Source organism: Nicotiana tabacum, unplaced genomic scaffold (genome assembly GCF_000715075.1).
Source record: "Nicotiana tabacum cultivar K326 unplaced genomic scaffold, ASM71507v2 Un00002, whole genome shotgun sequence".
Lineage (NCBI taxonomy): Eukaryota > Viridiplantae > Streptophyta > Magnoliopsida > Solanales > Solanaceae > Nicotiana > Nicotiana tabacum.
The window spans coordinates 318,485-462,663 of NW_027438240.1; positions in this window are offsets into that span (position 1 = coordinate 318,485).

Below are 144,179 nucleotides of genomic sequence, written 5' to 3' on the forward strand. Positions count from 1 at the left end.
AGAATTCCGCCCGATTATAATATTTTTGTGTGCTATAGCCCACGCCTTCCGAGTGGTCCCGGGTCTCCGGACCCCTATCGCCTAAAATTTTTCCGGACTATCAAATAAGACCTAAGGAACCATAGTCACCGCCCAGCCATGATTGTTTCTCATTTTTTGCATTTTTCGGCAAAAATACTAGAATTACGCCCGATTCCCATATTTTCGTGTGCTATACCCACGCCTTCCAAGTGGTCCGGGGAGCCGCGGACCCTGATCGCCTAAAATTTTTCCGGACTATCAAATACGACCTAAGGTACCATAGTCACCGCCCAACCATGATCGTTCCAAATGCTTTGCATTTTTTGGCCAAAACACTAGAACTCCGCGCGATTTGCATATTTTCGTGTGCTATAGCTTACGCCTTCCGAGTGGTCCCGGGAGCCGTGGACCCCGATCGCCTAAAATTTTCCGGGCCATCAAATACGACCTAAGGAACCATAATCACCGCCCCGCCATGATCGGTCCTCATTTATTCCGTTTTTCGGCCAAAAAACTAGAATTCCGATCGATTACCATATTTTTGTTTGCGCCCACGCCTTCCGAGTGGGCCGGGCCGCCGGACTCGGATCGCCTAAAAAGTTTTCGGGCCATCAATTAGGACCTAAGGAACCATAGTCACCGCATTGCCATGATAGTTCCTCTTTTTTTGCATTTTTTGGCCAAAAAACTAGAATTCCGCCCGATTCCCATATTTTTGTGTGCTATCGCCCCCGTCTTCCGAGTGGGTCGGGCCCCCCGGAGCCGGATCGCATAAATATTTTACGGACTATCAAATACGACCTAGGGAACCATAGTCACTGCCCCGCCATGATCGTTCCTAGTCTTTTGTGTTTTTCAGCCAAAAAATTAGAATTTCGCGCGATTTCCATATTTTCGTGTGCTTTAGCTCACGCCTTCCAAGGGGTCCCGGGAACCCCGAACCCCGATCGCCTAAAAATTTTTCGGGCCGTCAAATATGATCTAAGGAACCATAGTAACCACCCCGCCATGATCGTTCCTAATGTTTTGCGTTTTTCGGCCAAACAACTAGAATTCCGCGCGATTCCCATATTTTTGTGTGTTATAGCCCACGCCTTCCGAGTGGTCCCGGGACCTCCTGACCCCTATCGCCTAAAATTTTTCCGGACTATCAAATACGACCTAAGGAACCATAGTATCCGCCCCGCCATGATCATTCCTCATTTTTTGTGTTATTCGCCCAAACAACTAGAATTCCGCGCGATTCCCATATTTTTGTGTGTTATAGCCCACGCCTTCCGGGTGGTCCCGGGACCTACGGACCCCTATCGCCTAATATATTTCCGGACTATCAAATAAGACCAAAGGAACCATAGTCACCGCCCTGCCAAGATCTTTCCACATTATTTGCATGTTACTGAAAAAGACCTAGAATTTCGCTCGATTACCATATTTTCGTGTGCTATAGCTTACGCCTTCCGAATGGTCCCGGGAGCCGTGGACACCGATCACCTAAAATTTTCCGGGCCATTAAATACGACCTAAGGAACCATAGTCACCGCCCCGCCATGATCGTTCCTCATTTTTCGGCCAAAAAACTTGAATTAAGCCCGATTCCCATATTTTCGTGTGCTATACCCACGCCTTCGAAGTGAACCCGGGAACTCCGGACCCCTATCGCCTAAAATTTTTTCGAACTATCAAATAAGACCTAAGGAACCATAATCACCGCCCAGCCATGATCGTTTCTCATTTTTTGCATTTTTCGGCCAAAAAACTAGAATTATGCCCGATTCCCATATTTTCGTGTGCTATACCCACGCTATCCAAGTGGTCCGGGGAGCCGTGGACCCCGATCGCCTAAAATTTTCCGGGCCATCAAATACGACCTAAGGAACCATAGTCACTGCCCCGCCATGATCGTTCCTCATTTATTGCATTTTTCAGCAAAAAAATAGAATTCCGCTCGATTACCATATTTTTGTGTGCTATTGCCCACGCCTTCCGAGTGGGCCAGGCCGCCGGACTCGGATCGCCTAAAAAGTTTTCGGGCAATCAATTAGGACCTAAGGAACAATAGTCACCGCCTCACCATGATCGTTCCTCATTTTTTGCATTTTTTGGCCAAAAAACTAGAATTCCGCCCGATTCCCATATTTTTGTGTGATATTGCCCACGCCTTACGAGTGGGTCGGGCCCCCCGGAGTCGGATCGCCTAAAAATTTTTCGGAACGACCTAAGGAACGATAGTATCCGCCCCGCCATGATTGTTCCTCATTTTTTGCGTTTTTCGGCCAAACAACTAGAATTCCGCGCGATCCCATATTTTTGTGTGTTATAGCCCACGCCTTCAGAGTGGTCCCGGGTCTCCGGGCCCCTATCGCCTAAAACTTTTCCGGACTATCAAATAAGACCTAAGGAACCATAGTCACCGCCCAGCCATGATCGTTCCTAGTTTTTTCCGTTTTTCGGCCAAAAAACTAGAATTCCGCGCGATTCCCATATTTTCGTGTCCTATAGCCCACGCCTTCCAAGTGAACCCCGGAACTCCGGACCCCTATCGCCTAAAATTTTTCCGGACTATCAAATACGACCTAAGGAACCATAGTCACCGCCCAGCCATGATCATTCCTCATTTGTTTTTCGGCCAAAAAACTAGAATTCCGCCCGATTACAATATTTTTGTGTGCTATTGCCCTCCCTTCCAAGTGGTTCTGGGCCGTCAAATACAACCTAAGGAACCATAGTAACCGCCCCACCATCATCGTTTCTCATTTTTTGCATTTTTCGGCCAAAAAACTAGAATTACGCCCGATTCCCATATTTTCGTGTGCTATACCCACACCTTCCAAGTAGTCCGGGGAGCCGCGGACCCCGATCACCTAAAATTTTTCCGGACTATCAAATACGACCTAAGGTACCATAGTCACCGCCCCACCGTGATTGTTCCAAATCCTTTGCAATTTTCGGCCAAAAAACTAGAACTCCGCGCGATTTGCATATTTTAGTATGCAATAGCTTACGCCTTCTGAGTGGTCCCGGGAGCCATGGACCCCGATCGCCTAAAATTTTCCGGGCCATCAAATACGACCTAAGGAACCATAGTCACCGCCCAGCCATGATCGTTACTCATTTATTGCGTTTTTTGGCCAAAAAACTAGAATTCCGCTTGATTACCATATTTTTGTGTGCCCCACGCATTCCGAGTGGGCCGGGCCGCCGGACTCGGATCGCCTAAAAAATTTTAGGAACATCAATTAGGACCTAAGGAACCATATTCACCGCCTCGCCATGATCGTTCCTTATTGTTTGCATTTTTTGGCCAAAAAACTAGAATTCCGCCCGATTCCCATATTTTTGTGTGCTATCGCCCACGCCTTACGAGTGGGTCGGGCCCCCCGGAGCCGGATCGCCTAAAAATTTTCCGGACTATCAAATACGACCTAAGGAACCATAGTCACTGCCCCGCCATGAACGTTCCTAGTCTTTTGCGTTTTTCAGCAAAAAACCTAGAATTTCGCGCGATTTCCATATTTTCGTGTGCTAAATCCCACGCTTTCCAAGGGGTCTCGGGAACCCCGAACCCCGATCGCCTAAATATTTTCCGGGACATCAAATACGACCTAAGGAACCATAGTAACCACCCCGCCATGATCGTTCCTCATTGTTTGCGTTTTTCGGCCAAACAACTAGAATTCCGCGCGATTCACATATTTTTGTGTGTTATAGCCCACGCCTTCCGAGTGGTCCCGGGACCTCCTGACCCCTATCGGCTAAATTTTTCCGGACAATCAAATACGACCTAAGGAACCATAGTATCCGCCCCGCCATGATCGTTCCTCATTTTTTGCGTTTTTCGGCCACACAACTAAAATTCCGCGCGATTCCCATATTTTTGTGTGTTATAGCCCACGCCTTCCGAGTGGTCCCGGGACATCCGGACCCCTATCGTCTAATATTTTTCCGGACTATCAAATAAGAACAAAGGAACCATACTCACCGCCCTGCCAAGATCTTTCCACATTTTTTGCATGTTACTGAAAAAGACCTAGAATTTCGACCGATTTCCATATTTTCGTGTGCTATACCCACGCATTCCGAGTGGTCCCAAGAGCCGCGGACCCCGATTGCCTAAAAGATTTCCGGGCAATCAAATATGACCTAAGGAACCATCGTATCCGCCCCGCCATGACCGTTCCTTATTTTTTGCATTTTTCGGCCAAACAACTAGAATTTCGCGCGATTCCCATATTTTTGTGTGTTATAGCCCACACCTTCCGAGTTGTCTCGGGACCTCCGGACCCCTATCGCCTAAAATTTTTCCGGACTATCAAATACGACCTAAGGAACCATAGTATCCGCCCCGCCATCATCGTTCCTCATTTTTTGCATATTTCGGCCAAACAACTAGAATTCCGCACGATCCCATATTTTTATGTTTTATAGCCCACGCCTTCCGAGTGGTCCCGGGTCTCCGGACCCTATCGCCTAAAATTTTTCCGGACTATCAAATAAGACCTAAGGAACCATAGTCACCGCCCAGCCATGATCGTTCTTAGTGTTTTCCATTTTAAGGCCAAAAAACTAGAATTCCGCGCGATTCCCATATTTTCGTGTCCTATAGCCCACTCCTTCCAAGTGAACCCGGGAACTCAAGACTCCTATCGCCTAAAATTTTTCCGGACAATCAAATACGACCTAAGGAACCATAGTCACCGCCCAGCCATGATCATTCCTCATTTGTTGCGTTTTTCGGCCAAAATACTTGAATTCCGCCCGATTACAATATTTTTGTGTGCTATTGCCCACCCTTCCAAGTGGTTCCGGGACCCCAGGAGCCCGATCGCCTAAAATTTTCCGGGCCGTCAAATACAACCTAAGGAACCATAATAACTGCCCCGCCATCATCGTTTCTCATTTTTTGCATTTTTCAGCCAAAAAACTAGAATTACGCCCGATTCTCATATTTTCGTGTGCTATACCCATGCCTTCCAAGTGGTCCGGGGACGGCGGACCCCGATCGCCTAAAATTTTTCCGGACTATCAAATACGACCTAAGGTACCATAGTCACCGCTCCACCATGATCGTTCCAAATGCTTTGCATTTTTCGGCCAAAAAACTAGAACTCCGCGCGATTTGCATATTTTAGTGTCCTATAGCTTACGCCTTCCGAGTGGTCGCGGGAGCCGTGGACCCCGATCGCCTAAAAATTTTTTGGGCCATCAAATACGACCTAAGGAACCATAGTCACCGCCCAGCCATGATCGTTCCTCATTTATTGCGTTTTTCGGCCAAAAAACTAGAATTCCGCTCGATTAGCATATTTTTGTGTGCTATTGTCCACGCCATACGAGTGGGCCGGGCCACCGTACTCGGATCGCCGAAAAACTTTTCGGGCCATCAATTAGGACCTAAGGAACCATAGTCACCGCCTCGCCATGATTGTTCCTCATTTTTGCATTTTTTGGCCAAAAAACTAGAATTCCGCCCGATTCCCATATTTTTGTGTGCTATCGCCCACGCCTTCCGAGTGGGTCGGGCCCCCCGAAGCCGGATCGCCTAAAAATTTTAAAGGACTATCAAATATGACCTAAGGAACCATAATCACTGTCCCGCCATAATCGTTCCTAGTCTTTAGCGTTTTTCAACCAAAAAACTAGAATTCCGCGCGATTTCCATATTTTTTGTGTGCTTTAGCCCACGCCTTCTAAGGGGTCCCGGGAACCCCGAACCCCGATCGCCTAAAAATTTTCCGGGCCATCAAATACGACCTAAGGAACCATAGTAACCACCCCGCCATGATCGTTCCTCATTTTTTTGCGTTTTTCGGCCAAACAACTAGAATTTCGCGCGATTCCCATATTTTTGTGTGTTATAGCCCACGCCTTACGAGTGGTCCCGGGACCTCCTGACCCCTATGGCCTAAAATTTTTCCGGACTATCAAATACGACCTAAGGAACCATGGTATCCACCCCGCCATGATCGTTCCTCATTTTTTGCGTTTTTCGGCCAAACAACTAGAATTCCGCGCGATTCCCATATTTTTGTGTGTTATAGCCCACGCTTTCCGAGTGGTCCCGGGACCTCCGCACCCTTATCGCCTAATATTTTTCCGGACTATCAAATAAGACCAAAGGAACCATAGTCACTGCCCTGCCAAGATCTTTCCACATTGTTTGCATGTAACTGAAAAAGACCTAGAATTTTGCCCGATTCCCATATTTTCGTGTGCTATACCCACGCATTCCGAGTGGTCCCAAGAGCCGCGGACCCCGATCGCCTAAAAATTTTCCGGGCAATCAAATATGACCTAAGGAACCACCATATCCGCCCCGCCATGATCGTTCCTTATGTTTTGCATTTTTCGGCCAAACAACTAGAATTCCGCGCGATTCCCATATTTTTGTGTGTTATAGCCCACACCTTCCGAGTGGTCCCGGGACCTCCGGACCCCTATCGCCTAAAATTTTTCTGGACTATCAAATACGACCTAAGGAACCATAGTATCCGCCCCGCCATGATCGTTCCTCATTTTTTGCATTTTTCGGCCAAACAACTAGAATTCCACGCGATCCCATATTTTTGTGTGTTATAGCCCACGCCTTCCGAGTGGTCCCGGGTCTCCGGACCCCTATCGCCTAAAATTTTTCCGGACTATCAAATAAGACCAAAGGAACCATAGTCACCGCCCAGCCATGATCGTTCCTAGTTTTTTCCATTTTTCGGCCAAAAAACTAAAATTCCGCGCGATTCCCATATTTTCGTGTCCTATAGCCCACGCCTTCCAAGTAAACCCGGGAACTCCGGGCCCCTATCGCCTAAAATTTTTCCGGACTATCAAATACGACCTAAGGAACCATAGTCACCGCCCAGCCATGATCATTCCTCATTTGTTGCGTTTTTCGGGCAAAAAACTAGAATTTCGCCCGATTACAATATTTTTGTGTGCTATTGCCCACCCTTCCAAGTGGTTCCGGGACCCCCGGACCCCGATCGCCTAAAACTTTTTCGGGCCGTCAAATACGACCTAAGGAACCATAGTAACCGCCCCGCCATCACCGTTTCTCATTTTTTGCATTTTTCGGCCAAAAAACTAGAATTACGCCCGATTCCCATATTTTCGTGAGCTATACCCACGCCTTCCAAGTGGTCCGTGGAGCCGCGGACCCCGATCGCCTAAAATTTTTCCGGACTATCAAATACGACCTAAGGTACCATAGTCACCGCCCCACCATGATCATTCCAAATGCTTTGAGTATTTTGGCCAAAAAACTAGAACTCCGCGGGATTTGCATATTTTAGTGTGCTATAGCTTGCGCCTTACGAGTGGTCCCAGGAGCCGTGGACCCCAATCTCCTAAAATTTTCCGGTCCATCAAATACGACCTAAGGAACCATAGTCACCTCCTCGCCATGATCGTTCCTCATTTATTGCGTTTTTCGGCCAAAAAACTAGAATTCCGCTCGATTAGCATATTTTTGTGTGCTATTGCCCACGCCTTCCGAGTGGGCCGGGCCGCCGGACTCGGATCGCCTAAAATATTTTCGGGCCATCAATTAGGACCTAAGGAACCATAGTCACCGCCTCGCCATGATCGTTCCTCATTTTTTGCATTTTTTGGCCAAAAAACTAGAATTCCGCCTGATTCCTATATTTTTGTGTGCTATCGCCCACGCCTTCCGAGTGGGTTGGGCCCCCCGGAGCCGGATCGCCTAAAAATTTTCCAGACTATCAAATACGACCTAAGGAACCATAGTCACCGCCCGCCATGATCTTTCCTAGTCTTTTGCGTTTTTCAGCCAAAAAACTAGAATTCCGCGCGATTTCCATATTTTCGTGTGCTTTAGCCCACGCCTTCCAAGGGGTCCCGGAAACCCCGAACCCCGATCGCCTAAAAATTTTCCGGGCCATCAAATACAACCTAAGGAACCATAGTCACCGCCCCGCTATGATCATTCCTCATTTATTGGGTTTTTCGGCCAAAATACTAGAATTCCGCTCGATTACCATATTTTTGTGTGCTATTGCCCACGCCTTCCGAGTGGGCCGGGCCGCCGGACTCGGATCGCCTAAAAAATTTTCGGGCCATCCATTAGGACCTAAGGAACCATAGTCACCGCCTCGCCATGATCGTTCCTCATTTTTTGCATTTTTTGGCCAAAAAACTAGAATTCCGCCAGATTCCCATATTTTTGTGTGCTATCGCCCACGCCTTCCGAGTGGGTCGGGCCCCCGGAGCCGGATCGCCTAAAAGTTTTACAGACTATCAAATACGACCTAAGGAACCATAGTCACCACCCCACCATGATCGTTCCTAGTCTTTTGCGTTTTTCAGTTAAAACACTAGAATTCCGCGCGATTTCCATATTTTCGTTTGCTTTAGCCCACGCCTTCCAAGGGGTCCTGGGAACCCCGAACCCCGATCGCCTAAAAATATACTGGGCCATCAAATACGACCTAAGGAACCATAGTAACCACCCCGCCATGATCGTTCCTCAGTTTTTGCGTTTTTCGGCCAAACAACTAGAATTCCGCGCGATTCCCATATTTTTGTGTGTTATAGCCCATGCCTTCCAAGGGGTCCCGGGACCTCCTGACCCCTATCGCCTAAAATTTTTCCGGACTATCAAATACGACCTAAGGAACCATAGTATCCGCCCCACCATGATTGTTCCTCATTTTTGCATTTTTCGGCCAAACAACTAGAATTCCGCGCGATTCCCATATTTTTGTGTGTTATAGCCCACGCCTTCCGAGTGGTCGCGGGACCTCCGGACCCCTATCGCCTAATATTTTTCCGGACTATCAAATAAGACCAAAGCAACCATAGTCACCGCCCTGCCAAGATCTTTCCACATTTTTTGCAAGTTACTGAAAAAGACTTCCGCGCGATTCCCGTATTTTTGTGTGTTATAGCCCACACCTTCCGAGTGGTCCCGGGACTTCCGGACCCCTATCGCCTAAAATTTTTCCGTACTATCAAATACTACCTAAGGAACCATAGTATGTGCCCCGCCACGATCGTTCCTCATTTTTTGCGTTTTTTGGCGAAACAACTAGAATTCCGCGCGATCCCATATTTTTGTGTGTTATAGCCCACGCCTTCCGAGTGGTCCCGGGACCTCCTGACCCCTATCGCCTAATATTTTTCCGGACTATCAAATACGACCTAAGGAACCATAGTATCCTCCCCGCCATGATCGTTCCTCATTTTTTGCGTTTTTCGGCCAAAAAACTAGAATTCCGCGCGATTCCCATATTTTCGTGTCTTATAGCCCACGCCTTCGAAGTGAACCCGGGAACTCCGGACCCCTTTCGCCTAAAATTTTTCCGGACAATCAAATACGACCTAAGGAACCATAGTCACCGCCCAGCTATGATCATTCCTCATTTGTTGTATTTTTCATCCAAAAAACTAGAATTCCGCCCGATTACAATATTTTTATGTGCTATTGCCCACCCTTCCAAGTGGTTCCGGGACCCCCGGACCCCGATGGCCTAAAATTTGTCCGGGCCGTCAAATACGACCTAAGGAACCATAGTAACCGCCCCGCCATCATCGTTTCTCATTTTTTGCATTTTTCGGCCAAAAAACTAGAATTACGCCCGATTCCCATATTTTCGTGTGTTATACCCACGCCTTCCAAGTGGTCCGGGGAGCCGCGGACCCCGATCGCCTAAAATTTTTCCGGACTATCAAATACGACCTAAGTTACCATAGTCACCGCCCCACCATGATCGTTCCAAATGCTTTGCATTTTTCGGCCAAAAAACTAGAACTCCGCGCGATTTGCATATTTTAGTGCGCTATAGCTTACGCCTTCCGAGTGGTCCCGGGAGCCGTGGACCCCAATAGCCTAAAATTTTTCGGGCTATTAAATACGACCAAAGAAACCATAGTCACCGCCCTGCCACGATCGTTCCTCATTTATTGTATTTATCGGCCAAAAAACTAAAATTCCGCTCGATTACCATATTTTTGTGTGCTATTGTCCACGCCTTCCGAGTGGGCCGGGCCGCCGGACTCGGATCGCCTAAAAAGTTTTCTGGCCATCAATTAGGACCTAAGGAACCATAGTCACCGTCTCGCTATGATCGTTCCTTATTTTTTGCATTTTTTGGCCAAAAAACTAGAATTCCGCCCGATTCCCATATTTTTGTGTGCTATCGCCCACGCCTTCCGAGTGGGTCGGGCCCCCCGGAGCCGGATCGCCTAAAAGTTTTACAGACTATCAAATACGACCTAAGGAACCATAGTCACCACCCCACCATGATCGTTCCTAGTCTTTTGCGTTTTTCAGTTAAAACACTAGAATTCCGCGCGATTTCCATATTTTCGTTTGCTTTAGCCCACGCCTTCCAAGGGGTCCTGGGAACCCCGAACCCCGATCGCCTAAAAATATACTGGGCCATCAAATACGACCTAAGGAACCATAGTAACCACCCCGCCATGATCGTTCCTCAGTTTTTGCGTTTTTCGGCCAAACAACTAGAATTCCGCGCGATTCCCATATTTTTGTGTGTTATAGCCCATGCCTTCCAAGGGGTCCCGGGACCTCCTGACCCCTATCGCCTAAAATTTTTCCGGACTATCAAATACGACCTAAGGAACCATAGTATCCGCCCCGCCATGATCGTTCCTCATTGTTTGCATTTTTCAACCAAACAACTAGAATTCCGCGCGATTACCATATTTTTGTGTGTTATAGCCCACGCCTTCCGAGTGGTCGCGGGACCTTCGGACCCCTATCGCCTAATATTTTTCCGTACTATCAAATAATACCAAAGGAACCATAGTCACCGCCCTGCCAAGATCTTTCCACATTTTTCGCAAGTTACTGAAAAAGACTTCCGCGCGATTCCCATATTTTTGTGTGTTATAGCCCACACCTTCCGAGTGGTCCCGGGACCTCCGGACCCCTATTGCCTAAAATTTTTCCGGACTATCAAATACGAACTAAGGAACCATAGTATCCGCCCCGCCATGATCGTTCCTCATTTTTTGCGTTTTTTGGACAAACAACTAGAATTCCGCGCGATCCCATATTTTTGTGTGTTATAGCCCACTCCTTCCGAGTGGTCCCGGGACCTCCTGACCCCAACGCCTAATATATTTCCGGACTACCAAATACGACCTAAGGAACCATAGTATCCGCCCCTCCATGATCGTTCCTCATTTTTTGCGTTTTTCGGCCAAAAAACTAGAATTCCGCGCGATTCCCATATTTTCGTGTCTTATAGCCCACGCCTTCGAAGTGAACCCGGGAACTCCGGACACCTATCGCCTAAAATTTTTCCGGACAATCAAATACGACCTAAGGAACCATAGTCACCGCCCAGCCATGATCATTCCTCATTTGTTGCGTTTTTCGGCCAAAAAAACTAGAATTCCGCCCGATTACAATATTTTTGTGTGCTATTGCCCACCCTTCCAAGTGGTTCCGGGACCCCCGGACCCCGATCGCCTAAAACTTTTTCTGGCCTTCAAATACGACCTAAGGAACCATAGTAACCGCCCTGCCATCACTGTTTCTCATTTTTTGCATTTTCGGCCAAAAAACTAGAATTACGCCCGATTCCCATATTTTCGTGTGCTATACCCACGCCTTCCAAGTGATCCGGGGAGCCGCGGACCCCGATCGCCTAAAAGTTTTCCGGACTATCAAATACGACCTAAGGTACAATAGTCACCGCCGCACCATGATCGTTCCAAATGCTTTGCATTTTTCGGCCAAATAACTAGAACTCCGCGCGATTTGCATATTTTAGTGTGCTATAGCTTACGCCTTCCGAGTGGTACCGGAAGCCGTGGACCCAGATAGCCTAAAATTTTCCGGGCCATCAAATACGACCTAAGGAACCATAGTCACCGCCCAGCCACGATCGTTCCTCATTTATTGCGTTTTTCGGCCAAAAAAGTAGAATTCCGCTCGATTACCATATTTTTGTGTGCTATTGTCCACGCCTTCCGAGTGGGCCGGGCCGCCGGACTCGGATCGCCTAAAAAGTTTTCGGGCCATCAATTAGGACCTAAGGAACCATAGTCACCGTCTCGCCATGATCGTTCCTTATTTTTTGCATTTTTTGGCCAAAAAACTAGAATTCCGCCCGATTCCCATATTTTTGTGTGCTATCGCCCACGCCTTCCGAGTGGGTCGGGCCCCCCGGAGCCGGATCACCTAAAAATTTTCCGGACTATCAAATACGACCTAAGGAACCATAGTCACCACCCCGCCATGATCGTTCCTAGTCTTTTGCGTTTTTCAGCCAAAAAACTAGAATTCCTCGCGATTTCATTATTTTCGTGTGCTTTAGCCCACGCCTTCCAAAGGGTCCCGGGAACCCCGAACCCCGATCGCCTAAAAATTTACCGGGCCATAAAATACGACCTATGGAACCATAGTAACCACCCCGCCATGATCGTTCCTCATTTTTTGCGTTTTTCGGCCAAACATCTAGAATTTCGCGCAATTCCCATATTTTTGTGTGTTATAGTCCATGCCTTCCGAGTGGTCCCGGGACCTCCTGACCCCTATCGCCTAAAATTTTTCCGGACTATCAAATACGACCTAAGGAACCATAGTATCCGCCCCGCCATGATCGTTCCTCATTTTTTGCATTTTTCGGCCAAACAACTAGAATTCCGCGTGATTCCCATATTTTTGTGTGTTATAGCCCACGCTTTCCGAGTGGTCGCGGGACCTCCGGACCCCTATCGCCTAATATTTTTCCGTACTATCAAATAATACCAAAGGAACCATAGTCACCGCCCTGCCAAGATCTTTCCACATTTTTCGCAAGTTACTGAAAAAGACTTCCGCGCGATTCCCATATTTTTGTGTGTTATAGCCCACACCTTCCGAGTGGTCCCGGGACCTCCGGACCCCAATTGCCTAAAATTTATCTGGACTATCAAATACGAACTAAGGAACCAAAGTATCCGCCCCGCCATGATCGTTCCTCATTTTTTTACGTTTTTTGGCCAAACAACTAGAATTCCGCGCGATCCCATATTTTTGTGTATTATAGCCCACTCCTTCCGAGTGGTCCCGGGACCTCCTGACCCCAACGCCTAATATTTTTCCGGACTATCAAATACGACCTAAGGAACCATAGTATCCGCCCCGCCATGATCGTTCCTCATTTTTTGCGTTTTTCGGCCAAAAAACTAGAATTCCGCGCGATTCCCATATTTTCGTGTCTTATAGCCCACGCCTTCGAAGAGAACCCGGGAACTCCAGACACCTATCGCCTAAAATTTTTCCGGACAATCAAATACGACATAAGGAACCATAGTCACCGCCCAGCCATGATCATTCCTCATTTGTTGCGTTTTTCGGCCAAAAAAATTAGAATTCCGCCCGATTACAATATTTTTGTGTGCTATTGCCCACCCTTCCAAGTGGTTCCGGGACCCTCGGACCCCAATCGCCTAAAACTTTTTCGGGCCTTCAAATACGACCTAAGGAACCATAGTAACCGCCCTGCCATCACCGTTTCTCATTTTTTGCATTTTCGGCCAAAAAACTAGAATTACGCCCGATTCCCATATTTTCGTGTGCTATACCAACGCCTTCCAAGTGGTCCGGGGAGCCGCGGACCCCGATCGCCTAAAATTTTTCCGGACTATCAAATATGACCTAAGGTACAATAGTCACCTCCCTACCATGATCGTTCCAAATGCTTTGCATATTCGGCCAAAAAACTAGAACTCCGCGCGATTTGCATATTTTAGTATGCTATAGCTTACGCCTTCCGAGTGGTACCGGGAGCCGTGGACCCCGATAGCCTAAAATTTTCCGGGCCATCAAATACGACCTAAGGAACCATAGTCGCCGCCCAGCCATGATCGTTCCTCATTTATTGCGTTTTTCGGCCAAAAAACTAGAATTCCGCTCGATTTCCATATTTTTGTGTGCTATTGTCCACGCCTTCCGAGTGGGCCGGGCCGCCGGACTCGGATCGCCTAAAAAGTTTTCGGGCCATCAATTAGGACCTAAGGAACCATAGTCACCGTCTCGCCATGATCGTTCCTTATTTTTTTGCATATTTTGGCCAAAACACTAGAATTCCGCCCGATTCCCATATTTTTGTGTGCTATCGCCCACACCTTCCGAGTGGGTCGGGCCCCCCGGAGCCGGATCACCTAAAAATTTTCCGGACTCTCAAATACGACCTAAGGAACCATAGTCACCACCCCGCCATGATCGTTCCAAGTCTTTTGCGTTTTTCAGCCAAAAAACTAGAATTCCTAGCGATTTCTATATTTTCGTGTGCTTTAGCCCACGCCTTCCAAAGGGTCCCGGGAACCCCGAACCCCGATCGCCTAAAAATTTACCGGGCCATAAAATACGACCTAAGGAACCATAGTAACCACCCCGCCATGATCGTTCCTCATTTTTTGCATTTTTCGGCCAAACAACTAGAATTTCGCGCGATTCCCATATTTTTGTGTGTTATAGCCCATGCCTTCCGAGTGGTCCCGGGACCTCCTGACCCCTATCACCTAAAATTTTTCTGGACTATCAAATACGACCTAAGGAACCATAGTATCCGCCCCGCCATGATCGTTCCTCATTTTTTGCGTTTTTCGGCCAAACAACTAGAATTCCGCGAGATTCCCATATTTTTGTGTGTTATAGCCCACGCCTTCCGAGTGGTCGTGGGACCTCCGGACCCCTATCGCCTAATATTTTTCCGGACTATCAAATAAGACCAAAGGAACCATAGTCACCGCCCTGCCAAGATCTTTCCATATTGCGTTTTTCGGCGAAACTAGAATTCCGCTCGATTATCATATTTTTGTGTGCTATTGTCCACGCCTTCCGAGTGGGCCGGGCCGCCGGACTCGGATCGCCTAAAAATTTTTTGGGCCATCAATTAGGACCTAAGTAACCATAGTAACCGTCTCGAAATGATCGTTCCTTATTTTTTGCATTTTTTGGCCAAAAAACTAGAATTCCGCCAGATTCCCATATTTTCGTGTGCTTTATCCCACGCCTTCCAAGGGGTCCCGGGAACCCCGAACCCCGATCACCTAAAACATTTCCGGGCCATCAAATACACCCTAAGGAACCATAGTAACCACCCCGCCATGATCGTTCCTCATTTTTTGCGTTTTTCAGCCAAACAACTAGAATTCCGCGCGATTCCCATATTTTTGTGGGTTATAGCCCACGCCTTCCGAGTGGTCCCGAGACCTCGTGACCCCTATCGCCTAAAATTTTTCCGGACTATCAAATATGACCTAAGGAACCATAGTATCCGCCCCGCCATGATCGTTCCTCATTTTTTTCGTTTTTCGGCCTAACAACTAGAATTCCGCGCGATTCCCATATTTTTGTGTGTTATAGCCCACGCCTTCCGAGTGGTCCCGGGACCTCCGGACCCCTATCGCCTAATATTTTTCCGGACTATCAAATCAGACCAAAGGAACCATAGTCACCGCCCTGCCAAGATCTTTCCACATTTTTTGCATGTTACTGAAAAAGACCTAGAATTTCGCCCGATTCCCATATTTTTGTGTGTTATAGCCCACACCTTCCGAGTGGTCCCGGGACCTCCGGACCCCTATCGCCTAAACTTTTTCTGAACTATCAAATACGACCCAAGGAACCATAGTATAAGCCCCGCCATGATCGTTCCTTATTTTTTGCGTTTTTCGGCCAAACAACTAGAATTTCGCGCGATTCCCATATTTTTGTGTGTTATAGCCCACGCCTTCCGAGTGGTCACGGGACCTCTGGACCCCTATCACCTAATATTTTTCCGGACTATCAAATAAGACCAAAGGAACCATAGTCACCGCCCTGCCAAGATGTTTCCACATTTTTTGCATGTTACTGAAAAAGACCTAGAATTTCGCCCGATTCCCATATTTTCGTGTTCTATACCCACGCATTCCGAGTGGTCCCAAGAGCCGCCAACCCCGATAGCCTAAAATTTTTCCGGGCAATCAAATACGACCTAATGAACCATAGTATCCTCCCCGTCATGATCGTTCCTTATGTTTTGCATTTTTCGGCCAAACAACTAGAATTACGCGCGATTCCCATATTTTTGTGTGTTATAGCCCACACCTTCGAAGTGAACCCGGGAACTCCGGACCCCTATCGCCTAAAATTTTTCCGGACAATCAAATACGACCTAAGGAACCATAGTCACCGCCCAGCCATGATCATTCCTCATTTGTTGCATTTTTCGGCCAAAAAACTAGAATTCCGCCCGATTACAATATTTTTGTGTACTATTGCCCACCCTTCCAAGTGGTTCCGGGACCCCCAGACCCTGATCGCCTAAAATTTTTCCGGGCCGTCAAAAACGAACTAAGGAACCATAGTAACCACCCCGCCATCACCGCTTCTCATTTTTTGCATTTTTCGGCCAAAAGAATAGAATTACGCCCGATTCCCATATTTTTGTGTGCTATACCCACGCCTTCCAAGTGGTCCGGGGAGCTGTGGACCCCGATCGCCTAAATTTTTCCGGGCCATCAAATACGACCTAAGGAACCATAGTCCCCGCCCAGCCACGATCGTTCCTCATTTATTGCGTTTTACGGCCAAAAAACTAGAATTCCGCTCGATTATCATATTTTTGTGTGCTATTGTCCACGCCTTCCGAGTGGGCCGGGCCGCCGGACTCGGATCGCCTAAAAATTTTTTGGGCCATCAATTAGGACCTAAGTAACCATAGTCACCGTCTCGAAATGATCGTTCATTATTTTTTGCATTTTTTGGCCAAAAAACTAGAATTCCGCCAGATTCCCATATTTTCGTGTGCTTTATCCCACGCCTTCCAAGGGGTCCCGGGAACCCCGAACCCCAATCGCCTAAAACATTTCCGGGCCATCAAATACAACCTAAGGAACCATAGTAACTACCCCGCCATGATCGTTCCTCATTTTTTGCGTTTTTCAGCCAAACAACTAGAATTCCGCGTGATTCCCATATTTTTGTGTGTTATAGCCCACGCCTTCCGAGTGGTCCCGAGACCTCGTGACCCCTATCGCCTAAAATTTTTCCGGACTATCAAATATGACCTAAGGAACCATAGTATCCGCCCCGCCATGATCGTTCCTCATTTTTTTCGTTTTTCGGCCAAACAACCTGAATTCCGCGCAATTCCCATATTTTTGTGTGTTATAGCCCACGCCTTCCGAGTGGTCCCGGGACCTCCGGACCCCAATCGCCTAATATTTTTCCGGACTATCAAATCAGACCAAAGGAACCATAGTCACCGCCCTGCCAAGATCTTTCCACATTTTTTGCATGTTACTGAAAAAGACCTAGAATTTCACCCGATTCCCATATTTTTGTGTGTTATAGCCCACACCTTCCGAGTGGTCCCGGGACCTCCGGACCCCTATCGCCTAAAATTTTTCTGAACTATCAAATACGACCCAAGGAACCATAGTATCCGCCCCGCCATGATCGTTCCTTATTTTTTGCGTTTTTCGGCCAAACAACTAGAATTCCGCGCGATTCCCATATTTTTGTATGTTATAGCCCACGCCTTCCGAGTGGTCACGGGACCTCTGGACCCCTATCGCCTAATATTTTTTTGGACTATCAAATAAGACCAAAGGAACCATAGTCACCGCCCTGCCAAGATGTTTCCACATTTTTTGCATGTTACTGAAAAAGACCTAGAATTTCGCCCGATTCCCATATTTTCGTGTTCTATACCCACGCATTCCGAGTGGTCCCAAGAGCCGCCAACCCCGATCGCCTAAAATTTTTCCGGGCAATCAAATACGACCTAATGAACCATAGTATCCTCCCCGTCATGATCGTTCCTTATGTTTTGCATTTTTCGGCCAAACAACTAGAATTACGCGCGATTCCCATATTTTTGTGTGTTATAGCCCACACCTTCGAAGTGAACCCGGGAACTCCGGACCCCTATCGCCTAAAATTTTTCCGGACAATCAAATACGAACTAAGGAACCATAGTCACCGCCCAGCCATGATCATTCCTCATTTGTTGCATTTTTCGGCCAAAAAACTAGAATTCCGCCCGATTACAATATTTTTGTGTACTATTGCCCACCCTTCCAAGTGGTTCCGGGACCCCCAGACCCTGATCGCCTAAAATTTTTCCGGGCCGTCAAAAACGAACTAAGGAACCATAGTAACCACCCCGCCATCACCGCTTCTCATTTTTTGCATTTTTCGGCCAAAAGAATAGAATTACGCCCGATTCCCATATTTTCGTGTGCTATACCCACGCCTTCCAAGTGGTCCGGGGAGCCGTGGACCCCGATCGCCTAAAATTTTCCGGGCCATCAAATACGACCTAAGGAACCATAGTCCCCGCCCAGCCACGATCGTTCCTCATTTATTGCGTTTTTCGGCCAAAAAACTAGACTTCCGCTCGATTACCATATTTTTGTGTGCTATTGTCCACGCCTTCCGAGTGGGTCGGGCCGCCGGACTCGGATCGCCTAAAAAATTTTCGGGTTATCACTTAGGACCTAAGGAACCATAGTCACCGTCTCGCCATGATCGTTCCTTATTTGTTGCATTTTTTGGCCAAAAAACTAGAATTCCGCCCGATTCCCATATTTTCTTGTGCCCACGCCTTCCAAGGGGTCCCGGGAACCCCGAACCCCAATCGCCTAAAAATTTTCCGGGCCATCAAATACGACCTAAGGAACCATAGTAACCACCTCGCCATGATCGTTCCTCATTTTTTGCGTTTTTCAGCCAAACAACTAGAATTCCGTGCGATTCCCATATTTTTGTGTGTTATAGCCAACGCCTTCCGAGTGGTCCCGGGACCTCCTGACCCTTATCGCCTAAAAATTTTCCGGACTATCAAATACGACCTAAGGAACCATAGTATCCGCCCCGCCATGATCGTTCCTCATTTTTTGCATTTTTTGGCCAAACAACTAGAATTCCGCGCGATTCCCATATTTTTGTGTGTTATAGCCCACGCCTTCCGAGTGGTCCCGGGACCTCCGGACCCCTATCGCCTAATATTTTTCTGGACTATCAAGTAAGACCAAAGGAACCATAGTCACCGCCCTGCCAAGATCTTTCCACATTTTTTGGATGTTACTGAAAAAGACCTAGAATTTCGCCTAATTCCCATATTTTCGTGTGCTATACTCACGCATTCCGAGTGGTCCCAAGAGCCGCGGACCCCGATCGCCTAAAATTTTTCAGGGCAATCAAATACGACCTAAGGAACCATAGTATCCGCCCCGCCATGATCGTTCCTTATTTTTTGCATTTTTCAGCAAAACAACTAGAATTCCGCGCGATTCCCATATTTTTGTGTGTTATAGCCCACGCCTTCCGAGTGGTCACGGGACCTCTGGACCACGATCGCCTAATATTTTTCTGGACTATCAAATAAGACCAAAGGAACCATAGTCACCGCCCTGCCAAGATGTTTCCACATTTTTTGCATGTTACTGAAAAAGACCTAGAATTTCGCCCGATTCCCATATTTTCGTGTTCTATACCCACGCATTCCGAGTGGTCCCAAGAGCCGCCAACCCCGATTGCCTAAAAATTTTCCGGGCAATCAAATACGACCTAAGGAACCATAGTATCCTCCCCGTCATGATCGTTCCTTATGTTTTGCATTTTTCGGCCAAACAACTAGAATTACGCGCGATTCCCATATTTTTGTGTGTTATAGCCCACACCTTCGAAGTGAACCCGGGAACTCCGGACCCCTATCGCCTAAAATTTTTCCGGACAATCAAATACGACCTAAGGAACCATAGTCACCGCCCAGCCATGATCATTCCTCATTTGTTGCATTTTTCGGCCAAAAAATTAGAATTCCGCCCGATTACAATATTTTTGTGTACTATTGCCCACCCTTCCAAGTGGTTCCGGGACCCCCGGACCCCGATCGCCTAAAATTTTTCCGGGCCGTCAAAAAAGAACTAAGGAACCATAGTAACCACCCCGCCATCACCGCTTCTCATTTTTTGCATTTTTCGGCCAAAAGAATAGAATTACGCCCGATTCCCATATTTTCGTGTGCTATACCCACGCCTTCCAAGTGGTCCGGGGAGCCGTGGACCCCGATCGCCTAAAATTTTTCGGGCCATCAAATACGACCTAAGGAACCATAGTCCCCGCCCAGCCACGATCGTTCCTCATTTATTGCATTTTTTGGCCAAAAAACTAGAATTCCGCTCGATTACCATATTTTTGTGTGCTATTGTCCACGCCTTCCGAGTGGGCCGGGCCGCCGGACTCGGATCGCCTAAAAAATTTTCGGGTCATCAATTAGGACCTAAGGAACCATAGTCACTGTCTCGCCATGATCGTTCCTTATTTTTTGTATTTTTTGGCCAAAAAACTAAAATTCCGCCCGATTCCCATATTTTCGTGTGCCCACGCCTTCCAAGGGGTCCCGGGAACCCGAACCCCGATCGCCTAAAAATTTACCGGGCCATCAAATACGACCTAAGGAACCATAGTAACCACCCCGCCATGATCGTTCCTCATTTTTTGCATTTTTCAGCCAAACAACTAGAATTCCGTGCGATTCCCATATTTTTGTGTGTTATAGCCCACGCCTTCCGAGTGGTCCCGGGACCTCCTGACCCTTATCGCCTAAAAATTTTCCGGACTATCAAATACGACCTAAGGAACCATAGTATCCGCCCCGCCATGATCGTTCCTCATTTTTTGCGTATTTCGGCCAAACAACTAGAATTCCGCGCGATTCCCATATTTTTGTGTGTTATAGCCCACGCCTTCCGAGTGGTCTCGGGACCTCCGGACCCCTATCGCCTAATATTTTTCTGTACTATCAAGTAAGACCAAAGGAACCATAGTCACCGCCCTGCCAAGATCTTTCCACATTTTTTGGATGTTACTGAAAAAGACCTAGAATTTCGTCCAATTCCCATATTTTCGTGTGCTATACCCACGCATTCCGAGTGGTCCCAAGAGCCGCGGACCCCGATCGCCTAAAATTTTTCTGGGCAATCAAATACGACCTAAGGAACCATAGTATCCGCCCCGCCATGATCGTTCCTTATTTTTTGCGTTTTTCGGCCAAACAACTAGAATTTCGCGCGATTCCCATATTTTTGTGTGTTATAGCCCACGCCTTCCGAGTGGTCCCGGGACCTCCGGACCCCTATCGCCTAAAATTTTTCCGGACTATCAAATACGACCTAAGGAACCATAGTATCCGCCCCGCCATGATCGTTCCTCATTTTTTGCGTTTTTCGGCCAAACAACTAGAATTCCGCGCGATTCCCATATTTTTGTGTGTTATAGCCCACGCCTTCCGAGTGGTCCCGGGACCTCCGGACCCCTATCGCCTAATATTTTTCTGGACTATCAAGTAAGACCAAAGGAACCATAGTCACCGCCCTGCCAAGATCTTTCCACATTTTTTGGATGTTACTGAAAAAGACCTAGAATTTCGCCTAATTCCCATATTTTCGTGTGCTATACTCACGCATTCCGAGTGGTCCCAAGAGCCGCGAACCCCGATCGCCTAAAATTTTTCTGGGCAATCAAATACGACCTAAGGAACCATAGTATCCGCCCCGCCATGATCGTTCCTTATTTTTTGCATTTTTCAGCAAAACAACTAGAATTCCGCGCGATTCCCATATTTTTGTGTGTTATAGCCCACGCCTTCCGAGTGGTCACGGGACCTCTGGACCCCGATCGCCTAATATTTTTCTGGACTATCAAATAAGACCAAAGGAACCATAGTCACCGCCCTGCCAAGATGTTTCCACATTTTTTGCATGTTACTGAAAAAGACCTAGAATTTCGCCCGATTCCCATATTTTCGTGTTCTATACCCACGCATTCCGAGTGGTCCCAAGAGCCGCCAACCCCGATTGCCTAAAATTTTTCCGGGCAATCAAATACGACCTAAGGAACCATAGTATCCTCCCCGTCATGATCGTTCCTTATGTTTTGCATTTTTCGGCCAAACAACTAGAATTACGCGCGATTCCCATATTTTTGTGTGTTATAGCCCACACCTTCGAAGTGAACCCGGGAACTCCGGACCCCTATCGCCTAAAATTTTTCCGGACAATCAAATACGACCTAAGGAACCATAGTCACCGCCCAGCCATGATCATTCCTCATTTGTTGCATTTTTCGGCCAAAAAATTAGAATTCCGCCCGATTACAATATTTTTGTGTACTATTGCCCACCCTTCCAAGTGGTTCCGGGACCCCCGGACCCCGATCGCCTAAAATTTTTCCGGGCCGTCAAAAAAGAACTAAGGAACCATAGTAACCACCCCGCCATCACCGCTTCTCATTTTTTGCATTTTTCGGCCAAAAGAATAGAATTACGCCCGATTCCCATATTTTCGTGTGCTATACCCACGCCTTCCAAGTGGTCCGGGGAGCCGTGGACCCCGATCGCCTAAAATTTTTCGGGCCATCAAATACGACATAAGGAACCATAGTCCCCGCCCAGCCACGATCGTTCCTCATTTATTGCATTTTTTGGCCAAAAAACTAGAATTCCGCTCGATTACCATATTTTTGTGTGCTATTGTCCACGCCTTCCGAGTGGGCCGGGCCGCCGGACTCGGATCGCCTAAAAAATTTTCGGGTCATCAATTAGGACCTAAGGAACCATAGTCACTGTTTCGCCATGATCGTTCCTTATTTTTTGTATTTTTTGGCCAAAAAACTAGAATTCCGCCCGATTCCCATATTTTCGTGTGCCCACGCCTTCCAAGGGGTCCCGGGAACCCGAACCCCGATCGCCTAAAAATTTACCGGGCCATCAAATACGACCTAAGGAACCATAGTAACCACCCCGCCATGATCGTTCCTCATTTTTTGCATTTTTCAGCCAAACAACTAGAATTCCGTGCGATTCCCATATTTTTGTGTGTTATAGCCCACGCCTTCCGAGTGGTCCCGGGACCTCCTGACCCTTATCGCCTAAAAATTTTCCGGACTATCAAATACGACCTAAGGAACCATAGTATCCGCCCCGCCATGATCGTTCCTCATTTTTTCCGTTTTTCGGCCAAACAACTAGAATTCCGCGCGATTCCCATATTTTTGTGTGTTATAGCCCACGCCTTCCGAGTGGTCTCGGGACCTCCGGACCCCTATCGCCTAATATTTTTCTGTACTATCAAGTAAGACCAAAGGAACCATAGTCACCGCCCTGCCAAGATCTTTCCACATTTTTTGGATGTTACTGAAAAAGACCTAGAATTTCGTCCAATTCCCATATTTTCGTGTGCTATACCCACGCATTCCGAGTGGTCCCAAGAGCCGCGGACCCCGATCGCCTAAAATTTTTCTGGGCAATCAAATACGACCTAAGGAACCATAGTATCCGCCACGCCATGATCGTTCCTTATTTTTTGCGTTTTTCGGCCAAACAACTAGAATTCCGCGCGATTCCCATATTTTTGTGTGTTATAGCCCACACCTTCCGAGTGGTCCCGGGACCTCCGGACCCCTATCGCCTAAAATTTTTCCGGACTATCAAATACGACCTAAGGAACCATAGTATCCGCCCCGCCATGATCGTTCCTCATTTTTTGCGTTTTTCGGCCAAACAACTAGAATTCCGCGCGATTCCCATATTTTTGTGTATTATAGCCCACACCTTCCGAGTGGTCCCGGGACCTCCGGACCCCTATCGCCTAAAGTTTTTCCGGACTATCAAATACGACCTAAGGAACCATAGTATCCGCCCCGCCATGATCGGTCCTCATTTTTGCGTTTTTCGGCCAAACAACTAGAATTCCGCGCGATCCCATATTTTTGTGTGTTATAGCGCACGCCTTCCGAGTGGTCCCGGGTCTCCGGACCCCTATCGCCTAAAATTTTTCCGGACTATCAAATAAGACCTAAGGAACCATAGTCACCGCCCAGCCATGATCGTTCCTAGTTTTTTCCGTTTTTGGCCAAAAAACTAGAATTCCGCGCGATTCCCATATTTTCGTGTCCTATAGCCCACGCCTTCCGAGTGGTCCCGGGACCTCCGGACCCCAATCGTCTAAAATTTTTCTGGACTATCAAATACGACCTAAGGAACCATAGTATCCGCCCAGCCATGATCATTCCTCATTTGTTGCGTTTTTCGGCCAAAAAACTAGAATTTCGCCCGATTATAATATTTTTGTGTGCTATAGCCCACGCCTTCCGAGTGGTCCCGGGTCTCCGGACCCCTATCGCCTAAAATTTTTCCGGACTATCAAATAAGACCTAAGGAACCATAGTCACCGCCCAGCCATGATCGTTCCTAGTTTTTTCCGTTTTTTGGCCAAAAAACTAGAATTCCGCACGATTCCCATATTTTCGTGTCCTATAGCCCACGCCTTCCGAGTGGTCCCGGGACCTCCGGACCCCAATCGCCTAAAATTTTTCTGGACTATCAAATACGACCTAAGGAACCATAGTATCCGCCCAGCCATGATCATTCCTCATTTGTTGCGTTTTTCGGCCAAAAAACTAGAATTCCGCCCGATTATAATATTTTTGTGTGCTATAGCCCACGCCTTCCGAGTGGTCCCGGGTCTCCGGACCCCTATCGCCTAAAATTTTTCCGGACTATCAAATAAGACCTAAGGAACCATAGTCACCGCCGAGCCATGATTGTTTCTCATCTTTTGCATTTTTCGGCCAAAAAACTAGAATTACGCCCGATTCCCATATTTTTGTGTGCTATACCCACGCCTTCCAAGTGGTCCGGGGAGCCGCGGACCCCGATAGCCTAAAATTGTTCCGAACTATCATATACGACCTAAGGTACCATAGTCACCGCCCAACCATGATCGTTCCAAATGCTTTGCATTTTTCGGCCAAAAAACTAGAACTCCGCGCGATTTGCATATTTTCGTGTGCTATAGCTTACGCCTTCCGAGTGGTCCCGGGAGCCGTGGACCCCGATCGCCTAAAATTTTTCGGGCCATCAAATACGACCTAAGGAACCATAGTCACCGCCCCGCCATGATCGTTCCTCATTTATTGCATTTTTCGGCCAAAAAACTAGAATTCCGCTCGATTACCATATTTTTGTGTGCGCCCACGCCTTCCGAGTGGGCCGGGCCGCCGGACTCGGATCGCCTAAAAAAATTTCGGGCCATCAATTAGGACCTAAGGAACCATAGTCACCGCCTTGCCATGATAGTTCCTCATTTTTTGCATTTTTTGGCCAAAACACTAGAATTCCGCCCGATTCCCATATTTTTGTGTGCTATCGCCCACGCCTTCTGAGTGGGTCGGGCCCCCCGGAGCCGGATCCCCTAAAAATTTTCCGGACTATTAAATACAACTTATGGAACCATAGTCTCCGCCCCGCCATGATCGTTCCTAGTCTTTTGTGTTATTCAGCCAAAAAACTAGAATTCCGCGCGATTTCCATATTTTCGTGTGCTTTAGCCCACGCCTTCCAAGGGGTCCCGGGAACCCCAAACCCCGATCGCCTAAAAATTTTCCGGGCCGTCAAATACGATCTAAGGAACCATCGTAACCACCCCCGCCATGATCGTTCCTCATGTTTTGCATTTTTCGGCCAAACAACTAGAATTCTGCGCGATTCCCATATTTTTGTGTGTTATAGCCCACGCCTTCCGAGTGTTCCCGGGACCTCCTGACCCCTATCGCCTAAAATTTTTCCAGACTATCAAATACGACATAAGGAACCATAGTATCTGCCCCGCCATGATCATTCCTCAGTTTTTGCGTTATTCGACCAAACAACTAGAATTCCGCGCGATTCCCATATTTTTGTGTGTTATAGCCCACGCCTTCCGAGTGGTCCCGGGACCTACGGACCCCTATCGCCTAATATATTTCCGGACTATCAAACAAGACCAAAGGAACCATAGTCACCGCCCTGCCAAGATCTTTCCACATTTTTTGCATGTTACTGAAAAAGACCTAGAATTTCTCTCGATTACCATATTTTCGTGTGATATAGCTTACGCCTTCCGAGTGGTCCCGGGAGCCGTGGACCCCGATCGCCTAAAATTTTCCGGGCCATCAAATACGACCTAAGGAACCATTGTCACCGCCCCGCCATGATTGTTCCTCATTTATTGCATTTTTCAGCAAAAAAATAGAATTCCGCTCGATTACCATATTTTTGTGTGCTATTGCCCACGCCTTCCGAGTGGGCCAGGCCGCCGGACTCGGATCGCCTAAAAAGTTTTCGGGCAATCAATTAGGACCTAAGGAACCATAGTCACCGCCTCACCATGATCGTTCCTCATTTTTTGCATTTTTTGGCCAAAAAACTAGAATTCCGCCCGATTCCCATATTTTTGTGTGATATCGCCCACGCCTTACGAGTGGGTTGGGCCCCCCGGAGTCGGATCGCCTAAAAATTTTCCGGACTATCAAATACGACCTAAGGAACAATAGTCAACGCCCTGCCATGATCGTTCCTAGTCTTTTGCATTTTTCAGCCAAAAAACTAGAATTCCGCGCGATTTCCATATTTTCGTGTGCTTTAGCCCACGCCTTACAAGGGGTCCCGGGAACCCCGAATCCCGATCGCCTAAAAATTTTCCGGGCCATCAAATACGACCTAAGGAACCATAGTAACCACCCCACCATGATCGTTCCTCATTTTTTGCGTTTTTCGGCCAAACAACTTGAATTCCGCGCGATTACAATATTATTTTGTGCTATTGCCCACCCTTCCAAGTGGTGCCGGGAACCCCGAACCCTGATCGCCAAAAATTTTTCCGGGCCATCAAATACGATCTAAGGAACCATAGTAACCACCCCGCCATGATCGTTCCTCATTTTTTGCGTTTTTCGGCCAAACGACTAGAATTCCGCGCGATTCCCATATTTTTGTGTGTTATAGCCCACCCCTTCCGAGTGGTCCCGGGACCTCCTGACTGCCAAGATCTTTCCACATTTTTTGCATGTTACTGAAAAAGACCTAGAATTTCGACCGATTCCCATATTTTCGTGTACTATACCCACGCATTCCGAGTGGTCCCAAGAGCCGCGGACCCTGATCGCCTAAAATATTTTCGATCAATCAAATACGACCTAAGGAACCATAGTATCTGCCCCGCCATGATCGTTCCTTATTTTTTGCGTTTTTCGGCCAAACAACTAGAATTCTACGCGATTCCCATATTTTTGTGTGTTATAGCCCACACCTTCTGAGTGGTCCCGGGACTTCCGGACCCCTATCGCCTAAAATTTTTCCGGACTATCAAATACGACACAAGGAACCATAGTATCCGCCCCGCCATGATCGGTCCTCATTTTTGCGTTTTTCGGCCAAACAACTAGAATTCCGCGCGATCCCATATTTTTGTGTGTTATAGCGCACGCCTTCCGAGTGGTCCCGGGTCTCCGGACCCCTATCGCCTAAAATTTTTCCGGACTATCAAATAAGACCTAAGGAACCATAGTCACCGCCCAGCCATGATCGTTCCTAGTTTTTTCCGTTTTTTGGCCAAAAAACTAGAATTCCGCGCGATTCCCATATTTTCGTGTCCTATAGCCCACGCCTTCCGAGTGGTCCCGGGACCTCCGGACCCCAATCGTCTAAAATTTTTCTGGACTATCAAATACGACCTAAGGAACCATAGTATCCGCCCAGCCATGATCATTCCTCATTTGTTGCGTTTTTCGGCCAAAAAACTAGAATTTCGCCCGATTATAATATTTTTGTGTGCTATAGCCCACGCCTTCCGAGTGGTCCCGGGTCTCCGGACCCCTATCGCCTAAAATTTTTCCGGACTATCAAATAAGACCTAAGGAACCATAGTCACCGCCCAGCCATGATCGTTCCTAGTTTTTTCCGTTTTTTGGCCAAAAAACTAGAATTCCGCACGATTCCCATATTTTCGTGTCCTATAGCCCACGCCTTCCGAGTGGTCCCGGGACCTCCGGACCCCAATCGCCTAAAATTTTTCTGGACTATCAAATACGACCTAAGGAACCATAGTATCCGCCCAGCCATGATCATTCCTCATTTGTTGCGTTTTTCGGCCAAAAAACTAGAATTCCGCCCGATTATAATATTTTTGTGTGCTATAGCCCACGCCTTCCGAGTGGTCCCGGGTCTCCGGACCCCTATCGCCTAAAATTTTTCCGGACTATCAAATAAGACCTAAGGAACCATAGTCACCGCCGAGCCATGATTGTTTCTCATCTTTTGCATTTTTCGGCCAAAAAACTAGAATTACGCCCGATTCCCATATTTTTGTGTGCTATACCCACGCCTTCCAAGTGGTCCGGGGAGCCGCGGACCCCGATAGCCTAAAATTGTTCCGAACTATCATATACGACCTAAGGTACCATAGTCACCGCCCAACCATGATCGTTCCAAATGCTTTGCATTTTTCGGCCAAAAAACTAGAACTCCGCGCGATTTGCATATTTTCGTGTGCTATAGCTTACGCCTTCCGAGTGGTCCCGGGAGCCGTGGACCCCGATCGCCTAAAATTTTTCGGGCCATCAAATACGACCTAAGGAACCATAGTCACCGCCCCGCCATGATCGTTCCTCATTTATTGCATTTTTCGGCCAAAAAACTAGAATTCCGCTCGATTACCATATTTTTGTGTGCGCCCACGCCTTCCGAGTGGGCCGGGCCGCCGGACTCGGATCGCCTAAAAAAATTTCGGGCCATCAATTAGGACCTAAGGAACCATAGTCACCGCCTTGCCATGATAGTTCCTCATTTTTTGCATTTTTTGGCCAAAACACTAGAATTCCGCCCGATTCCCATATTTTTGTGTGCTATCGCCCACGCCTTCTGAGTGGGTCGGGCCCCCCGGAGCCGGATCCCCTAAAAATTTTCCGGACTATTAAATACAACTTATGGAACCATAGTCTCCGCCCCGCCATGATCGTTCCTAGTCTTTTGTGTTATTCAGCCAAAAAACTAGAATTCCGCGCGATTTCCATATTTTCGTGTGCTTTAGCCCACGCCTTCCAAGGGGTCCCGGGAACCCCAAACCCCGATCGCCTAAAAATTTTCCGGGCCGTCAAATACGATCTAAGGAACCATCGTAACCACCCCCGCCATGATCGTTCCTCATGTTTTGCATTTTTCGGCCAAACAACTAGAATTCTGCGCGATTCCCATATTTTTGTGTGTTATAGCCCACGCCTTCCGAGTGTTCCCGGGACCTCCTGACCCCTATCGCCTAAAATTTTTCCAGACTATCAAATACGACATAAGGAACCATAGTATCTGCCCCGCCATGATCATTCCTCAGTTTTTGCGTTATTCGACCAAACAACTAGAATTCCGCGCGATTCCCATATTTTTGTGTGTTATAGCCCACGCCTTCCGAGTGGTCCCGGGACCTACGGACCCCTATCGCCTAATATATTTCCGGACTATCAAACAAGACCAAAGGAACCATAGTCACCGCCCTGCCAAGATCTTTCCACATTTTTTGCATGTTACTGAAAAAGACCTAGAATTTCTCTCGATTACCATATTTTCGTGTGATATAGCTTACGCCTTCCGAGTGGTCCCGGGAGCCGTGGACCCCGATCGCCTAAAATTTTCCGGGCCATCAAATACGACCTAAGGAACCATTGTCACCGCCCCGCCATGATTGTTCCTCATTTATTGCATTTTTCAGCAAAAAAATAGAATTCCGCTCGATTACCATATTTTTGTGTGCTATTGCCCACGCCTTCCGAGTGGGCCAGGCCGCCGGACTCGGATCGCCTAAAAAGTTTTCGGGCAATCAATTAGGACCTAAGGAACCATAGTCACCGCCTCACCATGATCGTTCCTCATTTTTTGCATTTTTTGGCCAAAAAACTAGAATTCCGCCCGATTCCCATATTTTTGTGTGATATCGCCCACGCCTTACGAGTGGGTTGGGCCCCCCGGAGTCGGATCGCCTAAAAATTTTCCGGACTATCAAATACGACCTAAGGAACAATAGTCAACGCCCTGCCATGATCGTTCCTAGTCTTTTGCATTTTTCAGCCAAAAAACTAGAATTCCGCGCGATTTCCATATTTTCGTGTGCTTTAGCCCACGCCTTACAAGGGGTCCCGGGAACCCCGAATCCCGATCGCCTAAAAATTTTCCGGGCCATCAAATACGACCTAAGGAACCATAGTAACCACCCCACCATGATCGTTCCTCATTTTTTGCGTTTTTCGGCCAAACAACTTGAATTCCGCGCGATTACAATATTATTTTGTGCTATTGCCCACCCTTCCAAGTGGTGCCGGGAACCCCGAACCCTGATCGCCAAAAATTTTTCCGGGCCATCAAATACGATCTAAGGAACCATAGTAACCACCCCGCCATGATCGTTCCTCATTTTTTGCGTTTTTCGGCCAAACGACTAGAATTCCGCGCGATTCCCATATTTTTGTGTGTTATAGCCCACCCCTTCCGAGTGGTCCCGGGACCTCCTGACTGCCAAGATCTTTCCACATTTTTTGCATGTTACTGAAAAAGACCTAGAATTTCGACCGATTCCCATATTTTCGTGTACTATACCCACGCATTCCGAGTGGTCCCAAGAGCCGCGGACCCTGATCGCCTAAAATATTTTCGATCAATCAAATACGACCTAAGGAACCATAGTATCTGCCCCGCCATGATCGTTCCTTATTTTTTGCGTTTTTCGGCCAAACAACTAGAATTCTACGCGATTCCCATATTTTTGTGTGTTATAGCCCACACCTTCTGAGTGGTCCCGGGACTTCCGGACCCCTATCGCCTAAAATTTTTCCGGACTATCAAATACGACATAAGGAACCATAGTATCCGCCCCGCCATGATCGTTCCTCATTTTTTTGCGTTTTTCGGCCAAACAACTAGAATTCCGCGCGATCCCATATTTTTGTGTGTTATAGCCCACGCCTTCCGAGTGGTCCCGGATCTCCGGGCCCCTATCGCCTAAAATTTTTCCGGACTATCAAATAAGACCTAAGGAACCATAGTCACCGCCCAGCCATGATCGGTCCTAGTTTTTTCCGTTTTTCGGCCAAAAAACTAGAATTCCGCGCGATTCCCATATTTTCGTGTCCTATAGCCCACGCCTTCCAAGTGAACCCGGGAACTCCGGACCCCTATCGCCTAAAATTTTTCCGGACTATCAAATACGACCTAAGGAAACATAGTCACCGCCCAGCCATGATCATTCCTCATTTGTTTTTCGGCCAAAAAACTAGAATTCCGCCCGATTACAATATTTTTGTGTGCTATTGCCCACTCTTCCAAGTGTTTCCGGGACCCCCGGACCCCGATCGCCTAAAATTTTTCCGGGCCGTCAAATACAACCTAAGGAACCATAGTAACTGCCCCACCATCATCGTTTCTCATTTTTTGCATTTTTCGGCCAAAAAACTAGAATTACGCCCGATTCCCATATTTTCGTGTGCTATACCTTCCAAGTGGTCCGGGGAGCCGCAGACCCCGATCGCCTAAAATTTTTCCGGACTATCAAATACGACCTAAGGTACCATAGTCATTGCCCCACCGTGATCGTTCCAAATGCTTTGCATTTTTCGGCCAAAAAACTAGAACTCCGCGCGATTTGCATATTTTAGTGTGCAATAGCTTACGCCTTCCGAGTGGTCCCGGGAGACGTGGACCCCGATCGCCTAAAATTTTCTGGGCCATCAAATACGACCTAAGGAACCATAGTCACCGCCCAGCCATGATCGTTCCTCATTTATTGCGTTTTTCGGCCAAAAAACTAGAATTCCGCTCGATTACCATATTTTTGTGTGCTATTGCCCACGCATTCCGAGTGGGCCGGGCCGCCGGACTCGGATCGCCTAAAAAATTTTCGGGCCATCAATTAGGACCTAAGGAACCATAGTCACCGCCTCGCCATGATCGTTCCTTATTTTTTGCATTTTTTGGCCAAAAAACTAGAATTCCGCCCGATTCCCATATTTTTGTGTGCTATCGCCCACGCCCTCCGAGTGGGTCGGGCCCCCCGGAGCCGGATCGCCTAAAAATTTTCCGGACTATCAAATTCGACCTAAGGAACCATAGTCACTGCCCCGCCATGATCGTTCCTAGTCTTTTGCGTTTTTCAGCAAAAAACCTAGAATTCCGCGCTATTTCCATATTTTCGTGTGCTTTAGCCCACGCCTTCCAAGGGGTCCCGGGAACCCCGAACCCCGATCGCCTAAATATTTTTCGGGACATCAAATACGACCTAAGGAACCATAGTAACCACCCCGCCATGATCGTTCCTCATTTTTTGCATTTTTCGGCCAAACAACTAGAATTCCGCGCGATTCACATATTTTTGTGTGTTATAGCCCACGCCTTCCGAGTGGTCCCGGGACCTCCTGACCCCTATCGCCTAAATTTTTCCGGACTATCAAATACGACCTAAGGAACCATAGTATCCGCCCCGCCATGATCGTTCCTATTTTTTTGCGTTTTTCGGCCACACAACTAGAATTCCGCGCGATTCCCATATTTTTGTGTGTTATAGCCCACGCCTTCCGAGTGGTCCCGGGACCTCCGGACCCCTATCGCCTAATATTTTTCCGGACTATCAAATAAGACCAAAGGAACCATACTTACCGCCCTGCCAAGATCTTTCCACATTTTTTGCATGTTACTGAAAAAGAGCTAGAATTTCGACCGATTCCCATATTTTCGTGTGCTATACCCACGCATTCCGAGTGGTCCCAAGAGCCGCGGACCCCGATCGCCTAAAAAATTTCCGGGCAATCAAATATGACCTAAGGAACCATCGTATCCGCCCCTCCATGACCGTTCCTTATTTTTTGCATTTTTCGGCCAAACAACAAGAATTCCGCGCGATTCCCATATTTTTGTGTGTTATAGCCCACACCTTCCGAGTGGTCCCGGGACCTCCGGACCCCTATCGCCTAAAATTTTTCCGGACTATCAAATACGACCTAAGGAACCATAGTATCCGCCCCGCCATCATCGTTCCTCATTTTTTGCATATTTCGGCCAAACAACTAGAATTCCGCACGATCCCATATTTTTATGTTTTATAGCCCACGCCTTCCGAGTGGTCCCGGGTCTCCGGACCCTATCGCCTAAAATTTTTCCGGACTATCAAATAAGACCTAAGGAACCATAGTCACCGCCCAGCCATGATCGTTCTTAGTGTTTTCCATTTTTAGGCCAAAAAACTAAAATTCCGCGCGATTCCCATATTTCCGTGTCCTATAGCCCACTCCTTCCAAGTGAACCCGGGAACTCCAGACTCCTATCGCCTAAAATTTTTCCGGACTATCAAATACGACCTAAGGAACCATAGTCACCGCCCAGCCATGATCATTCCTCATTTGTTGCGTTTTTCGGCTTAAATACTAAAATTCCGCCCGATTACAATATTTTTGTGTGCTATTGCCCACCCTTCCAAGTGGTTCCGGGACCCCCGGACCCCGATCGCCTAAAATTTTCCGGGCCGTCAAATACAACCTAAGGAACCATAATAACCACCCCGCCATCATCGTTTCTCATTTTTTGTATTTTTCAGCCAAAAAACTAGAATTACGCCCGATTCCCATATTTTCGTGTGCTATACCCACACCTTCCAAGTGGTCCGGGGACCGCGGACCCCGATCGCCTAAAATTTTTCTGGACTATCAAATACAACCTAAGGTACCATAGTCACTGCCCCACCGTGATCGTTCCAAATGCTTTGCATTTTTCGGCCAAAAAACTAAAACTCCGCGCGATTTGCATATTTTAGTGTGCAATAGCTTACGCCTTCCGAGTGGTCCCGGGATCCGTGGACCCCGATCGCCTAAAATTTTCCGGGCCATCAAATACGACCTAAGGAACCATAGTCACCGCCCAGCCATGATCGTTCCTCATTTATTGCGTTTTTCGGCCAAAAAACTAGAATTCCGCTCGATTACCATATTTTTGTGTGCTATTGCCCACGCATTCCGAGTGGGCCGGGCCGCCGGACTCGGATCGCCTAAAAAATTTTCGGGCCATCAATTAGGACCTAAGGAACCATAGTCACCGCCTCGCCATGATCGTTCCTTATTTTTTGCATTTTTTGGCCAAAAAACTAGAATTCCGCCCGATTCCCATATTTTTGTGTGCTATCGCCCACGCCCTCCGAGTGGGTCGGGCCCCCCGGAGCCGGATCGCCTAAAAATTTTCCGGACTATCAAATTCGACCTAAGGAACCATAGTCACTGCCCCGCCATGATCGTTCCTAGTCTTTTGCGTTTTTCAGCAAAAAACAAAGAATTCCGCGCTATTTCCATATTTTCGTGTGCTTTAGCCCACGCCTTCCAAGGGGTCCCGGGAACCCCGAACCCCGATCGCCTAAATATTTTCCGGGACGTCAAATACGACCTAAGGAACCATAGTAACCACCCCGCCATGATCGTTCCTCATTTTTTGCGTTTTTCGGCCAAACAACTAGAATTCCGCGCGATTCACATATTTTTGTGTGTTATAGCCCACGCCTTCCGAGTGGTCCCGGGACCTCCTGACCCCTATCGCCTAAATTTTTCCGGACTATCAAATACGACCTAAGGAACCATAGTATCCGCCCCGCCATGATCGTTCCTATTTTTTTGCGTTTTTCGGCCACACAACTAGAATTTCGCGCGATTTCCATATTTTTGTGTGTTATAGCCCACGCCTTCCGAGTGGTCCCGGGACCTCCGGACCCCTATCGCCTAATATTTTTCCGGACTATCAAATAAGACCAAAGGAACCATACTTACCGCCCTGCCAAGATCTTTCCACATTTTTTGCATGTTACTGAAAAAGAGCTAGAATTTCGACCGATTCCCATATTTTCGTGTGCTATACCCACGCATTCCGAGTGGTCCCAAGAGCCGCGGACCCCGATCGCCTAAAAAATTTCCGGGCAATCAAATATGACCTAAGGAACCATCGTATCCGCCCCTCCATGACCGTTCCTTATTTTTTGCATTTTTCGGCCAAACAACTAGAATTCCGCGCGATTCCCATATTTTTGTGTGTTATAGCCCACACCTTCCGAGTGGTCCCGGGACCTCCGGACCCCTATCGCCTAAAATTTTTCCGGACTATCAAATACGACCTAAGGAACCATAGTATCCGCCCCGCCATCATCGTTCCTCATTTTTTGCATATTTCGGCCAAACAACTAGAATTCCGCACGATCCCATATTTTTATGTTTTATAGCCCACGCCTTCCGAGTGGTCCCGGGTCTCCGGACCCTATCGCCTAAAATTTTTCCGGACTATCAAATAAGACCTAAGGAACCATAGTCACCGCCCAGCCATGATCGTTCTTAGTGTTTTCCATTTTAAGGCCAAAAAACTAGAATTCCGCGCGATTCCCATATTTTCGTGTCCTATAGCCCACTCCTTCCAAGTGAACCAGGGAACTCAAGACTCCTATCGCCTAAAATTTTTCCGGACTATCAAATACGACCTAAGGAACCATAGTCACCGCCCAACCATGATCATTCCTCATTTGTTGCGTTTTTCGGCCAAAATACTAGAATTCCGCCCGATTACAATATTTTTGTGTGCTATTGCCCACCCTTCCAAGTGGTTCCGGGACCCCCGGACCCCGATCGCCTAAAATTTTCCGGGCCGTCAAATACAACCTAAGGAACCATAATAACCACCCCGCCATCATCGTTTCTCATTTTTTGTATTTTTCAGCCAAAAAACTAGAATTACGCCCGATTCCCATATTTTCGTGTGCTATACCCACGCCTTCCAAGTGGTCCGGGGACCGCGGACCCCGATCGCCTAAAATTTTTCCGGACTATCAAATACAACCTAAGGTACCATAGTCACCGCCCCACCATGATCGTTCCAAATGCTTTGCATTTTTCGGCCAAAAAACTAGAACTCCGCGCGATTTGCATATTTTAGTGTGCTATAGCTTACGCCTTTCGAGTGGTCCCGGGAGCCGTGGACCCCGATCGCCTAAAATTTTTCGGGCCATCAAATACGACCTAAGGAACCATAGTCACCGCCCAGCCATGATCGTTCCTCATTTATTGCGTTTTTCGGCCAAAAAACTAGAATTCCGCTCGATTAGCATATTTTTGTGTGCTATTGCCCATGCCTTACGAGTGGGCCGGGCCGCCGTACTCGGATCGCCTAAAAAATTTTCGGGCCATCAATTAGGACCTAAGGAACCATAGTCACCGCCTCGCCATGGTCGTTCCTTATTTTTGCATTTTTTGGCCAAAAAACTAAAATTCCGCCCGATTCCCATATTTTTGTGTGCTATCGCCCACGCCTTCCGAGTGGGTCGGGCCGCCCGGAGCCAGATCGCCTAAAAATTTTCCGGACTATCAAATATGACATAAGGAACCATAGTCACCGCCCCGCCATAATCGTTCCTAGTCTTTAGCGTTTTTCAACCAAAAAACTAGAATTCCGCGCGATTTCCATATTTTCGTGTGCTTTAGCCCACGCCTTCTAAGGGGTCCCGGGAACCCCGAACCCCGCTCGCCTAAAAATTTTCCGGGCCATCAAATATGACCTAAGGAACCATAGTAACCACCCCGCCATGATCGTTCCTCATGTTTTTGTGTTTTTCGGCCAAACAACTAGAATTTTACGCGATTCCCATATTTTTGTGTGTTATAGCCCACGCCTTACGAGTGGTCCCGGGACCTCCTGACCCCTATGGCCTAAAATTTTTCCGGACTATCAAATACGACCTAAGGAACCATAGTATCCGCCCCGCCATGATCGTTCCTCATTTTTTGTGTTTTTCGGCCAAACAACTAGAATTCCGCGCGATTCCCATATTTTTGTGTGTTATAGCCCACGCCTTCCGAGTGGTCCCGGGACCTCCGCACCCCTATCGCCTAATATTTTTCCGGACTATCAAATAAGACCAAAGGAACCATAGTCACCGCCTTGCCAAGATCTTTCCACATTTTTTGCATGTAACTGAAAAAGACCTAGAATTTCGCCCGATTCCCATATTTTCGTGTGCTATACCCACGCATTCCGAGTGGTCCCAAGAGCCGCGGACCCCGATCGCCTAAAAATTTTCCAGGCAATCAAATATGACCTAAGGAAACATCCTATCCGCCCCGCCATGATCGTTCCTTATGTTTTGCATTTTTCGGCCAAAGAACTAGAATTCCGCGCGATTCCCATATTTTTGTGTGTTATAGCCCACACCTTCCGAGTGGTCCCGGGACCTCCGGACCCCTATCGCCTAAAATTTTTCCGGACTATCAAATACAACCTAAGGAACCATAGTATCCGCCCCGCCATGATAGTTCCTCATTTTTTGCGTTTTTCGGCCAAACAACTAGAATTTCGCGCGATCCCATATTTTTGTGTGTTATAGCCCACGCCTTCCGAGTTGTCCCGGGTCTCCGGACCCCTATCGCCTAAATTTTTTCTGGACTATCAAATAAGACCTAAGGAACCATAGTCACCGCCCAGCCATGATCGTTCCTAGTTTTTTCCATTTTTCGGCTAAAAAACTAGAATTCCGCGCGATTCCCATATTTTCGTGTCCTATAGCCCACGCCTTCCAAGTAAATCCGGGAACTCCGGGCCCCTATCGCCTAAATTTTTTCCGGACTATCAAATACGACCTAAGGAACCATAGTCACCGCCCAGCCATGATCATTCCTCATTTGTTATGTTTTTCGGTCAAAAAACTAGAATTCCGCCCGATTACAATATTTTTGTGTGCTATTGCCCACCCTTCCAAGTAGTTCCGGGACCCCCGGACCCCGATCGCCTAAAATTTTTCTGGGTCGTCAAAAACGACCTAAGGAACCATAGTAACCGCCCCGCCATCATCGTTTCTCATTGTTTGCATTTTTCGGCCAAAAAACTAGAATTACGCCCGATTCCCATATTTTCGTGTGCTATACCCACGCCTTCCAATTGGTCCGGGGAGCCGCGGACCCCGATCGCCTAAAAATTTTCCGGACTATCAAATATGACCTAAGGTACCATAGTCACCGCCCCACCATGATCGTTCCAAATGCTTTGCATTTTTTGGCCAAAAAACTAGAACTCCGCGGGATTAGCATATTTTAGTGTGCTATAGCTTACGCCTTCCGAGTGGTCCCGGGAGCCGTGGACCCCGATCGCCTAAAATTTTCCGGTCCATCAAATACGACCTAAGGAACCATAGTCACCACCCCGCCATGATCGTTCCTACTTTATTGCGTTTTACGGCAAAAAAACTAGAATTCCGCTCGATTACCATATTTTTGTGTGCTATTGCCCACGCCTTCCGAGTGGGCCAGACCGCCGGACTCAGATCGCCTAAAAAATTTTCGGGCCATCAATTAGGACCTAAGGAACCATAGTCACCGCCTCGCCATGATCGTTCCTCATTTTTTGCATTTTTTGTCCAAAAAACTAGAATTCCGCCCGATTCCCATATTTTTGTGTGCTATCGCCCACGCCTTCCGAGTGGGTCGGCCCCCCGGAGCCGGATCGCCTAAAAATTTTCCGGACTATCAAATACGACCTAAGGAACCATAGTCACCTCCCCACCATGATCGTTCCAAGTCTTTTGCGTTTTTCAGCCAAAAAACTAGAATTCCGCGCTATTTCCATATTTTCGTGTGCTTTAGCCCACCACGCCTTCCAAGGGGTCCCGGGAACCCCGAACCCTGATCGCCTAAAAATTTTCCAGGCCATCAAATATAACCTAATGAACCATAGTAACCACCCCGCCATGATCGTTCCTCATTTTTTGCGTTTTTCGGCCAAACAATTAGAATTCCGCGTGATTCCCATATTTTTGTGTGTTATAGCCCATGCCTTCCGAGTGGTCCCGGGACCTCCTGACCCCTATCGCCAAAATTTTTTTCAGACTATCAAATACGACCTAAGGAACCATAGTATCCGCCCCGCCATGATCGTTCCTCATTTTTTGCGTTTTTCGGCCAAACAACTAGAATTCCGCGCGACTCCCATATTTTTGTGTGTTATAGCCCATACCTTCCGAGTGGTCGCGGGACCTCCGGACCCCTATCGCCTAATATTTTTCCAGACTATGAAATAAGACCAAAGGAACCATAGTCACCGCCCTGCCAAGATCTTTCCACAATTTTTGCAAGTTACTGAAAAAGACTTACGCGCGATTCCCATATTTTTGTGTGTTTTAGCCCACACCTTCCGACTGGTCCCGGGACATCCGGACCCCTATCGCCTAAAATTTTTCCGGACTATCAAATACTACCTAAGGAACCATAGTATCCGCCCCGCCATGTTCGTTCCTCATTTTTTGCATTTTTTGGCGAAACAACTAGAATTCCGCGCGATCCCATATTTTTGTGTGTTATAGCGCACGCCTTCCGAGTGGTCCCGGGACCTCCTGACCCCTATCGCCTAATATTATTCCGGACTATCAAATACGACCTAAGGAACCATAGTATCCTCCCCACCATGATCGTTCCTCATTTTTTACATTTTTCGGCCAAAAAACTAGAATTCCGCGCGATTCCCAAATTTTCGTGTCTTATAGCCCACGCCTTCCAAGTGAACCCGGGAACTCAAGACTCCTATCGCCTAAAATTTTTCCGGACTATCAAATACGACCTAAGGAACCATAGTCACCGCCCAACCATGATCATTCCTCATTTGTTGCGTTTTTCGGCCAAAATACTAGAATTCCGCCCGATTACAATATTTTTGTGTGCTATTGCCCACCCTTCCAAGTTGTTCCGGGACCCCCGGACCCCGATCGCCTAAAACTTTTTTGGGCCGTAAAATACGACCTAAGGAACCATAGTAACTGCCCCGTCATTACCGTTTCTCATTTTTTGCATTTTTCAGCCAAAAAACTAGAATTACGCCCGATTTCCATATTTTCGTGTGCTATACCCACGCCTTCCAAGTGGTCCGGGGAGCCGCGGATCCCGATCGCCTAAAATTTTTCCGGACTATCAAATACGACCTAAGGTACAATAGTCACCGCCCCACCATGATCGTTCCAAATGCTTTGCATTTTTCGGCCAAAAAACTTGAACTCCGCGCGATTTGCATATTTTAGTGTGCTATAGCTTACGCCTTCCGAGTGGTCCCGGGAGCCGTGGACCCCGATAGCCTAAAATTTTCCGGGCTATCAAATACGACCTAAGGAACCATAGTCACCGCCCAGCCACGATCGTTCCTCATTTATTGCGTTTTTCGGCCAAAAAACTAGAATTTCGCTCGATTACCATATTTTTGTGTGCTATTGTCCACGCCTTCCGAGTGGGCCGGGCCGCCGGACTTGGATCGCCTAAAAAGTTTTCGGGCCATCAATTAGGACCTAAGGAACCATAGTCACCGTCTCGCCATGATCGTTCCTTATTTTTTGTATTTTTTGGCCAAAAAACTAGAATTCCGCCCGATTCCCATATTTTTGTGTGCTATCGCCCACGCCTTCCGAGATGGTCGGGCCCCCCGGAGCCGGATCACCTAAAAATTTTACGGACTATCAAATACGACCTAAGGAACCATAGTCACCACCCCTCCATGATCATTCCTAGTCTTTTGCATTTTTCAGCCAAAAAACTAGAATTCCGCGCGATTTCCATATTTTCGTGTGCTTTAGCCCACGCCTTCCAAGGGGTCCCGGGAACCCCGAACCCTGATCGCCTAAAAATTTACCGGGCCATCAAATACGACCTAAGGAACCATAGTAACCACCCCGCATGATCGTTCCTCATTTTTAGCGTTTTTCGGCCAAACAACTAGAATTCCGCACGATTCCCATATTTTTGTGTGTTATAGCCCATGCCTTCCGAGTGGTCCCGGGACCTCCTGACCCCTATCGCCTAAAATTTTTCCGGACTATCAAATACGAACTAAGGAACCATAGTATCCGCCCCGCCATGATCGTTCCTCATTCTTTGCGTTTTTCGGCCAAACAACTAGAATTCCGCGCGATTCCCATATTTTTGTGTGTTATAGCCCACGCCTTCCGAGTGGTCGCGGGACCTCCGGACCCCTATCGCCTAATATTTTTCCGTACTATCAAATAAGACCAAAGGAACCATAGTCACCTCCCTGCCATGATCTTTCCACATTTTTCGCAAGTTACTGAAAAAGACTTCCGCGCGATTCCCATATTTTTGTGTGTTATAGCTCACACCTTCCGAGTGGTCCCGGAACCTCCAGACCCCTATTGCCTAAAATTTTTCCGGACTATCAAATACGAACTAAGGAACCATAGTATCCACCCCGCCATGATCGTTCCTCATTTTTTTTGCGTTTTTTGGCCAAACAACTAGAATTCCGCGCGATCCCATATTTTTGTGTGTTATAGCCCACTCCTTCCGAGTGGTCCCGGGACCTCCTGACCCCAACGCCTAATATTTTTCCGGACTATCAAATACGACCTATGGAACTATAGTATCCGCCCCGCCATGATCGTTCCTCATTTTTGGCATTTTTCGGCCAAAAAACTAGAATTCCGCGAGATTCCCATATTTTCGTGTCTTATAGCCCACGCCTTCGAAGTGAAACCGGGAACTCCGGACCCCTATCGCCTAAAATTTTTCCGGACAATCAAATACGACCTAAAGAACCATAGTCACCGCCCAGCCATGATCATTCCTCATTTGTTGCGTTTTTCGGCCAAAATAACTAGAATTTCGCCCGATTACAATATTTTTGTGTGCTATTGCCCACCCTTCCAAGTGGTTCCGGGACCCCCGGACCCCGATCGCCTAAAACATTTTCGGGCCGTCAAATACGACCTAAGGAACCATAGTAACCGCCCTGCCATCACCGTTTCTCTTTTTTTGCATTTTCGGCCAAAAAACTAGAATTACGCCCGATTCCCATATTTTTGTGTGCTATACCCACGCCTTCCAAGTGGTCCGGGGAGCCGCGGACCCCGATCGCCTAAAATTTTTCCGGACTATCAAATACGACCTAAGGTACAATAGTCACCGCCCCACCAAGATCGTTCCAAATGCTTTGCATTTTTCGGCCAAAAAACTAGAACTCCGCTCGATTTGCATATTTTAGTGTGCTATAGCTTACGCCTTCCGAGTGGTCCCGGGAGCCGTGGACCCCGATATCCTAAAATTTTCCGGGCCATCAAATACGACCTAAGGAACCATAGTCACCGCCCAGCCATGATCGTTCCTCATTTATTGCGTTTTTCGGCCAAAAAACTAGAATTCCGCTCGATTACCATATTTTTGTGTGCTATTGTCCACGCCTTCCGAGTGGGCCGGGCCGCCGGACTCGGATCGCCTAAAAAGTTTTCGGGCCATCAATTAGGACCTAAGGAACCATAGTCACCGTTTCGCAAAGATCGTTCCTTATTTTTTGCATTTTTTGGCCAAAAAACTAGAATTCCGCCCGATTCCCATATTTTTGTGTGCTATCGCCCACGCCTTCCGAGTGGGTCGGGCCCCCCGGAGCCGGATCACCTAAAAATTTTCTGGACTATCAAATACGACCTAAGGAACCATAGTCACCACCCCGCCATGATCGTTCCTAGTCTTTTGCGTTTTTCAGCCAAAAAACTAGAATTCCGCGCGATTTCTATATTTTCGTGTGCTTTAGCCCACGCCTTCCAAAGGGTCCCGGGAACCCCGAACCCCGATTGCCTAAAAATTTACCGGGCCATCAAATACGACCTAAGGAACCATAGTAACCACCCCGCCATGATCGTTCCTCATATTTTGTGTTTTTCGGCCAAACAACTAGAATTTCGCGCGATTCCCATATTTTTGTGTGTTATAGCCCATGCCTTCCGAGTGGTCCCGGGACCTCTTGACCCCTATCGCCTAAAATTTTTCCGGACTATCAAATACGACCTAAGGAACCATAGTATCCGCCCCGCCATGAGCGTTCCTCATTTTTTGCGTTTTTCGGCCAAACAACTAGAATTCCGCGAGATTCCCATATTTTTGTGTGTTATAGCCCACGCCTTCCGAGTGGTCGCGGGACCTCCGGACCCCTATCGCCTAATATTTTTCTGGACTATCAAATAAGACCAAAGGAACCATAGTCACCGCCCTGCCAAGATCTTTCCACATTTTTTGCAAGTTACTGAAAAAGACTTCCGCGCGATTCCCATATTTTTGTGTGTTATAGCCCACACCTTCCGAGTGGTCCCGGGACCTCCGGACCCCTATTGCCTAAAATTTTTCCGGACTATCAAATACGACCTAAGGAACCATAGTATCCTCCCCGCCATGATCGTTCCTCATTTTTTGCGTTTTTCAGCCAAAAAACTAGAATTCCGCGCGATTCCCATATTTTCGTGTCTTATAGCCCACGCCTTCGAAGTGAACCCGGGACCTCCGGACCCCTATCGCCTAATATTTTTCCGTACTATCAAATAAGACCAAAGGATCCATAGTCACCGCCCTGCCAAGATCTTTCCACATTTTTCGCAAGTTACAGAAAAAGACTTCCGCGCGATTCCCATATTTTTGTGTGTTATAGCCCATACCTTCCGAGTGGTCCCGGGACCTCCGGACCCCTATTGCCTAAAATTTTTCCGGACTATCAAATACGAACTAAGGAACCATAGTATCCACCCGCCATGATCGTTCCTCATTTTTTGCGTTTTTTGGCCAAACAACTAGAATTCCGCGCGATCCCATATTATTGTGTGTTGTAGCCCACTCCTTCCGAGTGGTCCCAGGACCTCCTGACCCCAACGCCTAATATTTTTCCGGACTATCAAATACGACCTAAAGAACCGTAGTATCCGCCCCGCCATGATCGTTCCTCATGTTTTGCGTTTTTCGGCCAAAAAACTAGAATTCCGCGCGATTCCCATATTTTCGTGTCTTATAGCCCAGGCCTTCGAAGTGACCCCGGGAACTCCGGACCCCTATCGCCTAAAATTTGTCCGGACAATCAAATACGACCTAAGGAACCATAGTCACCGCCCAGCCATGATCTTTCCTCATTTGTTGCGTTTTTCGGCCAAAAAACTAGAATTCCGCCCGATTACAATATTTTTGTGTGCTATTGCCCACCCTTCCAAGTGGTTCCGGGACCCCCGGACCCCGATCGCCTAAAACTTTTTCGGGCCGTCAAATACGACCTAAGGAACCATAGTAACCGCCCTACCATCACCGTTTCTCATTTTTTGCATTTTCGGCCAAAAAACTAGAATTACGCCCGATTCCCATATTTTTGTGTGCTATACCCACGCCTTCCAAGTGGTCCGGGGAGCCGCGGACCCCGATCGCCTAAAATTTTTCCGGACTATCAAATACGACCTAAGGTACAATAGTCACCGCCCCACCATGATCGTTCCAAATGCTTTGCATTTTTCGGCCAAAAAACTAGAACTCCGCGCGATTTGCATATTTTAGTGTGCTATAGCTTACGCCTTCCGAGTGGTCCCGGGAGCCGTGGACCCCGATAGCCTAAAATTTTCCGGCCCATCAAATACGACCTAAGGAACCATAGTCACCGCCCAGCCATGATCGTTCCTCATTTATTGCGTTTTTTGGCCAAAAAACTAGAATTCCGCTCGATTACCATATTTTTGTGTGCTATTGTCCACGCCTTCCGAGTGGGCCAGGCCGCCGGACTCGGATCGCCTAAAAAGTTTTCGGGCCATCAATTAGGACCTAAGGAACCATAGTCACCGTTTTGCCATGATCGTTCCTTATGTTTTGCATTTTTTGGCCAAAAAACTAGAATTTCGCCCGATTCCCATATTTTTGTGTGCTATCGCCCACGCCTTCCGAGTGGGTTGGGCCCCCCGGAGCCGGATCACCTAAAAATTTTCCGGACTATCAAATACGACCTAAGGAACCATAGTCACCACCCCGCCATGATCGTTCCTAGTCTTTTGCGTTTTTCAGCCAAAAAACTAGAATTCCGCGCGATTTCTATATTTTCGTGTGCTTTAGCCCACGCCTTCCAAAGGGTCCCGGGAACCCCGAACCCCGAACCCCGATTGCCTAAAAATTTACCGGGCCATCAAATACGACCTAAGGAACCATAGTAACCACCCCGCCATGATCGTTCCTCATTTTTTGCGTGTTTCGGCCAAACAACTAGAATTTCGCGCGATTCCCATATTTTTGTGTGTTATAGCTCATGCCTTCCGAGTGATCCCGGGACCTCTTGACCCCTATCGCCTAAAATTTTTCCGGACTATCAAATACGACCTAAGGAACCATAGTATCCGCCCCGCCATGATCGGTCCTCATTTTTTGCGTTTTTCGGCCAAACAACTAGAATTCCGCGAGATTCCCATATTTTTGAGTGTTATAGCCCACCCCTTCCGAGTGGTCGCGGGACCTCCGGACCCTTATCGCCTAATATTTTTCCGGACTATCAAATAAGACCAAAGGAACCATAGTCACCGCCCTGCCAAGATTTTTCCACATTTTTTGCAAGGTACTGAAAAAGACTTCCGCGCGATTCCCATATTTTTGTGTGTTATAGCCCACACCTTCCGAGTGGTCCCGGGACCTCCGGACCCCTATTGCCTAAAATTTTTCCGGACTATCAAATACGACCTAAGGAACCATAGTATCCTCCCCGCCATGATCGTTCCTCATTTTTTGCGTTTTTCAGCCAAAAAACTAGAATTCCGCGCGATTCCCATATTTTCGTGTCTTATAGCCCACGCCTTCGAAGTGAACCCGGGACCTCCGGACCCCTATCGCCTAATATTTTTCCGTACTATCAAATAAGACCAAAGGATCCATAGTCACCGCCCTGCCAAGATATTTCCACATTTTTCGCAAGTTACAGAAAAAGACTTCCGTGCGATTCCCATATTTTTGTGTGTTATAGCCCATACCTTCCGAGTGGTCCCGGGACCTCCGGACCCCTATTGCCTAAAATTTTTCCGGACTATCAAATACGGACTAAGGAACCATAGTATCCGCCCGCCATGATCGTTCCTCATTTTTTGCATTTTTTGGCCAAACAACTAGAATTCCGCGCGATCCCATATTATTGTGTGTTATAGCCCACTCCTTCCGAGTGGTCCCGGGACCTCCGGACCCCTATTGCCTAAAATTTTTCCGGACTATAAAATACGACCTAAGGAACCATAGTATCCGCCCCGCCATGATCGTTCCTCATGTTTTGCGTTTTTCGGCCAAAAAACTAGAATTCTGCGCGATTCCCATATTTTCGTGTCTTATAGCCCAGGCCTTCGAAGTGACACCGGGAACTCCGGACCCCTATCGCCTAAAATTTTTCCGGACAATCAAATACGACCTAAGGAACCATAGTCACCGCCCAGCCATGATCATTCCTCATTTGTTGCGTTTTTCGGCCAAAAAACTAGAATTCCGCCCGATTACAATATTTTTGTGTGCTATTGCCCACCCTTCCAAGTGGTTCCGGGACCCCCGGACCCCGATCGCCTAAAACTTTTTCGGGCCGTCAAATACGACCTAAGGAACCATAGTAACCGCCCTGCCATCACCGTTTCTCATTTTTTGCATTTTCGGCCAAAAAACTAGAATTACGCCCGATTCCCATATTTTCGTGTGCTATACCCACGCCTTCCAAGTGGTTTGGGGAGCCGCGGACCCCGATCGCCTAAAATTTTTCCGGACTATCAAATACGACCTAAGGTACAATAGTCACCGCCCCACCATGATCGTTCCAAATGCTTTGCATTTTTCGGCCAAAAAACTAGAACTCCGCGCGATTTGCATATTTTAGGGTGCTATAGCCTACGCCTTCCGAGTGGTCCCGGGAGCCGTGGACCCCGATAGCCTAAAATTTTCTGGGCCATCAAATACGACCTAAGGAACCATAGTCACCGCCCAGCCACGATCCTTCCTCATTTATTGCGTTTTTCAGCCAAAAAACTAGAATTCCGCTCGATTACCAAATTTTTGTGTGCTATTGTCCACGCCTTCCGAGTGGGCCGGGCCGCCGGACTCGGATCGCCTAAAAAGTTTTCGGGCCATCAATTAGGACCTAAGGAACCATAGTCACTGTCTCGCCATGATCGTTCCTTATTTTTTGCATTTTTTGGCCAAAAAACTTGAATTTCGCCCGATTCCCATATTTTTTTGTGCTATCGCCCACGCCTTCCGAGTTGGTCGGGCCCCCCGGAGCCGGATCACCTAAAAATTTTCCGGACTATCAAATACAACCTAAGGAACCATAGTCACCACCCCGCCATGATCGTTCCTAGTCTTTTGCATTTTTCAGCCAAAAAACTAGAATTCCGCGCGATTTCTATATTTTCGTGTGCTTTAGCCCACGCCTTCCAAGGGGTCCCGGGAACCCCGAACCCCGATCGCCTAAAAATTTACCGGGCCATCAAATACGACCTAAGGAACCATAGTAACCACCCCGCCATGATCGTTCCTCATTTTTTGCGTTTTTTGGCCAAACAACTAGAATTTCGCGCGATTCCCATATTTTTGTGTGTTATAGCCCATGCCTTCCGAGTGGTGCCGGGACCTCCTGACCCCTATCGCCTAAAATTTTTCCGGACTATCAAATACGACATAAGGAACCATAGTATCCACCCCGCCATGATCGTTCCTCATTTTTTGCGTTTTTTGGCCAAACAACTAGAATTCCGCGAGATTCTAATATTTTTGTGTGTTATAGCCCACGCCTTCCGAGTGGTCGCGGGACCTCCGGACCCCTATAGCCTAATATTTTTCCGGACTATCAAATAAGACCAAAGGAACCATAGTCACCGCCCTGCCAAGATCTTTCCACATTTTTTGCAAGTTACTGAAAAAGACTTCCGCGCGATTCCCATATTTTTGTGTGTTATAGCCCACACCTTCCGAGTGGTCCCGGGTCCTCCGGACCCCTATTGCCTAAAATTTTTCCGGCCAATCAAATACGACCTAAGGAACCATAGTATCCGCCCCGCCATGATCGTTCCTCAGTTTTTGCGTTTTTTGGCCAAACAACTAGAATTCCGCGCGATTCCATATTTTTGTGTGTTATAGCCCACTCCTTCCGAGTGGTCCCGGGACCTCCTGACCCCAACGCCTAATATTTTTCCGGACTATCAAATATGACCTAAGGAACCATAGTCACCGCCCTGCCAAGATCTTTCCACATTTTTTGCAAGTTACTGAAAAAGACTTCCGCGCGATTCCTATATTTTTGTGTGTTATAGCCCACACCTTCCGAGTGGTCCCGGGACCTCCGGACCCCTATTGCCTAAAATTTTTCCGGACTATCAAATATGACGTAAGGAACCATAGTATCCTCCCCGCCATGATCGTTCCTCATTTTTTGCATTTTTCAGCCAAAAAACTAGAATTCCGCGCGATACCCATATTTTCGTGTCTTATAGTCCACGCCTTCGAAGTGAACCCGGGACCTCTGGACCCCTATCGCCTAATATTTTTCCGTACTATCAAATAAGACCAAAGGAACCATAGTCACCACCCTGCCAAGATCTTTCCACATTTTTCGCAAGTTATAGAAAAAGACTTCCGCGCGATTCCCATATTTTTGTGTGTTATAGCCCACACCTTCCGAGTGGTCCCGGGACCTCCGGACCCCTATTGCCTAAAATTTTTCCGGACTATCAAATACGAACTAAGGAACCATAGTATCCGCCCGCCATGATCGTTCCTCATTTTTTGCGTTTTTTGGCCAAACAACTAGAATTCCGCGCGATCCCATATTTTTGTGTGTTATAGCCCACTCCTTCCGAGTGGTCCCGGGACCTCCTGACCCCAACACCTAATATTTTTCCGGAATATCAAATACGACCTAAGGAACCATAGTATCCGCCCCGCCATGATCGTTCCTTATTTTTTGCGTTTTTCGGCCAAAAAACTAGAATTTCGCGCGATTCCCATATTTTCGTGTCTTATAGCCCACGCCTTCGAAGTGAACCCGGGAACTCCGGACCCCTATCGCCTAAAATTTTTCCGGACAATCAAATACGACCTAAGGAACCATAGTCACCGCCCAGCCATGATCATTCCTCATTTGTTGCGTTTTTCGGCCAAAAAACTAGAATTCCGCCCGATTACAATATTTTTGTGTGCTATTGCCCACCCTTCCAAGTGGTTCCGGGACCCCCGGACCCCAATCGCCTAAAACTTTTTCGGGCTATCAAATACGAACTAAGGAACCATAGTAACCGCCCTGCCATCACCGTTTCTCATTTTTTGCATTTTCGGCCAAAAAACTAGAATTACGCCCGATTCCCATATTTTCGTGTGCTATACCCACGCCTTCCAAGTGGTCCGGGGAGCCGCGGACCCCGATCGCCTAAAATTTTTCCGGACTATCAAATACGACCTAAGGTACAATAGTCATTGCCCCACCATGATCGTTCCAAATGCTTTGCATTTTTCGGCCAAAAAACTAGAACTCCGCGCGATTTGCATATTTTAGTGTGCTATAGCCTACGCCTTCCGAGTGGTCCCGGGAGCCGTGGACCCCGATAGCCTAAAATTTTCCGGGCCATCAAATACGACCTAAGGAACCATAGTCACCGCCCAGCCACGATCCTTCCTCATTTATTGCGTTTTTCGGCCAAAAAACTAGAATTCCGCTCGATTACCAAATTTTTGTGTGCTATTGTCCACGCCTTCCGAGTGGGCCGGGCCGCCGGACTCGGATCGCCTAAAAAGTTTTCGGGCCATCAATTAGGACCTAAGGAACCATAGTCACCGTCTCGCCATGATCGTTCCTTATTTTTTGCATTTTTTGGCCAAAAAACTAGAATTTCGCCCGATTCCCATATTTTTGTGTGCTATCGCCCACGCCTTCCGAGTGGGTCGGGCCCCCCGGAGCCGGATCACCTAAAAATTTTCCGGACTATCAAATACGACCTAAGGAACCATATTCACCACCCCGCCATGATAGTTCCTAGTCTTTTGCGTTTTTCAGCCAAAAAACTAGAATTCCGCGCGATTTCTATATTTTCGTGTGCTTTAGCCCACGCCTTCCAAGGGGTCCCGGGAACCCCGAACCCCGATCGCCTAAAGATTTACCGGGCCATCAAATATGACCTAAGGAACCATAGTAACCACCCCGCCATGATCGTTCCTCATTTTTTGTGTTTTTCGGCCAAACAACTAGAATTTCGCGCGATTCCCATATTTTTGTGTGTTATAGCCCATGCCTTCCGAGTGGTCCCGGGACCTCCTGACCCCTATCGCCTAAAATTTTTCCGGACTATCAAATACGACCAAAGGAACCATAGTATCCGCCCCACCATGATCGTTCCTCATTTTTTGCATTTTTCGGCCAAACAACTAGAATTCCGCGAAATTCCCATATTTTTGTGTGTTATAGCCCACGCCTTCCAAGTGGTCGCGGGACCTCCGGACCCCTATCGCCTAATATTTTTCCGGACTATCAAATAAGACCAAAGGAACTATAGTCACCACCCTGCCAAGATCTTTCCACATTTTTTGCAAGTTACTGAAAAAGATTTCCGCGCGATTCCCATATTTTTGTGTGTTATAGCCCACACCTTCCGAGTGGTCCCGGGTCCTCCGGACCCCTATTGCCTAAAATTTTTCCGGACTATCAAATACGACCTAAGGAACCATAGTATCCTCCCCGCCATGATCGTTCCTCATTTTTTGCGTTTTTCAGCCAAAAAACTAGAATTCCGCGCGATTCCCATATTTTCGTGTCTTATAGCCCACGCCTTCGAAGTGAACCCGGGACCTCCGGACCCCAATGCCTAATATTTTTCCGGACTATCAAATACGACCTAAGGAACCATAGTATCCGCCCTGCCATGATCGTTCCTCATTTTTTGCGTTTTTCGGCCAAAAAACTAGAATTCCGCGCGATTCCCATATTTTCGTGTCTTATAGCCCACGCCTTCGAAGTGAACCTGGGAACTCCGGACCCCTATCGCCTAAAATTTTTCCGGACAATTAAATATAACCTAAGGAACCATAGTCACCGCCCAGCCATGATCATTCCTCATTTGTTGCATTTTTAGGCCAAAAAACTAGAATTCCGAACGATTACAATATTTTTGTGTGCTATTGCCCACCCTTCCAAGTGGTTCCCGGACCCCGATCGCCTAAAATTTTTCCGGGACGTCAAATACGATCTAAGGAACCATAGTCACCGCCCTGCCATCACCGTTTCTCATTTTTTGCATTTTCGGCCAAAAAACTAGAATTACGCTCGATTCCCATATTTTCGTGTGCTATACCCACGCCTTCCAAGTGGTCCGGGGAGCCGCGGACCCCGATCGCCTAAAATTTTTCCGGACTATCAAATACGACCTAAGGTACAATAGTCACCGCCCCACCATGATCGTTCCAAATGCTTTGCATTTTTCGGCCAAAAAACTAGAACTCCGCGCGATTTGCATATTTTAGTGTGCTATAGCTTACGCCTTCCGAGTGGTCGTGGGAGCCGTGGACCCCGATAGCCTAAAATTTTCCGGGCCATCAAATACGACCTAAGGAACCATAGTCACCGCCCAGCCATGATCGTTCCTCATTTATTGCGTTTTTCGGTAAAAAAAACTAGAATTCCGCTCGATTACCATATTTTTGTGTGCTATTGTCCACGCCTTCCGAGTGGGCCGGGACGCCGGACTCAGATCACCAAAAAAGTTTTCGGGCCATCAATTAGGACCTAAGGAACCATAGTCACCGCCTCGCCATGATCGTTCCTTATTTTTTGCATTTTTTGGCCAAAAAACTAGAATTCCGCCCGATTCCCATATTTTTGTGTGCTATCGCCCACGCCTTCCGAGTGGGTCGGGCCCCCCGGAGCCGGATCACCTAAAAATTTTCCGGACTATCAAATATGACCTAAGGAACCATAGTCACCACCCCGCCATGATCGTTCCTAGTCTTTTGCGTTTTTCGGCCAAACAACTAGAATTCCGCGAGATTCCCATATTTTTGTGTGTTATAGCCCACGCCTTCCGAGTGGTCGCGGGACCTCCGGACCCCTATCGCCTAATATTTTTCCGGACTATCAAATAAGACCAAAGGAACCATAGTCACCGCCCTGCCAAGATCTTTCCACATTTTTTGCAAGTTACTGAAAAAGACTTCCGCGCGATTCCCATATTTTTGTGTGTTATAGCCCACACCTTCCGAGTGGTCCCGGGACCTCCGGACCCCTATCGCCTAAAATTTTTCCGGACTATCAAATACGACCTAAGGAACCATAGTATCCGCCCCGCCATGATCGTTCCTCATTTTTTGCGTTTTTCGGCCAAACAACTAGAATTCCGCGAGATTCCCATATTTTTGTGTGTTATAGCCCACGCCTTCCGAGTGGTCGCGGGACCTCCGGACCCCTATCGCCTAATATTTTTCCGGACTATCAAATAAGACCAAAGGAACCATAGTCACCGCCCTGCCAAGATCTTTCCACATTTTTTGCAAGTTACTGAAAAAGACTTCCGCGCGATTCCCATATTTTTGTGTGTTATAGCCCACACCTTCCGAGTGGTCCCGGGACCTCCGGACCCCTATTGCCTAAAATTTTTCCGGACTATCAAATACGACCTAAGGAACCATAGTATCCGCCCCGCCATGATCGTTCCTCATTTTTTGCATTTTTTGGCCAAACAACTAGAATTCCGCGCGATCCCATATTTTTGTGTGTTATAGCCCACTCCTTCCGAGTGGTCCCGGGACCTCCAGACCCCAACGCCTAATATTTTTCCGGACTATCAAATACGACCTAAGGAACCATAGTCACCTCCCTGCCAAGATCTTTCCACATTTTTTGCAAGTTACTGAAAAAGACTTCCGCGCGATTCCCATATTTTTGTGTGTTATAGCCCACGTCGTCCTAGTGGTCCCGGGACCTCCGGGACCTCCGGACCCCTATCGCCTAATATTTTTCCGGACTATCAAATAAGGCCAAAGGAACCATAGTCACCGCCCAGCCATGATCATTCCTCATTTGTTGCGTTTTTCGGCCAAAAACTAGAATTCCGCCCGATTACAATATTTTTGTGTGCTATTGCCCACCCTTCCAAGTGGTTCCGGGACCCCCGGACCCCGATCGCCTAAATCCTTTTCGGGTCGTCAAATACGACCTAAGGAACCATAGTAACCGCCCTGCCATCACCGTTTCTCATTTTTTGCATTTTCGGCCAAAAAATTAGAATTACGCCCGATTCCCATATTTTCGTGTGCTATACCCACGCCTTCCAAGTGGTCCGAGGAGCCGCGGACCCCGATCGCCTAAAATTTTTCCGGACTATCAAATATGACCTAAGGTACAATAGTCACCGCCCCACCATGATCGTTCCAAATGCTTTGTATTTTTCGGCCAAAAAACTAGAACTCCGCGCGATTTGCATATTTTAGTGTGCTATAGCTTACGCCTTCCGAGTGGTCCCGGGAGCCGTGGACCCCGATAGCCTAAAATTTTCCGGGCCATCAAATACGACCTAAGGAACCATAGTCACCGCCCAGCCATGATCGTTCCTCATTTATTGCGTTTTTCGGCCAAAAAACTAGAATTTCGCTCGATTACCATATTTTTGTGTGCTATTGTCCACGCCTTCCGAGTGGGCCGGGCCGCCGGACTCGGATCGCCTAAAAAGTTTTCGGGCCATCAATTAGGACCTAAGGAACCATAGTCACCGTCTCGCCATGATCGTTCCTTATTTTTTGCATTTTTTGGCCAAAAAACTAGAATTTCGGCCAAAAAACTAGAATTCCGCGCGATTTCCATATTTTCGTGTGCTTTAGCCCACGCCTTCCAAGGGGTCCCGGGAACCCCGAACCCCGATCGCCTAAAAATTTTCCGGGCCATTAAATACGACCTAAGGAACCATAGTAACCACCCCGCCAAGATCGTTCCTCATGTTTTGCGTTTTTCGGCCAAACAACTAGAATTCCGCGTGATTCCCATATTTTTGTGTGTTATAGCCCACGCCTTTCGAGTGGTCCCGGGACCTCCTGACCCCTATTGCCTAAAATTTTTCCGGACTATCAAATACGACCTAAGGAACCCTAGTATCCGCCCCGCCATGATCGTTCCTCAGTTTTTGCGTTTTTCGGCCAAACAAATAGAATTCCGCGCGATTCCCATATTTTTGTGTGTTATAGCCCACGCCTTCCGAGTGGTCCCGGGACCTCCGAACCCCTATCGCCTAAAATTTTTCCGGACTATCAAATACGACCTAAGGAAACATAGTATCCGCCCCGCCATGATCGTTCCACATTTTTTGCGTTTTTCGGCCAAACAACTAGAATTCCACGCTATCCCAATATTTTTGTGTTATAGCCCACGCCTTCCGAGTGGTCCCGGGTCTCCGGACCCCTATCGCCTAAAATTTTTCCGGACTATCAAATAAGACCTAAGGAACCATAGTCACCGCCCAGCCATGATCGTTCCTAGTTTTTTCCGTTTTTCGGCCAAAAAACTAGAATTCCGCGCGATTCCCATATTTTCGTGTCCTATAGCCCACGCCTTCGAAGTGAACCCGGGAACTCCGGACCCCTATCGCCTAAAATTTTTCCCGACTATCAAATACGACCTAAGGAACCATAGTCACCACCCAGCCATGATCATTCCTCATTTGTTGCGTTTTTCGGCCAAAAAACTAGAATTCCGCCCGATTATAATATTTTTGTGTGCTATTGCCCACCCTTCCAAGTGGTTCCGGGACCCCCGGACCCCGATGGCCTAAAATTTTTCAGGGCCGTAAAATACGACCTAAGGAACCATAGTAACCGCCCCGCCATCACCGTTTCTCATTTTTTGCATTTTTCGGCCAAAAAACTAGAATTACGCCCGATTCCCATATTTTCGTGTGCTATACCCACGCCTTCCAAGTGGTTCGGGGAGCCGCGGACCCCCGGAGCGCCTAAAATTTTTCCGGACTATCAAATACGACCTAAGGTACCATAGTAACCGCCCCACCATGATCGTTCCAAATGCTTTGCATTTTTCGGCCAAAAAGCTAGAACTCCGTGCGATTTGCATATTTTAGTGTGCTATAGCTTACGCCTTCCGAGTGGTCCCGGGAGCCGTGGACCCCGATCGCCTAAAATTTTTTCGGTCCATCAAATACGACCTAAGGAACCATAGTCACCGCCCCGCCATGATCGTTCCTCATTTATTGCATTTTTCGGCCAAAAAACTAGAATTCCGCTCGATTACCATATTTGTTTTTGCTATTGCCCACACCTTCCGAGTGGGCTGGGCCGCCGGACTCGGATCGCCTAAAATTTTTTCGGGCCATCAAATACGACCTAAGGAACCATAGTCACCGCCTCGCCATGATCGTTCCTCATTTATTGCATTTTTCGGGCAAAAAACTAGAATTTCGCTCGATTACCATATTTTTTTGTACTATTGCCCACGCCTTCCGAGTGGGCCGGGCCGCTGGACTCGGATCGCCTAAATTTTTTTGGGGCCATCAATTAGGACCTAAGGAACCATAGTCAATAGGGGTCTGGAGTTCCCGGGTTCACTTGGAAGGCGTGGGTTATAGGACACGAAAATATGGGAATCGCGCGGAATTCTAGTTGTTTGGCCGAAAAATGCAAAATATAAGGAACGATCATGGCTGGGCGGTGACTATGGTTCCTTAGGTCTTATTTGATAGTCCGGAAAAATTTTAGGCGATAGGGGTCCGGAGACGCGGGACCACTTGTAAGGGGTGGGTATAGCACACGAAAATATGGGAATCGGGCAGAATTCTAGTTGTTTTGCCGAAAAATGCAAAAAATGAGAAACGATCATGGTGGGAAGGTGAATATGGTTCCTTAGGTCTTATTTGATGGCCCAATAACTTTTTAGGTGATCCGAGTGCGGGGGGCACAGCCCACTCGGAAGGCGTGGGCTATAGCACACGAAAATATGGGAATCGCGCGGAATTCTAGTTGTTTGGCCGAAAAACGCAAAAAATAAGGAACGATCATGGCGGGGCAGATACTATGGTTCCTTAGGTCGTATTTGATTGCCCGGAAAAATTTTAGGCGATCGGGGTCCGCGGCTCTTGGGACCACTCGGAATGCGTGGGTATAGCACACAAAAATATGGGAATCGGGCGAAATTCTAGGTCTTTTTCTGTAACATGCAAAAAATGTGGAAAGATATTGGCAGGGCGGTGACTATGGTTCCTTTGGTCTTATTTGATAGTCCGGAAAAATATTAGGCGATCCGAGTCCGGCGGCACGGCCCACTCGGAAGGCGTGGGAAATTGCACACAAAAATATGGTAATCGAGCGGAATTCTAGTTTTTTGGCCGAAAAACGCAATAAATGAGGAACGATCATGGAGGGGCGGTGACTATGGTTCCTTAGGTCGTATTTGATGGCCTGGAAAATTTTAGGCGATCGGGGTCCACGGCTCCTGAGACCACTCGGAAGGCGTAAGCTATAGCACACTAAAATATGCAAATCGCGCGGAGTTCTAGTTTTTTGGCCGAAAAATGCAAAGCATTTGGAACGATCATGGTGGGGCGGTGACTATGGTACCTTAGGTCGTATTTGATAGTCCGGAAAATTTTTAGGCGATCGGGGTCCGCGTTTCCCGGGACCCCTTGGAAGGCGTGGGCTAAAGCACACGAAAATATGGGAATCGGGCGTAATTCTAGTTTTTTGGCCGAAAAATGCAAAAAATGAGAAACGATGATGGTGGGGCGGTTACTATAGTTCCTTAGGTAGTATTTGATGGCTCGGAAACATTTTAGGCGATCAGGGTCCGGGGGTCCCGGAACCACTTGGAAGCGTGGGCAATAGCAAACAAAAATATTGTAATCGGGCAGAAAACTAGTTTTTTGGCCGAAAAACGCAACAAATGAGGAATGATCATGGCTGGGCGGTGACTATGGTTCCTTAGGTCATATTTGATAGTCCGGAAAACTTTTAGGCAATAGGGGTCCGGAGTTCCAGGGTTCACTTGGAAGGCGTGGGCTATAGGACCCAAAAATATGGGAACCGTGCGGAATTCTAGTTTTTTGGCCGAAAAACGGAAAAACTAGGAACGATCATGGCTGGGCGGTGACTATGGTTCCTTAGGTCTTATTTGATAGTCCGGAAAAATTTTAGGCGATAGGGGTCCGGAGACCCGGGACCACTCGGAAAGCGTGGGCTATATCACACAAAAATATGGGAATCGCGCGTTATTCTAGTTGTTTGTCCGAAAAACGCAAAAAATGAGGAACGATCATGGCGGGGTGGTTACTATGGTTCCTTAGGTCGTATTTGATGGCCCAAAAAAGTTTTAGGCGATCGGGGTTCGGGGTTCCCGGGACCCCTTGGAAGGCGTGGGCTAAAGCACACGAAAATATGTAAATCGCGCGGAATTCTAATTTTTTGGCTGAAAAACACAATAAATGAGGAACGATCATGGAGGGGCGGTGACTATGGTTCCTTAGGTCGTATTTGGCAGTCCGGAAAATTTTTAGGCGATCCGGCTCCGAGTGGCCCGACCCACTCGGAAGGCGTGGGCGATAGCACACAAAAATATAGGAATCAGGCGGAATTCTAGTTTTTTGGCCAAAAAATTCAAAAAATGAGGAAAGGTCATGGCGAGGTGGTGACTATGGTTCCTTAGGTCCTAATTGATGGCCCGAAAAGTTTTTAGGCGATCCGAGTGCGGCGGCCCGGCCCACTCGGAAGGCGTGGGCAACAGCACACAAAAATATGGTAATCGAGCGGAATTCTAGTTTTTTGGCCGAAAAACGCAATAAATGAGGGAAGATCATGGCGGGGCGGTGACTATGGTTCCTTAGGTCGTATTTGATGGCTCGGAAAATTTTAGGCGATCGGGGTCCACAGCTCCCGAGACCACTCGGAAGGCGTAAGCTATAGCATAGTAAAATATGCAAATCGCTCGGAGTTCTAGTTTTTTGGCCGAAAAATGCAAAGCATTTGGAACGATCATGGTGGGGCGGTGAGTATGGTACCTTAGGTCGTATTTGATAGTCCAAAAAATTTTTAGGCGATCGGGGTCCGTGGCTCCTCGGATCATTTGGAAGGCGTGGGTATAGCACACGAAAATATGGGAATCGGGCGTAATTCTAGTTTTTTGGCTGAAAAATGCAAAAAATGAGAAACGATGATGGCAGGGCGGTTACTATAGTTCCTTAGGCCGTATTTGATGGCCCGGAAAAAATTTTAGGCGATCGGAGTCCGGGGGTCCCGGAACCACTTGGAAGGGTGGGCAATAGCAAACAAAAATATTGTAATCGGGCGGAAAACTAGTTTTTTGGCCGAAAAACACAACAAATGAGGAATGATCATGGCTGGGCGGTGACTATGGTTCCTTAGGTCGTATTTGATAGTCTGGAAAAATTTTAGGCGATAGGGGTCCGGAGTTCCCGGGTTCACTTGGAAGGCGTCGGCTATAGGACACGAAAATATGGGAATCGCGCGGAATTCTAGGTTTTTGGCCGAAAAACGGACAAAACTAGGAACGATCTTGGCTGGGCGGTGACTATGGTTCCTTAGGTCTTATTTGATAGTCCGGAAAAATTTTAGGCAATAGGGGTCCGGAGACCCGGGACCACTCGGAAGGCGTGGGCTATAACACACAAAAATATGAGATTGCGCGGAATTCTAGTTGTTTGGCCGAAAAATGCAAAAAATGAGGAACGATCATGGCGGGGCGGATACTATGGTTCCTTAGGTCGTATTTGATAGTCCAGAAAAATTTTAGGCGATAGGGGTCCGGAGGTCCCGGGACCACTCGGAAGGTGTGGGCTATAACACACAAAAATATGGGAATCGCGCGGAATTCTAGTTGTTTGGCCGAAAAACGCAAAAAATAAGGAACGATCATGGCGGGGCGGATACTATGGTTCCTTAGGTCGTATTTGATTGCCCGAAAAAATTTTAGGCGATCGGGGTCCGCGGCTCTTGGGACCACTCGGAATGCGTGGGTATAGCACACGAAAATATGGGAATCGGGCGAAATTCTAGGTCTTTTTCTGTAACATGCAAAAAATGTTGAAAGATCTTGGCAGGGCGGTGACTATGGTTCCTTTGGTCTTATTTGATAGTCCGAAAAAATATTAGGCAATAGGGGTCCGGAGGTCCCGGGAACACTCGGAACGCGTGGGCTATAACACACAAAAATATGGGAATCGCGCGGAATTCTAGTTGGTTGCCGAAAAATGCAAAAATTGAGTAACGATCATGTCGGGGCGGATACTATGGTTCCTTAGGTCGTATTTGATAGTCCAGAAAAGATTTAGGCGATAGGGGTCTGGAGACCCGAGACCACTCGGAAGGCGTGGGCTATAACACACAAAAATATGGGATCGCGCGGAATTCTAGTTGTTTGGCCGAAATACAGAAAAAATGAGGAACGATCATGGCGGGCCGGATACTATGGTTCCTTAGGTCGTATTTGATAGTCCGGAAAACTTTTTTAGGCGATAAGGGTCCGGAGGTCCCAGGACCACTCGGAACGCGTGGGCTATAACACACAAAAATATGGGAATCTCGCGGAATTCTAGCTGTTTGGCCAAAAAATGCAAAAAATAAGGAACGATCATGGCGGGGCGGATACTATGGTTCCTTAGGTCGTATTTGATTGCCCGGAACAATTTTAGGCGATCGGGGTCTGCGGCTCTTGGGACCACTCGGAATGCGTGGGTATAGCACACGAAAATATGGGAATCAGGCGTAATTCTAGTTTTTTGGCCGAAATATGCAAAAAATGAGAAACGATGATGGCGGGGCGGTTACTATGGTTCCTTAGGTCGTATTTGACGGCCCGGAAAAATTTTAGGCGATCGGGGTCCGGGGGTCCCGGAACCACTTGGAAGGGTGGGCAATAGCACACAAAAATATTGTAATCGGGCGGAATTCTAGAGTTTTGGCAGAAAAAGGCAACAAATGAGGAATGATCATGGCTGGGCGGTGACTATGGTTCCTTAAGTCGTATTTGATAGTCCGGAAAAATTTTAGGCGATATGGGTCCGGAGTTCCCGGGTTCACTTGGAAGGCGTGGGCTATAGGACACGGAAATATGGGAATCGCGCGGAATTCTAGTTTTTTGGCCGAAAAATGGAAAAAACTAGGAAAGATCATGGATGGGCGGTGACTATGGTTCCTTAGGTCATATTTGATAGTCCGGAATAATTTTAAGCGATAGGGGTCCGGAGGTCCCGGGACCACTCGGAAGGTGTGGGCTATTATAACACACAAAAATATGGGAATCGCGCGGAATTCTATTTGTTTGGCCGAAAAATGCAAAAAATAAGGAACGATCATGGCGGGGCGGATACTATGGTTCCTTAGGTCGTATTTGATTTCCCGGAAAAATTTTAGGTGATCGGGGTCCGCGTCTCTTGGGACCACTCGCAATGCGTGGGTATAGCACAGGAAAATATGGGAATTGGGCGAAATTCTAGGTGTTTTTCAGTAACATGCAAAAAATGTGGAAAGATCTTGGCAGGGCGGTGACTATGGTTCCTTTGGTCTTATTTGATAGTCCAGAAAAATATTAGGTGATAGGGGTCCGGAGGTCCCGGGACCACTCGGAAGGCGTGGGCTATAACACACAAAAATATGGGAATCGCGTGGAATTCTACTTGTTTGGCCAAAAAAATGCAAAAAATGAGTAACGATCATGGCGGGGCGGATACTATGGTTCCTAAGGTCGTATTTGATAGTCCGGAAAAATTTTAGGCGATAGGGGTCAGGAGGTCCCGAGACCACTCGGAAGGTGTGGGCTATAACACACAAAAATATGGGAATCGAGCGGAATTCTAGTTGTTTGGCCGAAAAATGCAAAAAATGAGGAACGCTCATGGCGGGGCGGTGACTATGGTTCCTTAGGTCGTATTTGATGGCCCAGAAAATTTTAGGCGATCAGGGTCCACGTCTCCCGGGACCACTCGGAAGGCGTAAGCTATATAGCACACTAAAATATGCAAATTGCGCGGAGTTCTTGTTTTTTGGACGAAAAATGCAAAGCATTTGGAACGATCATGGTGGGGCGGTGACTATGGTACCTTAGGTCGTATTTGATAGTCCAGAAAAATTTTAGGCGATCGGGGTCCGCGGCTCCCCGGACCACTTGGAAGGCGTGGGTATAGCACACGAAAATATGGGAATCGGGCGTAATTCTAGTTTTTTGGCCGAAATATGCAAAAAATGAGAAACGATGATGGCGGGGCGGTTACTATGGTTCCTTAGGTCTTATTTGACGGCCCGGAAAAATTTTAGGCGATCGGGGTCCGGGGGTCCCGGAACCCCTTGGAAGGGTGGGCAATAGCAAACAAAAATATTGTAATAGGGCGGAATTCTAGTTTTTTGGCCGAAAAACGCAACAAAAGAGGAATGATCATGGATGGGCGGTGACTATGGTTCCTTAGGTCATATTTGATAGTCCGGAAAAATTTTAGGCGATAGGGGTCCGGAGACCCGGGACCACTCGGAAGGCGTGGGCTATAACACACAAAAATATGGGAATAGCGCGGAATTCTAGTTGTTTGGCCGAAAAACGCAAAAAATAAGGAACGATCATGGCAGGGCGGATACTATGGTTCCTTAGGTCGTATTTGATTGCCCGAAAAAATTTTAGGCGATCGGGGTCCGCGGCTCTTGTGACCACTCGGAATGCGTGGGTATAGCACACGAAAATATGGGAATCGGGCGAAATTCTAGGTCTTTTTCAGTAACATGCAAAAAATGTTGAAAGATCTTGGCAGGGCGGTGACTATGGTTCCTTTGGTCTTATTTGATAGTCCGGAAAAATATTAGGCAATAGGGGTCCGGAGGTCCCGGGAACACTCGGAACGCGTGGGCTATAACACACAAAAATATGGGAATCTCGCGGAATTCTAGTTGTTTGGCCGAAAAATGCAAAAATTGAGTAACGATCATGGTGGGGCGGATACTATGGTTCCTTAGGTCGTATTTGATAGTCCGGTAAAGATTTAGACGATAGGGGTCCGGAGACCTGGGACCACTCGGAAGGCGTGGGCTATAACACACAAAAATATGGGATCGCGCGGAATTCTAGTTGTTTGGCCGAAAAACGGAAAAAATGAGGAACGATCATGGCGGGCCGGATACTATGGTTCCTTAGGTCGTATTTGATAGTCCGGAAAAATTTTAGGCGATAAGGGTCCGGAGGTCCCAGGACCACTCGGAACGCGTGGGCTATAACACACAAAAATATGGGAAAAATGCAAAATTCTAGTTGTTTGGCCAAAAAACGCAAAAAATAAGGAACGATCATGGCGGGGCGGATACTATGGTTCCTTAGGTCGTATTTGATTGCCCGGAAAAATTTTAGGCGATCGGGGTCTGCGGCTCTTGGGACCACTCGGAATGCGTGGGTATAGCACACGAAAATATGGGAATCGGGCGTAATTCTAGTTTTTTGGCCGAAATATGCAAAAAATGAGAAACGATGATGGCGGGCCGGTTACTATGGTTCCTTAGGTCGTATTTGACGGCCCGGAAAAATTTTAGGCGATCGGGGTCCGGGGGTCCCGGAACCACTTGGAAGGGTGGGCAATAGCACACAAAAATATTGTAATCGGGCGGAATTCTAATTTTTTGGCCGAACAACTCAACAAATGAGGAATGATCATGGCTGGGCGGTGACTATGGTTCCTTAAGTCGTATTTGATAGTCCGGAAAAATTTTAGGCGATATGGGTCCGGAGTTCCCGGGTTCACTTGGAAGGCGTGGGCTATAGGACACGAAAATATGGGAATCGCGCGGAATTCTAGTTTTTTGGCCGAAAAATGGAAAAAACTAGGAAAGATCATGGCTGGGCGGTGACTATGGTTCCTTAGGTCGAATTTGATAGTCCGGAATAATTATAGGCGATAGTGGTCCGGAGGTCCCGGGACCACTCGGAAGGTGTGGGCTATAACACACAAAAATATGGGAATCGCGCGGAATTCTATTTGTTTGGCGGAAAAATGAAAAAAATAAGGAACGATCATGGCGGGGTGGATACTATGGTTCCTTAGGTCGTATTTGATTTCCCGAAAAAATTTTAGGTGATCAGGGTCCGCGTCTCTTGGGACCACTCGCAATGCATGGGTATAGCACAGAAAAATATGGGAATTGGGCGAAATTCTAGGTCTTTTTCAGTAACATACAAAAAATGTGGAAATATCTTGGCAGGGCGGTGACTATGGTTCCTTTGGTCTTATTTGATAGTCCGGAAAAATATTAGGCGATAGGGGTCCGGAGGTCCCGGAACCACTCGAACGCGTGGGCTATAACACACAAAAATATGGGATTCGCGCGGAGTTCTAGTTGTTTGGCCGAAAAACGCAAAAATTGAGTAACGATCATGGCAGGGCGGATACTATGGTTCCTTAGGTCGTATTTGATAGTCCGGAAAAATTTTAGGCGATAGGGGTCCGGAGACCCGGGACCACTCGGAAGGCGTGGGCTATAACACACAAAAATATGGGATCGCGCGGAATTCTAGTTGTTTGGCCGAAAAACGCAAAAAATTTGGAAAGATCTTGGCAGGGCGGTGACTATGGTTCCTTTGGTCTTATTTGATAGTCCGGAAAAATATTAGGCGATAGGGGTCCGGTGGTCCCGGGATCACTCGGAAGGCGTGGGCTAGAACACACAAAAATATGGGAATCGCGGGGAATTCTAGTTTGGCCGAAAAACGCAAAAAATGAGTAACGATCATGGCGGGGCGGATACTATGGTTCCTTAGGTCGTATTTGATAGTCCGGAAAAATTTTAGGTGATAGGGGTCAGGAGGTCCCGGGACCACACGGAAGGCGTGGACTATAACACACAAAAATATGGGAATCGAGCGGAATTCTAGTTGTTTGGCCGAAAAACGCAAAAAATGAGGAACGATCATGGCGGGGTGGTTACTATGGTTCCTTAGGTCATATTTGATGGCCCGAAAATTTTTTACGCGATCGGGGTTCGGGGTTCCCGGGACCCTTTGGAAGGTGTGGGCTAAAGCACACGAAAATATGGAAATCGCGCGGAATTCTAGTTTTTTGGCTAAAAAATGCAAAAGACTAGGAACGATCATGGCGGGGCGGTGAATATGGTTCCTTAGGTCGTATTTGATAGTCTGGAAAATTTTTAGGCGATCCGGCTTCGGTGGGCCCGACCCACTCGGAAGGCGTGGGATATCGCACACAAAAATATGGGAATCAGGCGAAATTCTAGTTTTTTGGATGAAAAACGCAATAAATGAGGAACGATCATGGCGGGGCGGTGACTATGGTTCCTTAGGTCGTATTTGATGGCCCGGAAAATTTTAGGCGATCGGGGTCCACGGCTCCCGGGACCACTCGGAAGGCGTAAGCTATATAGCACACTAAAATATGCAAATCGCGTGGAGTTCTAGTTTTTTGGCCGAAAAATGCAAAGCATTTGGAACGATCATGGTGGGGAAGTGACTATGGTACCTTAGGTCGTATTTGATAGTCCGGAAAAATTTTAGGCGATCGGGGTCCGCGGCTCCCCGGACCACTTGGAAGGCGTGGGTATAGCACACGAAAATATGGGAATCGGGCGTAATTCTAGTTTTTTGGCCGAAATATGCAAAAAATAAGAAACGATGATGGCGGGGCGGTTACTATGGTTCCTTGGGTCGTATTTGACGGCCCGGAAAAATTTTAGGCGATCGGGGTCCGGGGGTCCCGGAACCACTTGGAAGGGTGGGCAATAGCACACAAAAATATTGTAATCGGGCGGAATTCTAGTTTTTTGGCCGAACAACTCAACAAATGAGGAATGATCATGGCTGGGCGGTGACTATGGTTCCTTAAGTCGTATTTGATAGTCCGGAAAAATTTTAGGCGATATGGGTCCGGAGTTCCCGGGTTCACTTGGAAGGCGTGGGCTATAGGACACAAAAATATGGGAATCGCGCGGAATTCTAGTTTTTTGGCCGAAAAATGGAAAACACTAGGAAAGATCATGGCTGGGCGGTGACTATGGTTCCTTAGGTCATATTTGATAGTCCGGAATAATTTTAGGCGATAGGGGTCTGGAGGTCCCGGGACCACTCGGAAGGTGTGGGCTATAACACACAATAATATGGGAATCGCGCGGAATTCTATTTGTTTGGCCGAAAAACGCAAAAAATAAGGAACGATCATGGCAGGGCGGATACTATAGTTCCTTAGGTCGTATTTGATTGCCCGGAAAAATTTTAGGCGAACGGGGTCCGCGGCTCTTGGTACCACTCGCAATGCGTGGGTATAGTACAGGAAAATATGGGAATCAGGCGAAATTCTAGGTCTTTTTCAGTAACATGCAAAAATGTGGAAAGATCTTGGCAGGGCGGTGACTATGGTTCCTTAGGTCGTATTTGATAGTCCAGAAAAATATTAGGCGATAGGGTTCCGGAGGTCCCGGGACCACTCGGAAGGTGTGGGCTAACACACAAAAATATGGGAATAGCGCGGAATTCTAGTTGTTTGGCCGAAAAATGCAAAAGATAAGGAACGATCATGGAGGGGCGGATACTATTGTTACTTAGGTCGTATTTGATTTCCCGAAAAAATTTTAGGCGATCAGGGTCCGCGGCTCTTGGGACCACTCGGAATGCGTGGGTATAGCACACGAAAATAAGGGAATCGGGCGAAATTCTAGGTCTTTTTCAGTAACATGCAAAAAATGTGGAAAGATCTTGGTAGGGCGGTGACTATGGTTCCTTTGGTCTTATTTGATAGTCCGAAAAAATATTAGGCGATAGGGGTCCGGAGGTCCCGGGAACACTCGGAACGTGTGGGCTATAATACACAAAAATATGGGAATCGCGCGGAATTCTAGTTGTTTGGCCGAAAAACGCAAAAATTGAGTAACGATCATGGCGGGGCGGATACTATGGTTCCTTAGGTCGTATTTGATAGTCCGGAAAAATTTTAAGCGATAGGGGTCCGGAGACCCGGGACCACTCGGAAGGCGTGGGCTATAACACACAAAAATATGGGATAGCGCGGAATTCTAGTTGTTTGGCCGAAAAACGCAAAAAATGAGGAACGATCATGGCGGGGCGGATACTATGGTTCCTTGGTTCGTATTTGATAGTCCGGAAAATTTTTAGGCAATAGGGGTCCGGAGGTCCCGCGACCACTCGGAAGGTGTGGGCTAACACACAAAAATATGGGAATAGTGCGGAATTCTAGTTGTTTGGCCGAAAAATGCAAAAAATAAGGAACGATCATGGCGGGGCGGATACTATTGTTCCTTAGGTCGTATTTGATTGCCCGGAAAAATTTTAGGCGATCAGGGTCCGCGGCTCTTGGGACCACTCGGAATGCGTGGGTATAGCACACGAAAATAAGGGAATCGGGCGAAATTCTAGGTCTTTTTCAGTAACATGCAAAAAATGTGGAAAGATCTTGGCAGGGCGCTGACTATGGTTCCTTTGGTCTTATTTGATAGTCCGAAAAAATATTAGGCGATAGGGGTCCGGAGGTCCCGGGAACACTCGGAACGCGTGGGCTATAACACACAAAAATATGGGAATCGCGCGGAATTCTAGTTGTTTGGCCGAAAAACGCAAAAATTGAGTAACGATCATGGCGGGGCGGATACTATGGTTCCTTAGGTCGTATTTGATAGTCCGGAATAATTTTAAGCGATAGGGGTCCGGAGACCCGGGACCACTCGGAAGGCGTGGGCTATAACACACAAAAATATGGGATCGCGCGGAATTCTAGTTGTTTGGCCGAAAAACGCAAAAAATGAGGAATGATCATGGCGGGGCGGATACTATGGTTCCTTGGTTCGTATTTGATATTCCGGAAAAATTTTAGGCGATAGGGGTCCGGAGGTCCCGCGACCACTCGAAAGGTGTGGGCTAACACACAAAAATATGGGAATAGCGCGGAATTCTAGTTGTTTGGCCGAAAAACGCAAAAAATAAGGAACGATCATGGCGGGGCAGATACTATGATTCCTTAGGTCGTATTTGATTGACTGGAAAACTTTTAGGCGATCGGGGTCCGCGGCGCTTTGGACCACTCGGAATGCGTGGGTATAGCACACGAAAATATGGGAATCAGGCGAAATTCTAGGTCTTTTTCAGTAACATGCAAAAAATGTGGAAAGATCTTGGCAGGGCGGTGACTATGGTTCCTTTGGTCTTATTTGATAGTCCGGAAAAATATTAGGCGATAGGGGTCCGGAGGTCCCGGGAACACTCGGAACGCGTGGGCAATAACACACCAAAAATATGGGAATAGTGCGGAATTCTAGTTGTTTGGCCGAAAAATGCAAAAAATAAGGAACGATCATGGCGGGGCGGATACTATTGTTCCTTAGGTCGTATTTGATTGCCCGGAAAAATTTTAGGCGATCAGGGTCCGCGGCTCTTGGGACCACTCGGAATGCGTGGGTATAGCACACAAAAATAAGGGAATCGGGCGAAATTCTAGGTCTTTTTCAGTAACATGCAAAAAATGTGGAAATATCTTGGCAGGGCGCTGACTATGGTTCCTTTGGTCTTATTTGATAGTAAGAAAAAATATTAGGCGATAGGGGTCCGGAGGTCCCGGGAACACTCGGAACGCGTGGGCTATAACACACAAAAATATGGGAATCGCGCGGAATTCTAGTTGTTTGGCCGAAAAACGCAAAAATTGAGTAACAATCATGGCGGGGCGGATACTATGGTTCCTTAGGTCGTATTTGATAGTCCGGAAAAATTTTAGGCGATAGGGGTCAGGAGGTCCCGGGACCACTCGGAAGGCGTGGGCTATAACACACAAAAAAATAGGATCGCTCGGAATTCTAGTTGTTTGGCCGAAAAACGCAAAAAATGAGGAACACTCATGGCGGGGCGGTGACTATGGTTCCTTAGGTCGTATTTGATAGTCCGAAAAAATTTTAGGCGATAGGTGACCGGAGGTCCCTGGACCACTCGGAAGGTGTGGGCTAACACACAAAAATATGGGAATCGCGCGGAATTCTAGTTGTTTGGCCGAAAAACGCAAAAAATAAGGAACGATCAAGGCGGGGCGGATACTATGGTTCCTTAGGTCGTATTTGATTGCCCAGAAAAATTTTAGGCGATCGGGCTCCGCGGCTCTTGGGACCACTCGGAATGCGTGGGTATAGCACACGAAAATATGGGAATCGGGCGAAATTCTAGGTCTTTTTCAGTAACATGCAAAAAATGTGGAAAGAACTTGGCAGGGCGGTGACTATGGTTCCTTTGGTCTTATTTGATAGTCCGGAAAAATAATAGGCGATAGGGGTCCGGAGGTCCCGGGAACACTCGGAACGCGTGGGCTATAACACACAAAAATATGGGAATCGCGCGGAATTCTAGTTGTTTGGCCGAAAAATGCAAAAATTGAGTAACGATCATGGCGGGGCGGATACTATGGTTCCTTAGGTCTTATTTGATAGTCCGGAAAAATTTTAGGCGATAGGGGTCCGGAGACCCGGGACCACTCGGAAGGCGTGGGCTATAACACACAAAAATATGGGATCGCGCGGAATTCTAGTTGTTTGGCCGAAAAATGCAAAAAATGAGGAACGATCATGGCGGGGCGGATACTATGGTTCCTTAGGTCGTATTTGATAGTCCGGAAAAATTTTAGGCGATAGGGGTCCGGAGGTCCCGGGACCACTCGGAAGGCGTGGGCTATAGCACACAAAAATATAGGAATCGGGCGGAATTCTAGTTGTTTTGCGGAAAAATGCAAAAAATGAGAAACGATCTTGGCGGGAAGGTGAATATGGTTCCTTAGGTATTATTTGATGGCCCAAAAACTTTTTAGGCGATCCGAGTGCGGGGGGCACGTCCCACTCGGAAGGCGTGGGCTATAGCACACGAAAATATGGGAATCGCGCGGAATTCTAGTTGTTTGGCCGAAAAACGCAAAAAATAAGGAACGATCATGGCGGGGCAGATACTATGGTTCCTTAGGTCGTATTTTATTGCTTGGAAAATTTTTAGGCGATCGGGGTCCGCGGCTCTTGGGACCACTCGGAATGCGTGGGTATAGCACACAAAAATATGGGAATCGGGCGAAATTCTAGGTCTTTTTCAGTAACATGCAAAAAATGTGGAAAGATCTTGGCAGGGCGGTGACTATGGTTCCTTTGGTCTTATTTGATAGTCCGGAAAAATATTAGGCGATAGGGGTCCGGAGGTCCCGGGAACACTCGGAACGCATGGGCTATAACACACAAAAATATGGGAATCGCGCGGAATTCTAGTTGTTTGGCCGAAAACGCAAAAATTGAGTAACGATCATGGCGGGGCGGATACTATGGTTCCTTAGGTCATATTTGATAGTCCAGAAAAATTTTAGGCGATAGAGGTCCGGAGACCAGGGACCACTCGGAAGGCGTGGGCACACAAAAATATGGGATCGCGCGGAATTCTAGTTGTTTGGCCAAAAAACGCAACAAATGAGGAACGATCATGGCGGGGCGGATACTATGGTTCCTTAGGTCGTATTTGATAGTCCGAAAATATTTTAGGCGATAGGGGTCCGGAGGTCCCGGGACCACTCGGAAGGTGTGGGCTAACACACAAAAATATGGGAATAGCGCGGAATTCTAGTTGTTTGGCCGAAAAATGCAAAAGATAAGGAACGATCATGGAGGGGCGGATACTATTGTTCCTTAGGTCGTATTTGATTTCCCGAAAAATTTTTAGGCAATCAGGGTCCGCGGCTCTTGGGACCACTCGGAATGCGTGGGTATAGCACACGAAAATAAGGGAATCGGGCGAAATTCTAGGTCTTTTTCAGTAACATGCAAAAAATGTGGAAAGATCTTGGTAGGGCGGTGACTATGGTTCCTTTGGTCTTATTTGATAGTCCGAAAAAATATTAGGCGATAGGGGTCCGGAGGTCCCGGGAACACTCGGAACGCGTGGGCTATAACACACAAAAATATGGGAATCGCGCGGAATTCTAGTTGTTTGGCCGAAAAACGCAAAAATTGAGTAACGATCATGGCGGGGCGGATACTATGGTTCCTTAGGTCGTATTTGATAGTCCGGAAAAATTTTAAGCGATAGGGGTCCGGAGACCCGGGACCACTCGGAAGGCGTGGGCTATAACACACAAAAATATGGGATAGCGCGGAATTCTAGTTGTTTGGCCGAAAAACGCAAAAAATGAGGAACGATCATGGCGGGGCGGATACTATGGTTCCTTGGTTCGTATTTGATAGTCCGGAAAATTTTTAGGCAATAGGGGTCCGGAGGTCCCGCGACCACTCGGAAGGTGTGGGCTAACACACAAAAATATGGGAATAGCGCGGAATTCTAGTTGTTTGGCCGAAAAATGCAAAAACATAAGGAACGATCATGGCGGGGCGGATACTATAGTTCCTTAGGTCGTATTTGATTGCCCGGAAAAATTTTAGGCGATCAGGGTCCGCGGCTCTTGGGACCACTCGGAATGCGTGGGTATAGCACACGAAAATAAGGGAATCGGGCGAAATTCTAGGTCTTTTTCAGTAACATGCAAAAAATGTGGAAAGATCTTGGCAGGGCGCTGACTATGGTTCCTTTGGTCTTATTTGATAGTCCGAAAAAATATTAGGCGATAGGGGTCCGGAGGTCCCGGGAACACTCGGAACGCGTGGGCTATAACACACAAAAATATGGGAATCGCGCGGAATTCTAGTTGTTTGGCCGAAAAACGCAAAAATTGAGTAACGATCATGGCGGGGCGGATACTATGGTTCCTTAGGTCGTATTTGATAGTCCGGAAAAATTTTAAGCGATAGGGGTCCGGAGACCCGGGACCACTCGGAAGGCGTGGGCTATAACACACAAAAATATGGGATCGCGCGGAATTCTAGTTGTTTGGCCGAAAAACGCAAAAAATGAGGAACGATCATGGCGGGGCGGATACTATGGTTCCTTGGTTCGTATTTGATAGTCCGGAAAAATTTTAGGCGATAGGGGTCCGGAGGTCCCGCGACCACTCGGATGGTGTGGGCTAACACACAAAAATATGGGAATAGCGCGGAATTCTAGTTGTTTGGCCGAAAAACGCAAAAAATAAGGAACGATCATGGCGGGGCAGATACTATGATTCCTTAGGTCGTATTTGATTGACTGGAAAACTTTTAGGCGATCGGGGTCCGCGGCGCTTTGGACCACTCGGAATGCGTGGGTATAGCACACGAAAATATGGGAATCAGGCGAAATTCTAGGTCTTTTTCAGTAACATGCAAAAAATGTGGAAAGATCTTGGCAGGGCGGTGACTATGGTTCCTTTGGTCTTATTTGATAGTCCGGAAAAATATTAGGCGATAGGGGTCCGGAGGTCCCGGGAACACTCGGAACGCGTGGGCAATAACACACAAAAATATGGGAATAGTGCGGAATTCTAGTTGTTTGGCCGAAAAATGCAAAAAATAAGGAACGATCATGGCGGGGCGGATACTATTGTTCCTTAGGTCGTATTTGATTGCCCGGAAAAATTTTAGGCGATCAGGGTCCGCGGCTCTTGGGACCACTCGGAATGCGTGGGTATAGCACACGAAAATAAGGGAATCGGGCGAAATTCTAGGTCTTTTTCAGTAACATGCAAAAAATGTGGAAAGATCTTGGCAGGGCGCTGACTATGGTTCCTTTGGTCTTATTTGATAGTCCGAAAAAATATTAGGCGATAGGGGTCCGGAGGTCCCGGGAACACTCGGAACGCGTGGGCTATAACACACAAAAATATGGGAATCGCGCGGAATTCTAGTTGTTTGGCCAAAAAACGCAAAAATTGAGTAACGATCATGGCGGGGCGGATACTATTGTTCCTTAGGTCGTATTTGATAGTCCGGAAAAATTTTAGGCGATAGGGGTCCGGAGACCCGGGACCACTCGGAAGGCGTGGGCTATAACACACAAAAATATGGGATCGCGCGGAATTCTAGTTGTTTGGCCGAAAAACGCAAAAAATGAGGAACGATCATGGCGGGGTGGATACTATGGTTCCTTAGGTCATATTTGATAGTCCGAAAAAATTTTAGGCGATAGGTGTCCGGAGGTCCCGGGACCACTCGGAAGGTGTGGGCTAACACACAAAAATATGGGAATAGCGCGGAATTCTAGTTGTTTGGCCGAAAAAAGCAAAACATAAGGAACGATCATGGCGGGGCAGATACTATGATTCCTTAGGTCGTATTTGAATACCTGGAAAAATTTTAGGCGATCGGGGTCCGCGGCTATTTGGACCACTCGGAATGCGTGGGTATAGCACACGAAAATATGGGAATCAAGCGAAATTCTAGGTCTTTTTCAGTAACATGCAAAAAATGTGGAAAGATCTTGGCAGGGCGGTGACTATGGTTCCTTTGGTCTTATTTGATAGTCCGGAAAAATATTAGGCGATAGGGGTCCGGAGGTCCCGGGAACACTCGGAACGCGTGGGCTATAACACACAAAAATATGGGAATCGCGTGGAATTCTAGTTGTTTGGCCGAAAAACGGAAACATTGAGTAACGATCATGACGGGGTGGATACTATATTTCCTTAGGTCTTATTTGATAGTCTGGAAAAAATTTAGGCGAAAGGGGTCAGGAGGTCTCGGGACCACTCGGAAGGCGAGGGCTATAACACAGAAAAATATGGGAATCGAGCGGAATTCTAGTTGTTTGGCCGAAAAACGCAAAAAAAAGAGGAACGATCATGGCGGGGTGGTTACTATGGTTCCTTAGGTCATATTTGATGGCCCAAATTTTTTTTAGGCGATCGGGGTTCGGGGTTACCGGGACCCCTTGGAACGCGTGGGCGAAAGCACACGAAAATATGGAAATCACGCGGAATTCTAGTTGTTTGGCCGAAAAACGCAAAAAATGAGGAACGATCATGGCGGGGCGGATACTATGGTTCCTTAGGTCGTATTTGATAGTCCAGAAAAATTTTAGGCGATAGGGGTCCGGAGGTCCCGGGACCACTCGGAAGGTGTGGGCTATAACACACAAAAATATGGGAATCGCGCGGAATTCTAGTTGTTTGGCCGAAAAACGCAAAAAATAAAGAACGATCATGGCGGGGCGGATACTATGGTTCCTTAGGTCGTATTTGATTGCCCGGAAAAATTTTAGGCGATTGGGGTCCGCGGCTCTTGGGACCACTCGGAATGCGTGGGTATAGCACACGAAAATATGGGAATCGAGCGAAATTCTAGGTCTTTTTCAGTAACATGCAAAAAATGTGGAAAGATCTTGGCAGGGCGGTGACTATGATTCCTTTGGTCTTATTTGATAGTCCGGAAAAATATTAGGCGATAGGGGTCCGGATACGCGAGACCACTTGTAAGGCGTGGGTATAGCACACGAAAATATGGGAATCGGGCGGAATTCTAGTTGTTTTGCCGAAAAATGCAAAAAATGAGAAACGATCATGGCGGGAAGGTGAATATGGTTCCTTAGGTCTTATTTGATAGCCCAAAAACTTTTTAGGTGATCCGAGTGCGGGGGGCACGGCCCACTCGGAAGGCGTGGGCTATAGCACACGATAATATGGGAATCGCGCGAAATTCTTGTTGTTTGGCCGAAAAACGCAAAAAATAAGGAACAATCATGGCGGGGCGGATACTATGGTTCCTTAGGTTGTATTTTATTGCTCGGAAAAATTTTAGGCGATCGGGGTCCGCGGCTCTTGGGACCACTCGGAATGCGTGGGTATAGCACACGAAAATATGGGAATCGGGCGAAATTCTAGGTCTTTTTCAGTAACATGCAAAAAATGTGGAAAGATCTTGGCAGGGCGGTGACTATGGTTCCTTTGGTCTTATTTGATAGTCCAGAAAAATATTAGGCGATAGGGGTCCGGAGGATACGGGAACACGCGGAACGCGTGGGTTATAACACACAAAAATATGGGAATCGCGCGGAATTCTAGTTGTTTGACCGAAAAATGCAAACATTGAGTAACGATCATGATGGGGCGGATACTATGGTTCCTTAGGTCGTATTTAATAGTCCGGAAAAATTTTAGGCGGAAGGGGTTAGGAGGTCCCGGGACCACTCGGAAGGCGTGGGCTATAACACACAAAAATATGGGATCGCGCGGAATTCTAGTTGTTTGGCCGAAATACAGAAAAAATGAGGAACGATCATGGCGGGCCGGATACTATGGTTCCTTAGGTCGTATTTGATAGTCCGGAAAACTTTTAGGTGATAGGGGTCCGGAGGTCCCGCGACCACTCGGAAGGTGTGGGCTAACACACAAAAATATGGGAATAGCGCGGAATTCTAGTTGTTTGGCCGAAAAGCGCAAAAAATAAGGAACGATCATGGCGGGGCAGATACTATGATTCCTTAGGTCGTATTTGATTGCCCGGAAAATTTTTAGGCGATCAGGGTCCGCGGCTCTTGGGACCACTCGAAATGCGTAGGTATAGCACACAAAAATAAGGGAATCGGGCGAAATTCTAGATCTTTTTCAGTAACATGCAAAAAATGTGGAAAGATCTTGGCAGGGCGGTGACTATGGTTCCTTTGGTCTTATTTGATAGTCTGGAAAAATATTAGGCGATAGGGGTCCGAAGACGCGGGACCACTTGTAAGGCGTGGGTATAGCACACGAAAATATGGGAATCGGGCGGAATTCTAGTTGTTTTGCCGAAAAATGCAAAAAATGAGAAACGATCATGGAGGGAAGGTGAATATGGTTCCTTAGGTCTTATTTGATGGCCCAAAAACTTTTTAGGTGATCCGAGTGCGGGGGGCACGGCCCACTCGGAAGGCGTGGGCTATAGCACACGAAAATATGGGAATCGCGCGGAATTCTAGTTGTTTGGCCGAAAAATGCAAAAAATAAGGAACGATCATGGCGGGGCGTATACTATGGTTCCTTAGGTCATATTTGATGGCCCGGAAAATTTTTAGGCGATCGGGGTCCGCGACTCTTGGGACCACTCGGAATGCGTGGGTATAGCACACGAAAATATGCGAATCTGGCGAAATTCTAGGTCTTTTTCAGTAACATGCAAAAAATGTGGAAAGATCTTGGCAGGGCGGTGACTATGGTTCCTTTGGTCTTATTTGATAGTCCGGAAAAATATTAGGCGATAGGGGTCCGGAGGATGCGGGAACACTCGGAACGCGTGGGTTATAACACACAAAAATATGGGAATCGCGCGGAATTCTAGTTGTTTGGCCGAAAAACGCAAACATTGAGTAACGATCATGACGGGGCGGATACTATGGTTCCTTAGGTCGTATTTGATAGTCCGGAAAAATTTTAGGCGAAAGGGGTCAGGAGGTCCCGGGACCACTCGGAAGGCGTGGTCTATAACACAGAAAAATATGGGAATCGAGCGGAATTTTAGTTGTTTGGCCGAAAAACGCAAAAAATGAGGAACGATCATGGCGGGGTGGTTACTATGGTTCCTTAGGTCGTATTTGATGGCCCAAAAAGTTTTTAGACGATCGGGGTTCGGGGTTCGGGGTTACCGGGACCCCTTGGAAGGCGTGGGCTAAAGCACATGAAAATATGGAAATCGCGCGGAATTCTAGTTGTTTGGCCAAAAACGCAAAAATTGAGTAACGATCATGGCGGGGCGGATACTATGGTTCCTTAGGTCGTATTTGATAGTCCGGAAAAACTTTAGGCGATAGGGGTCCGGAGACCCGGGACCACTCGGAAGGCGTGGGCTATAACACACAAAAATATGGGATCGCGCGGAATTCTAGTTGTTTGGCCGAAAAACGCAAAAAATGAGGAACGATCATGGCGGGGTTGTTACTATGGTTCCTTAGGTCGTATTTGATGGCCCAAAATATTTTTACGCGATCGGGGTTTGGGGTTACCGGGACCCCTTGGAAGGCGTGGGCTAAAGCACACGAAAATATGGAAATTGCGTGGAATTCTAGTTGTTTGGCCGAAAAACGCAAAAAATGAGGAACGATTATGGTGGGGCGGATACTATGGTTCCTTAGGTCTTATTTGATAGTCCGGAAAAATTTTAGGCGATAGGGGTCCGGAGGTCCCGGGACCACTCGGAAGGTGTGGGCTAACACACAAAAATATGGGAATAGCGCGGAATTCTAGTTGTTTGGCTGAAAAACGCAAAAAATAAGGAACGATCATGGCGGGGCGAACACTATGGTTCCTTAGGTCGTATTTGATTGCCCGGAAAAATTTTAGGCGATCGGGGTCTGCGGCTCTTGGGACCACTCGGAATGCGTGGGTATAGCAAACGAAAATATGGGAATCGGGCGAAATTCTAGGTCTTTTTTAGTAACATGCAAAAAATGTGGAAAGATCTTGGCAGGGCGGTGACTATGGTTCCTTTGGTCTTATTTGATAGTCCGGAAAAATATTAGGCGATAGGGGTCTGGAGGTCCCGGGAACACTCAGAACGCGTGGGCTATAACACACAAAAATATGGGAATCGCGCGGAATTCTAGTTGTTTGGCCGAAAAACGCAAAAATTGAGTAACGATCATGGTGGGGCGGATACTATGGTTCCTTAGGTCGTATTTGATAGTCCGGAAAAATTTTAGGCGATAGGGGTCCGGAGACCCGGGACCACTCGGAAGGCGTGGGCTATAACACACAAAAATATGGGATCGCGCGGAATTCTAGTTGTTTGGCCGAAAAATGCAAAAAATGAGGAACGATCATGGCGGGGCGGATACTATGGTTCCTTAGGTCGTATTTGATAGTCCGGAAAAATTTTAGGCGATAGGGGTCCGGAGGTCCCGGGACCACTCGGAAGGCATGGGCTATAACACACAAAAATATGGGAATCGCGCGGAATTCTAGTTGTTTGGCCGAAAAACGCAAAAAATAAGGAACGATCATAGCGGGGTGGTTACTATGGTTCCTTAGGTCGTATTTGATGGCCCGGAAAAATTTTAGATGATCGGGGTTCGGGGTTCCCGGGACCCCTTGGAAGGCGTGGGCTGCATAATAAAATATGGAAATCGCGCGGAATTATAGTTTTTTGGCTGAAAAACGCAAAAGACTAGGAACGATCATGGCGGGGAGGTGACTATGGTTCCTTAGGTCGTATTTGATAGTCCGGAAAATTTTTAAGCGATCCGGCTCCGGGGGGCCCGACCCACTCGGAAGGCGTGGGCGATAGCATACAAAAATATGGGAATCGGGCGGAATTCTAGTGTTTTGGCCAAAGAATGCAAAAAATGAGGAACGATCATGGCGAGGAGGTGACTATGGTTCCTTAGGTCTTAATTGATGGCCCGAATGTTTTTTAGGCGATCCGAGTCCGGCGGCCCGGCCCACTCGGAAGGCGTGGGCAATAGCACACAAAAATATTGTAATCGAGCGGAATTCTAGTTTTTTGGCCAAAAAACGCAAAAAATAAGGAACGATCATGGCGGGGCGGATACTTTAGTTCCTTAGGTCGTATTTGATTGACCGGAAAAATTTTAGGCGATATGCAAAAATGTGGAAAGATCTTGGCAGGGCGGTGACTATGGTTCCTTAGGTCGTATTTGATAGTCCGGAAAAATATTAGGCGATAGGGGTCCGGAGGTCCCGGGACCACTCGAGGGGCGTGGGCTATAACACACAAAAATATGGGAATCGCGCGGAATTCTAGTTGTTTGGCCGAAAAACGCAAAAAATGAGGAACGATCATGGCGGGGCGGATACTATGGTTCCTTAGGTGGTATTTTATAGTGCGGAAAAATTTTAGGCTATAGGGGTCAGGAGGTCCCGGGACCACTCGGAAGGCGTGGGCTATAACACACAAAATTATGGGAATCGCGCGGAATTCTATATGTTTGGCCGAAAAACGCAAAAAATGAGGAAATATCATTGCGGGGTGGTTACTATGGTTTCTTAGGTCGTATTTGATGGCCCGGAAAAGTTTTAGGCGATCGGGGTTCGGGGTTCCCGGGACCCCTTGGACAGCGTGGGCTTTAGCACACGAAAATATGAAAATCGCGCGAAATTCTAGTTTTTTGGCTGAAAAACGCAAAAGACTAGGAACGATCATGGAGGGGTGGTGACTATGGTTCCTTAGGTCGTATTTGATAGTCCGGAAAAATTTTAGGCGATCCGGCTCCGGGGGGCCCGACCCACCCGGAAGGCGTGGGCGATAGCACACAAAAATATGGGAATCGGGCGGAATTCTAGTTTTTTGGCCAAAAAATGCAAAAAATGAGGAACGATCATGGCGAGGCGGTGACTATGGTTTCTTAGGACCTAATTGATGGCCCGAAAACTTTTTAGGCGATCCGAGTCCGGCGGCCCGGCCCACCCGGAAGGCGTGGGCAATAGCACACAAAAATATGGTAATCGAGCGGAATTCTAGTTTTTTGGACGAAAACCACAATAAATGAGGAACGATCATGGCGGGGCGGTGACTATGGTTCCTTAGGTCGTATTTGATGGCCCGAAAAATTTTAGGCGATCGGGGTCCACGGATCCCGGGACCACTCGGAAGGCGTAATCTATAGCACACTAAAATATGCAAATCGCGCGGAGTTCTAATTTTTTTGCCGAAAAATGTAAATGATTTGGAACGATCATGGTGGGGCTGTGACTATGGTACCTTAGGACGTATTTGATAGTCCGGAAAAATTTTAGGCGATCGGGGTCCGCGGCTCCCCGGACCACTTGGAAGGCGTGGGTATAGCACACGAAAATATGGGAATCGGGCGTAATTCTAGTTTTTTGGCCGAAATATGCAAAAAATGAGAAACGATGATGGCGGGGCGGTTACTATGGTTCCTTAGGTCGTATTTGACGGCCCGAAAAAATTTTAGGCGATCGGGGTCCGGGGGTCGCGGAACAACTTGGAAGGGTGGGCAATAGCACACAAAAATATTGTAATCTGGCGGAATTCTAGTGTTTTGGCCGAAAAACGCAACAAACTCGGAAGGCGTGGGCTATAGGACACGAAAATAAGGGAATCGCGCGGAATTCTAGTTGTTTGGCCGAAAAATGCAAAATATTAGGAACGATCATGGCGGGGCGGATACTATGGTTCCTTAGGTCGTATTTGATAGTCCGGAAAACATTTAGGCGATCGGGGTCCGGTGGTCCCGGGACCACTCGGAAGGTGTGGGCTATAACACACAAAAATATGGGAATCGCGCGGAATTCTAGTTGTTTGGCAGAAAAACGCAAAAAATAAGGAACGATCATGGCGGGGCGGATACTATGGTTCCTTAGGTCGTATTTGATAGTCCGGAAAAATTTTAGGTGATAGGGGTCCAGAGGTCCCGGGACCACTCGGAAGGCATGGGCTATAACCCAAAAATATGGGAATCGCGCAGAATTCTAGTTGTCTGGCCGAAAAACGCAAAAAATGAGGAACGATCATGGCGGGGTGGTTACTATGGTTCCTTAGGTCATATTTGATGGCCCGGAAAAATTTTAGGCGATCGGGGTTCGGGGTTCCCGGGACCCCTTGGAAGGCGTGGGCTGCACACGAAAATATGGAAATCGTGCGGAATTATAGTTGTTTGGCCGAAAAATGCATAAAATGAGGAACGATCATGGCGAGGCGGTGACTATGGTTCGTTGGGTCTTAATTGATGGCCCAAAATATTTTTAGGCGATCCGAGTCCGGCGGCCTGAAGGAACGATTATGGCGGGGCGGATACTGTAGTTCCTTAGGTCATATTTGATTGTCCGGAAAAAATTTAGGCGATCGAGGTCCGCGGCTCTTGGGACCACTCGGAATGCATGGGTATAGCACACGAAAATATGGGAATCGGGCGAAATTCTAGGTCTTTTTCAGTAACATGCAAAAAAATGTGGAAAGATCTTGGCAGGGCGGTGACTATGGTTCCTTTGGTCTTATTTGATAGTCCGGAAAAATATTAGGCGATAGTGGTCCGGCGGTCCCGGGACCACTCGGAAGGTGTGGGCTATAACATACAAAAATATGGGAATCGCGCGGAATTCTAGTTGTTTGGCCGAAAAACGCAAAAAATAAGGAATGATCATGGCGGGGCGGATACTATGGTTCCTTAGATCGTATTTGATTGCCCGGAAAAATTTTAGGCGATCGGGGTCCGCGGCGCTTGGGGCCACTCGCAATGCGTGGGTCCCCGGACCACTTGGAAGGCGTGGGTATAGCACACGAAAATATGGGAATCGGGCGTAATTCTAGTTTTTTGGCCGAAATATGCAAAAAAATGAGAAACGATGTTGGCGGGGCGGTTACTATGGTTCCTTAGGTCGTATTTGATGGCCCGGAAAAATTTTAGGCGATCGGGGTCCGGGGGTCCCGGAACAACTTGGAAGGGTGGGCAATAGCAGACAAAAATATTGTAATCTGGCGGAATTCTAGTGTTTTGGCCGAAAAACGCAACAAATGAGGAATGATCATGGCTGGGCGGTGACTATGGTTCCTTAGGTCGTATTTGATAGTCCGAAAAAATTTTAGGCGATAGGGGTTCGGAGTTCCTGGGTTCTCTTGGAAGGCGTGGGCAATAGGACACGAAAATATGGGAATCGCGCGGAATTCTAGTTTTTTGGCCGAAAAACGAAAAAAACTAGGAAAGATCATGGCTGGGCGGTGACTATGGTTCCTTAGGTCTTATTTGATAGCCCGGAAATATTTTAGGCGATAGTGGTCCGGAGGTCCCGGGACCACTCGGAAGGTGTGGGCTATAACACACAAAAATATGGGAATCGCGCGGAATTCTAGTTGTTTGGCCGAAAAATGCAAAAAATAAGGAACGATCATGGTGGGGCGGATACTATGGTTCCTTAGGTCATATTTGATTGCCCGGAAAAATTTTAGGCGATCGGGGTCCGCGGCTCTTGGGGCCACTCGCAATGCGTGGGTCCCCGGACCACTTGGAAGGCGTGGGTATAGCACACGAAAATATGGGAATCGGGCGTAATTCTAGTTTTTTGGCCGAAATATGCCAAAAATGAGAAACGATGATGGCGGGGCGGTTACTTTGGTTCCTTAGGTCTTATTTGACGGCCCGGAAATATTTTAGGCGATCGGGGTCCAGGGGTCCCGGAACCACTTGGAAGGGTGGACAATAGCACAGAAAAATATTGTAATCGGGCGGAATTCTAGTTTTTTGGCCGAAAAACGCAACAAAAGAGGAATGATCATGGCTGGCCGGTGACTATGGTTCCTTAGGTCGTATTTGATAGTCCGTAAAAATTTTAGGCGATAGGGGTCCGGAGTTCCCGGGTTCACTTGGAAGGCGTGGGCTATAGGACACGAAAATATGGGAATCGCGCGGAATTCTAGTTGTTTGGCCGAAAAAAGCAAAAACTGAGGAACGATCATGGCAGGGCGGATACTATGGTTCCTTAGGTTGTATTTGATAGTCCGGAAAAATTTTAGTCGATAGGGGTCCGGAGACCCGGGACCACTCGGTAGGCGTGGGCTATAACACACAAAAATATGGGATCGCGCGGAATTCTAGTTGTTTGGCCGAAAAACACAAAAACTGAGGAACGATCATGGAGGGGCAGATACTATGGTTCCTTAGGTTGTATTTGATAGTCCGGAAAATTTTTAGGCGATAGGGGTCCGGAGGTCCCAGGACCACTCGGAAGGTGTGGGCTATAACACACAAAAATATGGGAATCGCGCCGAATTCTAGTTGTTTGGCCGAAAAATGCAAAAAATAAGGAACAATCATGGCGGGGTGGATACTATGGTTCCTTAGGTCGTATTTGATAGTCCGGAAAAATTTTAGGCGATAGGGGTCAGGAGGTCCCGGGACCACTCGAAAGGCATGGGCTATAACACACAAAAATATGAGAATCGAGCGGAATTCTAGTTGTCTGGCAGAAAAACGCAAAAAATGAGGAACGATCATGGCGGGGTGGTTACTATGGCTCCTTAGGTCGTATTTGATGGCCTGGAAAAATTTTAGGCGATCAGGGTTCGGGGTTCCCGGGACCCCTTGGAAGGCGTGGGCTGCACACGAAAATATGGAAATCGCGCGGAATTATAGTTTTTTGGCTGAAAAACGCAAAAGACTAGGAACGATCATGGCGGGGAGGTGACTATGGTTCCTTAGGTCGTATTTGATAGTCCGAAAAAATTTTAGGCGATAGGGGTTCGGAGTTCCTGGGTTCTCTTGGAAGGCGTGGGCAATAGGACACGAAAATATGGGAATCGCGCGGAATTCTAGTTTTTTGGCCGAAAAACGAAAAAAACTAGGAAAGATCATGGCTGGGCGGTGACTATGGTTCCTTAGGTCTTATTTGATAGCCCGGAAATATTTTAGGCGATAGTGGTCCGGAGGTCCCGGGACCACTCGGAAGGTGTGGGCTATAACACACAAAAATATGGGAATCGCGCGGAATTCTAGTTGTTTGGCCGAAAAATGCAAAAAATAAGGAACGATCATGGTGGGGCGGATACTATGGTTCCTTAGGTCATATTTGATTGCCCGGAAAAATTTTAGGCGATCGGGGTCCGCGGCTCTTGGGGCCACTCGCAATGCGTGGGTCCCCGGACCACTTGGAAGGCGTGGGTATAGCACACGAAAATATGGGAATCGGGCGTAATTCTAGTTTTTTGGCCGAAATATGCAAAAAATGAGAAACGATGATGGCGGGGCGGTTACTTTGGTTCCTTAGGTCTTATTTGACGGCCCGGAAATATTTTAGGCGATCGGGGTCCAGGGGTCCCGGAACCACTTGGAAGGGTGGACAATAGCACAGAAAAATATTGTAATCGGGCGGAATTCTAGTTTTTTGGCCGAAAAACGCAACAAAAGAGGAATGATCATGGCTGGCCGGTGACTATGGTTCCTTAGGTCGTATTTGATAGTCCGTAAAAATTTTAGGCGATAGGGGTCCGGAGTTCCCGGGTTCACTTGGAAGGCGTGGGCTATAGGACACGAAAATATGGGAATCGCGCGGAATTCTAGTTGTTTGGCCGAAAAAAGCAAAAACTGAGGAACGATCATGGCAGGGCGGATACTATGGTTCCTTAGGTTGTATTTGATAGTCCGGAAAAATTTTAGTCGATAGGGGTCCGGAGACCCGGGACCACTCGGTAGGCGTGGGCTATAACACACAAAAATATGGGATCGCGCGGAATTCTAGTTGTTTGGCCGAAAAACACAAAAACTGAGGAACGATCATGGAGGGGCAGATACTGTGGTTCCTTAGGTCGTATTTGATAGTCCGGAAAATTTTTAGGCGATAGGGGTCCGGAGGTCCCAGGACCACTCGGAAGGTGTGGGCTATAACACACAAAAATATGGGAATCGCGCCGAATTCTAGTTGTTTGGCCAAAAAACGCAAAAAATAAGGAACAATCATGGCGGGGTGGATACTATGGTTCCTTAGGTCGTATTTGATAGTCCGGAAAAATTTTAGGCGATAGGGGTCAGGAGGTCCCGGGACCACTCGAAAGGCATGGGCTATAACACACAAAAATATGGGAATCACGCGGAATTCTAGTTGTTTGGCCGAAAAACGCAAAAAATGAGAAAAGATCATGGCGGGGTGGTTACTATGGTTCCTTAGGTCGTATTTGATGGCCCGGAAAAATTTTAGGCGATCGGGGTTCGGGGTTCCCGGGACCCCTTGGAAGGCGTGGGCTGCACACGAAAATATGGAAATCGCGCGGAATTATAGTTTTTTGGCTGAAAAACGCAAAAGACTAGGAACGATCATGGCGGGGAGGTGACTATGGTTCCTTAGGTCGTATTTTATAGTCCGGAAAATTTTTAGGCGATCCGGCTCCGGGGGCCCCGACCCACTCGGAAGGCGTGGGCGATAGCATACAAAAATATGGGAATCGGGCGGAATTCTAGTTTTTTGGCCAAAAAATGCAAAAAATGAGGAACGATCATGGAGAGGCGGTGACTATGGTTCCTTAGGTATTAATTGATGGCCCTAAATTTTTTTAGGCGATCCGAGTCCGGCGGCCCGGCCCACTCGGAAGGCGTGGGCAATAGCACACAAAAATATGGTAATCGAGTGGAATTCTAGTTTTTTGGACAAAAACCGCAATAAATGAGGAACGATCATGGAGGGGCGGTGACTATGGTTCCTTAGGTCGTATTTGATGGCCCGGAAAATTTTAGGCGATCGGGGTCCACGGCTCCCGGGACCACTCGGAAGGCGTAAGCTGTAGCACACTAAAATATGCAAATCGCGCGGAGTTCTAATTTTTTGGCCGAAAAATGCAAAGCATTTGGAACGATCATGGTGGGGCGGTGACTATGGTACCTTAGGACGTATTTGATAGTCCGGAAAAATTTTAGGCGATCGGGGTCCGCGGCTCCCCGGACCACTTGGAAGGCGTGGGTATAGCACACGAAAATATGGGAATCGGGCGTAATTCTAATTTTTTGGCCGAAATATGCAAAAAATGAGAAACGATGATGGCGGGGCGGTTACTATGGTTCCTCAGGTCGTATTTGACGGCCCGGAAAAATTTTAGGCGATCGGGGTCCGGGGGTCCCGGAACAACATGGAAGGGTTGTTCCGGGGGCCCCGACCCACTCGGAAGGCGTGGGCGATAGCATACAAAAATATGGGAATCGGGCGGAATTCTAGTTTTTTGGCCAAAAAATGCAAAAAATGAGGAACGATCATGGAGAGGCGGTGACTATGGTTCCTTAGGTATTAATTGATGGCCCTAAATTTTTTTAGGCGATCCGAGTCCGGCGGCCCGGCCCACTCGGAAGGCGTGGGCAATAGCACACAAAAATATGGTAATCGAGTGGAATTCTAGTTTTTTGGACAAAAACCGCAATAAATGAGGAACGATCATGGAGGGGCGGTGACTATGGTTCCTTAGGTCGTATTTGATGGCCCGGAAAATTTTAGGCGATCGGGGTCCACGGCTCCCGGGACCACTCGGAAGGCGTAAGCTGTAGCACACTAAAATATGCAAATCGCGCGGAGTTCTAATTTTTTGGCCGAAAAATGCAAAGCATTTGGAACGATCATGGTGGGGCGGTGACTATGGTACCTTAGGACGTATTTGATAGTCCGGAAAAATTTTAGGCAATCGGGGTCCGCGGCTCCCCGGACCACTTGGAAGGCGTGGGTATAGCACACGAAAATATGGGAATCGGGCGTAATTCTAATTTTTTGGCCGAAATATGCAAAAAATGAGAAACGATGATGGCGGGGCGGTTACTATGGTTCCTCAGGTCGTATTTGACGGCCCGGAAAAATTTTAGGCGATCGGGGTCCGGGGGTCCCGGAACAACATGGAAGGGTGGGCAATAGCACACAAAAATATTATAATCGGGCGGAATTCTAGTTTTTTGGCCGAAAAACGCAACAAAAGAGGAATGATCATGGCTGGACGGTGACTATGGTTCCTTTGTTCGTATTTGATAGTCCGGAAAATTTTTAGGCGATAGGGGTCCGGAGTTCCCGGGTTCACTTGGAAGGCGTGAGCTATAGGACACGAAAATATAGGAATCGCGCGGAATTCTAGTTGTTTGGCCGAAAAATGCAAAAAAATGAGGAACGATCATGGCGGGGCGGATACTATGGTTCCTTAGGTCGTATTTGATAGTACGGAAAAATTTTAGGTGATAGGGGTCCGGAGACCCGGGACCACTCGGAAGGCGTGGGCTATAACACACAAAAATATGGGATCGCACGGAATTCTAGTTGTTTGGCCGAAAAATGCAAAAAATAAGGAACGATCATGGCGGGGCAGATACTATGGTTCCTTAGGTCGTATTTGATTGTCCGGAAAATTATTAGGCGATCGAGGTCCGCGGCTCTTGGGACCACTCGGAATTCGTGGGTATAACACACGAAAATATGGGAATCGGGCAAAATTCTAGGTCTTTTTCAGTAACATGCAAAAAAATGTGGAAAGATCTTGGCTGGGCGGTGACTATGGTTCCTTTGGTCTTATTTGATACTCCGGAAAAATATTAGGCGATAGGGGTCCGGAGGTCCCGGGACCACTCGGAAGGTGTGGGCTATAACACACTAAAATATGGGAATCGCGCGGAATTCTAGTTGTTTGGCCGAAAAATGCCTAATATAAGGAACGATCATGGCGGGGTGGATACTATGGTTCCTTAGGTCGTATTTGATTGCCCGGAAAAATTTTAGGCGATCGGGGTCCGCGGCTCTTGGGGCCATTTGCAATGCGTGGGTCCCCGGACCACTTGGAAGGCGTGGGTATAGCACACGAAAATATGGGAATCGGGCGTAATTCTAGTTTTTTGGCCGAAATATGCAAAACATGAGAAACGATGATGGCGGGGCGGTTACTATGGTTCCTTAGGTCGTATTTGATGGCCCGGAAAAATTTTAGGCGATCGGGGTCCGGGGGTCCCGGAACCACTTGGAAGGGTGGGCAATAGCACACAAAAATATGGTAATCGGGCGGAATTCTAGTTTTTTGGCCGAAAAACTCAACAAAAGAGGAATGATCATGGCTGGCCAGTGACTATGGTTCCTTAGGTCGTATTTGATAGTTCGAAAAAATTTTAGGCGATAGGGGTACGAAGTTCCCGGGTTCACTTGGAAGGCGTGGGCTATAGGACACGAAAATATGGGAATCGCGCGGAATTCTAGTTGTTTGGCCGAAAAAATCAAAAACTGAGGAACGATCATGGCGGGGCGGATACTATGGTTCCTTAGGTCGTATTTGATAGTCCGGAAAAATTTTAGGCAATAGGGGTCCGGAGACCCGGGACCACTCGGAAGGCGTGGGCTATAACACACAAAAATATGGGATAGCGCGGAATTCTAGTTGTTTGGCCGAAAACGCAAAAAATGAGGAACGATCATGGCGGGGCGGATACTATGGTTCCTTAGGTCGTATTTGATTGTCCGGAAAAATTTTAGGCGATAGGGGTCCGGAGGTCCCAGGACCACTCGGAAGGTGTGGGCTATAACACACAAAAAACCCACAAAAATATGGGAATCGCGCGGAATTCTAGTTGTTTGGCCGAAAAATGCAAAAAATAAGGAACGATCATGGCGGGGCGGATACTATGGTTCCTTAGGTCGTATTTGATAGTCCGGAAAAATTTTAGGCGATAGGGGTCAGGAGGTCCCGGGACCACTCGGAAGGCATGGGCTATAACACACAAAAATATGGGAATCGCGCGGAATTCTAGTTGTCTGGCCGAAAAATGCAAAAAATGAGGAACGATCATGGCGGGGTGGTTACTATGGTTCCTTAGGTCGTATTTGATGGCCCGGAAAATTTTTAGGCGATCGGGGTTCGGGGTTCCCGGGACCCCTTGGAAGGCGTGGGTTGAACACGAAAATATAGAAATCGCGCGGAATTATAGTTTTTTGGCTGAAAAACGCAATAGACTAGGAACGATTATGGCGGGGAGGTGACTAGGGTTCCTTAGGTCGTATTTGATAGTCCGAAAATTTTTTAGGTGATCCGGCTCCGGGTGGCCCGACCCACTCAAAGGAGTGGGCGATAGCATACAAAAATTTGGGAATCGGGCGAAATTCTAGTTTTTTGGCCAAAAAATGCAAAAAATGAGGAACGATCATGGCGAGGTGGTGACTATGGTTCCTTAGGTCTTAATTGATGGCCCAAAATTTTTTTAGGCGATCCGAGTCCGGCGGCCCGGCCCACTCGGAAGGCGTGGGCAATAGCACACAAAAATATGCTAATCGAGCGGAATTCTAGTTTTTTGGCCGAAAAACGCAAAAAATAAGGAACGATCATGGCGGGGCGGATACTATGGTTCCTTAGGTGATATTTGATTGTCCGGAAAACTTTTAGGCGATCGAGGTCCGCGGCTCTTGGGACCACTCGGAATTCGTGGGTATAGCACACGAAAATATGGGAATCGGGCGAAATTCTAGGTCTTTTTCAGTAACATGCAAAAAAATGTGGAAAGATCTTTGCAGGGCGGTGGCTATGGTTCCTTTGGTCTTATTTGATAGTCCGGAAAAATATTAGGCGATAGGGGTCCGGAGGTCCCGGGACCACTCGGAAGGTGTGGGCTATAACACACAAAAATATGGGAATCGCGCGGAATTCTAGTTGTTTGGCCGAAAAACGCAAAATATAAGGAACGATCATGGCGGGGTGGATACTATGGTTCCTCAGGTCGTATTTGATTGCCCGGAAAAATTTTAGGCGATCGGGGTCCGCGGATCTTGGGGCCACTCGCAATGCGTGGGTCCCCGGACCACTTGGAAGGCGTGGGTATAGCACACGAAAATATGGGAATCGGGCGTAATTCTAGTTTTTAGGCCGAAATATGCAAAAAATGAGAAACGATGATGGCGGGGCGATTACTATGGTTCCTTGGGTCGTATTTGACGGCCCAGAAAAATTTTAGGCGATCGGGGTCCGGGGGTCCCGGAACCACTTGGAAGGGTGGGCAATAGCACACAAAAATATTGTAATCGGGCGAAATTCTAGTTTTTTGGCCGAAAAACGCAACAAAAGAGGAATGATCATGGCTGGCCGGTGACTATGGTTCCTTAGGTCGTATCTGATAGTCCGGAAAAGTTTTAGGCGATAGGGGTCCGGAGACCCGGGACCACTCGGAAGGCGTGGGCTATAACACACAAAAATATGGGATCGCGCGGAATTCTAGTTGTTTGGCCGAAAAACGCAAAAAATGAGGAACGATCATGGCGGGGCGGATACTATGGTTCCTTAGGTCGTATTTGATAGTCCGGAAAAATTTTAGGCGATAGGGGTCCGGAGGTCCCAGGACCACTCGGAAGGTGTGGGCTATAACACACAAAAATATGGGAATCGCGCGGAATTCTAGTTGTTTGGCCAAAAAACGCAAAAAATAAGGAACGATCATGGCGGGGCGGATACTATGGTTCCTTAGGTCGTATTTGATAGTCCGGAAAAATTTTAGGCGATAGGGGTCAGTAGGTCCCGGGACCACTCGGAAGGCATGGGCTATAACACACAAAAATATGAGAATCGAGCAGAATTCTAGTTGTCTGGCCGAAAAACGCAAAAAATGAGGAATGATCATGGCGGGGTGGTTACTATGGCTCCTTAGGTCGTCTTTGATGGCCCGGAAAATTTTTAGGCGATCGGGGTTCCCGGGACCCCTTGGAAGGCGTGGGCTGCACACGAAAATATTAAAATCGCGCGGAATTATAGTTTTTTGGCTGAAAAACGCAAAAGACTAGGAACGATCATGGCGGGGAGGTGACTATGGTTCCTTAGGTCGTATTTGATAGTCCGGAAAATTTTTAGGCGATCCGGCTCCGGGGGCCCCGACCCACTCGGAAGGCGTGGGCGATAGCATACAAAAATATGGGAATCGGGCGGAATTCTAGTTTTTTGGCCAAAAAATGCAAAAAATGAGGAACGATCATGGCGAGGCGGTGACTATGGTTCCTTAGGTCTTAATTGATGGCCCGAAAGTTTTTTAGGCGATCCGAGTCCGGCGGCCCGGCCCACTCGGAAGGCGTGGGCAATAGCACACAAAAATATGGTAATCGAGCGGAATTCTAGTTTTTTGGACGAAAATCGCAATAAATGAGGAACGATCATGGAGGGGCGGTGACTATGGTTCCTTAGGTCGTATTTGATGGCCCGGAAAATTTTAGGCGATCGGGGTCCACGGCTCCCGGGACCACTCGGAATGCGTGGGTATAGCATACGAAAATATGGGAATCGGTCTTTTTCAGTAACATGCAAAAAAATGTGGATAGATCTGGGCAGGGCGGTGACTATGGTTCCTTTGGTATTATTTGATAGTCCGGAAAAATATTAGGCGATAGGGGTCCGGAGGTTCCGGGACCACTCGGAAGGCGTGGGCTATAACACACAAAAATATGGGAATCGCACGGAATTCTAGTTGTTTGGCCGAACAACGCAAAAAATGAGGAACGATTATGGCGGGGCGGATACTATGGTTCCTTGGATCGTATTTGATAGTCCGGAAAAATTTTAGGCTATAGGGGTCAGGAGGTCCTGGGACAACTCGGAAGGCGTGGGCTATAACACACAAAAATATGGGAATCGCGCGGAATTCTAGTTGTTTGGCCGAAAAATGCAACAAATGAGGAAAGATCATGGCGGGGTGGTTACTATGGTTCCTTAGGTCGTATTTGATGGCCCGGAAAATTTTTAGGCGATCGTGGTTCGGGGTTCCGGGACCCCTTGGAAGGCGTGGGCATTAGCACACGAAAATATGGAAATCGCGCGAAATTCTAGTTTTTTGGCTTAAAAACGCAAAAGACTAGGAACGATCATGGCGGGGCGGTGACTATGGTTCCTTAGGTCGTATTTGATAGTCCGGAAAATTGTTAGGCAATCCGGCTCCGGGGGGCCCGACCCACTCGAAAGGCGTGGGCGATAGCACACAAAAATATGGGAATCGTGCAGAATTCTAGTTTTTTGGCCAAAAAATGAAAACAGCAAGGAACGATCATGGCGAGGTGGTGACTATGGTTCCTTAGGTCCTAATTGATGGCCCGAAATTTTTTTAGGCAATCCGAGTCCGGCGGCCCGGCCCACTCGGAAGGCGTGGGCAATAGCATACAAAAATATGGTAATCGAGCAGAATTCTAGTTTTTTGGACGAAAACCGCAATAAATGAGGAACGATCATGGCGGGGCGGTGACTATGGTTCCTTAGGTCGAATTTGATGGCCCGGAAAATATTAGGCGATCGGGGACCACAGCTCCCGGGACCACTCGGAAAGCGTAATCTATAGCATACTAAAATATGCAAATCACGCGGAGTTCAAATTTTTTGGCCGAAAAATGCAAAGCATTTGGAACGATCATGGTGGGGCGGTGACTATGGTACCTTAGGACGTATTTGATAGTCTGAAAAAATTTTAGGCAATCGGGGTCCGCGGCTTCCTGGACCACTTGGAAGGCGTGGGTATAGCACACGAAAATATGGGAATCGGGCGTAATTCTAGTTTTTTGGCCGAAATATGCAAAAAATGAGAAACGATGATGGAGGGGCGGTTACTATGGTTCCTTGGGTCGTATTTGACGGCCCGAAAAAATTTTAGGCGATCGGGGTCCGGGGGTCCCGGAACCACATGGAAGGGTGGGCAATAGCACACAAAAATATTGTAATCGGGCGAAATTCTAGTTTTTTGGCCGAAAAACGCAACAAAAGAGGAATGATCATGGCTGGCCGGTGACTATGGTTCCTTAGGTCGTATTTGATAGTCCGGAAAAATTTTAGGCGATAGGGGTCCGGAGTTCCCGGGTTCTCTTGGAAGGCGTGGGCTATAGGACACGAAAATATGGGAATCGCGCGGAATTCTAGTTGTTTGGCCGAAAAATGCAAAAAATGAGGAACGATCATGGTGGGGCGGATACTATGGTTCCTTAGGTCGTATTTGATAGTCCGAAAAATTTTAGGCGATAGGGGTCCGGAGACCCGGGACCACTCGGAAGGCGTGGGCTATAACACACAAAAATATGGGATCGCGCGAAATTCTAGTTGTTTGGCCAAAAAACGCAAAAAATGAGGAACGATCATGGCGGGGCGGATACTATGGTTCCTTAGGTCGTATTTGATAGTCCGAAAAAATTTTAGGCGATAGGGGTCCGGAGGTCCCAGGACCACTCGGAAGGTGTGGGCTATAACACACAAAAATATGGGAATCGCGCGGAATTCTAGTTGTTTGGCCGAAAAACGCAAAAAATAAGGAACGATCATGGCGGGGCGGATACTATGGTTCCTTAGGCCGTATTTGATAGTCCAGAAAAATTTTAGGCGATAGGGGTCAGGAGGTCCCAGGACCACTCGGAAGGCATGGGCTATAACACACAAAAATATGAGAATCGAGCGGAATTCTAGTTGTCTGGCAGAAAAACGCAAAAAATGAGGAACGATCATGGTGGGGCGGATACTATGGTTCCTTAGGTCGTATTTGATAGTCCGGAAAAATTTTAGGCGATAGGGGTCCGGAGACCCGGGACCACTCGGAAGGCGTGGGCTATAACACACAAAAATATGGGATCGCGCGAAATTCTAGTTGTTTGGCCAAAAAACGCAAAAAATGAGGAACGATCATGGCGGGGCGGATACTATGGTTCCTTAGGTCGTATTTGATAGTCCGAAAAAATTTTAGGCGATAGGGGTCCGGAGGTCCCAGGACCACTCGGAAGGTGTGGGCTATAACACACAAAAATATGGGAATCGCGCGGAATTCTAGTTGTTTGGCCGAAAAACGCAAAAAATAAGGAACGATCATGGCGGGGCGGATACTATGGTTCCTTAGGCCGTATTTGATAGTCCAGAAAAATTTTAGGCGATAGGGGTCAGGAGGTCCCAGGACCACTCGGAAGGCATGGGCTATAACACACAAAAATATGAGAATCGAGCGAAATTCTAGTTTTCTGGCCGAAAAACGCAAAAAATGAGGAACGATCATGGCGGGGTGGTTACTATGGCTCCTTAGGTCATATTTGATGGCCCGGAAAAATTTTAGGCGATCGTGGTTCGGGGTTCCCGGGACCCCTTGGAAGGCGTGGGCTGCACACGAAAATATGGAAATCGCGCGGAATTATAGTTTTTTGGCTGAAAAACGCAAAAGACTAGGAACGATCATGGCGGGGAGGTGACTATGGTTCCTTAGGTCGTATTTGTTAGTCCGGAAAAGTTTTAGGCGATCCGGCTCCGGGGGCCCCGACCCACTCGGAAGGCGTGGGCGATAGCATACAAAAATATGGGAATCGGGCGGAATTCTAGTTTTTTGGCCAAAATATGCAAAAAATGAGGAACGATCATGGCGAGGCGGTGACTATGGTTCCTTAGGTCTTAACTGATGGCCCAAAATTGTTTTAGGCGATCCGAGTCCGGCGGCCTGGCCCACTCGGAAGGCGTGGGCAATAGCACACAAAAATATTGTAATCGGGCGAAATTCTAGTTTTTTGGCCGAAAAACGCAACAAAGAGGAATGATCATGGCTGGCCGGTGACTATGGTTCCTTAGGTCGTATTTGATAGTCCGGAAAAATTTTAGGCGATAGGGGTCCGGAGTTCCCGGGTTCACTTGGAAGGCGTGGGCTATAGGACACGAAAATATGGGAATCGCGCGGAATTCTAGTTGTTTGGCCGAACAACGCAAAAAATGAGGAACGATCATGGCGGGGCGGATACTATGGTTCCTTAGGTCGTATTTGATAGTCCGGAAAAATTTTAGGCAATAGGGGTCAGGAGGTCCCGGGACCACTCGGAAGGCGTGGGCTATAACACACAAAAATATGGGAATCGCTCGGAATTCTAGTTGTTTGGCCGAAAAATGCAACAAATGAGAAAAGATCATGGCGGGGTGGTTACTATGGTTCCTTAGGTCGTATTTGATGGCCCGGAAAATTTTAGGCGATCGGGGTTCGGGGTTCCCGGGACCCCTTGGAAGGCGTGGGCTTTAGCACACGAAAATATGGAAATCGCGCGGAATTCTAGTTTTTTGGCTGAAAAATGCAAAAGACTAGGAACGATCATGGCGGGGCGGTGACTATGGTTCCTTAGGTCGTATTTGATAGTCCGAAAAATTTTTAGGCGATCCGGCTCCGGGGGGCCCGACCCACTCGGAAGGCGTGGGCGATAGCACACAAAAATATGGGAATCGGGCGGAATTCTAGTTTTTTGGCAAAAAAATGCAAAAAAGGAGGAACGATCATGGCGAGGCGGTGACTATGGTTCCTTAGGTCTTAATTGATGGCCCGAAATTTTTTTAGGCGATCCGAGTCCGGCGGCCCGGCCCACTCGGAAGGCGTGGGCAATAGCACATAAAAATATGGTAATCGAGCGGAATTCTAGTTTTTTGGCCGATAACGCAAAAAATAAGGAACGATCATGGCGGGGCGGATACTATGGTTCCTTAGGTCGTATTTGATTGTCCGGAAAAATTTTAGGCAATCGAGGTCCGCGGCTCTTGGGACCACTCGGAATGCGTGGGTATAGCACACGAAAATATGGGAATCGGGCGAAATTCTAGGTCTTTTTCAGTAACATGCAAAAAAATGTGGAAGGATCTTGGCAGGGCGGTGACTATGGTTCCTTTGGTCTTATTTGATAGTCCGGAAAAATATTTGCCGATATGGGTCCGGAGGTCCCGGGACCACTCGGAAGGCGTCGGCTATAACACATAAAAATATGGGAATCGCACGGAATTCTAGTTGTTTGGCCGAAAAACGCAAAAAATGAGGAACGATCATGGCGGGGCGGATAGTATGGTTCCTTAGGTCGTATTTGATAGTCCGGAAAAATTTTAGGCTATAGGGATCAGGAGGTCCCAGGACCACTCGGAAGGCGTGGGCTATAACACACAAAAATATGGGAATCACGCGGAATTCTAGTTGTTTGGCCGAAAAACGCAAAAAATGAGAAAAGATCATGGCGGGGTGGTTACTATGGTTCCTTAGGTCGTATTTGATGGCCCGGAAAATTCTTAGGCGATCGGGGTTCGGGGTTCCCGGGACCCCTTGGAAGGCGTGGGCTTTAGCACACGAAAATATGGAAATCGCGCGGAATTCTAGTTTTTTGGCTGAAAAATGCAAAAGACTAGGAACGATCATGGCGGGGTGGTGACTATGGTTCCTTAGGTCGTATTTGATGGTCTGGAAAATTTTTAGGCGATCCGGCTCCGGGGGGCCCGACCCACTCGGAAGGCGTGGGCGATAGCACACTAAAATATGGGAATCGGGCGGAATTCTACTTTTTGGCCAAAAAATGCAAAAAATGAGGAACGATCATGGCGAGGCGGTGACTATGGTTCCTTAGGTCCTAATTGATGGCCCGAAAACTTTTCAGGCGATCCGAGTCCGGCGGCCCGGCCCACTCGGAAGGCGTGGGCAATAGCACACAAAAATATGGTAATCGATCGAAATTCTAGTTTTTTGGACGAAAACCGCAATAAATGACGAACGATCATGGCGGGGCGGTAACTATGGTTCCTTAGGTCGTATTTGATGGCCCGAAAAATTTTAGGCGATCGGGGTCCACGGCTCCCGGGACCACTTGGAAAGCGTAAGCTATAGCATACTAAAATATGCAAATCGCGCGGAGTTCTAGTTTTTTGGCCGAAAAATGCAAAGCATTTGGAACGATCATGGTGGGGCGGTGACTATAGTACCTTAGGACGTATTTGATAGTGCGGAAAAATTTTAGGCGATCGGGGTCTGCGGCTCCCCGGACCACTTGGAAGGCGTGGGTATAGCACACGAAAAAATGGGAATCGGGCGTAATTCTTGTTTTTTGGCCGAAATATGCAAAAAATGAGAAACGATGATGGCGGGGCGGTTACTATGGTTCCTTAGGTCGTATTTGACGGCCCGAAAAAATTTTAGGCGATCGGGGTTCCGAGGGTCCCGGAACAACTTGGAAGGGTGGGCAATAGCACACCAAAAAAATTATAATCGGGCGGAATTCTAGTGTTTTGGCGGAAAAACGCAACAAATGAGGAATGATCATGGCTGGGCGGTGACTATGGTTCCTTAGGTCCTATTTGATAGTCCGGAAAAATTTTAGGCGATAGAGGTCCGGAGTTCCCGGGTTCACTTGGAAGGCGTGGGCTATAGGACACGAAAATATGGAAATCACGCGGAATTCTAGTTTTTTGGCCGAAAAACGGAAAAAACTAGGAACGATCATGGCTGGGCGGTGACTATGGTTCCTTAGGTCTTATTTGATAGTCCAGAAAATTTTAGGCGATAGGGGTCCGGAGACCCGGGACCACTCTGAAGGCGTGGGCTATAACACACAAAAATATGGGATCGCACGGAATTCTAGTTGTTTGGCCGAAAAACAAAAAAAATGAGGAACGATCATGGCGGGGATGATACTATGGTTCCTTAGGTCCTATTTGATAGTCCGGAAAAATTTTTGGCGATAGAGGTCCGGAGTTCCCGGGTTCACTTGGAAGGCGTGGGCTATAGGACACGAAAATATGTAAATCGCGCGGAATTCTAGTTTTTTGGCCGAAAAACAGAAAAAACTAGGAACGATCATGGCTGGGAGGTGACTATAGTTCCTTAGGTCTTATTTGATAGTCCAGAAAATTTTAGGCGATAGGGGTCCGGAGACCCGGGACCACTCTGAAGGCGTGGGCTATAACACACAAAAATATGGGATCGCGCGGAATTCTAGTTGTTTGGCCGAAAAACAAAAAAAATGAGGAACGATCATGGCGGGGATGATACTATGGTTCCTTAGGTCGTATTTGATAGTCCGGAAAAATTTTAGGCGATAGGGGTCCGGAGGTCCCAGGACCACTCGGAAGGTGTGGGCTATAACACACAAAAATATGGGAATCGCGCGGAATTCTAGTTGTTTGGCCGAAAAACGCAAAAAATAAGGAACGATCATGGCGGAGCGGATACTATGGTTCCTTAGGTCGTATTTGATTGCCCGGAAAAATTTTTGGCGATCGGGGTCCGCGGCTCTTGGGACCACTCGGAATGCGTGGGTCCCCGGACCACTTGGAAGGCATGGGTATAGCACACGAAAATATGGGAATCGGGGGTAATTCTAGTTTTTCGGCCGAAATATGCAAAAAATGAGAAACGATGATGGCGGGGCGGTTACTATGGTTCCTTAGGTCGTATATGACGGCCCGGAAAACATTTAGGCGATCGGGGTCCGGGGGTCCCGGAACCACTTGGAAGGGTGGGGAATAGCACACAAAAATATTGTAATCGGGCGGAATTCTAGTTTTTTGGCCAAAAAACGCAACAAATGAGGAATGATCATGGCTGGGCGGTGACTATGGTTCCTTAGGTCGTATTTAATAGTACGTAAAAATTTTAGGCGATAGGGGTCCGGAGTTCTCGGGTTCACTTGGAAGGCGTGGGCTATAGGACACGAAAATATGGGAATCGCGCGGAATTCTAGTTGTTTGGCCGAAAAACGTAAAAAATGAGGAACGATCATGGCGTGGCGGATACTATGGTTCCTTAGGTCGTATTTGATAGTCCGGCAAAATTTTAGGCGATAGGGGTCCGGAGGTCCCGGGACCACTCGGAAGGTGTGGGCTATAACACACAAAAATATGGGCATCGCGCGGAATTCTAGTTGTTTGGCCGAAAAATGCAATAAATAAGGAACAATCATGGCGGGGCGGATGCTATGGTTCCTTAGGTCGTATTTGATTGCCCGTAAAAGTTTTAGGCGATAGGGGTCTGCGGCTCCCCGGACCACTTGGAAGGCGTGGGTATAGCACACGAAAATATGGGAATCGGGCGTAATTCTAGTTTTTTGGTCGAAAAATGCAAAAAATGAGAAACGATGATGGCAGGGCGGTTACTATGGTTCCTTAGGCCGTATTTGACGGCCCGGAAAAAGTTTAGTCGATCGGGGTCCGGGGGTCCCGGAACCACTTGGAAGGATGGGCAATAGCACACAAAAATATTGTAATCGGGCGGAATTCAAGTTTTTTGGCCGAAAAACGCAATAAATGAGGAATGATCATGGCTGGGCGGTGACTATGATTCCTTAGGTCGTATTTGATAGTCCGGAAAAATTTTAGGCGACAGGGATCCGGAGTTCCCGGGTTCACTTGGAAGGCGTGGGCTATAGGACACGAAAATATGGGAATCGCGCGGAATTCTAGTTTTTTGGCCGAAAAACGGAAAATACTAGGAACGATATGGCTGAGCGGTGACTATGGTTCCTTAGCTCTTATTTGATAGTCCGGAAAATTTTTAGGCGATCGGGGTCCGCGGCTCTTGGGACCACTCGGAATGCGTGGGTATAGCACACGAAAATATGGGAATCGGGCGAAATTCTAGTTGTTTGGCCGAAAAACGCAAAAAATGAGGAACGATCATGGCGGGGCGGATACTATGGTTCCTTAGGTCGTATTTGATAGTCCGGAAAATTTTTAGGCGATCGGAGTCCGGTCGTCCCGGGACCCCTCGGAAGGCGTGGGCTAAAGCACACGAAAATATGGAATCGCGCGGAATTCTAGTTGTTTGGCCGAAAAATGCAAAAGACTAGGAATGATCATGGCGGGGCGGTGACTATGGTTCCTTAGATCGTATTTGATAGTCCAAAATATTATTAGGCGATCCGGCTCCGGGGAGCCCGACCCACTCGGAAGGCGTGGGCGATAGCACACAAAAATATGGAAATCGGGCGGAATTGTAGTTTTTTGGCCAAAAAATGCAAAAATGAGGAACGATCATGGCGAGGAGGTGACTATGGTTCCTTAGGTCGTATTTGATGGCCCGAAAAATTTTAGGCGATCGGGGTCCATGAATCCCGGGACCACTCGGAAGGCGTAAGCTATAGCACACGAAAATATGCAAATCGCGCGGAGTTCTAGTTTTTTGGCCGAAAAATGCAAAGCATTTAGAACGATCATGGTGGGGCGGTGACTATGGTACCTTAGGTCGTATTTGATAGTCCGGAAAAATTTTAGGCGATCGGGGTCTGCGGCTCCCCGGACCACTTGGAAGGCGTGGGTATAGCACACGAAAATATGGGAATCGGGCGTAATTCTAGTTTTTTGGTCGAAAAATGCAAAAAAATGAGAAACGATAATGGCAGGGCGGTTACTATGGTTCCTTAGGTCGTATTTGACGGCCCGAAAAAATTTTAGTGGATCGGGGTCCGGGGGTCCGGGGGTCCCGGAACCACTTGGAAGGGTGGGCAATAGCACACAAAAATATTGTAATCGGGCGGAATTCTAGTTTTTTGGCCGAAAAATGCAACAAACGAGGAATGATCATGGCTGGGCGGTGACTATGGTTCCTTAGGTCGTATTTGATGGCCCGGAAAATTTTAGGCGATCGGGGTCCACGACTCCCGGGACCACTCGGAAGGCGTAAGCTATAGCACATGAAAATATGAAAATCGCTTGGAGTTCTAGTTTTTTGGCCGAAAAATGCAAAGCATTTAGAATGATCATGGTGGGGCGGTGACTATGATACCTTAGGTCGTATTTGATAGTCCGGAAAATTTTTAGGCGATCGGGGTCTGCGGCTCCCCGGACCACTTGGAAGGCGTGGGTATAGCACACGAAAATATGGGAATCAGGCGTAATTCTAGTTTTTTGGTCGACAAATGCAAAAAATGAGAAACGATGATGGCAGGGCGGTTACTATGGTTTGTTAGGTCGTATTTGACGGCCCAGAAAAAGTTTAGTCGATCGGGGTCCGGGGGTCCCGGAACCACTTGGAAGGGTGGGCAATAGCACACAAAAATATTGTAATCGGGAGGAATTCTAGTTTTTTGGCCGAAAAATGCAACAAATGAGGAATGATCATGGCTGGGCGGTGACTATAGTTCCTTAGGTCGTATTTGATGGCCCGGAAAATTTTAGGCGATCGGGGTCCACGACTCCCGGGACCACTCGGAAGGCGTAAGCTATAGCACACGAAAATATGCAAATCGCGTGGAGTTCTAGTTTTTTGGCCGAAAAATGCAAAGCATTTAGAACGATCATGGTGGGGCGGTGACTATGATACCTTAGGTCGTATTTGATAGTCCGAAAAAATTTTAGGCGATCGGGGTCTGCGGCTCCCCGGACCACTTGGAAGGCGTGGGTATAGCACACGAAAATATGGGAATCGGGCGTAATTCTAGTTTTTTGGTCAAAAAATGCAAAAAATGAGAAACGATGATGGCAGGGCGGTTACTATGGTTCCTTGGGTCGTATTTGATGGCCCGGAAAAATTTTAGTCGATCGGGGTCCAGTGGTCCCGGAACCACTTGGAAGGGTGGGAAATAGCACACAAATATATTATAATCGGGCGGAATTCTAGTTTTTTGGCCGAAACACGCAATAAATGAGGAATGATCATGGCTGGGCGGGGACTATGGTTCCTTAGGTCGTATTTGATAGTCCGGAAAAATTTTAAGCGACAGGGGTCCGGAGTTCCCGGGTTCACTTGGAAGGCGTGGGCTATAGGACACGAAAATATGGGAATCGCGCGGAATTCTAGTTTTTTGGCCGAAAAATGAAAAAAACTAGGAACGATATGGCTGGGCGGTGACTATGGTTCCTTAGGTCTTATTTGATAGTTCGGAAAATTTTTAGGCGATCGGGGTCCGCGGCTCTTGGGACCACTCGGAATGCGTGGGTATAGCACACAAAAATATGGGAATCAGGCGAAATTCTAGTTGTTTGGCCGAAAAACGCAAACAATGAGGAACGATCATGGCGGGGCGGATACTATGGTTCCTTAGGTCGTATTTGATAGTCCGGAAAATTTTTAGGCGATCGGGGTCCGGTGGTCCCGGGACCCCTCGAAAGGCGTGGGCTAAAGCACACGAAAATATGGAATCGCGCAGAATTCTAGTTGTTTGGCCAAAAAACGCAAAAGACTTGGAATGATCATGGCGGTGCGGTGACTATGGTTCTTTAGGTCGTATTTGATAGTCCGGAAAATTTTTAGGCGATCCGGCTCCGGGGAGCCCGACCCACTCGGAAGGCGTGGGCGATAGCACACAAAAATATGGAAATCGGGCGGAATTCTAATTTTTTGGCCAAAAAATGCAAAAAATGAGGAACGATCATGGAGAGGCGGTGACTATGGTTCCTTAGGTCGTATTTGATGGCCCGAAAAATTTTAGGCGATCAGGGTCCACGACTCCCGGGACCACTCGGAAGGCGTAAGCTATAGCACACGAAAATATGCAAATCGCGCGGAGTTCTAGTTTTTTGGCCGAAAAATGCAAAGCATTTAGAACGATCATGGTGGGGCGGTGACTATGGTACCTTAGGTCGTATTTGATAGTCCGGAAAATTTTTAGGCGATCGGGGTCTGCGGCTCCCCGGACCACTCGGAAGGCGTGGGCGATAGCACACTAAAATATGGGAATCGGGCGGAATTCTACTTTTTGGCCAAAAAATGCAAAAAATGAGGAACGATCATGGCGAGGCGGTGACTATGGTTCCTTAGGTCCTAATTGATGGCCCGAAAACTTTTTAGGCGATCCGAGTCCGGCGGCCCGGCCCACTCGGAAGGCGTGGGCAATAGCACACAAAAATATGGTAATCGAGCGAAATTCTAGTTTTGTGGACGAAAACCGCAATAAATGACGAACGATCATGGCGGGGCGGTAACTATGGTTCCTTAGGTCGTATTTGATGGCCCGGAAAATTTTAGGCGATCGGGGTCCACGGCTCCCGGGACCACTTGGAAAGCGTAAGCTATAGCACACTAAAATATGCAAATCGCGCGGAGTTCTAGTTTTTTGGCCGAAAAATGCAAAGCATTTGGAACGATCATGGTGGGGCGGTGACTATAGTACCTTAGGACGTATTTGATAGTGCGGAAAAATTTTAGGCGATCGGGGTCTGCGGCTCCCCGGACCACTTGGAAGGCGTGGGTATAGCACACGAAAAAATGGGAATCGGGCGTAATTCTTGTTTTTTGGCCGAAATATGCAAAAAATGAGAAACGATGATGGCGGGGCGGTTACTATGGTTCCTTAGGTCGTATTTGACGGCCCGAAAAATTTTTAGGCGATCGGGGTCCGAGGGTCCCGGAACAACTTGGAAGGGTGGGCAATAGCACACCAAAAAAATTATAATCGGGCGGAATTCTAGTGTTTTGGCGGAAAAACGCAACAAATGAGGAATGATCATGGCTGGGCGGTGACTATGGTTCCTTAGGTCCTATTTGATAGTCCGGAAAAATTTTAGGCGATAGAGGTCCGGAGTTCCCGGGTTCACTTGGAAGGCGTGGGCTATAGGACACGAAAATATGGAAATCACGCGGAATTCTAGTTTTTTGGCCGAAAAACGGAAAAAACTAGGAACGATCATGGCTGGGCGGTGACTATGGTTCCTTAGGTCTTATTTGATAGTCCAGAAAATTTTAGGCGATAGGGGTCCGGAGACCCGGGACCACTCTGAAGGCGTGGGCTATAACACACAAACATATGGGATCGCGCGGAATTCTAGTTGTTTGGCCGAAAAACAAAAAAAATGAGGAACGATCATGGCAGGGATGATACTATGGTTCCTTAGGTCATATTTGATAGTCCGGAAAAATTTTAGGCGATAGGGGTCCGGAGGTCCCAGGACCACTCGGAAGGTGTGGGCTATAACACACAAAAATATGGGAATCGCGCGGAATTCTAGTTGTTTGGCCGAAAAACGCAAAAAATAAGGAACGATCATGGCGGAGCGGATACTATGGTTCCTTAGGTCGTATTTGATTGCCCGGAAAAATTTTTGGCGATCGGGGTCCGCGGCTCTTGGGACCACTCGGAATGCGTGGGTCCCCGGACCACTTGGAAGGCATGGGTATAGCACACGAAAATATGGGAATCGGGGGTAATTCTAGTTTTTCGGCCGAAATATGCAAAAAATGAGAAACGATGATGGCGGGGCGGTTACTATGGTTCCTTAGGTCGTATATGACGGCCCGGAAAACATTTAGGCGATCGGGGTCCGGGGGTCCCGGAACCACTTGGAAGGGTGGGGAATAGCACACAAAAATATTGTAATCGGGCGGAATTCTAGTTTTTTGGCCAAAAAACGCAACAAATGAGGAATGATCATGGCTGGGCGGTGACTATGGTTCCTTAGGTCATATTTAATAGTCCGTAAAAATTTTAGGTGATAGGGGTCCGGAGTTCTCGGGTTCACTTGGAAGGCGTGGGCTATAGGACACGAAAACATGGGAATCGCGCGGAATTCTAGTTGTTTGGCCGAAAAACGTAAAAAATGAGGAACGATCATGGCGTGGCGGATACTATGGTTCCTTAGGTCGTATTTGATAGTCCGGCAAAATTTTAGGCGATAGGGGTCCGGAGGTCCCGGGACCACTCGGAAGGTGTGGGCTATAACACACAAAAATATGGGCATCGCGCGGAATTCTAGTTGTTTGGCCGAAAAACGCAATAAATAAGGAACAATCATGGCGGGGCGGATGCTATGGTTCCTTAGGTCGTATTTGATTGCCCGTAAAAGTTTTAGGCGATCGGGGTCTGCGGCTCCCCGGACCACTTGGAAGGCGTGGGTATAGCACACGAAAATATGGGAATCGGGCGTAATTCTAGTTTTTTGGTCGAAAAATGCAAAAAATGAGAAACGATGATGGCAGGGCGGTTACTATGGTTCCTTAGGCCGTATTTGATAGTCCGGAAAAATTTTAGGCGACAGGGATCCGGAGTTCCCCGGTTCACTTGGAAGGCGTGGGCTATAGGACACGAAAATATGGGAATCGCGCGGAATTCTAGTTTTTTGGCCGAAAAACGGAAAAATAAGGAACGATCATGGCGGGGCGGGTACTATGGTTCCTTAGGTCGTATTTGATTGCCCGGAAAAGTTTTAGGCGATCGGGGTCCGCGGCTCTTGGGACCACTCGGAATGCGTGGGTATAGCACACGAAAATATGAGAATCGGGCGAAATTCTAGTTGTTTGGCCGAAAAACGCAAAAAATGAGGAACGATCATGGCGGGGCGGATACTATGGTTCCTTAGGTCGTATTTGATAGTCCGGAAAATTTTTAGGCGATCGGAGTCCGGTCGTCCCGGGACCCCTCGGAAGGCGTGGGCTAAAGCACACGAAAATATGGAATCGCGCGGAATTCTAGTTGTTTGGCCGAAAAATGCAAAGCATTTGGAACGTTCATGGCGGGGCGGTGACTATGGTTCCTTAGATCGTATTTGATAGTCCGAAAAATTTTTAGGCGATCCGGCTCCGGGGGGCCCGACCCACTCGGAAGGCGTGGGCGATAGCACACAAAAATATGGAAATCGGGCGGAATTCTAGTTTTTTGGCCAAAAAATGCAAAAAATGAGGAACGATCATGGCGAGGAGGTGACTATGGTTCCTTAGGTCGTATTTGATGGCCCGGAAAATTTTAGGCGATCGGGGTCCATGAATCCCGGGACCACTCGGAAGGCGTAAGCTATAGCACACGAAAATATGCAAATCGCGCGGAGTTCTAGTTTTTTGGCCGAAAAATGCAAAGCATTTGGAACGATCATGGTGGGGCGGTGACTATGGTACCTTAGGTCGTATTTGATAGTCCGGAAAAATTTTAGGCGATCGGGGTCTGCGGCTCCCCGGACCACTTGGAAGGCGTGGGTATAGCACACGAAAATATGGGAATCGGGCGTAATTCTAGTTTTTTGGTCGAAAAATGCAAAAAATGAGAAACGATAATGGCAGGGCGGTTACTATGGTTCCTTAGGTCGTATTTGACGGCCCGAAAAAATTTTAGGCGATCGGGGTCCGGGGGTCCCGGAACCACTTGGAAGGGTGGGCAATAGCACACAAAAATATTGTAATCGGGCGGAATTCTAGTTTTTTGGCCGAAAAATGCAACAAACGAGGAATGATCATGGCTGGGCGGTGACTATGGTTCCTTAGGTCGTATTTGATGGCCCGGAAAATTTTAGGCGATCGGGGTCCACGACTCCCGGGACCACTCGGAAGGCGTAAGCTATAGCACATGAAAATATGAAAATCGCTTGGAGTTCTAGTTTTTTGGCCGAAAAATGCAAAGCATTTAGAATGATCATGGTGGGGCGGTGACTATGATACCTTAGGTCGTATTTGATAGTCCGGAAAATTTTTAGGCGATCGGGGTCTGCGGCTCCCCGGACCACTTGGAAGGCGTGGGTATAGCACACGAAAATATGGGAATCGGGCGTAATTCTAGTTTTTCGGTCGACAAATGCAAAAAATGAGAAACGATGATGGCAGGGCGGTTACTATGGTTTGTTAGGTCGTATTTGACGGCCCAGAAAAAGTTTAGTCGATCGGGGTCCGGGGGTCCCGGAACCACTTGGAAGGGTGGGCAATAGCACACAAAAATATTGTAATCGGGAGGAATTCTAGTTTTTTGGCCGAAAAATGCAACAAATGAGGAATGATCATGGCTGGGCGGTGACTATGGTTCCTTAGGTCGTATTTGATGGCCCGGAAAATTTTAGGCGATCGAGGTCCACGACTCCCGGGACCACTCGGAAGGCGTAAGCTATAGCACACGAAAATATGCAAATCGCGTGGAGTTCTAGTTTTTTGGCCGAAAAATGCAAAGCATTTAGAACGATCATGGTGGGGCGGTGACTATGATACCTTAGGTCGTATTTGATAGTCCGGAAAAATTTTAGGCGATCGGGGTCTGCGGCTCCCCGGACCACTTGGAAGGCGTGGGTATAGCACACGAAAATATGGGAATCGGGCGTAATTCTAGTTTTTTGGTCGAAAAATGCAAAAAATGAGAAACGATGATGGCAGGGCGGTTACTATGGTTCCTTGGGTCGTATTTGACGGCCCGGAAAAATTTTAGTCGATCGGGGTCCAGTGGTCCCGGAACCACTTGGAAGGGTGGGAAATAGCACACAAATATATTATAATCGGGCGGAATTCTAGTTTTTTGGCCGAAACACGCAATAAATGAGGAATGATCATGGCTGGGCGGGGACTATGGTTCCTTAGGTCGTATTTGATAGTCCGAAAAAATTTTAGGCGACAGGGGTCCGGAGTTCCCGGGTTCACTTGGAAGGCGTGGGCTATAGGACACGAAAATATGGGAATCGCGCGGAATTCTAGTTTTTTGGCCGAAAAATGAAAAAAACTAGGAACGATATGGCTGGGTGGTGACTATGGTTCCTTAGGTCTTATTTGATAGTTCGGAAAATTTTTAGGCGATCGGGGTCCGCGGCTCTTGGGACCACTCGGAATGGGTGGGTATAGCACACAAAAATATGGGAATCAGGCGAAATTCTAGTTGTTTGGCCGAAAAACGCAAACAATGAGGAACGATCATGGCGGGGCGGATACTATGGTTCCTTAGGTCGTATTTGATAGTCCGGAAAATTTTTAGGCGATCGGGGTCCGGTGGTCCCCGGACCCCTCGAAAGGCGTGGGCTAAAGCACACGAAAATATGGAATCGCGCAGAATTCTAGTTGTTTGGCCAAAAAATGCAAAAGACTTGGAATGATCATGGCGGTGCGGTGACTATGGTTCTTTAGGTCGTATTTGATAGTCCGGAAAATTTTTAGGCGATCCGGCTCCGGGGAGCCCGACCCACTCGGAAGGCGTGGGCGATAGCACACAAAAATATGGAAATCGGACGGAATTCTAATTTTTTGGCCAAAAAATGCAAAAAATGAGGAACGATCATGGAGAGGCGGTGACTATGGTTCCTTAGGTCGTATTTGATGGCCCGGAAAATTTTAGGCGATCAGGGTCCACGACTCCCGGGACCACTCGGAAGGCGTAAGCTATAGCACACGAAAATATGCAAATCGCGCGGAGTTCTAGTTTTTTGGCCGAAAAATGCAAAGCATTTAGAACGATCATGGTGGGGCGGTGACTATGGTACCTTAGGTCGTATTTGATAGTCCGGAAAATTTTTAGGCGATCGGGGTCTGCGGCTCCCCGGACCACTTGGAAGGCGTGGGTATAGCACACGAAAATATGGGAATCGGGCGTAATTCTAGTTTTTTGGTCGAAAAATGCAAAAAATGAGAAACGATGATGGCAGGGCGGTTACTATGGTTCCTTAGGTCGTATTTGACGGCCCGGAAAAATTTTAGTCGATCGGGGTCCGGGGGTCCCGGAACCACTTGGAAGGGTGGGCAATAGCACACAAAAATATTGTAATCGGGCGGAATTCTAGTTTTTTGGCCGAAAAATGCAACAAATGAGGAATGATCATGGCTGGGCGGTGACTATGGTTCCTTAGGTCGTATTTGATGGCCCGGAAAATTTTTTTGGCGATCGGGGTCCACGACTCCCGGTATCACTCGTAAGGCGTAAGCTATAGCACACGAAAATATGCAAATCGCATGGAGTTCTAGTTTTTTGGCCGAAAAATACAAAAAATGAGGAACGATCATGGAGAGGCGGTGACTATGATACCTTAGGTCGTATTTGATGGCCCGGAAAATTTTTAGGCGATCGAGGTCTGCGGCTCCCCGGACCACTTGGAAGGCGTGGGTATAGCACACGAAAATATGGGAATCGGGCGTAATTCTAGTTTTTTGGTCGAAAAATGCAAAAAATGAGAAACGATGATGGCAGGGCGGTTACTATGGTTCCTTGGGTCGTATTTGACGGCCCGGAAAAATTTTAGTCGATCGGGGTCCGGTGGTCCCGGAACCACTTGGAAGGGTGGGAAATAGCACACAAATATATTGTAATCGGGCGGAATTCTAGTTTTTTGGCCGAAACACGCAATAAATGAGGAATGATCATGGCTGGGTGGTGACTATGGTTCATTAGGTCGTATTTGATAGTCCGGAAAAATTTTAGGCGACAGGGGTCCGGAGTTCCCGGGTTCACTTGGAAGGCGTGGGCTATAGGACACGAAAATATGGGAATCGCGCGGAATTCTAGTTTTTTGGCCGAAAAATGAAAAAAACTAGGAACGATATGGCTGGGCGGTGACTATGGTTCCTTACGTCTTATTTGATAGTTCGGAAAATTTTTAGGCGATCGGGGTCCGCGGCTCTTGGGACCACTCGGAATGCGTGGGTATAGCACACAAAAATATGGGAATCGGGCGAAATTCTAGTTGTTTGGCAGAAAAACGCAAACAATGAGGAACGATCATGGCGGGGCGGATACTATGGTTCCTTAGGTCGTATTTGATAGTCCGGAAAATTTTTAGGCGATCGGGGTCCGGTGGTCCCGGGACCCCTCGAAAGGCGTGGGCTAAAGCACACGAAAATATGGAATCGCGCGGAATTCTAGTTGTTTGGCCGAAAAATGCAAAAGACTTGGAATGATCATGGCGGTGCGGTGACTATGGTTCTTTATGTCGTATTTGATAGTCCGGAAAATTTTTAGGCGATCCGGTTCCGGGGAGCCCGACCCACTCGGAAGGCGTGGGCGATAGCACACAAAAATATGGAAATCGGGCGGAATTCTAGTTTTTTGGCCAAAAAATGCAAAAAATGAGGAACGATCATGGAGAGGCGGTGACTATGGTTCCTTAGGTCGTATTTGATGGCCCGGAAAATTTTAGGCGATCGGGGTCCACGACTCCCGGGACCACTCGGAAGGCGTAAGCTATAGCACACGAAAATATGCAAATCGCGCGGAGTTCTAGTTTTTTGGCCGAAAAATGCAAAGCATTTAGAACGATCATGGTGGGGCGGTGACTATGGTACCTTAGGTCGTATTTGATAGTCCGGAAAATTTTTAGGCGATCGGGGTCTGCGGCTCCCCGGACCACTTGGAAGGCGTGGGTATAGCACACAAAAATATGGGAATCGGGCGTAATTCTAGTTTTTTGGTCGAAAAATGCAAAAAATGAGAAACGATGATGGCAGGGCGGTTACTATGGTTCCTTAGGTCGTATTTGACGGCCCGAAAAAAAGTTTAGTCGATCGGGGTCCGGGGGTCCCGGAACCACTTGGAAGGGTGGGCAATAGCACATAAAAATATTGTAATCGGGCGGAATTCTAGTTTTTTGGCCTAAAAATGCAACAAATGAGGAATGATCATGGCTGGGCGGTGACTATGGTTCCTTAGGTCGTATTTGATGGCCCGGAAAATTTTTTGGCGATCGGGGTCCACGACTCCCGGGACCACTCGTAAGGCGTAAGCTATAGCACACGAAAATATGCAAATCGCGTGGAGTTCTAGTTTTTTGGCCGAAAAATGCAAAAAATGAGGAACGATCATGGAGAGGCGGTGACTATGATACCTTAGGTCGTATTTGATGGCCCGGAAAATTTTTAGGCGATCGAGGTCTGCGGCTCCCCGGACCACTTGGAAGGCGTGGGTATAGCACACGAAAATATGGGAATCGGGCGTAATTCTAGTTTTTTGGTCGAAAAATGCAAAAAATGAGAAACGATGATGGCAGGGCGGTTACTATGGTTCCTTAGGTCGTATTTGACGGCCCGGAAAAATTTTAGTCGATCGGGGTCCGGGGGTCCCGGAACCACTTGGAAGGGTGGGCAATAGCACACAAAAATATTGTAATCGGGCGGAATTCTAGTTTTTTGGCCGAAAAATGCAACAAATGAGGAATGATCATGGCTGGGTGGTGACTATGGTTCCTTAGGTCGTATTTGATGGTTGGAAAAGTTTTAGGCGATCGGGGTCCACGACTCCCGGGACCACTCGGAAGGTGTAAGCTATAGCACACGAAAATATGCAAATCGCGTGGAGTTCTAGTTTTTTGGCCGAAAAATGCAAAACATTTAGAACGATCATGGTGGGGCGGTGACTATGATACCTTAGGTCGTATTTGATAGTCCGGAAATATTTTAGGCGATCGGGGTCTACGGCTCCCCGGACCACATGGAAGGCGTGGGTATAGCACACGAAAATGTGGGAATCGGGCGTAATTCTAGTTTTTTGGTCGAAAAATGCAAAAAATGAGAAACGATGCTGGCAGGGCGGTTACTATGGTTCCTTAGGTCGAATTTGACGGCCCGGAAAAATTTTAGTCGATCGGGGTCCGGGGGTCCCGGAACCACTTGGAAGGGTGGGCAATAGCACACAAAAATATTGTAATCGGGCGGAATTCTAGTTTTTTGGCCGAAAAATGCAACAAATGAGGAATGATCATGGCTGGGCGGTGACTATGGTTCCTTAGGTTTTATTTGATAGTCCGAAAAAATTTTAGGCGATAGGGATCCGGAGTTCCCGGGTTCACTTGGAAGGCGTGGGCGATAGCACACAAAAATATGGGAATCGGGCGAAATTCTAGTTCTTTTTCAGTAACATGCAAAAAATGTGGAAAGATCTTGGCAGGGCGGTGACTATGGTTCCTTTGGTCTTATTTGATAGTCCGGAAAAATATTAGTCTATAGGGGTCCGGAGGTCCCGGGACCACTCGGAACGCGTGGGCTATAACACAAAAAAATATGGGAATCGCGCGGAATTCTAGTTCTTTGGCCGAAAAATGCAATAAATGAGGAATGATCATGGCGGGGCGGATACTATGGTTCCTTAGGTCGTATTTGATAGTCCGGAAAAATTTTAGGCGATAGGGGTCAGGAGGTCCCGGGACCACTCGGAAGGCGTGGGCTATAACACACAAAAATATGGGAATCGCGCGGAATTCTAGTTGTTTTCCCGAAAAACGCAAAAAATGAGGAACGATCATGGCGGGGTGGTTACTATGGTTCCTTAGGTCGTATTTGATGGCCCGGAAAATTTTTAGGCGATCGGGGTGTGGGGTTCCCGGGACCCCTTGGAAGGTGTGGGCTAAAGCACACGAAAATATGGAAATCGCGCGGAATTCTAGTTTTTTGGCTGAAAAATGCAAAAGTCTAGGAAAGGTCATGGCGGGGCGGTGACTATGGTTCCTTAGGTCATATTTGATAGTCCGGAAAATTTTTAGGCGATCCGGCTTCGGGGGCCCGACCCACTCTGAAGGCGTGGGCGATAGCACACAAAAATATGGGAATCGGGCGGAATTCTAGTTTTTTGGCCAAAATATGCAAAAAATGAGGAACGATCATGGCCAGGCGGTGACTATTGTTCCTTAGGTCCTAATTGATTGCCCGAAAAATTTTTAGGCGATCCGAGTCCCGCGGCCCGGCCCACTCGGAAGGCGTGGGCAATAGCACACAAAAATATGGTAATCGAGCGGAATTCTAGTTTTTTGGCCGAAAAATGCAATAAATGAGGAACGATCATGGCGGGGTGGTGACTATGGTTCCTTAGGTCGTATTTGATGGCCCGGAAAATTTTAGGCGATCGGGGTCCACGGCTCCCGGGACCACTCGGAAGGTGTAAGCTATAGCAAACGAAAATGTGCAAATCACGCGGAGTTCTAGTTTTTTGGCCGAAAAATGCAAAGCATTTGGAACGATCATGGTGGGGCGGTGACTATGGTACCTTAGGTTGTATTTGATAGTCCGGAAAAATTTTAGGCGATCGGGGTCCGCGGCTCCCCGGACCACTTGGAAGGCGTGGGTATAGACAAGAAAATATGGGAATCCGGAGTAATTCTAGTTTTTTGGCCGAAAAATGCAAAAGATGAGAAACGATGATCGCTGGGCGGTTACTATGGTTCCTTAGGTAATATTTGATGGCCCGGAAAAATTTTAGGCGATCGGGGTCCGGGGGTCCCGGAACCACTTGGAAGGGTGGGCAATAGCACACAAAAATATTGTAATCGGGCGGAATTCTAGTTTTTTGGCTGAAAAACGCAATAAATGAGGAATGATCATGGCTGGGCGGTGACTATGGTTCCTTAGGTCATATTTGATAGTCCAAAAAAATTTTAGGCGACAGGGGTCCGGAGTTCCCGGGTTCACTTGGAAGGCGTGGGCTATATGACACGAAAATATGGGAATCGCGCGGAATTCTAGTTTTTTGGCCGAAAAACGGAAAAAACTAGGAACGATATGGCTGGGCGGTGACTATGGTTCCTTAGCTCTTATTTGATAGTCCGGAAAATTTTTAGGTGATCGGGGTCCGCGGCTCTTGGGACCACTCGGAATGCGTGGGTATAGCACACGAAAATATGGGAATTGGGCGAAATTCTAGTTGTTTGGCCGAAAAACGCAAAAAATGAGGAACGATCATGGCGGGGCGGATACTATGGTTCCTTAGGTCATATTTGATAGTCCGGAAAACATTTAGGCGATCGGGGTCCGGTGGTCCCGGGACCCCTCGGAAGGCATGGGCTAAAGCACATGAAAATATGGAATTGCGCAGAATTCTAGTTGTTTGGCCGAAAAACGCAAAAGACTAGGAATGATCATGGCGGGGCGGTGACTATGGTTCCTTAGGTCGTATTTGATAGTCCGGAAAATTTTTAGGCGATCCGGCTCCGGGGAGCCCGACCCACTCGGAAGGCGTGGGCGATAGCACACAAAAATATGGAAATCGGGCGGAATTCTAGTTTTTTGGCCAAAAAAAGCAAAAAATGAGGAACGATCATGGCGAGGCGGTGAATATGGTTCCTTAGGTCGTATTTGAAGGCCCGGAAAATTTTAGGCGATCTGGGTCCACGGCTCCCGGGACCACTCGGAAGGCGTAAGCTATAGCACACGAAAATATGCAAATCGCGCGGAGTTCTAGTTTTTTGGCCGAAAAATGCAAAGCATTTGGAACGAACATGGTGGGCGGTGACTATGGTACCTTAGGTCGTATTTGATAGTCCGGAAAAATTTTAGGCGATCGGGGTCCGCGGCTCCCCGGACCACTTGGAAGGCGTGGGTATAGCACACGAAAATATGGGAAACGGGCGTAATTCTAGTTTTTTGGCCGAAAAATGCAAAAAATGAGAATCGATGATGGCGAGGCGGTTACTATGGTTCCTTAGGTCATATTTGACGGCCCGAAAATTTTTAGACGATCGGGGTCCGGGAGTCTCGGAACCACTGGGAAGGGTGGGCAATAGCACACAAAAATATTGTTATCGGGCGAAATTCTAGTTTTTTGGCCGAAAAATGCAACAAATGAGGAATGATCATGGCTGGGCGGTAACTATGGCTCCTTAGGTTGTATTTGATAGTCCAGAAATATTTTAGGCGATAGGGGTCCGGAGTTCTCGGGTTCACTTGGAAGGCGTGGGTTATAGGACACAAAAATATGGGAATCGCGCGGAATTCTAGTTGTTTGGCCGAAAAATGCAAAATATAAGGAACGATCAAGGCTGGGTGGTGACTATGGTTCCTTAGGTCTTATTTGATAGTCCGGAAAAATTTTAGGCGATAGGGGTCCGGAGATGCGGGACCACTTGTAAGGCGTGGGTATAGCACATGAAAATATGGGAATCAGGCCGAATTCTAGTTGTTTTGCCGAAAAATGCAAAACATGAGAAACGATCATGGCGGGAAGGTGAATATGGTTCCTTAGGTCTTATTTGATGGACCAAAAACTTTTTAGGTGATCCGAGTGCGGGGGGGGGGGGGGGGGTCCCGGGACCACTCGGAAGGTGTGGGCTATAACACACAAAAATACGGGAATCGCGCGGAATTCTAGTTGTTTGGCCGAAAATCGCAAAAAATAAGGAACGATCATGGTGGGGCAGATACTATGGTTCCTTAGATCGTATTTGATTGCCCGGAAAAATTTTAGGCGATCGGGGTCCGCGGCTCTTGGGACCACTCGGAATGCGTGGGTATAGCACACAAAAATATGGGAATCGGGCGAAATTCTAGGTCTTTTTCAGTAACATGCAAAAAATGTGGAAAGATCTTGGCAGGGCGGTGACTATGGTTCCTTTGGTCTTATTTGATAGTCCGGAAAAATTTTAGGCGATAGGGGTCCGGAGTTCCCGGGACCACTCGGAAGGCGTGGGCTATAACACATAAAAATATGGGAATCGCGCGGAATTCTAGTTGTTTGGCCGAAAAACGCAAAAATGAGGAACGATCATGGCGGGGCGGATACCATGGTTCCTTAGGTCGTATTTGATAGTCCGGAAAAATTTTAGGCGATAGGGGTCCGGAGGTCCCGGGACCACTCGGAAGGTGTGGGCTATAACACACAAAATATGGGAAATGCGCGAAATTCTAGTTGTTTGGCCGAAAAACGCAATAAATGAGGAACGATCATAGTGGGGTGGTCACTATGGTTCCTTAGGTATTTTTTGATAGTCCGGAAAAATATTAGGCGATAGGGGTCAGGAGGTCCCGGGACCACTCGGAAGGCGTGGGCTATAACACACAAAAATATGGGAATCGCGCAGAATTCTAGTTGTTTGGCCGAAAAACGCAAAAACTGAGGAACGATCATGGCGGGGCGGATACTATGGTACCTTAGGTCGTATGTGATAGTCCGGAAAAATTTTAGGCGATAGGGGTCAGGAGGACCCGGGACCACTCGGAAGGCGTGGGCTATAACACACAAAAATATGGGAAACGCGCGGAATTCTAGTTGTTTGGCCGAAAAACACAAAAAATGAGGATCGATCATGGCGGGGCGGATACTATGGTTCCTTAGGTCGTATTTGATAGTCCGGAAAAATTTTAGGCGATAGGGGTCAGGAGGTCCCGGGACCACTCGGAAGGCGTAGGCTATAACACACAAAAATATGGGAATCGCGCGGAATTCTAGTTTTTTGGCCAAAAAATGCAAAAAATGAGGAACGATCATGGCGGGGTGGTTACTATGGTTCCTTAGGTCGTATTTGATGGCCCGGAAATTTTTTAGGCGATCGGGGTTCGGGGTTCCCGGGACCCCTTGGAAGGCGTGGGCTAAAGCACACGAAAATATGGAAATCGCGCGAAATTCTAGTTTTTTGGCTAAAAACGCAAAAGACTAGGAACGATCATGGCGGGGCGGTGACTATGGTTCCATAGGTCCTATTTGATATTCCAGAAAATTTTTAGGCGATCCGGCTCCGGAGGGCCCGACCCACTCGGAAGGCATGGGCGATAGCACACAAAAATATAGGAATCGGGCGGAATTCTAGTTTTTTGGCCAAAAAATGCAAAAAATGAGGAACGATCATGGCGAGGCGGTGACTAAGGTTCCTTAGGTCTTAATTGATGGCCCAAAAAATTTTCAGGCGATCCGAGACCGGCGGCCTGGCCCACTCGGAAGGCGTGGGCAATAGCACAAAAAAATATGGTAATCGAGCGGAATTCTAGTTTTTTGGCCGAAAAACGCAATAAATGAGGAACGATCATGGCGGGGCGGTGACTATGGTTCCTTAGGTCATATTTGATGGCCCGAAAAATTTTAGGCGATCGGGGTCCACGGCTCCCGGGACCACTCGGAAGGCGTAAGCTATAGCACACTAAAATATGCAAATCGCGCGGAGTTCTAGTTTTTTCGCCGAAAAATGCAAAGCATTTGGAACGATCATGGTGGGGCGGTGACTATGGTACCTTAGGTCGTATTTGATAGTCCGGAAAATTTTTAGGCGATATAGGGGTCAGAAGGTCCCGGGACCACTCGGAAGGCGTGGCCTATAACACACAAAAATATGGGAATCGGGCGGAATTCTAGTTGTTTGGCCGAAAAACGCAAAACATGAGGAACAATCATGGCGGGGTGGTTACTATGGTTCCTAAGGTCGTATTTGATGGCCCGGAAAAGTTTTAGGCGATCGGGGTTCGGGGTTCCCTGGACCCCTTGGAAGGCGTGGGCTAAAGCACACGAAAATATGGAAATCGCGCGAAATTCTAATTTTTTGGCTAAAAAAGGAAAAGACGAGGAACGATCATGGCGGGGCGGTGACTATGGTTCCTTAGGTCGTATTTGATAGTCCAGAAAATTTTTAGGCGATCCGGCTCCGGGGGCCCGACCCACTCGGAAGGCGTGGGCGATAGCACACAAAAATATGGGAATCGGGCTAAATTATAGGTTTTTGGCCAAAAAATGCAAAAAATGAGGAACGATCATGGCAAGGCGGTAACTATGGTTCCTTAGGTCTTAATTGATGGCCCAAAAATTTTTCAGGCGATCCGAGACCGGCGGCCTGGCCCACTCGGAAGGCGTGGGCAATAGCACAAAAAAATATGGTAATCGAGCGGAATTCTAGTTTTTTGGCCGAAAAACGCAATAAATGAGGAACGATCATGGCGGGGCGGTGACTATGGTTCCTTAGGTCATATTTGATGGCCCGGAAAATTTTAGGCGATCGGGGTCCACGGCTCCCGGGACCACTCGGAAGGCGTAAGCTATAGCACACTAAAATATACAAATCGCGCGGAGTTCTAGGTTTTTGGCCGAAAAATGCAAAGCATTTGGAATGATCATGGTGGGGCAGTGACTATGGTTCCTTAGGTCGTATTTGATAGTCCGAAAAATTTTTAGGCGATAGGGGTCCGGAGTTCCCGGGTTCACTTGGAAGGCGTGGGCTATAGGACACGAAAATATGGGAATCGCGCGAAATTCTAGTTTTTTGGCCGAAAAATAGAAAAAACTAGGAACGATCATGGCTGGGCGGTGACTATGGTTCCTTAGGTCTTATTTGATAGTCCGGAAAATTTTTAGGCGATAGGGGTCCGGAGACCCGGGACCACTCGGAAGGCGTGGGCTATAACACACAAAAATATGGGATCGCGCGGATTCTAGTTGTTTGGCCGAAAAACGCAAAAAATGAGGAACGATCATGGCGGGGCGGATAGTATGGTTCTTTAGGATTTTTAGGCGATTGGGGTTCCCGGGACCCCTTGGAAGGCGTGGGCTAAAGCACACGAAAATATGGAAATCGCGCGAAATTCTAGTTTTTTGGCTGAAAAACGCAAAGGACTAGGAACGATCATGGCGGGGCGGTGACTATGGTTCCTTAGGTCATATTTGATAGTCCGGAAAATTTTTAGGCGATCCGGCTCCGGAGGGCCCGACCCACTCGGAAGGCGTGGGCGATAGCACACAAAAATATGGGAATCGGGCGAAATTCTAGTTTTTTGCCAAAAATGCAAAAAATGAGGAACGATCATGGTGAGGCGGTGACTATGGTTCCTTAGGTATTAATTGATGGCCCAGAAAATTTTAGGCGATCGGGGTCCACGGCTCCCGGGACCACTCGGAAGGCGTGGGCTATAACACACAAAAATATGGGAAACGCGTGGAATTCTAGTTGTTTGGCCGAAAAACGCAAAAAATGAGGAACGATCATGGTGGGGCGGTGACTATGGTACCTTAGGTCGTATGTGATAGTCCGGAAAAATTTTAGGCGATAGGGGTCAGGAGGTCCCGGGACCACTCGGAAGGCGTGGGCTATAACACACAAAAATATGGGAAATGCGCGGAATTCTAGTTTTTTGGCCGAAAAACGCAATAAATGAGGAACGATCATGGCGGGGCGGATACTATGGTTCATTAGGTCTTATTTGATAGTCCGGAAAAATATTAGGCGATAGGGGTCCGGAGGTCCCGGGACCACTCGGAAGGCGTGGGCTATAACACACAAAAATATGGGAATCGCGCGGAATTCTAGTTGTTTGGCCGAAAAACGCAAAAAATGAGGAACGATCATGGTGGGGTGGTTACTATGGTTCCTTAGGTCATATTTGATGGCCCGGAAATTTTTTAGGCGATCGGGGTTCGGGGTTCCCGGGACCCCTTGGAAGGCGTGGGCTAAAGCACACGAAAATATGGAAATCGCGCGAAATTCTAGTTTTTTGGTTGAAAAACGCAAAAGACTAGGAATGATAATGGCGGGGCGGTGACTATGGTTCCTTAGGTCGTATTTGATAGTTCAAAAAATTTTTAGGCGATCCGGCTCCGGGGGGCCCGACCCACTCGGAAGGCGTGGGCGATAGCACACAAAAATATGGGAATCGGGCGGAATTCTAGTTTTTTGGCCAAAAAATTCAAAAAATGAGGAACGATCATGGAGAGGCGGCGACTATGGTTCCTTAGGTCTTAATTGATGGCCCGAAAATTTTTTAGGCGATCCGAGACCGGCGGCCTGGCCCACTCGGAAGGCGTGGGCGCACACAAAAATATGGTAATCGAGCGGAATTCTAGTTTTTTGGCCGAAAAACGCAATAAATGAGGAACGATCATGGCGGGGCGGTGACTATGGTTCTTAGGTCATATTTGATGGCCCGGAAAATTTTAGGCGATCGGGGTCCACGGCTCCCGGGACCACTCGGAAGGAGTAAGCTATAGCACACTAATATATCCAAATCGCGCGGAGTTCTAGTTCTTTTGCCGAAAAATGCAAAGCATTTGGAACGATCATGGTGGGGCAGTGACTATGGTACCTTAGGTCGTATTTGATAGTCCGGAAAAATTTTAGGCGATCGGGGTCCGCGGCTCCCCGGACCACTTGGAAGGCGTGGGTATAGCACACGAAAATAAGGGAATCGGGCGTAATTCTAGTTTTTTGGCCGAAAAATGCAAAAAATGAGGAACGATCATGGCGGGGCGGATACTATGGTTCCTTAGGTTGTATTTGATAGTCCGGAAAATTTTAGGCGATAGGGGTCAGGAGGTCCCGGGACCACTCGGAAGGCGTGGGCTATAACACACAAAAATATGGGAATCGCGCGGAGTTCTAGTTTTTTCGCCGAAAAATGCAAAGTATTTGGAACGATCATGGTGGGGCGGTGACTATGGTACCTTAGGTCGTATTTGATAGTCCGGAAAAATTTTAGGCGATCGGGTCCGCGGCTCCCCGGACCACTTGGAAGGCGTGGGTATAGCACACGAAAATATGGGAATCGGTCGTAATTCTAGTTTTTTTGCCGAAAAATGAAAAACATGAGAAACGATGATGGAGGGGCGGTTACTATGGTTCCTTAGGTCGTATTTGATGCCCCGGAAAATTTTTAGGTGATCGAGGTCCGGGGGTCCCGGAACCACTTGGAAGGGTGGGCAATAACACACAAAAATATTGTAATCGGGCGGAATTCTAGTTTTTTGGCCGAAAAACGCAACAAATGAGGAATGATCATGGCTGGGCAGTGACTATGGTTCCTTAGGTCGTATTTGATAGTCCGGAAAAATATTAGGCGATAGGGGTCAGGAGGTCCCGGGACCACTCGGAAGGCGTGGGCTATAACACACAAAAATATGGGAATCGTGCGGAATTCTAGTTGTTTGGCCGAAAAATGCAAAAAATGAGGAACGATCATGGCGGGGTGGTTACTATGGTTCCTTAGGTCGTATTTGATGGCCCGGAAAAGTTTTAGGCGATCGGGGTTCGGGGTTCCCGGGACCCCTTGGAAGGCGTGGGCTAAAGCACAAGAAAATATGGAAATCGCGCGAAATTCTAGTTTTTTGGCTGAAAAATGCAAAAGACTAGGAACGATCATGGCGGGGCGGTGACTATGGTTCCATAGGTCGTATTTGATAGTCCGGAAAAATTTTAGGCGATCCGGCTCCGGGGGCCCCGACCCACTCGGAAGGCGTAGGCAATAGCACACAAAAATATGGGATCAGGCGGATTCTAGTTTTTTGGCCAAAAAATGCAAAACATGAGGAACGATCATGGCGAGGCGGTGACTATGGCTCCTTAGGTCTTAACTGATGGCCCGAAAATTTTTTAGGCGATCCGAGACCGGCGGCCCGGCCCACTCGGAAGGCGTGGGCGCACACAAAAATATGGTAATCGAGTGGAATTCTAGTTTTTTGGCCGAAAAACGCAATAAATGAGAAACGATCATGGCGGGGCGGTGACTATGGTTCCTTAGGTCATATTTGATGGCCCGGATAATTTTAGGCGATCGGGGTCCACGGCTCCCGGGACCACTCGGAAGGCGTAAGCTATAGCACACTAATATGTGCAAATCGCGCGGAGTTCTAGTTTTTTTGCCGAAAAATGCAAAGCATTTGGAACGATCATGTTAGGGCGGTGACTATGGTACCTTAGGTCGTATTTGATAGTCCGGAAAAATTTTAGGCGATCGGGGTCCGCGGCTCCCCGGACCACTTGGAAGGCGTGGGTATAGCACACGAAAATATGGGAATCGGGCGTAATTCTAGTTTTTTGGCCGAAAAATACAAAAAATGAGGAACGATCATGGCGGGGCGGATACTATGGTTCCTTAGGTTGTATTTGATAGTCCGGAAAAATTTTAGGCGATAGGGGTCAGGAGGTGCCAGGACCACTCGGAAGGCGTGGGCTATAAGACACAAAAATATGGGAATCGCGTGGAATTCTAGTTGTTTGGCCGAAAAACGCAAAAAATGAGGAACGATCATGGTGGGGTGGTTACTATGGTTCCTTAGGTCGTATTTGATGGCCCGGAAATTTTTTAGGCGATCGAGGTTCGGGGTTCCCGGGACCCCTTGGAAGGCGTGGGCTAAAGCACACGAAAATATGGAAATCGCGCGAAATTCTAGTTTTTTGGCTGAAAAACGCAAAAGACTAGGAACGATCATGGCGGGGCGGTGACTATGGTTCCTTAGGTCGTATTTGATAGTCCGGAAAAGTTTTAGGCGATCCGGCTCCAGGGGGCCCGACCCACTCGGAAGGCGTGGGCGATAGCAAACAAAAATATGGGAATCGGGCGGAATTCTAGTTTTTTGGCCAGAAAATGCAAAAACTGAGGAACGATCATGGCTAGGCGGGGACTATGGTTCCTTAGGCCTTAATTGATGGCCCGAAAAGTTTTTAGGCGATCCGAGACCGGCGGCCCGGCCCACTCGGAAGGCGTGGTCAATAGCACACAAAAATATGTTAATCGAGCGAAATTCTAGTTTTTTGGCCGAAAAACGCAATATATGAGGAACGATCATGGCTGGGCGGTGACTATGGTTCATTCGGTCGTATTTTATGGCCCGAAAAATTTTTTGGCGATCGGGGTCCACGGCTCCCGGGACCACTCGGAAGGCGTAAGCTATAGCACACTAAAATATGCAAATTGCGCGGAGTTCTGGTTTTTTGGCCGAAAAATGCAAAGCATTTGGAACGATCATGGTGAGGCGGTGACTATTGTACCTTAGGTAGTATTTGATAGTCCGGAAAAATTTTAGGCGATCGAGGTCCGCGGCTCCTCGGACCACTTGGAAGGCGTGGGTATAGCACACAAAAATATGGGAATCGGGCGTAATTCTAGGTTTTTGACCGAAAAATGCAAAAAATGAGAAACGATGATGGCGGGGAGGTTACTATGGTTCCTTAGGTCGAATTTGACGGCCCGAAAAATTTTTACGCGATCGGGGTCCGGGGGTCCCGGAACCACTTGGAAGGGTGGGCAATAGCACACAAAAATATTGTAATCGGGCGGAATTCTAGTTTTTTGGCCGAAAAATGCAACAAATGAGGAATGATCATGGCTGGGCGGTGACTATGGTTCCTTAGGTCGTATTTGATAGTCTGGAAAAATTTTAGGCGATGGGGGTCCGGAGTTCCCGGGTTCACTTGGAAGGCGTGGGCTATAGGACACGAAAATATGGGAATCGAGCGGAATTCTAGTTTTTTGGCCGAAAAATGGAAAAAACTAGGAACGATCATGGCTGGGCGGTGACTATGGTTCCTTAGGTCTTATTTGATAGTCCGGAAAAATTTTAGGCGATAGGGGTCCGGAGACCCCGGGACCACTCGGAAGGTGTGGGCAATAACACACAAAAATATGGGAATCGCGCGGAATTCTAGTTGTTTGGCAGAAAAACGCAAAAAATAAGGAACGATCATGGCGGGGAGGATACTATGGTTCCTTAGGTCGTATTTGATTGCCCGAAAAAATTATAGGCGATCGGGGTCCGCGGCTCTTGGGACCACTCAGAATGCGTGGGTATAGCACACGAAAATATGGGAATCGGGCGAAATTCTAGGTCTTTTTCAGTAACATGCAAAAAATGTGGAAAGATCTTGACAGGGCGGTGACTATGGTTCCTTTGGTCTTATTTGATAGTCCGGAAAAATATTAGGCGATAGGGGTCCGGAGGTCCCGGGACCACTCGGAAGGCGTGGGCTATAACACACAAAAATATGGGAATCGCGCGGAATTCTAGTTGTTTGGCCGAAAAACACAAAAAATGAGGAACGATCATGGCGGGGCGGTGACTATGGTTCCTTAGGTATTATTTGATAGTCCGGAAAAATATTAGGCGATAGGGGTCCGGAGGTCCCGAGACCACTCGGAAGGCGTGGGCTATAGGACACGAAAAAATGGGAATCGCGCGGAATTCTAGTTTTTTGGCCGAAAAATGGAAAAAAACTAGGAACGATCATTGCTGGGCGGTGACTATGGTTCCTTAGGTCTTATTTGATAGTCCGGAAAAATATTAGGCGATAGGGGTCCGGAGTTCCCGGGACCACTCGGAAGGCGTGGGCTATAACACACAAAAATATGGGAATCGCGCGGAATTCTAGTTGTTTGGCCGAAAAACGCAAAAAATGAGGAACGATCATGGCGGGGTGGTTACTATGGTTCCTTAGGTCGTATTTGATGGCCCGGAAAAGTTTTAGGCGATCGTGGTTCGGGGTTCCCGGTACCCCTTGGAAGGTGTGGGCTAAAGCACACGAAAATAAGGAAATCGCGCGAAATTCTAGTTTTTTGGCTGAAAAACGCAAAAGACTAGGAACGATCATGGCAGGGCGGTAACTATGGTTCCTTAGGTCGTATTTGATAGTCCGGAAAATTTTTAGGCGATCCGTCTCCGGGTGGGCCGACCCACTCGGAAGGCGTGGGCGATAGCACACAAAAATATGGGAATCGGGAGGAATTCTAGTTTTTTGGCCAAAAAATGAAAAAAATGAGGAACGATCATGGCGAGGAGGTGAGTATGGTTCCTTAGGTCTTAATTGATGGCCCAAAAAAATTTTAGGCGATCCGAGACAGGCGGCCTGGCCCACTCGGAAGGCGTGGGCAATAGCACACAAAAATATGGGAATCGAGCGGAATTCTAGTTTTTTGGCCGAAAAACGCAATAAACGAGGAACGATCATGGCGGGGCGGTGACTATGGTTCCTTAGGTCATATTTGATGGCCCGGAAAAATATTAGGCGATAGGGGTCCGGAGGTCCCGGGACCACTCGGAAGGCGTGGGCTATAACACATAAAAATATGGGAATCGCGCGGAATTCTAGTTGTTTGGCCGAAAAACGCAAAAAATGAGGAACGATCATGGCGGGGCGGATACTATGGTTCCTTAGGTCGTATTTGATAGTCCGGAAAAATTTTAGGCGATAGGGGTCAGAAGGTCCCGGGACCACTCGGAAGGCGTGGCCTATAACACACAAAAATATGGGAATCGGGCGGAATTCTAGTTGTTTGGCCGAAAAACGCAAAACATGAGGAACAATCATGGCGGGGTGGTTACTATGGTTCCTAAGGTCGTATTTGATGGCCCGGAAAAGTTTTAGGCGATCGGGGTTCGGGGTTCCCTGGACCCCTTGGAAGGCGTGGGCTAAAGCACATGAAAATATGGAAATCGCGCGAAATTCTAGTTTTTTGGCTGAAAAACGCAAAAGACTAGGAACGATCATGGCGGGGCGGTAACTATGGTTCCTTAGGTCGTATTTTATAGTCCAGAAAAATTTTAGGCGATCCGGCTCCGGGGGGCCCGACCCACTCGGAAGGCGTGGGCGATAGCACACAAAAATATGGGAATCGGGCGGAATTCTAGTTTTTTGGCCAAAAAATGCAAAAAATGAGGAACGATCATGGTGAGGCGGTGACTATGGTTCCTTAGGTCTTAATTGATGGCCCAAAACGTTTTTAGGCGATCCGAGACAGGCGGCCTGGCCCACTCGGAAGGCGTGGGCAATAGCACACAAAAATATGGTAATCGAGCGGAATTCTAGTTTTTTGGCCGAAAAACGCAATAAATGAGGAACGATCATGGCGGGGCGGTGACTATGGTTCCTTAGGTCATATTTGATGGCCCGGAAAATTTTAGGCGATCGGGGTCCACGGCTCCCGGGAGCACTCGGAAGGCGTAAGCTATAGCACACTAAAATAGGCAAATCGCGCGGAGTTCTAGTTTTTTTGCCGAAAAATGCAAAGCATTTGGAACGATCATGGTGGGGCGGTGACTATGGTACCTTAGGTCGTATTTGATAGTCCTGAAAAATTTTAGGCGATCGAGGTCCACGACTCCCCGGCCCATTTGGAAGGCGTGGGTATAGCACACGAAAATATGGGAATCGGGCGTAATTCTAGTTTTTTGGCCGAAAAATGCAAAAAATGAGAAACGATGATGGCGGGGCGGTTACTATGGTTCCTTAGGTCATATTTGATGGCCGGAAAAATTTTAGGCGATCGGGGTCCGGGGGTCCCGGAACCACTTGGAAGGGTGGGCAATAGCACACAAAAATATTGTAATCGGGCGAAATTCTAGTTTTTTGGCCAAAAAACGCAAAAGACTAGGAACAATCATGGCTGGGCGGTGACTATGGTTCCTTAGGTCGTATTTGATAGTCCGAAAAAATTTTAGGCGATAGGAGTCCGGAGTTCCCTGGTTCTCTTGGAAGGCGTGGGCTATAGGACACGAAAATATGGGAATCGAGCGGAATTCTAGTTTTTTGGCCGAAAAACGCAATAAATGAGGAACAATCATGGCGGGGCGGTTGCTATGGTTCCTTAGGTCTTATTTGATAGTCCGAAAAAATATTAGGCGATAGGGGTCCGGAGGTCCCGGGACCACTCGGAAGGCGTGGGCTATAACACACAAAAATATGGGAATCGCGCGAAATTCTAGTTGTTTGGCCGAAAAACACAAAAAATGAGGAACGATCATGGCGGGGCGGATACTATGGTTCCTTAGGTCGTATTTGATAGTCCGAAAAAATTTTAGGCGATCCGAGACCGGCAGCCCGGCCCACTCGGAAGGCGTGGGCAATAGCACACAAAAATATGGTAATCGAGCGGAATTCTAGATATTTGGCCGAAAAACGCAATAAATGAGGAACGATCATGGCGGGGCGGTGACTATGGTTCCTTAGGTCATATTTGATGGACCGGAAAAATATTAGGCGATAGGGGTCCGGAGGTCCCGGGATCACTCGGAAGGCGTGGGCTATAACACACAAAAATATGGGAATCGCGCGAAATTCTAGTTGTTTTGCCGAAAAACGCAAAAAATGAGGAACGATCATTGCGGGGCGGATAATATGGTTCCTTAGGTCGTATTTGATAGTTCGGAAAAATTTTAGGCGATAGGGGTCAGGAGGTCCCGGGACCACTCGGAAGGCTTGGGCTATAACACACAAAAATATGGGAATCGCGCAGAATTCTAGTTGTTTGGTCGAAAAATGCAAAAAATGAGGAACGATCATGGCGGGGTGGTTACTATGGTTCCTTAGGTCATATTTGATGGCCCGGACAATTTTTAGGCGATCGGGGTTCGGGGTTCCCGGGACCCCTTGGAAGGCGTGGGCTTTAGCACACGAAAATATGGAAATCGCGCGAAATTCTAGTTTTTTGGCTGAAAAACGCAAAAGACTAGGAACGATCATGGCGGGGCGGTGACTATGGTTCCTTAGGTCGTATTTGATAGTCCGGAAAATTTTTAGGCGATCCGGCTTCGGGGGGCCCGACCCACTCGGAAGGCGTGGGCGATAGCACACAAAAATATGGGAATCGGGCGGAATTCTAGTTTTTTTGGCCGAAAATGCAAAAATGAGGAACGATCATGGCGGGGCGGTGACTATGGTTCCTTAGGTCGTATTTGATAGTCCGGAAAAATTTTAGGCGATAGGGGTCTGGAGTTCCCGGGTTCTCTTGGAAGGCGTGGGCTATAGGACACGAAAATATGGGAATCGAGCGGAATTCTAGTTTTTTGGCCGAAAAATGCAATAAATGAGGAATGATCAAGGCGGGGCGGTAACTATGGTTCCATAGGTCTTATTTGATAGTCTGAAAAAATATTAGGCGATAGGGGTCCGGAGGTCCCGGGACCACTCGGAAGGCGTGGGCTATAACACACAAAAATATGGGAATCGCGCGGAATTCTAGTTGTTTGGCCAAAAAATGCAAAAAATGAGGAACGATCATGGCGGGGTGGTTACTATGGTTCCTTAGGTCGTATTTGATGGCCCGGAAAAGTTTTAGGCGATCAGGGTTCGGGGTTCCCGGGACCCCTTGGAAGGCGTGGGCTAAAGCACACGAAAATATGGAAATCGCGCGAAATCCTAGTTTTTTGGCTGAAAAACGCAAAAGACTAGGAACGATCATGGCAGGGCAGTGACTATGGTTCCTTAGTTCGTATTTGATAGTCCGGAAAATTTTTAGGCAATCCGTCTCCGGGGGGCCCGACCCACTCGGAAGGCGTGGGCGATAGCAAAAATATGGGAATCGGGCGGAATTCTAGTTTTTTGGCCAAAAAATGAAACAAATGAGGAACGATCATGGCTAGGCGGTGACTATGGTTCCTTAGGTCTTAATTGATGGCCCAAAATTTTTTTAGGTGATCCGAGACAGGCGGCCTGGCTCACTCGGAAGGCGTGGGCAATAGCACACAAAAATATGGTAATCGAGCGGAATTCTAGTTTTTTGGCCGAAAAACGCAATAAATGAGGAACGATCATAGCGGAGCGGTGACTATGGTTCCTTAGGTCATATTTGATGGCCCGGAAAAATATTAGGCGATAGGGGTCCGGAGGTCCCGGGACCACTCGGAAGGCGTGGGCTATAACACATAAAAAGGCGGAATTCTAGTTGTTTGGCCGAAAAACGCAAACAATGAGGAACAATCATGGCGGGGTGGTTACTATGGTTCCTTAGGTCGTATTTGATGGCCCAGAAAAGTTTTAGGTGATCGGGGTTCGGGGTTCCCGGGACCCCTTGGAAGGCGTGGGCTAAAGCACATGAAAATATGGAAATCGCGCGAAATTCTAGTTTTTTGGCTGAAAAACACAAAAGACTAGGAACGATCATGGAGGGGCGGTGACTATGGTTCCTTGGGTCGTATTTGATAGTTCGGAAAATTTTTAGGCGATCCGGCTCCGGGGGGCCCGACCCACTCAGAAGGCGTGGGCGATAGCACACAAAAATATGGGAATCGGGCGGAATTCTAGTTTTTTGGCTGAAAAATGTAAAAAATGAGGAACGATCATGGTGAGGAGGTGACTATGGTTCCTTAGGTCTTAATTGATGGCCCAAAAAAATTTTAGGCGATCCGAGACAGGCGGCCCGGCCCACTCGGAAGGCGTGGGCTATTTAGCACACAAAAATATGGTAATCGAGCGGAATTCTAGTTTTTTGGCCGAAAAATGCAATAAATGAGGAACGATCATGGCGGGGCGATGACTATGGTTCCTTAGGTCATATTTGATGGCCCGGAAAATTTTAGGCGATCGGGGTCCACGGCTCCCGGGACCACTCGGAAGGCGTAAGCTATAGCACACTAAAATAGGCAAATCGCGCGGAGTTCTAGTTCTTTTGCCAAAAAATGCAAAGCATTTGGAATGATCATGGTGGGGCGGTGACTATGGTACCTTAGGTCGTATTTGATAGTCCGGAAAAATTTTAGGCGATCGGGGTCCACGACTCCCCGGCCCATTTGGAAGGCGTGGGTATTGCACATGAAAATATGGGAATCGGGCGTAATTCTAGTTTTTTGGCCGAAAAATGAAAAAAATGAGAAACGATGATGGCGGGGCGGTTACTATGGTTCCTTAGGTCGTATTTGATTGCCGGAAAAATTTTAGTCGATCGGGGTCCGGGTGTCCCGGAACCACTTGGAAGGGTGGGCAATAGCACACAAAAATATTGTAATCGGGCGAAATTCTAGTTTTTTGGTCAAAAACCGCAAAAGACTAGGAACAATCATGGCTGGGCGGTGACTATGGTTCCTTAGGTCATATTTGATAGTCCGGAAAAATTTTAGGCGATAGGGGTCCGGAGTTCCCGGGTTCTCTTGGAAGGCGTGGGCTATAGGACACGAAAATATGGTAATCGAGCGGAATTCTAGATTTTTGGCCGAAAAACGCAATAAATGAGGAACGATCATGGTGGGGCGGTGACTATGGTTCCTTAGGTAATATTTGATGGCCCGGAAAAATATTAGGCGATAGGGGTCCGGAGGTCCCGGGACCACTCGGAAGGCGTGGGCTATAACACACAAAAATATGAAAATCGCGCGGAATTCTAGTTGTTTTGCCGAAAAACACAAAAAATGAGGAACGATCATTGCGGGGCTGATACTATGGTTCCTTAGGTCGTATTTGATAGTCCGGAAAAATTTTAGGCGATAGGGGTCAGGAGGTTCCGGGACCACTCGGAAGGCTTGGGCTATAACACATAAAAATATGGGAATCGCGCAGAATTCTAGTTGTTTGGTCGAAAAATGCAAAAAATGAGGAACGATCATGGTGGGGTGGTTACTATGGTTCCTTAGGTCGTATTTGATGGCCCGGACAATTTTTAGGCGATCGGGGTTCAGGGTTCCCGGGACCCCTTGGAAGGCGTGGGCTAAAGCACACGAAAATATGGAAATCGCGCGAAATTCTAGTTTTTTGGCTGAAAAACGCAAAAGACTAGGAACGATCATGGCGGGGCGGTGACTATGGTTCCTTAGGTGGTATTTGATAGTCCAGAAAATTTTTAGGCGATTCGGCTCCGGGGGGCCCGACCCACTCGGAAGGCGTGGGCGATAGCACACAAAAATATGGGAATCGGGTGGAATTCTAGTTTTTTTGGCCGAAAACGCAATAAATGAGGAACGATCATGGCGGGGCGGTGACTATGGTTCCTTAGGTCGTATTTGATAGTCCGGAAAAATTTTAGGCGATAGGGGTCTGGAGTTCCCGGGTTCTCTTGGAAGGCGTGGGCTATAGGACACGAAAATATGGGAATCGAGCGGAATTCTAGTTTTTTGGCCGAAAAATGCAAAAAATGAGGAATGATCATGGCGGGGCGGTAACTATGGTTACATAGGTCTTATTTGATAGTCCGAAAAAATATTAGGCGATAGGGGTCCGGAGGTCCCGGGACCACTCGGAAGGCGTGGGCTATAACACACAAAAATATGGGAATCGCGCGGAATTCTAGTTGTTTGGCCGAAAAACGCAAAAAATGAGGAACGATCATGGCGGGGTGGTTACTATGGTTCCTTAGGTCGTATTTGATGGCCCGGAAAAGTTTTAGGCGATCGGGGTTCGGGGTTCCTGGGACCCCTTGGAAGTCGTGGGCTTTAGCACACGAAAATATGAAAATCGCGCGAAATTCTAGTTTTTTGGCTGAAAAACGCAAAAGACTAGGAACGATCATGGCAGGGCGGTGACTATGGTTCCTTAGGTCGTATTTGATAGTCCGAAAAATTTTTAGGCGATCCGGCTCCGGGGGGCCCGACCCACTCGGAAGGCGTGGGCGATAGCACACAAAAATATGGGAATCGGGCGGAATTCTAGTTTTTTGGCCAAAAAATGAAAAAAATTAGGAACGATCATGGCGAGGCGGTGACAATGGTTCCTTAGGTCTTAATTGATGGCCCAAAAATTTTTAGGCGATCCGAGACAGGCGGCCTGGCTCACTCGGAAGGCGTGGGCAATAGCACACAAAAATATGGTAATCGAGCGGAATTCTAGTTTTTTGGCCGAAAAACGCAATAAATGAGGAACGATCAAGGCGGGGCGGTAACTATGGTTCCTTAGGTCATATTTGATGGCCCGGAAAAATATTAGGCGATAGGGGTCCGGAGGTCCCGGGACCACTCGGAAGGCATGGGCTATAACACATAAAAATATGGGAATCGGGCGGAATTCTAGTTGTTTGGCCGAAAAACGCAAACAATGAGGAACGATCATGGAGGGGCGGATACTATGGTTCCTTAGGTCTTATTTGATCGTCTGGAAAATTTTTAGGCGATAGGGGTCAGGAGGTCCCGGGACCACTCGGAAGGCGTGGCCTATAACACACAAAAATATGGGAATCGGGCGGAATTCTAGTTGTTTGGCCGGAAAACGCAAAAAATGAGGAACGATCATGGCGGGGTGGTTACTATCGTTCCTTAGGTTGTATGTGATGGCCCGGAAAAGTTTTAGGCGATCGGGGTTCGGGGTTCCCGGGACTCCTTGGAAGTAGTGGGCTAAAGCACATGAAAATATGAAAATCGCGCGAAATTCTTGTTTTTTGGCTGAAAAACGCAAAAGACTAGGAACGATCATGGCGGGGCGGTGACTATGGTTCCTTAGGTCGTATTTGATAGTCCGGAAAATTTTTAGGCGATCCGGCTCCGGGGGGCCCGACCCACTCGGAAGGCGTGGGCGATAGCACACAAAAATCTGGGAATCGGGCGGAATTCTATTTTTTTGGCCAAAATATGAAAAAAATGAGGAACGATCATGGCGAGGCGGTGACTATGGTTCCTTAGGTATTAATTGATGGCCCAAACATTTTTTAGGCGATCCGAGACAGGCGGCCCGGCCCACTCGGAAGGCGTGGGCAATAGCACACAAAAATATGGTAATCGAGCGGAATTCTTGTTTTTTGGCCGAAAAACACAATAAATGAGGAACGATCATGGCGGGGCGGTGACTATGGTTCCTTAGGTCATATTTGATGGCCCGGAAAATTTTAGGCGATCGGGGTCCACGGCTCCCGAGACCACTCGGAAGGCGTAAGCTATAGCACACTAAAATAGGCAAATCGCGCGGAGTTCTAGTTTTTTTGCAGAAAAATCCAAAGCATTTGGAACGATCATGGTGGGGCGGTGACTATGGTACCTTAGGTCGTATTTGATAGTCCGGAAAAATTTTAGGCGATCGGGGTCCACGACTCCCCGACCCATTTGGAAGGCGTGGGTATAGCACACGAAAATATGGGAATCGGGCGTAATTCTAGTTTTTTGGCCGAAAAATGCAAAAAATGAGAAACGATGATGGCGGGGAGGTTACTATGGTTCCTTAGGTCGTATTTGATGGCCTGTAAAAATTTTAGGCGATCGGGGTCCGGGGGTCCCGGAAACACTTGGAAGGGTGGGCAATAGCACACAAAAATATTGTAATCGGGCGAAATTCTAGTTTTTTGGCCAAAAAACGCAACAAATGAGGAATGATCATGGCTGGGCAGTGACTATGGTTCCTTAGGTCGTATTTGATAGTCCGGAAAACTTTTAGGCGATAGGGGTCCACAGTTCCCGGGTTCTCTAGGAAGGCGTGGGCTATAGGACACGAAAATAAGGGAATCGAGCGGAATTCTAGTTTTTGGCCGAAAAATGCAATAAATGAGGAACGATCATGGCGGGGCGGTAACTATTGTTCCTTAGGTCTTATTTGATAGTCCGGAAAAATATTAGGCGATAGGGGTCCGGGAGTCCCGGGACCACTCGGAAGGCGTGGGCTATAACACACAAAAATATGGGAATCACGCGGAATTCTAGTTGTTTGGCCGAAAAATGCAAACAATAAGGAACGATCATGGCGTGGCGGATACTATGATTCCTTAGGTCGTATTTGATAGTCTGGAAAAATTTAAGGCGATAGGGGTCCGGAGTTCCCGGGTTCACTTGGAAGGCGTGGGCTATAGGACACGAAAAAATGGGAATCGCGCGGAATTCTAGTTTTTTGGCCGAAAAACGGAAAAAAACTAGGAACGATCATTGCTGGGCGGTGACTACGGTTCCTTAGGTCTTATTTGATAGTCCGGAAAAATATTAGGCAATAGGGGTCCGGAGGTCCCGGGACCACTCGGAAGGCGTGGGCTATAACACACAAAAATATGGGAATCGCGTGTACTTCTAGTTGTTTGGCCGAAAAATGCAAAAAATAAGGAACGATCATGGAGGGGCGGATACTATGGTTCCTTAGGTCATATTTGATTGCCCGAAAAAACTTTAGGCGATCGGGGTCCGCGGCTCTTGGGACCACTCGGAAGGCGTGGGCAATAGCACACAAAAATATGGAAATCGCGCGGAATTCTAGTTTTTTTGACGAAAAATGCAAATCATTTGGAACGATCATGGTGGGGCGGTGACTATGGTACCTTAGGTCGTATTTGATAGTCCGAAAAATTTTAGGCGATCGGGGTCCGCGGCTCCCCGGCCCACTTGGAAGGCGTGGGTATAGCACACGAAAATATGGGAATCGGGCGTAATTCTAGTTTTTTGGCCGAAAAATGCAAAAATGAGGAACGATCATGGCGGGGCGGTGACTATGGTTCCTTAGGTCGTATTTGATAGTCCGGAAAAATTTTAGGCGATAGGGGTCTGGAGTTACCGGGTTCTCTTGGAAGGCATGGGCTATAGGACACGAAAATATGGGAATCGAGCGGAATTCTAGTTTTTTGGCCGAAAAATGCAATAAATGAGGAATGATCATGGCGGGGCGGTAACTATGGTTCCATAGGTCTTATTTGATAGTCCGAAAAAATATTAGGCGATAGGGGTCTGGAGGTCCCGGGACCACTCGGAAGGCGTGGGCTATAACACACAAAAATATGGGAATCGCGCGGAATTCTAGTTGTTTGGCCGAAAAATGCAAAAAATGAGGAACGATCATGGCGGGGTGGTTACAATGGTTCCTTAGGTTGTATTTGATTGCCCGGAAAAGTTTTAGGCGATCGGGGTTCGGGGTTCCCGGGACCCCTTGGAAGGCGTGGGCTAAAGCACACGAAAATATGGCAATCGCGCGAAATTCTAGTTTTTTGGCTGAAAAACGCAAAAGACTAGGAACGATCATGGCAGGGCAGTGACTATGGTTCCTTAGGTCGTATTTGATAGTCCAGAAAATTTTTAGGCGATCCGTCTCCGGGGGGCCCGACCCACTCGGAAGGCGTGGGCGATAGCACACAAAAATATGGGAATCGGGCGAAATTCTAGTTTTTGGCCAAAAAATGAAAAAATGAGGAACGATCATGGCTAGGCGGTGACTATGGTTCCTTAGGTCTTAATTGATGGCCCAAAATTTTTTAGGCGATCCGAGACAGGCGGCTTGGCTCACTCGGAAGGCGTGGGCAATAGCACACAAAAATATGGTAATCGAGCGGAATTCTAGTTTTTTGGCCGAAAAACGCAATAAATGAGGAACGATCATAGCGGGGCGGTGACTATGGTTCCTTAGGTCATATTTGATGGCCCGGAAAAATATTAGGCGATAGGGGTCAGGAGGTCCCGGGACCACTCGGAAGGCGTGGGCTATAACACATAAAAATATGGGAATCGGGCGGAATTCTAGTTGTTTGGCCGAAAAATGCAAACAATGAGGAACAATCATGGCGGGGTGGTTACTATGGTTCCTTAGGTCGTATTTGATGGCCCAGAAAAGTTTTAGGTGATCGGGGTTCGGGGTTCCCGGGACCCCTTGGAAGGCATGGGCTAAAGCACATGAAAATATAGAAATCGCGCGAAATTCTAGTTTTTTGGCTGAAAAAGGCAAAAGACTAGGAACGATCATGGAGGGGCGGTGACTATGGTTCCTTAGGTCGTATTTGATAGTTCGGAAAATTTTTAGGCGATCCGGCTCCGGGGGGCCCGACCCACTCAGAAGGCGTGGGTATAGCAAACGAAAATATGGGAATCGGGCGGAATTCTAGTTTTTTGGCCAAAAAATGCAAAAAATGAGAAACGATGATTGCGGGGCGGTTACTATGGTTCCTTAGGTCGTATTTGACGGCCCGGAAAAATTTTAGGCGATCGGGGTCCGGGGGTCCCGGAACCACTTGGAAGGGTGGCAATAGCACACAAAAATACTGTAATCGGGCGGAATTCTAGTTTGTTGGCCAAAAAATGCAACAAATGAGGAATGATCATGGCTGGGCGGTGACTATGGTTCCTTAGGTCGTATTTGATAGTCCGGAAAAATTTTAGGCGATAGGGGTCTGGAGTTCCCGGGTTCACTTGGAAGGCGTGGGCTATAGGACACGAAAATATGGGAATCGCGCGGAATTCTAGTTTTTTGGCCGAAAAACGGAAAAAAACTAGGAACGATCATGGCTGGGTGATGACTATGGTTCCTTAGGTCTTATTTGATAGTTCGGAAAAATTTTAGGCGATAGGGGTCCGGAGACCCGGGACCACTCGGAAGGCGTGGGCTATAACACACAAAAATATGGGATCGCGCGGAATTCTAGTTATTTGGCCGAAAACGCAAAAAATGAGGAACGATCATGGCGGGGCGGATACTATGGTTCCTTAGGTCGTATTTGATAGTCCAGAAAAATTTTAGGCGATAGGGGTCCGGAGGTCCCGGGACCACTCGGAAGGTGTGGGCTATAACACAAAAATATGGGAATCGCGTGTAATTCTAGTTGTTTGGCCGAAAAACGCAAAAAATGAGGAACGATCATGGCAGGGCGGATACTATGGTTCCTTAGGTCGTATTTGATAGTCCGGAAAAATTTTAGGCGATCCGAGACCGGCGGCCCGGCCCACTCGGAAGGGGTGGGCAATAGCACACAAAAATATGGTAATCGAGCGGAATTCTAGTTTTTTGGCCGGAAAACGCAATAAATGAGGAACGATCATGGCGGGGCGGTGACTATGGTTCCTTAGGTCATATTTGATGGCCCGGAAAAATATTAGGCGATAGGGGTCCGGAGGTCCCGGGACTACTCGGAAGGCGTGGGCTATAACACACAAAAATATGGGAATCGCGCGGATTTCTAGTTGTTTTGCCGAAAAACACAAAAAATGAGGAACGATCATGGCGGGGTGGTTACTATGGTTCCTTAGGTCGTATTTGATGGCCCGGACAATTTTTAGGCGATCGGGGTTCGGGGTTCCCTGGACCCCTTGGAAGGCGTGGGCTTTAGCACACGAAAATATGGAAATCGCGCGAAATTCTAGTTTTTTGGCTAAAAAATGCAAAAGACTAGGAACGTTCATGGCGGGGCGGTGACTATGGTTCCTTAGGTCGTATTTGATACTCCGGAAAATTTTTAGGCGATCCGGCTCTGGGGGGCCCGACCCACTCGGAATGCGTGGGCGATAGCTCACAATAATATGGGAATCGGGCGGAATTCTAGTTTTTTGGCCAAAAAATGCAAAAAATGAGGAACGATCATGGCGAGGCGGTGACTATGGTTCCTTAGGTCTTAATTGATGGCCCGAAAATTTTTTAGGCGATCCGAGTCCGGCGGCCCGGCCCACTCGGAAGGCGTGGGCAATAACACAAAATAATATGGTAATCGAGCGGAATTCTAGTTTTTTGGCCGAAAAACGCAATAAATGAGGAACGATCATGGCGGGGCGGTGACTATGGTTTCTTAGGTCGTATTTGATGGACCGGAAAATTTTAGGCGATCGGGGTCCACGGCTCCCGGGACCACTCGGAAGGCGTAAGCTATAGCACATGAAAATATGCAAATCGCGCGGAGTTCTAGTTTTTTGGCCGAAAAATGCAAGGCGTTTGGATCGATCATGGTGGGGCGGTGACTATGGTACCTTAAGTCGTATCTGATAGTCCGAAAATATTTTAGGCGATCGGGGTCCGCGGCTCCCCGGACCACTTGGAAGGCGTGGGTATAGCACACGAAAATATGTGAATCGGGCGTAATTCTAGTTTTTTGGCCGAAAAATGCAAAAAATGAGAAACGATGATGGAGGGGCGGTTACTATGGTTCCTTAGGTCGTATTTGACGACCCGGAAAAATTTTAGGCGATCGGGGTCCGGGGGTCCCGGAACCACATGGAAGGGTGGGCAATAGCACACAAAAAAATTGTAATCGGGCGAAATTCTAGTTTTTTAGCCAAAAAACGCAACAAAGGAGGAATGATCATGGCTGGGCGGTGACTATGGTTCCTTAGGTCGTATTTGATAGTCCGGAAAAATTTTAGGCGATAGGGGTCAGGAGGTCCTGGGACCACTCGGAAGGCGTGGGCTATAACACACAAAAATAAGGGAATCGCGCAGAATTCTAGTTGTTTGGCCGAAAAACGCAAAAAATGAGGAACGATCATGGCGGGGTGGTTACTATGGTTCTTTAGGTCGTATTTGATGGCGCGGAAAATTTTTAGGCGATCGGGGTTCGGGGTTCCCGGGACCCCTTGGAAGGTGTAGGCTAAATCACACGAAAATATGGAAATCGCGCGAAATTCTAGTTTTTTGGCTGAAAAACTCAAAAGACTAGGAACGATCATGGCGGGGCGGTGACTATGGTTCCTTAGGTCGTACTTGATAGTCCGAAATTTTTTTAGGCGATTCGGCTCCGGGGGGCCCGACCCACTCGGAAGGCGTGGGCGATAGCACACAAAAATATGGGAATAGGGTGGAATTCTAGTTTTTTGGCCAGAAAATGCAAAACATGAGGAACGATCATGGCGAGGCGGTGACTATAGTTCCTTAGGTCTTAATTGATGGCACGGAAATTTTTTAGGAGATCCGAGACCGGCGGCCTGCCCACTCGGAAGGCGTGGGCAATAACACACAAAACTTTGGTAATCGAGCGGAATTCTAGTTTTTTGGCCGAAAAACACAATAAATGAGGAATGATCATGGCAGGGCGTTGACTATGGTTCCTTAGGTCATATTTTATGGCCCGGAAAAATATTAGGCGATAGGGGTCCGGAGGTCCCGGGACCACTCGGAAGGCGTGGGCTATAACACACAAAAATATGGGAATCGCGCGGAATTCTAGTTGATTTGCCGAAAAACGCAAAAAATGAGGAACGATCATTGCGGGGCAGATACTATGGTACCTTAGGTCGTATTTGATAGTCTGGAAAAATTTTAGGTGATAGGGGTCAGGAGGTCCCGGGACCACTCGGAAGGCTTGGGCTATAACACACAAAAATATGAGAATCGCACGGAATTCTAGTTGTTTGGCTGAAAAACGTAATAAATGAGGAACGATCATGGCGGGGTGGTTACTATGGTTTCTTAGGTCGTATTGGATGGCCCGGACAATTTTTAGGCGATCGGGGTTCGGGGTTCCCGGGTCCCCTTGGAAGGCGTGGGCGATAGCACACGAAAATATGGAAATCGCGCGAAATTCTAGTTTTTTGGCTGAAAAATGCAAAAGACTAGGAACGATCATGGCGGGGCGGTGACTATGGTTCCTTAGGTCGTATTTGATAGTCCGAAAAAATTTTAGGCGATTCGGCTCCGGGGGGCCCGACCCACTCGGAAGGCATGGGCGATAGCACACAAAAATATGGGAATAGGGCGGAATTCTAGTTTTTTGGCCAGAAAATGCAAAAAATGAGGAACGATCATGGCGAGACTGTGACTATGGTTCCTTAGGTCTTAATTGATATCCCGGAAATTTTTTAGGCGATCCGAGACCGGCGGCCTGGCCCACTCGGAAGGCGTGGGCAATAACACACAAAAATATGGTAATCGAGCGGTATTCTAGTTTTTTGGCCGAAAAACGCAATAAATGAGGAACGATCATGGCGGAGCAGTGACTATGGTTCCTAAGGTCATATTTGATGGCCCGGAAAAATATTTGGCGATAGGGGTCCGGAGGTCCCGGGACCACTTGGAAGGCGTGGGCTATAACACACAAAAATATGGGAATCGCGCGGAATTCTAGTTGTTTTGCCGAAAAACGCAAAAAATGAGGAACGATCATTGCGGGGCGGATACTATGGTTCCTTAGGTCGTATTTGATAGTCCAGAAAAATTTTAGGCGATAGGGGTCAGGAGGTCCCGGGACCACTCGGAAGGCGTGGGCTATAACACACAAAAATATGGGAATCGTGCGGAATTCTAGTTGTTTGGCCGAAAAACGCAAAAAATGAGGAACGATCATGGAGGGGTAGTTACTATGGTTCCTTAGGTCGTATTTGAAAGCCCGGACAATTTTTAGGCGATCGGGGTTCGGGGTTCCCGGGACTCCTTGGAAGGCATGGGCTAAAGCACACGAAAATATGGAAATCGTGCGAAATTCTAGTTTTTTGGCTGAAAAACGCAAAAGACTAGGAACGAACATGGCGGGGCGGTGACTATGGTTCCTTAGGTCGTATTTGATAGTCCGAAAAATTTTTAGGTGATCCGGCTTCGGGGGGCCCGACCCATTCGGAAGGCATGGGCGATAGCACACAAAAATATGGGAATCGGGCGTAATTCTAGTTTTTTTGGCCAAAAAATGAGGAACGATCATAGCGAGGCGGTGACTATGGTTCCTTAGGTCTTAATTGATGGCCCGGAAAATTTTAGGCGATCGGGGTCCACGGCTCTCGGGACCACTCGGAAGGCGTAAGCTATCGCACACGAAAATATGCAAATCGCGCGGAGTTCTAGTTTTTTGGCCGAAAAATGCAAAGCATTTTTAACGATCATGGTGGGGCGGTGACTATGGTATCTTAGGTCATATTTGATAGTCCGGAAAAATTTTAGGCGATCGGGGTCCGCAGCTCCCCGGACCACTTGGAAGGTGTGGGTATAGCACACGAAAATATGGGAATCGGGCGTAATTTTAGTTTTTTGGCCGAAAAATGCAAAAAATGAGAAACGATGATGGCGGGGCGGTTACTATGGTTCCTTAGGTCGTATTTGACGGCCCGGAAATATTTTAGGCGATCGGGGTCCGGGGGTCCCGGAACCACATGGAAGGGTGGGCAATAGCACACAAAAATATTGTAATAGGGGCGGAATTCTAGTTTTTTGGCCAAAAAACGCAACAAATGAGGAATGATCATGGCTGGGCGGTGACTATGGTTCCTTAGGTCGTATATGATAGTCCGAAAAAATTTTAGGCGATAGGGGTCAGGAGGTCCCGGGACCACTCGTAAGGCGTGGGCTATAACACACAAAAATATGGGAATCGCGCAGAATTCTAGTTGTTTGGCCGAAAAACGCAAAAAATGAGGAACGATCATGGCAGGGTGGTTACTATGGTTCCTTAGGTCGTATTTGATGGCCCGGAAAATTTTTAGGCGATCGGGGTTCGGGGTTCCCGGGACCCCTTGGAAGGCGTGGGCTAAAGCACACGAAAATATGGAAATCGCGCGAAATTCTAGTTTTTTGGCTGAAAGACGCAAAAGACTAGCAATTATCATGGCGGGGCGGTGACTATGGTTCCTTAGGTCGTATTTGATAGGCCGGAAAATTTTTAGGCGATTCGGCTCCGGGGGGCCCGACCCACTCGGAAGGCGTGGGCGATAGCACACAAAAATATGGGAATAGGGCAGAATTCTAGTTTTTTGGCAAGAAAATGCAAAAAAAGAGGAACGATCAAGGCGAGGCAGTGACTATGGTTCCTTAGGTCTTAATTGATGGCCCGGAAATTTTTTAGGAGATCCGAGACCGGCGGCCTGGCCCACTCGGAAGGCGTGGGCAATAACACACAAAAATTTGGTAATCGAGCGGAATTCTAGTTTTTTGGGCGAAAAACGCAATAAATGAGGAACGATCATGGCGGGGCGGTGACTATGGTTCCTTAGGTCATATTTGATGGCCCAGAAAAATATTAAACGATAGGGGTCCGGAGGTCCCGGGACCACTCGGAAGGCGTGGGCTATAACACACAAAAATATGGGAATCGCGCGGAATTCTAGTTGTTTTGCCGAAAAACGCAAAAAATGAGGAACGATCATTGCGGGGCGGATACTATGGTTCCTTAGGTCGTATTTGATAGTCCGGAAAAATTTTAGGCGATAGGGGTCAGGAGGTCCCGGGACCACTCGGAAGGCGTGGGCTATAACACACAAAAATATGGGAATCACGCGGAATTCTAGTTGTTTGGCCGAAAAATGCAAAAAATGAGGAACGATCATGGCGGGGTGGTTACTATGGTTCCTTAGGTCGTATTTGATGGCCCGGACAATTTTTAGGCGATCGGGGTTCGGGGTTCCCGGGACCCCTTGGAAGGCGTGGGCTAAAGCACACGAAAATATGGAAATCGCGCGAAATTCTAGTTTTTTGGCTGAAAAACGCAAAAGTTCCTTAGGTCGTATTTGATAGTTCGGAAAATTTTTAGGCGATCCGGCTCCGAGGGCCCGACCCACTCGGAAGGCGTGGGCGATAGCACACAAAAATATGGGAATCGGGCGAAATTCTAGTTTTTTGGCCAAAAATGGAAAAAATGAGGAACGATCATGGCGAGATGGTGACTATGGTTCCTTAGGTCTAAATTGATGGCCTGAAATTTTTTTAGGAGATATGAGTCCAGCGGCCCGGCGCACTCGGAAGGCGTGGCCAATAGCACACAAAAATATGGAATTCGAGCGGAATTCTTGTTTTTTGGCCGAAAAACGCAATAAATGAGGAACGATGATGGCGGGGTGGTGATTATGGTTCCTTAGGTTGTATTTGATGGCCCGGAAAATTTTAGGCGATCCGGGTCCACGGCTCCCGGGACCACTCGGAAGGCGTAAGCTATAGCACACGAAAATATGCAAATCGCGCGGAGTTCTAGTTTTTTGGCCGAAAAATGCAAAGCATTTGGAACGATCATGGTGGGGCGGTGACTATGGTACCTTAGGTCGTATTTGATAGTCCGGAAAAATTTTAGGCGATCGGGGTCCGCGGCTCCCCGGACCACTTGGAAGGCGTGGATATAGCACACGAAAATATGGGAATCGGGCGTAATTCTAGTTTTTTGGCCGAAAAATGCAAAAAATGAGAAACGATGATGGCGGGGCGGTTACTATGGTTCCTTAGGTCGTATTTGACGGCCCGGAAAAATTTTAGGCGATCGGGGTCCGGGGGTCCCGGAACCACTTGGAAGGGTGGGCAATAGCACGCAAAAATATTGTAATCGGGCGGAATTCTAGTTTTTTGGCAAAAAAACGTAACAAATGAGGAATGATCATGGCTGGGCGGTGACTATGGTTCCTTAGGTCGTATTTGATAGTCTGGAAAAATTTTAGGCGATAGGGGTCTGGAGTTCCCGGGTTCACTTGGAAGGCGTGGGCTATAGGACACGAAAATATGGGAATCGCGCGGAATTCTAGTTTTTTGGCCGAAAAACGGAAAAAAACTAGGAACGATCATGGCTGGGCGGTGACTATGGTTCCTTAGGTCTTATTTGATAGTCCGGAAAAATTTTAGGCGATAGGGGTCCGGAGACCCGGGACCACTCGGAAGGCGTGGGCTATAACACACAAAAATATGGGATCGCGCGGAATTCTAGTTGTTTGGCCGAAAATGCAAAAAATGAGGAACGATCATGGCGGGGCGGATACTATGGTTCCTTAGGTCGTATTTGATAGTCCGGAAAAATTTTAGGCGATAGGGGTCCGGAGGTCCCGGGACCACTCGGAAGGTGTGGGCTATAACACACAAAAATATGCGAATCGCGCGTAATTTTAGTTGTTTGGCCGAAAAACGCAAAAAATAAGGAACGATCATGGCGTGGCGGATACTATGATTCCTTAGGTCGTATTTGATAGTCCGGAAAAATTTTAGGCGATAGGGGTCCGGAGTTCCCGGGTTCACTTGGAAGGCGTGGGCTATAGGACACGAAAAAATGGGAATCGCGCGGAATTCTAGTTTTTTGGCCGAAAAACGGAAAAAAACTAGGAACGATCATTGCTGGGCGCTGACTATGGTTCCTTAGGTCTTATTAGACAGTCCGGAAAAATATTAGGCGATAGGGGTCCGGAGGTCCCGGGACCACTCGGAAGGCGTGGGCAATAACACACAAAAATATGGGAATCGCGCGGAATTCTAGTTGTTTGGCCGAAAAACGCAAAAAATGAGGAACAATCATGGCGGGGAGGATACTATGGTTCCTTAGGTCGTATTTGATAGTCCAGAAAAATTTTAGGCGATCGGGCTCTGCGGCTCCCCGGACCACTTGGAAGGCGTGGGTATAGCACACGAAAATATGGGAATCAGGCGTAATTCTAGTTTTTTGGCCGAAAATGCAAAAAATGAGAAATGATGATGGCGGGGCGGTTACTATGGTTCCTTAGGTCGTATTAGACGGCCCGAAAAAATTTTAGGCGATCGGGGTCCGGGGGTCCCGGAACCACATGGAAGGGTGGGCAATAGCACACAAAAATATTGTAATCGGGCGGAATTCTAGTTTTTGGCCAAAAAACACAACAAATGAGGAATGATCATGGCTGGGCGGTGACTATGGTTCCTTAGGTCATATTTGATAGTCCGGAAAAATTTTAGGCGATAGGGGTCCGGAGGTCCCGGGACCACTCGGAAGGCGTGGGCTATAACACACAAAAATATGGGAATCGCGCAGAATTCTAGTTGTTTGGCCGAAAAACGCAAAAAATGAGGAACGATCATGGCGGGGTGGTTACTATGGTTCCTTAGGTCGTATTTGATGGCCCGCAAAATTTTTAGGCGATCGGGGTTCGGGGTTCCCGGGACCCCTTGGAAGGCGTGGGGCACACGAAAATATGGAAATCGCGGGAAATTCTAGTTTTTTGGGTGAAAAACGCAAAAGACTAGGAACGATCATGGCGGGGCGGTGCCTATGGTTCCTTAGGTCGTATTTGATAGTCCGAAATTTTTTTAGGCGATTCGGCTCAGGGGGGCCCGACCCACTCGGAAGGCGTGGGCGATAGCACACAAAAATATGGGAATAGGGCGGAATTCTAGTTTTTTGGCCAGAAAATGCAAAAAATGAGGAACGATCATGGCGAGGTGGTGACTATGGTTCCTTAGGTCTTAATTGATGGCCCGAAAATTTTTTAGGCGATCCGAGAGCGGCGGCCTGGCCCACTCGGAAGGCGTGGGCAATAGGACACAAAAATATGGCAATCGAGCGGAAATCTAGTTTTTTGGCCGAAAAACGCAATAAATGAGGAACAATCGTGGCGGGGCAGTGACTATGGTTCCTTAGGTCATATTTGATGGCCCGGAAAAATATTAGGCGATAGGGGTCGGGAGGTCCCGGGACCACTCGGAAGGCGTGGGCTATAACACACAAAAATATGGAATCGCGCGAAATTCTAGTTGTTTTGCCAAAAACGCAAAAAATGAGGAACGATCATTGCGGGGCGGATACTATGGTTCCTTAGATCGTATTTGAAAGTCCGGAAAAATTTTAGGCGATAGGGGTCAGGAGGTCCCGGGACCACTCGGAAGGCGTGGGCTATAACACACAAAAATATGGGAATTGCGCTGAATTCTAGTTGTTTGGCTGAAAAATGCAAAAAATGAGGAACGATCATGGCGGGGTGGTTACTATGTTTCCTTAGGTCGTATTTGATGGCCCGGACAATTTTTAGGCGATCGGGGTTCGGGGTTCCCGGGACCCCTTGGAAGGCGTGGGCTAAAGCACACGAAAATATGGAAATCGTGCGAAATTCTAGTTTTTTTGGCTGATAGACGCAAAAGACTAGGAACGATCATGGCGGGGCGGTGACTATGGTTCCTTAGGTCGTATTTGATAGTCCGAAAAATATTTAGGCGATCCGGCTCCGGGGGCCCGACCCACTCGGAAGGCGTGGGCGATAGCACACAAAAATATGGGAATCGGGTGAAATTCTAGTTTTTTGGCCAAAAAATGCAAAAAATGAGGAACGATCATGGCGAGATGGTGACTATGGTTCCTTAGGTCTAAATTGATGGCCCAAAAATTTTTTAGGCGATCCGAGTCAAGCGGCCCGGCCTACTCGGAAGGCGTGGGCAATAGCACACAAAAATATGGAATTCGAGCGGAATTCTTGTTTTTTGGCCGAAAAATGCAATAAATGAGGAACGATGATGGTGGGGCGGTGACTATGGTTCCTTAGGTTGTATTTGATGGCCCGGAAAATTTTAGGCGATCGGGGTCCACGGCTCCCAGGACCACTCGGAAGGCGTAAGCTATAGCACACGAAAATATGCAAATCGCGCGGAGTTCTAGTTTTTGGCCGAAAAATGCAAAGCATTTGGAACGATCATGGTGGGGCAGTGACTATGGTACCTTAGGTCGTATTTGATAGTCCGGAAAAATTTTAGGCGATCGGGGTCCGCGGCTCCCCGGACCATTTGGAAGGCGTGGATATAGCACACGAAAATATGGGAATCGGGCGTAATTCTAGTTTTTTGGCCGAAAAATGCAAAAAATGAGAAACGATGATGGCGGGGCAGTTACTATGGTTCCTTAGGTCGTATTTGACGGCCCGGAAAAATTTTAGGCGATCGGGGTCCGGGGGTCCCGGAACCACTTGGAAGGGTGGGCAATAGCACGCAAATGAGGAATGATCATGGCTGGGCGGTGACTATGGTTCCTTAGGTCGTATTTGATAGTCTGGAAAAATTTTAGGCGATAGGGGTCTGGAGTTCCCGGGTTCACTTGGAAGGCGTGGGCTATAGGACACGAAAATATGGGAATCGCGCGGAATTCTAGTTTTTTGGCCGAAAAATAGAAAAAAAACTAGGAACGATCATGGCTGGGCAGTGACTATGGTTCCTTAGGTCTTATTTGATAGTCCGGAAAAATTTTAGGCGATAGGGGTCCGGAGACCCGGGACCACTCGGAAGGCGTGGGCTATAACACACAAAAATATGGGATCGCGCGGAATTCTAGTTGTTTGGCCGAAAATGCAAAAAATGAGGAACGATCATGGCGGGGCGGATACTATGGTTCCTTAGGTCGTATTTGATAGTCCAGAAAAATTTTAGGCGATAGGGGTCCGGAGGTCCCGGGACCACTCGGAAGGTGTGGGCTATAACACAAAAATATGGGAATCGCGTGTAATTCTAGTTGTTTGGCCGAAAAACGCAAAAAATAAGGAACGATCATGGCGGGGAGGATACTATGGTTCCTTAGGTCGTATTTGATTGCCCGAAAAAATTTTAGGCGATCGGGGTCCGCGGCTCTTGGGACCACTAGGAAAGCGTGGGCAATAGCACACAAAAATATGGTAATCGAGCGGAATTCTAGTTTTTTGGCCGAAAAACGCAATAAATGAGGAACGATCATGGCGGGGCGGTGACTATGGTTCCTTACGTCTTATTTGATAGTCCGGAAAAATATTAGGCGATAGGGGTCCGGAGGTCCCGGGACCACTCGGAAGGCGTGGGCTATAACACACAAAAATATGGGATCGCGCGGAATTCAAGTTGTTTGGCCGAAAACGCAAAAAATGAGGAACGATCATGGCGGGGCGGATACTATGGTTCCTTAGGTCGTATTTGATAGTCCAGAAAATTTTTAGGCGATATGGGTCCGAAGGTCCCGGGACCACTCGGAAGGTGTGGGCTATAACACAAAAATATGGGAATCGCGTGTAATTTTAGTTGTTTGGCCGAAAAATGCAAAAAAATAAGGAACGATCATAGCCGGGCGGATACTATGGTTCCTTAGGTCGTTTTTGATTGCCCGAAAAAATTTTAGGCGATCGGTTTCCGCGGCTCTTGGGAGCACTAGGAAGGCGTGTGCAATAGCACACTAAAATATGGTAATCGAGCGGAATTCTAGTTTTTTGGCCGAAAAATGCAATAAATGAGGAACTATCATGGCGGGCGGTGACTATGGTTCCTTAGGTCTTATTTGATAGTCCGGAAAAATATTAGGCGATAGGGGTCCGGAGGTCCCGGGACCACTCGGAAGGCGTGGACTTTAACACACAAAAATATGGGAATCGCGCGGAATTCTAGTTGTTTGGCCGAAAAATGCAAAAAATGAGGAGCGATCATGGTAGGGCGGATACTATGGTTCCTTAGG